The 118,750-nt window shown below is 46.1% G+C and overlaps 2 protein-coding genes across 4 annotated transcripts; both read left to right on the forward strand.

Moving 5' to 3' along the window:
- The first annotated feature begins 3,018 nt into the window (after positions 1-3,018).
- Positions 3,019-63,251, forward strand: SH3BP1 (SH3 domain binding protein 1). Of its 3 annotated transcripts, none has more exons than XM_073591729.1 (18): positions 3,019-3,177; positions 10,323-10,365; positions 16,630-16,734; positions 16,827-16,903; positions 26,967-27,078; positions 29,922-29,998; positions 30,303-30,426; positions 31,396-31,464; positions 39,136-39,226; positions 40,514-40,647; positions 42,660-42,771; positions 42,877-42,958; positions 43,039-43,119; positions 47,364-47,477; positions 50,527-50,624; positions 51,939-52,083; positions 54,846-54,967; positions 62,676-63,251. In XM_073591729.1, the coding sequence occupies exons 1-18, from the start codon at positions 3,122-3,124 to the stop codon at positions 62,948-62,950; spliced, it is 1,917 nt and encodes a 638-aa protein (XP_073447830.1). In that variant the 5' UTR covers positions 3,019-3,121; the 3' UTR covers positions 62,951-63,251. The 3 variants fall into 3 exon arrangements, with proteins under 3 accessions (XP_073447830.1, XP_073447831.1, XP_073447832.1); XM_073591730.1 differs by having other exon boundaries at positions 62,679-63,251; XM_073591731.1 differs by lacking the exon at positions 54,846-54,967 and having other exon boundaries at positions 62,676-63,008.
- Positions 63,252-77,211: 13,960 nt separating this feature from the next.
- LOC141102755 (galectin-1-like) lies at positions 77,212-92,337 on the forward strand. The gene is made up of 4 exons (XM_073591732.1): positions 77,212-77,349; positions 83,770-83,849; positions 88,838-89,009; positions 91,737-92,337. Exons 1-4 carry the CDS (start codon positions 77,338-77,340, stop codon positions 91,878-91,880), a joined length of 408 nt encoding a protein of 135 aa, XP_073447833.1. The 5' UTR covers positions 77,212-77,337; the 3' UTR covers positions 91,881-92,337.
- The last annotated feature ends 26,413 nt before the right edge of the window (positions 92,338-118,750 follow it).

Raw genomic sequence — 118,750 nt, forward strand, 5'->3', positions numbered from 1 at the left:
GGACATTGTATATTGTTCCAGGGCCAGTATATATTATTCTAGGTCAAGTATATAGTGTTTGGGAACAGTATATATTATTCCATGGACATTATATATGATTCCAGGGACAGTATTTATTGTTCAGGGAAATAGTATTTTATTTCAGGGAAATTATATATTTTTCTATGCACAGTATATATTATTCTAAGGGCATCATCTATCATTCTGGGTACAGTATATACTGTACTGTTCCAGGGCCAAATGATATATTGTTCCAGGGCCAGTATATATTGTTGAAGGACATTATATATTAATCTATGGATATTAAATATTTGTTCAAGGCCAGTATATATTATTCCAGGCACTGTATATATTGTTAAAGTGCTAGTGTATGCTATTCCAGGGGCATTATATATTGATCCCGGGACTGTATATATTGTTCAAAGCCAGTATATATTACTCCAGGGACATAATATATTATTCTAGGCACTGTTTATATTGCTCAAGGACATTATATATTAATCTATGGACATTATGTATTTGTTCAAGGCCAGTATATATTATTCCAGGGACTGTATATATTTTATATGTTGTTCAGGGACATTATATATTGTTCAACTACGTTATAAATTAAGCTACGGATATTATGTATTTGTTCAAGGCCAGTATATATTGTTCTAGGGCCAGTGTACAGTGCCTTGCAAAAGTATTCACCCCCCTTGGCATTTTTCATGTTTTGTTGCCTCACAACCTGGAATTCTAATGGATTGTTTGAGGATTTGCATCATTTAATTTACAGAACACGCCCACAACTTTAAGGATGTTTTTTTTTTATAGTGAAGCAAACAACAAATAGAACAAAATAACAGAAAAAGTCAATGTGCATAACTATTCACCCCCCTAAAGTCAATACTTTGTAGAACCACCTTTTGTGGCTCTCACAGCTCCAAGTCGCTTTGGATAAGTCTCTATGAGCTTGCCACATGTTACCACTGGGATTTTTGCCCATTCCTCCTTGCAAAACTGCTCCAGCTCCTTCAAGTTGGATGGTTTGCGTTTGTGAACAGCAATCTTTAGGTCTGACCACAGATTTTCTATTGGATTGAGGTCTGGGCTTTGACTAGGCCATTCCAACACATTTACATGTTTCCCCTTAAACCACTCAAGTGTTGCTTTAGCAGTGTGTTTGGGGTCATTGTCCTGCTGGAAGGTGAACCTCCGTCCTAGCCTCAAATCACACACAGAGTGGTACAGGTTTTGCTCAAGAATATCCCTGTATTTAGCACCATCCATCTTTCCCTCAACTCCGACCAGTTTTCCAGTCCCGACTGCTGAAAAACTTCTCCACAGCATGATGCTGCCACCACCATGTTTCACAGTGGAGATGGTGTTCTTTGGGTGATGTGATGTGCTGGGTTTGCACCAGACATAGCGTTTTCTTTGATGGCCAAAAAGTTAAATTTTGGTCTCATCAGACCAGAGCACCTTCCTCCATACATTTTGGGAGTCTCCCACATGCTTTTTCACAAACTCAATACGCGCCATTTTGTTTTTTGCTGAAAGTAATGGCTTTCTTCTGGCCACTCTGCCATAAAGCCCAACTCTATGGAGCGTACGGCTTATTGTCGTCCTATGTACAGATACTCCAGTCTCTGCTGTGGAACTCTGCAGCTCCTCCAGGGTTACCTTAGATCTCTGTGCTCCTCTCTGATTAATGCCCTCCTTGCCCGGTCCGTGAGTTTTGGTGTGCGGCCATCTCTTGGCAAGTTTGCTGTTGTGCCATGTTCTTTCCATTTGGTTATGATAGATTTGATGGAGTTCCTAGGGATCATCAAAGATTTGGATATTTTTTTTTATAACCTAACCCTGACTGGTACTTCTCAACAACATTGTCCCTTACTTGTTTGGAGAGTTCCTTGGTCTTCATAGCAGTGTTTGGTTAGTGGTGCCTCTTGCTTAGGTGTTGCAGCCTCTGGGGCCTTTCAGAAAGGTGTGTATATGTAATGACAGATCATGTGACACTTAGATTGCACACAGGTGGACATCATTTCACTAATTATGTGACTTCTGAAGGTAATTGGTGGCACCAGAGCTTTTTATGGGCTTCATAACAAAGGTGGTGAATACATACGCACATGGCAATTATCTGTTTTCTATTTCTGAAAAATAGTTTTATGTATATATTTTTCTAATTTTACTTCACCAACTTATACTATTGTGTTCTGATCCATCACATATAATTCAGATGAAAAAAAACATTGAACTAAAGGCTGTAATGTAACAAAATAGGTAAAAAGCCAAGGGGGGGGTGAATACTTTTGCAAGGCACTGTATTTGTTCCAGGGCCAGTGTATGTTATTCCACAAACATTATATATTGATCCTAGGACTGTATAGACCTGGGACATATAAAACTGAAGCTCGGTCTTTTCTCCAATCTGCTTCTGTCTTTCAGTTCTGTCTACAAAGCTTAGAAAATTAGAAATTAAAGCTGATTGGCTGCACTGCAGTTGATTCAACGTTTGTCTCAGACACTTTTTATTACCCCCCCCCCCCCCAATATGTTTACATCTCTTACCCTGCTAACCATTTTATTATGCTTCATTATATTATGTTAGAACTTTTTCCAGGGACATTATATATTGATTCGGGGACTGTATGTATTGTTGTAGGACATAATATATTAATCCGGGGACATTATATATTGATTCAGGGACTGTATATATTGTTGTAGGACATAATATATTAATCCGGGGACATTATATATTGATTCGGGGACTGTATATATTGTTGTAGGACATAATATATTAATCCGGGGACATTATATATTGATTCAGGGACTGTATATATTGTTGTAGGACATAATATATTAATCCGGGGACATTATATATTGATTCAGGGACTGTATATATTGTTGTAGGACATAATATATTAATCCGGGGACATTATATATTGATTGAGGTCCAGTATAAGGACTGGGAAGATATTCGAGTGAAGCTCGGCGTGGTGTCGGAGGAGGAAGAAGAAGAGCCAGCCTTATATACTGTATATAATAGAAGGAGGAGGAGGAGGGGACAGCCTCACCCAGAAGTACAGAGAGCGAGCAGAGGAAATCAGACGGCAAGGTCAGAGACACCTGCACCATGTTACAGAGACAGATCAACAGAATGAGACAGCTGGCCAATCACGGCCCTGGCAGGTGGGTACCGGAGACACTCCGCACAGCACAACAAACTTTTCTCTGTTTACCAAACTGCTGCACATAGCAGTTATCAGAGGCTGTTCTGTCCCCGGGGCACCTCTGTGACTGTTCTGTATATATGATATTCTGTGGGGGGGGGGGGGGGGGGGGGAGGGAGATCGAATCCCTCCAAATGATTGTCACTTCTCCGGATGTATACAGAGACCCCAATACAGGGCGATCCCCCCTCTCATGTCTGATCAGAACCACACAGGGCAAAGTACAAACCTCTACTTCCTTCTCTGTCTACATCTGACAGATCAATAAACCCCGAGATGTGTGTAATAGATGTACACTGTGTGTACAGATTTAGTATGTGCTGTGTACACTGTGCTGGGTATGATATGTGCTGTGTACACTGTGCTGGGTATGATATGTGCTGTGTACACTGTGCTGGGTATAATATATACTGTGTACACTGTGCTGGGTATGATATGTGCTGTGTACACTGTGCTGGGTATGATGTGTGCTGTGTACACTGTGCTGGGTATGATATGTGCTGTGTACACTGTGCTGGGTATGATGTGTGCTGTGTACACTGTGCTGGGTATGATATGTGCTGTGTACACTGTGCTGGGTATGATATGTGCTGTGTACACTGTGCTGGGTATGATATGTGCTGTGTACACTGTGCTGGGTATGGTATGTGCTGTGTACACTGTGCTGGGTATGATATGTGCTGTGTACATTGTGCTGGGTATGGTATGTGCTGTGTACACTGTGCTGGGTATGATGTGCTGTGTACACTGTGCTGGGTATAGTATATACTGTGTACACTGTGCTGGGTATGGTATGTGTTGTGTACACTGTGCTGGGTATGGTATGTGTTGTGTACACTGTGCTGGGTATGATATGTGCTCTGTACACTATGCTGGGTATGATATGTGCTGTGTACACTGTGCTGGGTATAGTATATACTGTGTACACTGTGCTGGGTATGATATGTGCTGTGTACACTGTGCTGGGTATGATATGTGCTGTGTACACTGTGCTGGGTATGATATGTGCTGTGTACACTGTGCTGGGTATGATATGTGCTCTGTACACTGTGCTGGGTATGGTATGTGCTGTGTACACTGTGCTGGGTATGATATATACTGTGTACACTGAGCTGGATATGATATGTGCTGTGTACACTGTGCTGGGTATGATATGGGCTGTGTACACTGTGCTGGGTATGATATGTGCTGTGTACACTGTGCTGGGTATGATATGTGCTGTGTACACTGTGCTGGGTATGATATGGGCTGTGTACACTGTGCTGGGTATGATATGTGCTGTGTACACTGTGCTGGGTATGATATGTGCTGTGTACACTGTGCTGGGTATAGTATATACTGTGTACACTGTGCTGGGTATGGTATGTGCTGTATACACTGTGCTGGGTATGATATGTGCTGTGTACACTGTGCTGGGTATAGTATATACTGTGTACACTGTGCTGGGTATAGTATATACTGTGTACACTGTGCTGGGTATGGTATGTGTTGTGTACACTGTGCTGGGTATAGTATATACTGTGTACACTGTGCTGGGTATAATATATACTGTGTACACTGTGCTGGGTATGATATGTGCTGTGTACACTGTGCTGGGTATGATATGTGCTGTGTACACTGTGCTGGGTATGGTATGTGCTGTGTACACTGTGCTGGGTATAATATATACTGTGTACACTGTGCTGGGTATGGTATGTGCTGTGTACACTGTGCTGGGTATGGTATGTGTTGTGTACACTGTGCTGGGTATAATATATACTGTGTACACTGTGCTGGGTATAATATATACTGTGTACACTGTGCTGGGTATGATATGTGCTGTGTACACTGTGCTGGGTATGATATGTGCTGTGTACACTGTGCTGGGTATAGTATATACTGTGTACACTGTGCTGGGTATGATATGTGCTGTGTACACTGTGCTGGGTATAGTATATACTGTGTACACTGTGCTGGGTATAGTATATACTGTGTACACTGTGCTGGGTATGGTATATACTGTGTACACTGTGCTGGGTATAGTATATACTGTGTACACTGTGCTGGGTATGGTATATACTGTGTACACTGTGCTGGATATAGTATATACTGTGTACACTGTGCTGGGTATGGTGTGTGCTGTGTACACTGTGCTGGGTATAGTATATACTGTGTACACTGTGCTGGGTATAGTATGTCCTCTCCCCCATTCTATCACACGTGTACCTTGACCAGCCGGCCGGCTTTATTCCTTTATGATGTTGGCAGCAGAAATCAGATCTCCAATCTGAGCAACTTTTATTGCGCTTTTGCATTCCATGAATGTGTACAGAGAGGGGGCGGAGCCGGGAACACGCGGCGACATTCTCTCTGTTATCTGATACAAATTCTCATTCTCAATAACACATCACTATCCAGTATACATTAATATTAATAAAGTGATTTCGCACAAATAATAATAAATAGTGTCAGATTCATAAATGAAGGTATTTCAGGAGAGTATTTAAATTATTTCCATATTAGATAAGAACGAGTGGTGCATACAATGTCTATCTTTGATATTAAAAAAAAAAAAAAAAAAATAACACAATAATAATATCCATATGTAGACTCACTACTCACTAATATATGAAGAACACTGTGAGTCTACATACAGATATTATTATTGTATTATTTTTATTTTTTTTCAATATCAAAGATAGACATTGTATGCACCACTCGTTCTTATCTAATATGGAAATAATTTAAATACTCTCCTGAAATACCTTCATTTATGAATTTGACACTATTTATTATTATTTGCGCGAAATCACTTTATTAATATTTATTTCAACTGATTAGTGATTTGTGTTACACTATAGATTTTGCTGCATTTATATTTACAGGCGGATTGTTTATCGATCAATTGGGACAACTATATACACTTCTCTGTACAAGTTGCCACTTCAGTCTCCTCCAGCACTTTACTTGCAGACTATTCCTCTTCCTTCCTCCTGCACAACTCTTAACCCTCAGGACCAGCTTAGCACATGTAAGGTTAGGCCTGACACTGGCTCAGCCAGGCCTCAACAATCGCCGTTTGCAGGCAGGGACCCTATAGTGTAGCAGAAATGGAAAGTCTTTAGTGCTATCTGTCCTACTGATGGACTACTGCTCCCAGTCAGTCCTCTGCAGGCCCTGTATGCCCTCCTGGCTTCAGCTGCCTGACTCCCACCGCCCATGACATGGTAGTCCTCACTACTGGCTCTGCACCCATCTCAGACTGTTTCCTCTCAGTCCTCTAAGGCGTGCCTCCCCAGTCCTCCCGACTGCACATGTCACTCACCAGCAGGGGCGGACTGACAACTCATGGGGCCCTCGGGCACTGCCCGAGTGGCCAAATGGTCAGTCCGCCCCTGCTCACCAGCCCTCCTGGCTGCAACCCGGTGGTTCCCTCCTAAAGACTTGCCGGGCAGTTCTAGCTCCTGCTGTCCTCTCTTGCTCCTCCTGTGCCTCCTGTTCAGAACCTTCACGCTTTCCTGAAGGGCTCCATCCGGCATAGGGTTGCCACCCCTCCTAGCGCAGGAGGAAGTCGTCGGTTGGAGAGTTCCTGGTCGCGGTGTGATGAGGCTGTGACGTACACGCGTTCGGAGCCTGCGCGCTCCTTCATCAGGCATATCGTTTAGCCAATATCGTTCAGCCATCTTGGATGTGGTATACAGGGTTGGCAGGGTCGGATCACAGGAGCCTGACCGACTCTGCAGCTGCTGCGGGATCAGAGGTGACTCTGCCCGACAACCCACCCAGAGGCATTGTTTACATGTGATCAGCTGTAATTGGACACAGCTGATCACATAGTAAAGGGCCGCTGTGATTAGCCCCTTACCCCGATCTGTGGTCAGCTGTGTCCGAAGAACACAACAATCCCAGAGCGCGCTGGGTGCGTGCCACATTAGGCGCACGGGGAGCGGGCTTCTGGGAGGACATCAATAGACGCCCTACCAGAACTGAACGACCACACTGTAGCCATCATTCGACTATAGTGCAGTCGGCAACTGAGAAAATGGACCATATTAAGGTTAAAAAAAAAAAATAAGGTGATTGTAAAATGGATGAGAGCAACACGTCTCAAAAAAGTTTGGGCGGGGCCATGTTTAGCACGGTGTAGCACCCCCTCTTCTTTTCTCAACACTCCGTGGAGGTCTGGGAACTGAGGAGACCAGTTGCTGGATATCTGGGAGAGGAATGTTGTCCCATTCTGGCCTGATATAGGATTCTAACCGCTCAACAGTCCTGGGACTTCTTGTTGTAGTTTTCATTTCAAGATGCGCCAAATATTTCCAATCTCCTACTAGGAAGCCATGCTGATGTCATAGATGCAGTATGAGGTTTAGCATTGTCCTGCTGAGATATTCAAGACCTTCCCTGAAAAAGACTTCATCTGGATGGGGGGACATGCGGCTCTAAAACTTGGATGTATCTTTCAGGATTGATGGTGCTTCTCCAGATGCGCAAGCTGCCCATTCCATACACACTAAGATATTAGATAGATATTTGGAAATATTCCTGAGCCCATGCAGTGATGTCCATCACACAATCATGCCTGGTTTTAATGCAGAGCCGCCTGAGGACCTTGAAGATCACCGGCACCCAATATTGGGTTTCGGACCTTGTCCCCTTACTCTCAAATTTCTCCAGATTCTCTGAATCTTTTGAATAATATTATGTATTGTAGGTGATGACACATTCAAAGTCTTTGCAATTTTTTACGTTGAGGAACATTCTTCTGAAATTGTTGGACAATTTTTAGATGCGGCTTTTCACAGATTGGTGAACCTCTGCCCATCTTTACTTCTAATGCCGCGTACACACGATCGGACTTTACGGCATACTTGGTCCGGCGTACCGGATTTCGACGGACAATGCGATCGTGTGTGGGCTCCAGCGGACTTTGTTTTCTCAAAAGTTTGACGGACTTATGCTGCATACACATGAGCGGACTTTCCGGCATACTTGGTCCGGCGTACCGGAGTCCGTCGAACAATTTGATCGTGTGTGGGTTCCAGCTGACTTTTTTTTCTCAAAAGTTTGACGGACTTAGATTTGAAACATGTTTCAAATCTGTCCGACGGACTCGAGTCCGGTCGAAAAGTCCGCTCGTCTCTATGCTAGTCCGACGGACAAAAACCGATGCTAGGGCAGCTATTGGCTACTGGCTATCAACTTCCTTGTTTTAGTCATCACGTACGAATCCGTCGGACTTTGGTTGATTGTGTGTAGGCAAGTCCGTTTATTCGGAAAGTCCTTCGTAAAGTCCGTCGAAAAGTCCTCCGGGCAAAGTCTGCCGTAAAGTCCGACCGTGTGTACGCGGCATTAGATACTCTGACTTTCTATAGCCGCGTACACACGATCGGATTTTCCGATGCGAAATGTGTGACGACAGGCTGTTGGCGGAAAATCCGACTATCGGACAATTGTTGTCGGATTTTACGCGGACAAATGTTGGATGGCAGGCTTTAAAATTTTCCGCGGACAAATGTGTGTTGTCGGATTTTCCCGAGCGTGTGTACACAAGTCCGTCGGACAAAAGTCCAAAGTAAAAAACATGCATGCTCGGAAGCAAGGATGAGCCGGAAGCGGTCGGTCTTGTAAACTAGCATTCCTAATGGAGAATTAACATTCGTGACGCGGCAAATTATGAAATCTCGAATTGCAGCGCACAATTCTCTTCTTCTTTAATGGGATAATAATGAAGCTGCTTTGCTGGTGATACTGATGGAGTTATTGCAAACAAATTTTCAAAGGCTTTTTTTTTTTCTAGTGATATCAGAATAATATTATTATGCTTGTTATTTTTTATTTTTTTTTTGGTCAAGTTACCACAACACCATTACCATGTAGTTTTTAAGATCAAAGATACAACTATGTTGGTGTCCCTTGTTAATTTTACATTGTATTTTTTTAAATGAAACTGCCGACTCCCAAACTGTCATTTGAAGTAAAACACATAGCCAAGTATTATTCTACACAATTTTTTTATTGTGCATTAAAAAAATAAAAGAAATAAAATTAGACATGCTATCTGCCAATAGAACTTAACCAAAAAGTGCATTCTATGCATCCAAAAATATAGAAAATATACCAAATCAAATCATTATTATTCAACCAAAAAATAAAATAAAAGCCTCATGCATGTGTCCTACTTTTTAATATAGGGGGTCAGCAATGCCAAGAGTTGGTGAAAGCAGGGGTCCATCATCCGGAGATAATTCTGAAAATCATTCGGATTATTCTCCTGGAGCTCCCGCAGCAAAGGATTATGACAGAATTGGTCACGATTAATAAAGCAACCGATTTTTGGTCCAAGAAATCCTCCTCCTCCTGTTCCTGGACTGGACTTGAGTCAGAGCAAAAACTCCAAGGCCAATAATAAATAACACGTTATCTCCTCCGATTCCGCAACATGTCTGGTTGACGAACGGCCGTTCAGAAACGAACTGAAAAGCGCAAAATGAAAAGCACGAATCAACACTCACCAAACTTCTACTAACACAAAAGGAGCCCAAAGGGTGGCGCCTGACAATTGAACTTCCTCTTTTTTCGGCCCGTAGTACGTCACTACGTTCGTGTTTGTTGGCCAACAATTGTGTACCGTTTGTATGCAAGACAAAATCCAGGCACACGCCCTTCGGACAAAAGTCAGAGGTTTTGTCTGCGGAAAATCTGATGGCGTGTAGGAGGCTCAAGATGCTCTTTTTATACATAAAACGTGTTATCGACCTGTTGCCACTTAACCTAATTAGTTGCAAAATGTTCCCCCAGCTCTTCCTTGTTAGTAGAACTTACTTTGCCAGCTTTTCGTTGCCCCGTCCCAACTTTTTTGAGATGTGTTGCTGCCATCAATTTCAAAATCACCTTTTTTTTTTTTTTCTTAAACTGGTCAATTTTCTCAGGGTAAACATCTGAAATGTTTTCTATTCTCTATTGTGAATAAAATAATAAAATATGGGTTCATGATTCCAGGATGCTGCTCTTCGTTATGGTATCTGTAGATTGTCTCCAATCATAGCAGGGTCATCGGTTTATAATAGATAAAGAACTGCATGGCCAGTACCGCACCCTGATTAAATGTCGTTCTCCTTCCAGATCCAATGATGTCACAGACCTATTGCCCGAAGAGTTACTTCTGGTAAGTAATAATTTGAGATGTTGTGAATGATGATATTATTGTCTTATAATGGTGTTCATGTTTTCACTAACCTGGAGCTGAGGATAGGAGCTCCTCCTGCTATACCTGCCCATCTCTGAGCACCACAATAGGGGGGGGGGGTAAATGGCTTAAAGGCTGTGTTCCGGTAAAGGGAAGGGGTACAATGCAGATTTATTTTTATAGGACATAGAAGTCAGGATCATCTTTTACATATAGACACTATTCCACTGAGTATAAAGTGTTATTAGACCCTCCATGGAAAGATATAACAACTCAATGTAGAAGCACACTTTACATCATCATTGGTTCCTGGACCTTTTTCCTGCAAGCTTTCCGTCATCGTGAGCCTTTAAAGTCTGGTTCATGGAGTTTCCACCTATAGTGTGGCTCCTTTACCTTGGATGGTCTCCTTGGGGCCACCCTGACGTGCACAATCCCGGCTGGGATTGAATCTTCTCATGCTGCATTGCTTGAAGGATGTAGGGGAAGCGTGCTGGTGCTGTGCAAAGGGAATGCATGCGCAGTATGGGCAGCACTCTGGTGCTGTGCCCACAGCATGCATACTCAGTAGGGGCTGAGCTCTCGTGCTGTGCTCAGGGTATGCATGTTTAGTACGGACCGCATGCTTGTTCTGTGCTCAGGAAATGCATGCTCAAGTATAGGGTGCATGCTGGTGCTGTGCTCAAGAGACCCATGCTCAGTATAGGCGGCAAGCTGGTGCTGTGTTCAAGAGATCCATGCACAGTATGGGTGGCGAGCTGGTGCTGTGCTCAAGAGATCCATGCTCAGTATGGGCGGCGAACTGGTGCTGTGCTCAAGAGATCCATGCTCAGTATGGGTGGCGAACTGGTGCTGTGCTCAAGAGATCCATGCTCAGTATGGACGGCGAACTGGTGCTGTGCTCAAGAGATCCATGCTCAGTATGGGCGGCGAACTGGTGCTGTGCTCAAGAGATCCATGCTCAGTATGGGCGGCGAACTGGTGCTGTGCTCAAGAGATCCATGCTCAGTATGGACGGCGAGCTGGTGCTGTGCTCAAGAGATCCATGCTCAGTATGGGCGGTGAGCTGGTGCTGTGCTCAAGAGATCCATGCTCAGTATGGGCGGTGAGCTGGTGCTGTGCTCAAGAGATCCATGCTCAGTATGGGCGGCAAACTGGTGCTGTGCTCAAAGAGATCCATGCTCAGTATGGGCTGCGAGCTGGTGCTGTGCTCAAGAGATCCATGCACAGTATGGGTGGTAAGCTGGTGCTGTGCTCAAGAGATCCATGCTCAGTATGGGCGGCGAGCTGGTGCTGTGTTCAAGAGATCCATGCTCAGTATGGGCGGCGAGCTGGTGCTATGCTCAAGAGATCCATGCTCAGTATGGGCAGTGAGCTGGTGCTGTGCTCAAGAAATCCACACACAGTATGGGCGGCAAACTGGTGCTGGGCTCAAGAGATCCATGCTCAGTATGGGCGGCAAGCTGGTGCTGTGCTCAAGAGATCCATGCTCAGTATGGGTGGCGAGCTGGTGCTGTGCTCAAGAGATCCATGCTCAGTATGGACGGCGAGCTGGTGCTGTGCTCAAGAGATCCATGCTCAGTATGGGTGGTAAGCTGGTGCTGTGCTCAAGAGATCCATGCTCAGTATGGGCGGCGAGCTGGTGCTGTGTTCAAGAGATCCATGCACAGTATGGGTGGCGAGCTGGTGCTGTGCTCAAGAGATCCATGCTCAGTATGGGCGGCGAGCTGGTGCTATGCTCAAGAGATCCATGCTCAGTATGGGCAGTGAGCTGGTGCTGTGCTCAAGAAATCCACACACAGTATGGGCGGCAAACTGGTGCTGTGCTCAAGAGATCCATGCTCAGTATGGGTGGCGAGCTGGTGCTGTGCTCAAGAGATTCATGCTCAGTATGGACGGCGAGCTGGTGCTGTGCTCAAGAGATCCATGCTCAGTATGGGCGGCGAGCTGGTGCTGTGCTGAAGAGATCCATGCTCAGTATGGGTGGCGAGCTGGTGCTGTGCTCAAGAGATCCATGCTCAGTATGGGCAGTGAGCTGGTGCTGTGCTCAAGAGATCCATGCTCAGTATGGGCAGTGAGCTGGTGCTGTGCTCAAGAGATCCATGCTCAGTATGGGCAGTGAGCTGGTGCTGTGCTCAAGAAATCCACACACAGTATGGGCGGCAAACTGGTGCTGTGCTCAAGAGATCCACGCTCAGTATGGGCGGCAAGCTGGTGCTGTGCTCAAGAGATCCATGCTCAGTATGGGTGGCGAGCTGGTGCTGTGCTCAAGAGATCCATGCTCAGTATGGGTGGCGAGCTGGTGCTGTGCTCAAGAGATCCATGCTCAGTATGGGTGGCGAGCTGGTGCTGTGCTCAAGAGATCCATGCTCAGTATGGGTGGCGAGCTGGTCCTGTGCTCAAGAGATCCATGCTCAGTATGGGCGGTGAGCTGGTGCTGTGCTCAAGAGATCCATGCTCAGTATGGGCAACAAACTGGTTCTGTCCTCAAGAGATCCATGCTCAGTATGGGCAACAAACTGGTTCTGTCCTCAAGAGATCCATGCACAGTATGGGTGGTGAGCTGGTGCTGTGCCAGGGGGATACTTGCTCAGTACAGGCAGCATGCTGGTACGGTGCTCAGGAGATGCATGCGCAGTACAGGTGACACCCTGGTACTGTGCTCAGTACAGGCAGTGCACTAGAGCTGTGCTTGGAAGATGCATGCTCACTATAGGCAGCAGTTTATGCTGTGCTAGGGGGATGGCATGCTCAGTACAGGCAACACTCTAGTGTTGTTCTCAGGAGATATATGCTGAGTACATTTTATATAGCTCAGACATATTCTGCAGTGCAGTACAGAGAACACTGAGCCAGTCACATCAGTCTCTGCACCAGAGGAGCTTACACTCTAATGCCCCCCCACAAGTCACACATTATTATTATTATACATTTATATAGCTATGACATGTACCATAATTCCTCTTTAAATGTAAGGACTCATTCTTGCTGGTAGTTAGAATCTTTAATATTTACAAACAAAAGGAAGGTTTCCTATTTAGAATAATAAAGCTGTCGGGTTAGTTAAATAGCAAAATCAGAACCGATTCAATCATACAGTTTGTAGTGTACATACAGTATCTCACAAAAGTCAGTACACCCCTCACATTTTTGTAAATATTTTATTCTATCTTTTCATGTGACAACACTGAAGAAATGACACTTTGCTACAATGTAAAGTAGTGAGTGTACAGCTTGTATAACAGTGTAAATTTGCTGTCCCCTCAAAATAACTCAACACACAGCCATTAATGTCTAAACCGCTGGCAACAAAAGTGAGTACACCCCTAAGTGAAAATGTCCAAATTGGGCCCAAAGTGTCAATATTTTGTGTGGCCACCATTATTTTCCAGCACTGCCTTAACCCTCTTGGGCATGGAGTTCACCAGAGCTTCACAGGTTGTCACTGGAGTCCTCTTCCACTCCTCCATGACGACATCACAGAGCTGGTGGATGTTAGAGACCTTGCACTCCTCCACCTTCCGTTTGAGGATGCCCCACAGATGCTCAATAGGGTTTAGGTCTGGAGACATGCTTGGCCAGTCCATCACCTTTACCCTCAGCTTCTTTAGCAAGGCAGTGGTCATCTTGGAGGTGTGTTTGGGGTCATTATCATGTTGGAATACTGCCCTGCGGTCCAGTCTCCGAAGGGAGGGGATCATGCTCTTCTTCAGTATGTCACAGTACATGTTGGCATTCATGGTTCCCTCAATGATCTGTAGCTCCCCAGTGCCGGCAGCACTCATGCAGCCCCAGACCATGACACTCCCACCACCATGCTTGACTGTAGACAGGACACACTTGTCTTTGTACTCCTCACCTGGTTGCCTCCACACACGCTTGTCACCATCTGAACCAAATAAGTTTATCTTGGTTTCATCAGACCACAGGACATGGTTCCAGTAATCCATGTCCTAAGGCCCCTTTCACACTGGGGCGGTGGGGGCGTCGGCAGTACAACAGCGCTATTTTTAGCGCTGCTGTACCGTCGTTCTTGCAGCGGTATTCGGCCGCTAGCGGTGCGGTTTTAACCCCCGCTGGCGGCCGAAAAAGGGTTAAAATCCCTCGTACAGCGTGGCTATAGCCGCGGCATTGCCACGGTATAGCCGCGCTGTCCCATTGATTTCAATGGGCAGGAGCGGTTTAGGAGCGGTGAATACACCGCTCCTTCACCGCTCCAAAAAAGCGGTTTGCAGGACTTTTTTCACCGTCCTGCCTGCGCACCGCTTCAGTGTGAAAGCCCTCGGGCTTTCACACTGAACAAACAGCGGAGGCTGTTTAGGGGCGGTTTGCAGGCGGTATTTTTAGCGCAATACCGCCTGCAAACCGCCCCAGTGTGAAAGGGGTCTAAGTCTGCTTGTCTTCAGCAAACTGTTTGCAGGCCTTCTTGTGCATCATCTTTAGAAGAGGCTTCCTTCTGGGACGACAGCCATGCAGACCAATTTGATGCAGCGTGCGGCGTATGGTCTGAGCACTGACAGGCTGACCCCCCACCCCTACAACCTCTGCAGCAATGCTGGCAGCACTCATACGTCTATTTCCCAAAGACAACCTCTGGATATGACGCTGACCACGTGCACTCAACTTCTTTGGCTGACCATGGCGAGGCCTGTTCTGAGTGCAACCTGTCCTGTTAAACCACTGAATGGTCTTGACCACCGTGCTGCAGCTCAGTTTCAGGGTCTTGGCAATCTTCTTATAGCCTAGGCCATCTTTATGTAGAGCAACACATTTTTTATTCAGATCCTCAGAGAGTTCTTTGCCATGAGGTGCCATGTTGTACTTCCAGTCACCAGTATGAGAAAGTGAGAGCGATAACACCAAATTTAACACACCTGCTCCCCATTCACACCTGAGACCTTGTAACACTAACGAGTCACATGACACCGGGGAGGGAAAATGGCTAATTGGGCCCAATTTGGACATTTTTATTTAGGGGTGTACTCACTTTTGTTGCCATCAGTTTAGATATTAATGGCTGTGTGTTGAGTTATTTTGAGGGGACAGCAAATTTACACTGTTATACAAGCTGTACACTCACTACTTTACATTGTAGCAAAGTGTCATTTCTTCAGTGTTGTCACATGAAAAGATAGAAGAAAAGATTTACAAAAATGTGAGGGGTGTACTCACTTTTGTGAAATACTGTAGATTCGCAAAACAATGGGATAAAGGAATATTCCTGAACTTTGTTTTATCTCATGGTTCCTGTGAAATTGTGTGAATGCATCAATGGCAGTGCATGTTATCTCAGCTTGCGGAGCTTGGATTCATTGAATTAGTTTACCAAAAATGTAAATATTGCAGAATAGACAGCCACATGCTACATAACTGAGCTCCATTTCATGCTGAATAAAATAAATTATTAATGTATCTTCAATAGAAAACTATATCTTTAGATAGATTTTTACTCCAAAAGAATTTTAATCAAATACATTTGATAAAAACAGATTTAAAAATCAGATTTAAATTAAAAAAAATCAGATTTAAATTGAAAAAATCCGATTTTTTTAAATTTAAAAAAAAAAAATCTCTGATTTTTATCCACCCTGGTGTACACTGAGCCAGTCACATCAATTTCTGCACCAGAGGAGCTTACACTCTGTTTCCTGCAGTCACACACTATTATTATTATTATTATAATACATTTATTCAGCTCTGACATGTACAGAGAACACTGAGCCAATCACATCAGTCTCTGTACCAGAGGAGCTTACACTCTGTTTCCTACAGTCACACACTATTATTATTATACATTTATATAGCTCTGACATATACCACAGTGCTGTACAGAGGACCCTTATCAGTCATATCAGTCTCTGTACCAAAGGAGCTTACACTCTAATTCCCCCCCCCCCCCCCCCCCAGTCACACACTCTTATTATTATACATTTATATAGATCTGACATATACCGCAGTGCTGTACAGAGAATATTATACAAGTCACATACTCAGTAGGCTGCTGTGGTTAGATGGCAGTCCATGTAAGTTATGATTTATGAATGGGAATCCAGACTAACACAATCCAGACAAACTCCATGCAAATAGAGCCCCAAGCACTGCAGGACTGGCTATGTTCCTTTGATTCCCCATTGTTCTGTGTCAGTACATCTATTTGAGCATAGCAGTAGTGGGATGGGATGTGCTGGACTGAATGTCAGTCCCGGGTGGAGTTGATACTTGTATTGCTCTTCTTCCTCTCAGGCAGACCAGCAGGTGGAGGTGGTGAAGAGAGCGGCTCATCTTGTAGGCAAGCGACTGGCGAGCTGTATGCAGGGTCCACTCAGCTCCGACATGGAGAAGAGACTGGTGAGTTTTGGTGACAACGTCGTTCTTTGTAGAACAGATGAAGGGAACACAAGGATGATGATGATGATGATGATGATGATTTATCTTTACAGAGGAAGCTTGCCTTGATGTCACTCTCTATGGCCATGGCAGATAGTTTGAAGGATATGGAGAGCGAGTCCAGTCTCCGGTGAGTTCGGTCAGGGTTGTGTGATTATTAACTGCAGTTTTCTGTTTGTAAATGTTTGATTCATGGATTATCTACATGCCAAAGGGTTCTTTAAAGTGAAACTTTAATATGGGTAGACTTATCGATTGGTGCCGTCATGCAGACATTAAGCTTTTGCCCCAACGAGAACAGGGCCAAAGCTTGGTACCGCTACGCAGATTATCCCCAGCTGCCTCTCCGCTTTCACCCATTTTGGGCAACCCAGGTTTTTCCCCAGGTCTTCAGGATGGGGCGTTTCTCACTCTAATCATCTCTGGACATTATCAGGCCTCATATTTTCATCAAAACAACCACGTTATCCTCCCACTGCTTCTCCACTTTTACCCATTTGGGCAACCCGTGTTTTTCCCCAGGTCTTCGGGATGGGGCGTTTCGTACTTTAATCAACTCTGGACCTTATCAGGTCTCTTATTTTCTGCCGATGGGCTCCTGGCCTACTGTGCAGGACCTGATGAACTCTGAAGGCCCTTTCCATTTGGACTTTTGGAGGGCCTTGCAGTTACATCATTTTTAGGTCTTTCTCCCACCTTTACATGACTTTCGCTGACTGTGTTTGAGACATACAGTGCCTTGCAAAAGTATTCACCCCCCTTGGCATTTTTTGTGTTTTGTTGCCTCACAGCCTGGAATTAACATGGATCGTTTGAGGATTTGCATCATTTAATTTACAGAACATGCCCACAACTTTTTTTTTATTGTGAAGCAAACAGCAAATAAGACATAAAAACAGAAAAAGTCAATGTGCATAACTATTCATCCCCCTAAAGTCAATACTAGAGCCACCTTTTGCAGCTATCACAGCTCCAAGTCACTTTGGATAAGTCTCTATGAGCTTGCCACATCTTACCAGTGGGATTTTTGCCCATTCCTCCAGCTCCTTCAAGTTGGATGGTTTGCACTTCTGAACCGCAATCTTTAAGTCTGACCACAAATTTTCTATTGGATTGAGGTCTGGGCTTTGACTAGGCCATTCCAACACATTTACATGTTTCCCCTTAAACCACTCAAATGTTGCTTTAGCAGTGTGTTTGGGGTCATTGTCCTGCCGGAAGGTGAACCTCCATCCTAGCCTCAAATCACACACAAAGTGCTACAGGTTTTGCTCAAGAATATCCCTGTATTTAGCACCATCCATCTTTCCCTCAACTCTGACCAGTTTCCCAGTCCCGACTGCTGAAAAACATCCCCACAGCATGATGCTGCCACCACCATGTTTCACGGTGGGGATGGTGTTCTTTGGGTGATGTGATGTGTTGGGTTTGCACCAGACATAGCGTTTTCTTTGATGGCCAAAAAAAAGTTCAATTTTAGGCTCATCAGACCAGAGCACCTTCCTCCATACATTTTGGGAGTCTCCCACATGCCTTTTCGCAAACTCAAAACGTGTCATTTTGTTTTTTGCTGAAAGTAATGGCTTTCTTCTGGCCACTCTGCCATAAAGCCCAACTCTATGGAGCGTACGGCTTATTGTCGTCCTATGTACAGATACTCCAGTCTCTGCTGTGGAACTCTGCAGCTCCTCCAGGGTTACCTTAGGTCTCTGTGCTCCTCTCTGATTAATGCCCTCCTTGCCCGGTCTGTGAGTTTTGGTGTGCGGCCGTCTCTTGGCAGGTTTGCTGTTGTGCCATGTTCTTTCCATTTGGTTGTGATGGTGCTCCTAGGGATCATCAAAGATTTAGATATTTTTTTATAACCTAACCCTGACTTGTACTTCTCAACAACATTGTCCCTTACTTGTATGGAGAGTTCCTTGGTCTTCATGGCAGTGTTTGGTTAGTGGTGCCTCTTGCTTAGGTGTTGCAGCCTCTGGGGCCTTTCAAAAAGGTGTGTATATGTAATGACAGGTCATGTGACACTTAGACTGCGCACAGGTGGACATCATTTCGCAAATTATGTGACTTCTGAAGATAACTGGTTGCAGCAGAGCTTTTTATGGGCTTCATAACAAAGGGGGTGAATACATACGCACATGCCAATTATCATTTTTTTATTTCTGAAAAATAGTTTTACGTATATATTTTTCTAATTTTACTTCACCAACTTAGACTATTGTGTTCTGATCCATCACATATAATTCAGATGTAAAAAAAAAATTGAACTAAAGGCTGTAATGTAACAAAATAAGTAAAAAGCCAAGGGGGTGAATACTTTTGCAAGGCACTGTATTGCACTGATCTAGGAGTGTTACCTCATGCACTCTCGACAATGTATTCCCTGTTGGTAACACCCACCGGCAACTATCAATTGCCCTTCTTCAAAAAATGGAAACTAGACTTGGCGAAGACATTTACAGTGGACCAACGGAGTAACATCATTGGGTTTGCTTTGAAGTCCTCGATCTGTACAAGAGTCCAGGAAACTACAGTAATCAGAATTTTGACTCGGTGGTACCAAACCTCTTCTCTCCTTCATAAATATTTCCTGAATGTTACGGATTGCTGCTAGAGGTGCCAGGAGGAGCAGAGGACGCTGCTACACATACTTTTGGTCCTGCCTCAAGCTTAGCCATTACTGCAAAGAGGTCTGGAGGATTTCCCCAAAATTTACTGACTACATTATACTGGATGTTCCCGCATTTTTTTTTTTCCTCCTCCATGTTTCCACTATACCAGTCAAAACACACAAAAAATTTATATTACATGATCTCCTGAAAGCTGCCAAATCATGAATTCCTCTTACTTGGGGAAAAAAACTCTCAGCCGCCATCCATTGGGCTCTGGCGTAATAAAGTTGAAGAGCTAAATCAGATGGAAGATCTGGAGCTTTCTGCACAACATAGAAAAGAAGCATACTCGAAAACATGGACTTTGTGGAACAAGTTTGTCTACTCATGAGATAAAGCCCTCTTTGACATTAGTACCACAGGCAGATGGGTGTGGCAGGTCCCTTCCCCTCCCGTCAGGTCAACTTTCTCCCCTTTTTTTTTCTCCCTCTCCTTCTTCTTTCCTTCTACATTCAATTTCTTTTCTCATTCTTCTTCTCTACCTCTTTTTTTTATACACTATATTACGAAAAGTATTAGAACGCCTACCTTTACACGCACATGAACTTTAATGGCATCCCAGTCTTAGTCCGTAGGGTTCAGCATTGAGTTGGCCCACCCTTTGCAGCTATAACATCTTCAACTCTTCTGGGAAGGCCGTCCACAAGGTTTAGGAGTGTGTCTATGGGAATGTTTGACCATTCTTCCAGAAGAGCATTTGTGAGGTCAGGCACTGATGGTGGACAAGAAGGCCTGGCTCGCAGTCTCCACTAACTCTAATTCATCCCAAAGGTGTTCTATTGGGTTGAGGTCAGGACAGTCAAGTTCCTCCACCCCAAAGTCACTCATCCATGTCTTTATGGACCTTGCTTTGTGCACTGGTGCGCAGTCATATTGGAACAGGAAAGGGGCCATCCCCAAACTGTTCCCACAAAGTTGGGAGCATGAAATTGTCCAAAACGTCTTGGTATGGACATGGATGAGCGAGTTTGGGGTGGAGAAACTTGACTGGCCTGCACAGAGTCCTGCGTTCAGATCGAAGATTGGGGTGTGCGAATGACGGCAGAAAATTGTTGGACGAGAAGGCCTGGCTCGCAGTCTCTGCTCTGATTCATCCCAAAGGTGTTCTATCGGGTTGAGGTCAGGATTCTGTGCAGGCCAGTCAAGTTCCTCCACCCCAAACTCGCTCATCCATGTCTTTATGGACCTTGCTTTGTGCACTTCCCGTTCTTCTATCACTTTTTTTTATTTTTTTAAGATCAACCAGCAAGACTGCAACCCAAGGCAAGGCACCCCTCACCATCCTTGATGAAGCTTTTAAACAATACATAAAGCAACATTAGAGTAGGTTCGCATCTGTGCGGGGTGTTGCGTGCGCATTGCAGGTACAGCACCCTATTCATTTGAATGGGCTGCTGTACCTGCAAGGAATGTGAGGAACGAAGTATCTGACCCTTTCTTTAAAATACGCTTCATGGAAATTCATGCAGTAGTACTGCGGCACCATGCAGTTTCGTGCAATGCATGGGGGCGCCACTAAGAATTAATGGCACCCCTGCATGCGCGTCTGCTAAAGAGCAGCGAGTTTTGCCGGTGGGTCGGGAACACACATGATTATTCCTGACTTGAACAGATGTGAACCTGGGTGGAGCGGCTGTAGAGTGACACAAATGATCCTGTCTAGTGCCTTGCAATAAAATGCGGTATGTCTGCCTTTTATCGCAGATCACTGCTGTGTAGCTCCGGGCTGTGCCTCAATGTACATAGAACAATGTAGTGAATAATAAAACATTGCGAATTGTAGAGATGTGGAAGATGGAGAATTTGTTTCATTTTGGATTCATTCATTAAAGTAAATCATTTTGTTCTATCATATTTGTTATGTTCGAGCGATTTTTTTTTTTCGGAATTCGTGATTCGTTGTCCTGAATCAATTTGTATTTTCGGACTTTTTTTTTTCCCGGAAGATTAACTACATTAATTTTAACGTGTTAATTCGTCATTTCGGGAGATTACCCAATGCGCTCTGAGTTATGACTAAGGCCTTATAGGCTGAAACGCGTCAACTGACTTAATCTGCGTTTGTTCACTGTGGCTATTCAATAAAATGAAAAAATTTTAGGAGCAACAACCGGAGTGCGGATCATTTTTTCTACAGCGCTCTGAGTCATCCCTGCTAGTCCAACCCACAAAGAGAAATGGAATAAGCTGATTGGACGATATTGACTGGAGTCACGTGTATCTGAAAGTAACGACTGGAATGAAATAATGTCACGGAGCAGACGCCAGTCCTGTGATTGCCGGGTGGCTGGCAGGTGCCACGTGTGTGCATGGGGCCGGGGGTGGGCAGGGGCGGCGCTGTGAGGGCAGGTTAAAGGAGGAGAGGGGCAGGTTTGGGGGGATGCGGGGCTGTAGGGAAGTAAGAGGCAGGCCCGTCGCGACAGGACAGGCAAAACAAGCAATTGCTTGGGGCCCCGAGCTGGCCTGGGGCCCCAGCTGCGCCGCCGGTCGTCGCTTCCTATAAGCTGCAGCCTGTAGCGTGGCCGAGCTCCTCTTCCTTCCTCCTGCAGTCCACGCGGTACAGGACTCAGGAGATTCAGTTTCCTGTTCCCGGCCGGACTGACAGGAAGTGCTCACTGTGCCATTTGTAAAACGCCAGCCGCCTCACTAATGTGAATTGTCACTTTAAACATGAACTCAGAATAGAATGCAACCCAATATATAGAATGTTTACAATATGTATACATTTGAAGGAGAAGTACTGCCGAAGCTCATTTGGTTGTACTTCTCCTGTGGATCACAGCAGTGCAGTTTGTTCTGCACTCCAGTGACCCGTTTTCAGCAGACAGCAGGCTGAAGCCCGCTGTCGGCTGACATTGCAGAGGCGGTCCAGGCTCGGGTAAGATCACGACAATGGAGTCGGGATCCGCCCACATGCCTGGACCTGCACTTGGCTCAGCCTCTCAGCGAGGCCGCTGAGAGGCTGAGCCGACCACTCTCACCCCCTCCGCAACCCGTCGCTCCAGTGAGTGCGGGGAGGCAGAGCAGAGAGCCGGTGACTGACAGTCAGCAGTTCTCTGCTCAGGGAGCTGTGGGAACCGAGCGATCGGCGGAGTTCAGCCGCTCGGTTCTCAGTGTTAGAGGCTTTCTCTCAGTTTTTTCTTTTTCTGTTGAAAATTTTGCAAAAAAGCAATTTTCCTTCTTCACTGATGTGCACTAATGGATACTGATGAGGCTGCACTGATGAGGCTGTGCTGATGGGCACTAACGAGGCTGCGCTGATGGGCACTGGTGAGGCTGCACTAATGGCACTAATGAGGCTGCGCTGATGGGCACTAATGAGGCTGCACTGATAAGACAGCACTGATGGGCACTGATGAGGCTGTGCTGATGGGCACTAATGAGGCTGCACTGATGGGCACTGGTGAGGCTGCACTAATGGCACTAATGAGGCTACGCTGATGGGCACTAATGAGGCTGCACTGATAAGACGGCACTGATGGGCAGCATCCACCTAGGTAAGCACGATTCTTAACCACTTGCCGACATTTACTGCTACAGGGCGGCCGCGCTGCGCAGAATCACGTAAATATACGTAATCCTGCACCTCCGGGCTTTGGGTGCAAGTGCGTGCCGCCGGCGGCTTACTCCCAGTGTGATTATACACAGTGGGAGCTGATCAGCGGGTCCCTCGGATCCGATGTCTACTGGCACCCTCTGATAATTCGGTACACTGACAGAAAGGCAGTCTGCCTATGTACACAAGGCAGATTGCCGTTCTGTCAGTACAGAAGGCATGGATCCTTTGTTCCTGTGAAACAGGAACACCAATCCATGCCTTCCACTAATAGAAGCACCTTCCCCATTACACTGAATTACATGTTAGGCACACATTTGACCCTTTGATCGTCCGTGTTGTTAACCCCTTCCCAGCCAGTGTCAGTACAGTGACAGTGCATATTTTTAGCACTGATCACTGCATTAGTGAGGGGTAGAGAAGGAAGCGCCACCTGAGTGTAGTATTAACAAATGATGTTTAATGACACCAGGTAAAAACACACTTACAGGATAAAAACATATAAAAGGCTCATCTGTATAGGTATGTGGTCCTCGGTGTTCCCTCTGATCCTGTGGTGGTGACGCTGCAGGGATGCCGGGCTGCAGAAGGTGGATTACCAGCTGGGAGCTCCTTCTGTGGCCATCAGGAAGAGACTAGGGGCCGGCGTGGAGCGCACGTGAAGCCTGCATGACGTCACAGGTCGTCCGTCTGCTTCCGGGTTCGGTATCCAGGGGAGGGATCGTCCAGGGAGGAGGGCTAGCAGAGAGGTTGAGAGAAGGCCTAGCCCTCCTCCCTGGATGATCCCTCCCCTGGATACCGAACCCGGAAGCAGACGGACGACCTGTGACATCATGCACGCTTCACGTATACAGATGAGCCTTTTATATGTTTTTATCCTGTAAGTGTGTTTTTACCTGGTGTTATTAAACATCATTTGTTAATACTACACTCAGGTGGCGCTTCCTTCTCTACCCCTCTCTCATCCATCACAGAGCCAGCTCTCTGAGGACAGCAGCCGCCTAGCCTACCAGCCTACTTTAACCATTACATTACCGGTTACCACTTAACCCTTGAACTTCCAGCCTGTCCCCTATGGACTAAGTTGCTCAGCCCTTTATATCTCCTGTTATATATGGACTTGTGTGTTTGCGCTTACAGTTACCAATACTCTGATCACTGCATTAGTGTCACTGGTTTCCAAAAAAGTGTCAGTTAGAGTCCAATTTGCCTGACACAATATCACAGTCCCGTTAGAAGCCCGCTGTCAGCTGACATCAGCCCAGGCTCTGGCAAGATCGCGACAATCGCATGCCTGGACCGGCACCTGGCTCAGCCTCTCAGCGAGCTGCTGACAGCCTGAGCCCCCTGCTCCCACCACCCTCCACAGCCCAGCACTCCAGTGAGCGTGAGGGGGGGGGGGGGGGGCAGAGCAGAGAGTGGTGACTGACAGTCACCATCTTTGTGCTCAGGGAGCTACGAGGACCGAGTGATCGGCGGTGTTTGGTCGCTCAGTTCTCAGAGTTAGAGACGCTGGGGGACCACCTATGTAAGTATGATTTAAAAAGAAAAAGAAGCCTTACATCTCTCTTAATAATACATTTTAAACAATAATCCAGTCTGGCGCTGGCTTCCCGATCACTTGACCACTGTGATTGGCTGTCACAGTGGTCCCATCTTGTCAGCTCCTAATAATAATGGAGAGATGTCCAGGAGCTCACAGTGACCGCGTTCTCAGCACAGAAACCTCGGCTGCCTATGGATGCATTCGTGCAGCGTGTAGGCGTTAAAGCCACACATTCACATTACGTGGTCTGCAAGAGGCTAGAGGAAGTCTATGGTCACGGCATACACTTTCATTATATATCATCAGCATTGTAATAACAATACAAACAATAGTTATATCTGACAATCCATTAGAAGATTACTTAAAAGTCTACATTCGTGTTGTGCTGCTTGTCTGCTGGCCGTTTCTTTTCACAACTTCCTGGGTTCCCTGCATGTTTTGCAGCTTCTCTTCCATTTCTAAGGACTACATATCCCATGGTACCTTGCTGCCTGCCAGCAGTGATTCCTGTACTGACTCCACCTCCCTCCTCTCAGCACCTTATGTTGTGAGTGTTGTCTCTCTGCTGGCCGCCTCTTTCCACAACTCTCCAGATTCCCTGCATGCTTTGAAGCTTCTTTTCCATTTTAGGGACTACATATCCCATGGTACCTTGCTGCCTGCAAGCAGTGATTCTTGTACCGACTCTGCCTCCTAAAACTCCTCCTCTCAGAACCTTATGAAACAAAAAGAAGAACCCGCTCCAGGTGTCTACTTCCTAATGATCTCTCCCCTCTCCAGGCGTGGGTGCAGCTCAATATGCAACCATATGCAAAAATTGAACAAAAAGTTCTGGGTGGCCGCACTCCAATGAAAACGATTTCTTTACTGTTATAATAAATCCATGCAGCAAGGATAAAACCACTGACGCATTTCACACCGTTACAGCAGGTGCCTATTCATAGCTGATGAATAAGCACCTGCTGTAACGGTGTGAAACGCGTCAGTGGTTTTATCCTTGCTGCATGGATTTATTATAACAATAAAGAAATCGTTTTCATTGGAGTGCAGCCATCCGGAACTTTTTGTTCAATCTCAGCACCTTATGTTGTGAGTGCTGTCTGGTGGCTGCCCCTTTCCACAACTTTCTGAATTCCCTGCATGCTTTGCAGCTTCTTCTCCATTTCTAGGGACTACGTATCCCATGGTACCTTGCTGTCTGCAAGCAGTGATTCCTGTACTGACTCCGCCTCCTGAAACTCCTCCTCTCAGCTCCTCTGTACTCACAGGTCATAGTGACTACGTTTTACAGAATTCAAGGAGGTAAATGCGTGGGGTCTTTACAAAGTAAGTTTACAAACTTCAAGATCATTAAGAATAATAGTAGGCAAGACAATTTTGAATTTTCCTTGGAGCAGATTTAACTGCTTGGGAATAACTTCTTTTCACTGAACTATTTTTTTTTTTTATCACAGAGAGGACCGCGGGTCCCCTCTGTGATACTATTTTGTTGTGACGGGTTCTCTTTAATGAGACATCCGGGATCTTTTCAACCCCTGATGTCTCACCCGCCTTCCATTAAAGGTAATGCAGAGGTGATGTCAGGAAGCTGTTGGGACAGGGAAATAAAGTTTGGGTGATAGAAGACTCGGCTCAGACAGAAGGATTTCCAGCAGAGGCCTCTCCTCCCTGCCTTCCCGATCCTCTCTGAACACAAGAGCCGTGGATCCATCACCACATCCATTAGACAAATCATCGGCTTATTCCTGTCACTGGACTCGGGTGCCTTCTGTCAATCCTGACTCTAAATATGGGTCGCTGACACCATACCATGTCTTCTGTGTACCATTCCAGGTATAGTGCCAGTATCGGGGAGTTGGCAGAGGAACCCAACCTCCTAAACACTAAAAACTCCCTCCACAAAACATCTTGGGCATAATCTGGAGGACATTTCAAATTGTGGAACCATGATGGTGCACTCCTGCAAATTCTTCTCTTGTGGTTACCAAGATCCAAACCAGCAGGACATATAAAGATGACTTAACCCTGCAAACTAGAAATGTTATATGTGTGTCCCCTGCATGGAATCCCAGAACTGTGACACCTCCACCTTATCTTCACTCAACTGGATGAAGGACTCTGCTCCTTCCTCGATCTAACACTCCTCTCCTGAAATACTCTGCACTGCTGGGTGACTCTGCTCCTTCCTTCTAACTCTCCTCTCCTGAAATACTCTGCACTGCTGTAGGACTCTGCCCCTTCCTTCCAACTGTCCTTTCCTGAAATACTCTGCACTGCCGTAGGACTCTGCTCCTTTCTCTATATAACCTTCAGAGCAGACCAGAGGGGATCCTTAGATGCACAGGGGTATATAAAGGGGGGGTTTTCTTATACCATCTATTATTGCCATCATGCTCACAGTGTTGTCTGTCCCTGTTAGGAAGACCCTGGAGATGGGGTGCTGTGCTGAAGGATCGCTGGCTCAGTCTCTGGCAGAATTCGAAATGAACATGGAAAGAGATGTCCTACTGCCTCTGAACAAGCTAAGCGAGGTAATCTGACTGTCCTTATGTCTATGTCCAGCTTCTCATCATGTTATATGACTGTTCTGAACCCCCGTCACCAATGACAGTCCTAAACCATCATCACCAATCACAGTCCTAAACCCCCATCACCAATCATAGTCCTAAACCCCCATCACCAATCACAGTCCTAAACCCCCATCGCCAATCATAGTCCTAAACCTCCATCACCAATCACAGTCCTAAACCCCCATCACCAATCATAGTCCTAAACCTCCATCACCAATCACAGTCCTAAACCCCCATCACCAATCATAGTCCTAAACCCCAGTCACCAATCACAGTCCTAAACCCCCATCACCAATCATAGTCCTAAACCCCCATCACCAATCACAGTCCTAAACCCCCATCACCATAGTCCTAAACCTCCATCACCAATCACAGTCCTAAACCCCCATCACCAATCATAGTCCTAAACCCCAGTCACCAATCACAGTCCTAAACCTCCATCACCAATCACAGTCCTAAACCCCCATCACCAATCATAGTCCTAAACCCCACTCACCAATCACAGTCCTATACCCCCATCACCAATCACAGTCCTATACCCCCATCACCAATCACAGTCCTAAACCCCCGTCACCAATCACAGTCCTATACCCCCGTCACCAATCACAGTCCTAAACCCCCGTCACCAATCACAGTCCTAAACCCCCGTCACCAATCACAGTCCTAAACCCCCATCACCAATCACAGTCCTAAACCCCCGTCACCAATCACAGTCCTAAACCCCCGTCACCAGTCACAGTCCTATACCCCCGTCACCAATCACAGTCCTATTCCCCAAGTCACCAATCACAGTCCTATACCCCCATCACCAATCACAGTCCTATACCCCCATCACCAATCACAGTCCTATACCCCCATCACAAATCACAGTCCTATACCCCCGTCACCAATCTCAGTCCTATACCCCTGTCACCAATCGCAGTCCTATACCCCTGTCACCAATCACAGTCCTATACCCCCGTCACCAATCACAGTCCTATACCCCCGTCACCATATAACACTGCAGTCGAGTTTCTCCCTAGGCGGTCACCAACAAAGTCATGCTAGTGACCATTTTCCATTGTGTTTCTCTCTAGATGCTCTGGGTAGGCTCCTGGAAATAAATACTTGTCCTAAAAAAAGACAGTTCCAGATTTTTAATGTTAATATATTGTTTTGAAAGTGTTTAAATAAAATAGCCAAGAAGGTTAAAATGGGCTTTCCAAACCCTCAGGAATTATTTAAGGCCAATTACTTTACAAAACTCCCATAGGTTCTTTCCCCCCATTCTTCCCAATGCATTTTACCAACGTGTCAAGATTTTCACCTAATATTTTGGTGGACTCTTCACTTTGTCCCTTATGCACTTGGCTTCTTATGTTCTCTCCATGTACAGGACTCTTCATGTTCTCTCCATGTACAGGACTCTTCATGTTCTCTCCATGTACGGGACTCTTCATGTTCTCTCTATGTACAGGACTCTTCACGTTCTCTCCATGTACTGGGCTCTTCATGTTCTCTCCGTGTACTGGGCTCTTCATGTTCTCTCCATGTACTGGGCTTTTCACATTCTCTCCATGTACTGGGCTCGTCACGTTCTCTCCATGTACTGGGCTTTTCACGTTCTCTCCATGTACTGGGCTCTTCATGTTCTCTCCATGTACTGGGCTCTTCATGTTCTCTCCATGTACTAGGCTCTTCATGTTCTCTCCATTCACTTGCCTCCTCATGTTCTCTCCATGTATTTGATTCTTGACATTCTCTCTGTGTACTGGTCTCTTTGTGTTCTCTCCATGTACTGGTCTCTTTGTGTTCTCTCCATTTACAGGGCTCTTCATGTTCTCTCCATGTGCTGGGCTCTTCACGTTCTCTCCATGTACTGGGCTCTTCATGTTCTCTCCATGTACAGGGCTCTTCATGTTCTCTCCATGTACTGGGCTCTTCATGTTCTCTCCATTTACAGGGCTCTTCATGTTCTCTTCATGTGCTGGGCTCTTCACGTTCTCTCCATGTACTGGGCTCTTCACGTTCTCTCCATGTACTGGGCTCTTCATGTTCTCTCCATGTACTGGGCTCTTCATGTTCTCTCCATGTACAGGACTCTTCATGTTCTCTCCATGTACAGGACTCTTCATGTTCTCTCCATGTACTGGGCTCTTCATGTTTTCTCCATTTACAGGGCTCTTCATGTTCTCTCCATGTACTGGGCTCTTCATGTTTTCTCCATTTACAGGACTCTTCATGTTCTCTCCATGTACTGGGCTCTTCACGTTCTCTCCATGTACTGGGCTCTTCTTGTTCTCTCCATGTACTGGGCTCTTCATGCTCTCTGCATGTACTGGGCTCTTCTTGTTCTCTCCATGTACTGGGCTCTTCACGTTCTCTCCATGTACTGGGCTCTTCTTGTTCTCTCCATGTACTGGGCTCTTCTTGTTCTCTCCATGTACTGGGCTCTTCTTGTTCTCTCCATGTACTGGGCTCTTCATGTTCTCTGCATGTACTGGGCTCTTCTTGTTCTCTCCATGTACTGGGCTCTTCATGTTCTCTCCATGTACTGGGCTCTTCTTGTTCTCTCCATGTACTGGGCTCTTCTTGTTCTCTCCATGTACTGGGCTCTTCTTGTTCTCTGCATGTACTGGGCTCTTCATGTTCTCTCCATGTATTTGGTTCTTCATGTCCTGCCCCAAGCACTTGTCTTCTGTAATTGACCTATGACCTTTTTATCACTGACGTCCATATATACACCTACATTTCTATGCTAAGCTTCTTTAATCCTTCTTTGTCCTCCATTACCGCCACCTACAGCTGCATCTCTCCCTCCTCAGGAAGAACTACCTGCAATTCTAAAGCACCGGAAACAGCTCCAGAAACTGCTGACAGACCTGAACAATGTAAAAACTCGGTGAGTATAGACAACCCATGTGTGTACACAGGAGGGACTGCTGCCCTACCTATCAACTGTCCCTCAATAGGAACCAAATCCCTCTGTCCCTCTTCCCTCCTTATTTCCCTCTTTTTGGTCTGATGTCCAGATATCTATTAAAATGTCCAATTTTACTGCTAGAAGAGTTATTCATCCTATCACTTAATGATCTAGTTTGCTATTTTAGAAGGCCGATTATTTTTGAATTTCTTATTGGTTAGCCACCCTGCAAACCGAATGTTAAAATGTTACAAACATATTGTCCTCCCATTCTGCCTGGCAGGTTATCTCAGGCCCAGAAGAACATGCCAGCGGCCCAAGGGGGAGGTATTATCGGAACCCCGGCTAAACTGGAGAGCTTGAAGGAGGAAGAAGAGGAGCTGCGCAGAAGGGTGGAGCAGAGCAAGGTGTGGTATTATTATCAAAGAATCTGTAAAATAGTTTGGCTCAGGCTAACGAGGAATCCTCTCAGAATCCAGGTCCAGGTGACCTCCAGATTGCGCTCTGTCCACTTTTTGCTGTGTAGTGGATTTGGTGTAGAACAGTGGTCTTGGGGGCCAGACCCTTGTCTGCCAATATCCGGTCTTTGGGGCTCCCAAGGTGACACCAAGAAGGGGGCACAATTCCCCTCATTGACACCAATGATGTGAAACATTTAGAACATAGTTTGATATAGTTTGTCATTTGGTACTTTTTATATTTCTTTGTATTGGAAAGTGTTTTGTGAACCTTTTGTTTATATTTGATGATGATGATTATATTGATTATTATTATTAGTATTATTAATAATTAATTCATATTTTTATTAGCTTTATTATTCTCATTACCATCATTATTATTTTGATTATTGTTATATTTTTATTATTATTATTATTATTATTATTATCTGTATATGTATCATTATTATCATTATCATCATCATCATCATTTTGATCATTCATTTTCTTAATTATATTTATAATATTGATTATTTTGATGATGATGATGATGATAATATTTATCATCATCTTCATCATCATTAGGTTGCCATTTAGGAGCAGTTTGTATTAAATGCTCCTAATGATAATGATTATATTGATTATTATTAGTAGTATTATTAATAATTAATTCATATTTTTATTAGATTTATTATTCTTATTATCATCATTTTTTTTTATTATTGTTATATTTTTTTTATTATTATTATTATCTGTATATGTATCATTATTATCATTATCATCATCATCATCATTTTGATCATTCATTTTTTTAATTATATTTATAATATTGATTATTTTGATGATGATGATGATGATTATATTTATCATCATCATCATCATTAGGTTGCCATTTAGGAGCAGTTTGTATTAAAAATAATAGTTCTGTTTCTGATGCAGGATGACTATTTATGTGACCTGTATCACTTTGGGACAAAAGAAAATGAATACAAGAACTATTTCATACGGGTGAGTAGTAAAATATATTATTACTATTGCTGTAATGGCAGGTGACAAGGTGATCATGTAGTTGGGGACAACTTAAAGGAGCTTGTTTGGCTGTACTTCACCTATGGATCACAGCAGTGCAGTTTGTTCCGCACTTCTGTGACCCATTTTCAGCAGACGGCAGGCAGAAGCTGAAGTCACAGAGCTGGCCCAGGCTCGAGAAAGATTGCGACCATATAGTCGGGATCCGCCCACATGCCTGGAACGGGCACCTGGCTCAACCTCTCAGCAAGCTGCTGAGAGCCTGACCCGGCTGCTCTCGCCCCCTCCACAGCCCAGCAATCCAGTGAGCCGGTCCAGGTTCAGGAAGGATCGCGACCATAAAGTCGGGATCCGCCCACATGCCTGGAACGTTACCTGGCTCAACCTCTCAGCAAACTGCTGAGAGCCTGACCCCGCTGCTCCCGCCCCCTCCACAGCCCAGCAATCCAGTGAGCCAGTCTAGGTTCGGGAAGGATCACGCCCATATAGTCGGGATCTGCCCACATGCCTGGACCGGCACCTGGCTCAACCTCTCTGCAAGCTGCTGAGAGCCTGAGCCGGCTGCTCCCGCCCCCTCCACAGCCCAGCAATCCAGTGAGCACGGGGGAAGGGGGCAGAGCAGACAGCCCTGACTGACAGCAACCAGCTCTCTGCTCAGGGAGCCATGAGAACTGAGCGATCGGCGGTGTTTGATCGCTCGGGTCTCAGTGTTAGAGCCAGCGGGGGACAGATGCAACATTGGACTGATGCTGCATCCACCTAGGTAAGTACGAGTCCAAAAAAAAAAACAAATTCCCATACTTCTCTTTTTTTAGTGTAGATGGAGGAACTTGTTGAGTATGTAGATGTGGAGTTTATAGCTAACGGTATATGGTCAACCCTAATAACCACCAACTGCTGAGAGAACAAAAACACCTTAATAAACAGTACTGCTATCTGAGTGTAGCAGTGAAAACTATGCAATGTACAATATAGTGTATAGAGTGCAGTGGTTAGGAGTATGTAACATAAAGCCCAGCCCACAAAATGGAGCAGTTAGCAGTATATAACGTACAGCACAGCTTACATACTGCAGCAGTCAGGACTATGTAATGTACAACACAGCTCACAGAGGAAGTGCTCAGGGCTATGCAATGCAGTACGATGCCGTGGTCAAGAGAGGGTACAGCAAAGCTTATAGAGCGCAGGGTTCAGGAATATGTCCGGTTGATGCAGTATGCAGAGGTGACACGCTATTGGCACTCCAGTTATTTGAGCCCTAAGAGAAATGGCTGGCCTGTCTTTATTCAACATCATACAAGCATCCTGACCTTACCAGACCCTAAAAGTACAACAGCCCCTGGACTAGAGTCACTTGAAGTGGGGGGGGCAACTAAAGATCACAGGGAACCGTTTGGCTTTTTCCAGTAAAATTGCTTTGTCACCTGGATCTTCCATTCGTTATATGCCCATTTATGACTGCAGGATAGTGGCCTATTGTGCTAGCTATCTACAATCTGGTCTGAGAAGGGTATCCAAAGTGCTTGGGTTGCAGGTCACACAGATTCAACTGTGTGTTTTTACTGCCCCCCCCCCCCCAACCACAATGTAAATGAGGCCTAAACCTGTTTGATCTGGCACAAAAAGTCCCCTATGTGATTTTTTTGGTGACAGGTTCTCTTTAATGAGAAATGCAGGATCTAAAAGACCCCCAATATCTCCCCTGTACTCCACTGAATGTAAGGCGATGCACATTGCACTGTCGACGGTGACCCAGAAGTGACGTCATAGATGTCAGCAACAAGAAGGGGAGGAGAGGAGCGGATGTGTGTCCTTTCTCCTCTGTCCCCTCTTCCCACTATGCAGGCCCTGGGCCCGCAGATGGGCAAGCGGAGCCCGGGATACATAGTGGTGGGGGCACGCGCGGGGGGTAGGGTTGCCACCTTTTCTTCACGCTAAACCTGAACATTTTAGCGGCCTGAGACACCTTTGGGTGCCCCAAGGAGAGTAGTAATGCGGTGCGCATAGCATACCGCAGTGAACAGTGGGCGTGGCTGACCTGGCCATTTTATAGATAGGCACCTCCTATCCTCATATTGATTAGTGGTTCCAAATTAATAATAACTACTGAAGTAGGGAGCAGACACAAAAGATACGCTCAGCATCTTTCCAAATAACTGTTCTGCCTTATTATGACGCAATTGAAGGTTTTTATACACATGATTACGTAGGTATCACATTAATATTACAATTGTACTTTTATGGTAACAAAGGGCGTAACATTGGCAGACTAATTCTAATCAGGACTCGAAAGAATGCAAACATGTAATGAAAACCTTATTGGTGCTGTGTGCACCGTGAGGGCAGTGTGCAATATATACAAAATAGAATACAATTATATACAGAACTTTCAAATGTCCTTTACATGGCCAGAATTTGTTTGACACAAATTTGACATAAATAATGTGTCTGGGTTTCAGTCTGCCTGACACATGAATCAAAACCCCGGACTGTCCGGGTGAATCCCAAACGTGGCAACCCTACACGGGGGAAAGCGTTTGGGCGGCAGCCCAGGTGACAGGATTTATTTTGCTGAAAAAATCACTTTGCAAACCCCCCCCCCCCCAGCAATTCTATCTGCGGCCATCTTGAGTAAGGGCAGATGATTCACATAGCATTTACTTCCTGGAATCCATCTGCCCTTAGCTCAGGCATTCGGGCAGTAGGGTGTGCCTAGCTGAGAAAGCTCCTCCTCCCTTCCTCCAGATGATAGAAAAAAAAATTCCCATGAAGACTCCTGGGATATACTGTGTGACGGTAGTCACTTTGGGTGGGGGGTTTGTGCAACTCAGCTCACCTTGGTGAGCTCTGGAAACTCTGTGTCCAGCTCCCCTAGCCCCTCTTATGTGTAAATCACCCTGTGTCCATTAGGGGCACAGGGTGACTGAGAACCCCACTATGATCTGTGCTATTTAGACACACTGTACAGCCACACTGGGGTGACGGGAGTCACTTTGGGTGGGGGGTTTTTTGGAACTCAGCTTACCTTGGAGAGCTCTGGAAACTCCGTGTCCAGCTCCCCTGGGTAAGCTGAGTTCCACAAACCCCCCCACCCAAAGTGACTCCTGTCACATACTGTATGACATCATTTTGGCCTAGGCCAGAGACCAGGAAGTAACTGAGGAAATGTAAATAAAAAAAAAGTTTAAAACAAGTAGATACAATATACGGTACTTTCCTATCTATTTACTAATGCTGGCAGAATGAGGATTAAAAATAGTTAAAAATGTTGATTCCACTTTAACTGCTCCTCCTCACATTGAGGGCTTGGAATGTCAAGAAGGAGAATTCCAAAACTTTCTTTAAATAAACTGATATAAAAATAACATCCATAAGATGCCGGCATGCTCACAGCCTGAGAGCTCAGTTATTTTGAACCCAACGTTTTAGAGACTTTTGAAAGGATAACTTCACTTTCAGGCTCAGTTCACATCCCAAATGACATCCGTTTTTGAGTGCGATTGTGGTACGAATTCACGATGCGACTTTTGTGTGTCAAGTGCGATTCTAATGCAAAAGTGTGAGGGGATTGGTCATAGCTGCAATTCTAATATCTGGTCAATAGAACCCAAAAAAAGCTGGATTCACAGTAATGTGATCACAGGACTGTGATTTTAATCTAAATTCGCACCGGATCAAACTCGCACATGACCCTTCTTTTTAGCCGCATCAGAATCGCCCCGCATTGATGTGAACAGCCTACATTGAAAACAATGTTATTGCAGATGACATGTAAATCTATGCATTCTGAACAGATCAAAATCGCATCAGAATTCGAATCGCTGTGAACCGGGCCTTAGTCCTCTACTGGTAGTCTTCATACCATTGAATGACTTTACAATCATGACACCCATATTAACCCCTTCCCACCCGCGATATAGACGTAAGATGGCTACAGCCCGGGCTTACTGTGCCGGGAGGGCGTCCTCCAGTAATCGGCGCTGCTTGCATGCCCCTGTGGGGCGCTTGCAGCTCGCTCTGTGATCGCTGAATCCTTTGCCATCAGCTCAGCTGATCACAGATCAGGGGAAAAGGGCCAATCACAGTGATCTTTTACCACGTGATCAGCTGTGGTCATGATGTAATCACACGCCAGTTATTGGCTTTCCTTTCCTCACACTGACAGCAAGAGGAGAGCCAATAAGCGGCTTGTGTTAAATGGACATCTACACTGATAATCACTGTCTTGATTATCAGTGCTTTCCCACCAGTGCCCATCAGTGCTGCCAATCAGTGCCCATCAGTGATGCCTATCAGTGCCCATCAGTGAAGCCTATTAGTGCTCATCAGTGAAGCCTATTAGTGCCACCTGTCAGTGCCGACTATAAGTGCAGCCTCATCAGTGCACATCATTGTCACTTATCAGTGCTGCCTATCAGTGCTACCTATTAGTGCCCAACAGTTCCGCCTATTAGTGCCACCTATCAGTACCCATCAGTGCCGCCTATTAGTGCAGCCTCATCAGTGCCCATCATTGTCACTTATCAGTGCTGCCTATCAGTGCCACCTATCAGTGTACATCAGTTCCGCCTATTAGTGCCACCTATCAGTACCCATCAGTGCCGCCTATTAGTGCAGCCTCATCGGTGCCTATCAGTGCCACCTATCAGTGCCCATCAGTTCCTCCTATAAGTGCCCTCTATCAGTGCCCATTAGTGCCGCCAATAAGTGCAACCTCACCAGTGCCCATCATTGTCACTTATCAGAGCCACCTATCAGTGCCCATCAGTTCCGCCTATTAGTGCCACCTATCAGTGCCCATCAGTGCCTTCTATTAGTGCAGCCTCATCTGTGCTCATCATTGTCGCTTATTAGTGCCACCTATCAGTGCCTATCAGTTCCTCCTATAAGTGCAGCCTCACCAGTGCCCATCATTGTCACTTATCAGTGCCTATCAGTTCCTCCTATAAGTGCAGCCTCACCAGTGCCCATCATTGTCACTTATCAGTGCCCATCAGTTCCTCCTATAAGTGCAGCCTCACCAGTGCCCATCATTGTCACTTATCAGAGCCACCTATCAGTGCCCATCAGTTTTGCCTATTAGTGTCACCTATCAGTGCCGCCTCATCAGTGCTCATCATTGTCACTTATCAGTGCAGCCTATCAGTGCCCATCAGTGCCGCCTCATTACCACACAAAATTACTTATTTGCAAATATTTTAACAGAAACTAAGAAAAAGTTGTTTTTCTTTTTCCGAAATTTTCTGTCTTATTTTGTTTGTTTAGCAAAAAATAAAAAACCCCAGAGGTGATTAAATACCACCAAAAGAAATCTCTATTTGTGTACAAAGAATAATACAAATGTCATATGTGTACAGAGTCGCATGACCGCTGCTACATTTGTCATTCAAAGTGTGACAGCGATGAAAGCTGAAAATTGCCCTGGGCAGGAAGGGGGTATAAGTGCCCCGATAGGCAAGTGGTTAAAAAAAGAGATCAGGGTCTTTATTCGGAATCTCTGTGGGGTACCCCAAGGTTCAGGTTGTGGTTTCACTGACCACTTTATGAATCTTCCATGCCATGGAAGTGCCAGACTCCCTCCAAAGCCCAACCCCCGTTCATCAGGTGTTCCCCGGAGCTTCTAGGACAGTGATGGTGAACCTTGGCACCCCAGATGTTTTGGAACTACATTTCCCATGATGCTCAGCTACACTGCAGAGTGCATGAGCATCATGGGAAATGTAATTCCAAAACACCTGGAGTGCCAAGGTTCGCCATCACTGGCCTAGGAGGTGCAGATGTTGTTCTGCCAATACCCGGAGTGCAACCTGCCAAGGATCTGGTGGAGACCGCCGACCAGCAGACAACCAGGCCTGGTACTAATTCAAGAGGCAGAAGCAAAAATCAGACAGATAAGAAATCGAGGCAGGCGGCAGACTAAAGTATAATCCAAAGTACAGGCTGGGGTCAGATTCCAGAGATCATTAGTACATGCAATAGTCAGGCAGATACAGACAAACGAAAGGCTCATTTATATCAGAGAGCGATCTACGAGGGATCTCTTCGTAGAGGGCATCTGACAGGCAGTGAGGAGGCACTTTGTCACCTTCTCACCACCTTTTTTGTTAACCCTTAAAAACCCACACTACCGTACTGCAACCACAAATGCGTTTCACGCATTTTACGGGGCGGTTGCAGAGCGGCTCCATTCAGTTGAATGGCCCCCGTTCACATTTGAGCGTTTTTGTAGCAAAACGCATGTCGCTCAATAAAAGTACAGGAGCCACTTTTCAGGCAGATTTCAGCATTTTTGTCCCCAAAAGACTTGAAAACGCCTTGGAAAAACTCGACATAAGCATTTTGTCATGCGATTTTTTTTCTCAAACAGCAGCTCTCCGCCTCTTTTTCAGCAGAACTTCACACCTTTTAGTTAAAAAATGCCTGAAAAAAAAAATGCCTGAAAACGCTCAGCTAAGTGTGAATGTAGCTTCAACCTTTTGATCTGGCACAGGATGGATGATCTGAGGTCCTTAACGGAGGTCAGGTGTGCAGTACAAGTTAGATTGTTGCAGTGACAAAAAATTCTCCATAGATGGCGATGAAGAGTGATTCAAAATGTCCTACACATGCAATCCATGTGTGACCTGCAACCCAAGTTTGGGATTAAAGTGCCACCTCTGTGTTTTAAGATGACGCAAAGCTATGTAGTGAAGCTATGTAGTGAAAAAAAGTTTCAATAAGCATCTGACATGTGCCATACATTCTAGGGATGGCTTTATCACTGGTGGCCCCCCGGTGCCCCTTTCTACAGCCTGCAAGGCCCCAGCTGGACAATGCCCAATGCAGAGTGGCAGCGGTGTGCCGATTGGTGGGTTCACTCCTTTCGATGGAGAGGGTGGAAGTAGCGCAGGAGCAGACTTAGATCAGCCTTTCTCAATCCTTTTACCCCAGAGGAACTGTTGAAATAATTTTCAGATCTCGGGGGAACCTTCCCCCAGCTTAGAGTATATCTCAAATTGGGGAAGTCAGTTGAAAATTTGCTCTGACACCTGAAAAGATCTGCTAAGTGGCATTGGACCAAGAATTATGCAGGCACCATCAGATGGGAGGTCAGTTAGCCACAGTTCAAGGAACCCCTAGCAACCTATAGAGGAATTCTAGGGTTTCACGGAACCCTGGTTGAGAATGGTTGGAGTAGATTGTTTCAGGTAAGGGCTGGATGTGTTCCTTATACGAAGCACAAAATAACCTTCCTGTTATAGGAAGTAACACAGTAGAATGTAGTAATGCGGTCAAGGTGGAAGACGTTCCTTCGTTTTTAGAAGAACCAGCTTGGGGTTCTTCGAAGCAGGCTATTTTTTGTCATTGAACGTGATGGATGTTGTCTCTATTCAAACTATGGGGGAGATTTACTAAAACTGGTGCACACAGAATCTGGTGCAGCTCTGCATAGAAACCAATCAGCTTCCAGGTATTCTGGTCAAAGCTTAATTGAAGAAGCTGAAGTTAGAAGCTGGTGGGCTACAATGCACAGCTGCATCAGATTCTGAGTGCTCCAGTTTTAGTAAATCTCCCCCTATGTGACTATTCTTATCTTACCTCTGTATTAGTAGTTAGGGTTGTCCTATTAAATCCTTTATTAAACCCCTATAACTTGATGTTTCCCCACAGCTTCTGGAGCTTCAGGCAGAGTATCATCGGAAATCATTGGCGCAGCTGACAGATGTATTGGGGGAGCTGAGAGACACCATGAAGGAGAGCGGTCAGTATTCATCTACCGTCCTGTCCGTTTTTTGGTAAACCATCATGGGAGAGTGTCCACCACTAGGGTCAACCACACAGGTCCCTCACCCCTTACATATATCAGACTCATTACTAGTTCATGTGTATGATGTAGAATGGACTGGAAATTGTTAAAGACCTTAAAACTGTTTCGAGTTATTATGCAGAAGTCCTCAGCTGCACCAAATTTGCACTCTCCAGTTTTAGTAAATCAACCCCTAAATGTCCCTCTTCAACCAACAAGTGCAGTCACTAAATGTCCCTCTTCAACCAAGTGCAGTCACTAAATGTCCCTCTTCAACCAACAAGTGCAGTCACTAAATGTCCCTCTTCAACCAAGTGCAGTCACTAAATGTCCCTCTTCAACCAACAAGTGCAGTCACTAAATGTCCCTCTTTAACTGAGTGCAGTCACTAAATGTCCCTCTTCAACCAACAAGTGCAGTCACTAAATGTCCCTTTTCAACCAATGAGTGAAGTCACTAAATGTCCTTCTTTAACCAATGAGTGCAGTCACTAAATGTCCCTCTTCAACCAACAACAATTTCAGTCACTAAATGTCCCTCTTCAACCAACAAGTGCAGTCACTAAATGTCCCTTTTCAACCAATGAGTGAAGTCACTAAATGTCCTTCTTTAACCAACGAGTGTAGTCACTAAATGTCCCTCTTCAACCAACGATTGCAGTCACTAAATGTCCCTTTTCAACCAATGAGTGAAGTCACTAAATGTCCTTCTTTAACCAACGAGTGCAGTCACTAAATGTCCCTCTTCAACCAACGAGTGTAGTCACTAAATGTCCCTCTTCAAACAACGAGTGCAGTCACTAAATGTCCCTCTTCAAACAACGAGTGCAGTCACTAAATGTCCCTCTGCAACCAACAATGATTTCAGTCACTAAATGTCCTTCTTCAACCAACGAGTGTAGTCACTAAATGTCCCTCTTCAACCAACAAGTCCAGACACTAAATGTCCATATTCGACTAACAAGTGAAGTCAACAAATGTCCCTCAACTGAATGCAGTCACTAAATATCCCTCTTCAGCCAAAATTGAGTGCAGATTTTTTGAGAAAATGCATTTAATAAGCTTCTAACTGGTCATCACCCCTCAGAGGGCCCCGTATAAAGTTTCTTTATTGAGCCATTGTACCAATGAACCTACTGGGAACCTACTCAGAATTCCTCACCAGTCATTCCTTATTTTAACTACTGAGCCTTCTTCACATACATCTCCACATCATCGTTCTCTTTCTTGTTTTCTTCACCAGCTCCAGCACATCAGTCTCCTGCCGAGGTATACGGGGTACCGCTGGCAACACATCTAGAAAGATTTGGATGTGAGATTGCTGCGCCCATATCGGCCTGTGTGCGAATGCTGCTGATCCACGGGATGCAAGAAGAGGTAGGTGCCATGGTCTCTGATGGCCACCTCTGATTATACATTGCTGAATGAGACAATTATATATTTCATCTTTCCGGTAGAGATACTAAAAACCCTACAATTCATAAGAAATGTTTTCAGGTTTTTTTTTCCTGTCCATTTTTCCTATATTCCCATTTGTGATCATTTCCCCTCCTGTAAACCGCCATTAGTGGACCTGGTCACAACATGCCCTGAGTCTGGTTTACACCTTGAAGACTGGACATCACTGAGGATCCCTGGTGGTAATAATAAGGTGTAATTTTTCCACCTGGGACCATAACTACCCTGGACTTCACTATGAGAGGCCTTGGAGTCTAGTGCTAGATTACTATCATGGTCCCAATCACGTCTCTGGTACCTACCCTGCTATAGTCAGAAGACACTGAATAGCACCGCTGGCTATAGCCAGCGGCGCTGATCATGCGGAAAATTTCCAAAAGGCTGGTTGTACAGAAGCTGATCGGTAGACCGACTTCTGTACAACCAGCCAGCTCATACATGGATTGAAATTTGGCTGGTCCCTACTGAACCGGATGAATTTTGATCCATGTATGGTCAGCTTTACTCCAGTGGGGTTGATTTACTAAAACTAGATCATGCAAAATCTGGTGCAGCTGTGCATGGGAGCCAATCAGCTTCTAACTTCAGTTTGTTCAATTAAGCTTTGACAATAAAACCTGGAAGCTGATTGGTTTCTATGCAGAGCTGCACTTTTGCACTCTCCAGTTTTGGTAAATCAACCCCAACGTTCTTTCTGATCTTTGTGTGAATCTTTCTCATTCCCAAATCCAACGAATCTGCTGCACTGTTTTCCCTGTTCATGTTCAATTTTTCTTCCGCCATTCGCACACCCCAATCTTCGATCTGAACTCAGGACTCTGTGCAGGCCAGTCAAGTTTCTCCACCCTAAACTCGCTCATCCATGTCCATACCAAGACACTTTGGACAATTTCATGCTCCCAACTTTGTGGGAACAGTTTGGCGATGGCCCCTTCCTGTTCCAATATGACTGCACACCAGTGCACCAAGCAAGGTCCTTAAAGACATAGATGAGTGACTTTGGGGTGCAGAAACTTGACTGGCCTGCACAGAGTCCCAACCCGATAGAACACCTTTAGGATGAATTAGAGTTAGTGGACACAGCGAGCCAGGCCTTCTCGTCCAACATCAGTGCCTGACCTCACAAATGCGCTTTTGGAAGAATGGTCAAACATTCCCATAGACACACTCCTAAACCTTGTGGACGGCCTTCCCAGAAGCGTTGAAGCTGTTATAGCTGCAAAGGGTGGGCCAACTCAATATTGAACCCTACGGACTGAGACTGGGATGCCATTAACGTTCATGTGCGTGTAAAGACCGGTGTCCCAATACTTATGACAATATAGTGTATATTGCACATTCACATCAGTCCCTGCCCTCAAGGAGCTTATAATCTAAGGTTTTACTGAGTTTAGAACAGTGTTTCTCAACTCCAGTCCTCCAGGCGCACCAACAGGTCATGTTTTCAGGATTTCCTTCAGATGAAAAGGCTGTGGTAATTACTAAGGCAATGAAACTGATCAAATCACCTGTGCAAAATAGTGGAAATCCTGAAAACATGACCTGTTGGTGTGCCTTGAGGACTGGAGTTGAGAAACACTGGTTTAGAAAATAATCATCCGCAGATTGAAATGTGAAGGTCATTTGCATATTGGATTGTATAGCAATTCTTTATAATTTTTAGTGAAAGTGTAGCTTTCATTCATGTGAGGTATAACTGGAAGGGTATCCAATACCTGGAAGTCAGCCGGCTTACGCTGGGGCCTATGTAGCCTTTCAAGAAATCTAGGAATAATTGTTCAAACTGAAAGACATTTCCTTGTTACTAGGTGTAAACAGCCCCATCCACTTCCTGTCCGCCATATTTTCTGGTACTGAAATCAATGCTAATGATTGGTATTGGTGATGTGGTATTTTTGTGGTCAGGTTGGTAACTTGTAATTCTATTTCAGGGTCTGTTCCGGTTGGCTGCAGGCGCATCAATTCTGAAAAAGCTGAAGGCCAGTCTGGGTGCCGGTGCCAGGGACCTGGCGGAGTTTATTAATGAGCCGCATGCTGTGGCCGGTACGTGACTTTTTCTGCTCCCTCACCTCTATCTTTTCATATATGGCACCTTATTACTACCTCCTCCATACTCCATGCAGGATTATCATATTAAGTATCTTCTAGGTGCCCTCAAGTCCTATCTCCGGGAACTTCCAGAACCGCTCATGACCTCTGAACTCTTTGATGACTGGATGAGAGCTGCCAGGTAAAAGTGACCGCAGAGCTTGGTGGGGACGCATCTCTGCCAAGTTCACCTTGTCATACCAATTCTGTTTTATCTTTCAGCATTAAAGAGCCAGAAAAACGGCAGGAGAGTTTTAGAGAGGTGTGTGCCAAGCTGCCACCTGAAAACTACAACAACCTCAGGTATACAATGCCCACCATGACCAAATCTGTTAAAATAAAATTAATTCTGCTCTCAGCAAACCTTCACTGGGCCCATCGCCCTTGTGACCGTCTAATGTCTCAGATCTTCATACTATGTCTTCCTACATAGCCCATCAGATACCCAATTCATTCACCTTAGAAATGTGCTCTACCTGAGTTTATCAGATTTATGATAGGAGCTGCTACATACCTACCTGTGTTCCCAGTATGTGACACACACGTCTGTGTATCCCTATGTGTCACACACCTGTTCATGTTCCCTGTATGTGTCACACACCTGTCTATGTTACTCTGTGTCACACACATATCCGCTTTACCCATTTGTGGTGCATACCTACAGTATCTCACAAAAGTGAGTACACCCCTCGCATTTTTGTAAATCTTTTCTTCTATCTTTTCATGTGACAACACTGAAGAAATTACACTTTGCTACAATGTAAAGTAGTGAGTGTACAGCTTGTATAACAGTGTAAATTTGCTGTCCCCTCAAAATAACTCAACACACAGCCATTAATGTCTAAACCGCTGGCAACAAAAGTGAGTACACCGCTAAGTGAAAATGTCCAAATTGGACCCAAAGTGTCAATATTTTGTGTGGCCACCATTATTTTCCAGCACTGCCTTAACCCTCTTGGGCATGGTGTTCACCAGACCTTCACAGGTTGCCACTGGAATCCTCTTCCACTCCTCCATGATGACATCACAGAGCTGTTGGATGTTAGAGACCTTGCGCTCCTCCACCTTCTGTTTGAGGATGCCCCACAGATTCTCAGTAGGGTTTAGGTCTGGAGACATGCTTGACCAGTCCATCACCTTTAAATCACCTTTACCCTCAGCTTCTTTAGCCAGGCAGTGGTCGTCTTGGAGGTGTGTCTGGGGTCGCTATCATGTTGGAATACTACCCTGTGGCCCAGACTCTGAAGGGAGGGGATCATGCTCTGCTTCAGTATGTCACAGTACATGTTGGCATTCATGGTCCCCTCAATGATCTGTAGCTCCCCAGTGCCGGCAGCACTCATGCAGCCCCAGACCATGACACTCCCCCCACCATGCTTGACTGTAGACAAGACGCACTTGTTTTTGTACTCCTCACCTGGTTGCCGCCACACACGCTTGTCACCATCTGAACCAAATAAGTTTATCTTGATCTCATCAGACCACAGGACATGGTTCCAGTAACCCATGTCCTTAGTCTGCTTGTCTTCAGAAAACTGTTTATGGGCTTTCTTGTGCATCATCCTTAGAAGAGGCTTCCTTCTGGGACGACAGCCATGCAGACCAATTTGATGCAGTGTGTGGCGTATGGTCTGAGCACTGACAGGCTGACCCCCCCACCCCCTTAACCTCTGCAGCAATGCTGGCAGCACTCATACGTCTATTTCCCAAAGATAACCTCTGGATATGACGCTGAGTGGAACCTGTTCTGTTAAACCGCTGTATGGTCTCTACCACTGTGCTGCAGCTCAGTTTCAGGGTCTTGGCAATCTTCTTATAGCCTAGGCCATCTTTATGTAGAGCAACAATTCTTTTTTTCAGATCCTCAGAGAGTTCTTTGCCATGAGGTGCCATGTTGAACTTCCAGTGACCAGTATGAAAGAGTGAAAGCGATAACACCAAATTTAACACACCTGCTCCCCATTCACACCTGAGACCTTGTAACACTAACGAGTCACATGACACCGGGGAGGGAAAATGGCTAATGGGCCCAATTTGGACATTTTCACTTAGGGGTGTACTCACTTTTGTTGCCAGCGGTTTAGACATTAATGGCTGTGTGTTGAGTTATTTTGAGGGGACAGCAAATTTACACTGTTATACAAGCTGTACACTCACTACTTTACATTGTAGCAAAGTGTCATTTCTTCAGTGTTGTCACATGAAGGCTGCATTCACACTTGAGTGTTTTAAAGTCGCATGTTTTCACCGTGATATTTCTGTGTTTTTGCTGCAATTTTGTTCAGGTCACCAATGTAAGAGGCAGAAAAACGCCTGTAATCTGCCCCAAAGAAGCTCCTGTTCTTTTTTGAGCTTAGGGCGTTTTTCAGGCGTTTTGCTTCAGGTGACAAAACGCTCAGATGTGAACAGGTGCCATTGAAATGAATGGGATTTTGCTTGTTTTTTCAGGCGTTTTACAAGCGTTTTATGAGCTGAAAACGCTCAGGTGTGAATGCAGCCAAAAAGATATAATAAAATATTTACAAAAATGTGAGAGGTGTACTCACTTTTGTGAGATACTGTATATATTTTACTCTATTTGTCATGCACCTGTCTACATTTCTTGAATATGTTGCACACCAGTCCATGTTACCTGTGTATGTGTTGTATACCGGTCCACTTTACCTGTATGTGTCACATGCCTGTCCACTTTACCCATTTTTGTTACACACCTTCTAAGTTACTTTGTGTGACACACACACCTGTCCATGTTACCTGTGTGTGTTGTAAACCTGTCTATGTTACACGCATGTGTCACACACCTCTCCACTTTACTTATTTGTGTTCACTGCCTAAGGCTGCATTTACACCTGAGCGTTTAAAAGTCACGTGTTTTTACCGCGATTCTGCCGTGTTTTAACCAAATTTTTTTTACCGCGATTTTGCGGCGTTTTGCCGCGATTTTGTTCAGGTCACCAATGTAAAAGGCAGAAAAACACCTGTAATCTGCCCCAAAGAAGCTCATGTTCTTTTTTGAGCTTAGGGCGTGTAACCACACCCCGAGTATGAAAGCCGTTTAAGACATTCCATTTCCGAACACAACGGCAGCTATCAAACACTTTAATCAGCCGAACAAGAAACCCATACGAGTAATTCTCCCCAAAGTACGAGACAAGGCTCTGTATTGAGGTTCAAACACGAATGACTCTTTATTTTGAGATCTCACACAAATATTTACAGCAGGATGAAACTACAACCTCTCACCAGAAACCTAATTAACATGAGCTTGTTGGGAGTTTTTTCGGGCGTTTTATGAGCATTTTATGAGCTGAAAACGCTCAGGTGTGAATGCAGCCTAAGTTACTTCATTTGCCACACACCAATCTGTTATTTGTATGTGTTGGACACTTTTCTATGTTACTCCTTGTGTCACACACCTGTCCACATGACCTGTATGTGTCACACACCTGTTTACCTTACCCATATGTGTCACACACCTGTCCACATTTACCAATATGTGCCACACACCTGTCTATGTTACTTCATGGGTCACACACCTGTCTATGTTACTTCATGGGTCACACACCTGTCTATGTTACTTCATGGGTCACACACCTGTCCACATTTACCAATATGTGCCACACACCTGTCTATGTTACTTCATGGGTCACACACCTGTCTATGTTACTTCATGGGTCACACACCTGTCTATGTTACTTCATGGGTCACACACCTGTCCACATTTACCAATATGTGCCACACACCTGTCTATGTTACTTTATGGGTCACACACCTGTCTATGTTACTTCATGGGTCACACACCTGTCTATGTTACTTCATGGGTCACACACCTGTCTATGTTACTTCATGGGTCACACACCTGTCTATGTTACTTCATGGGTCACACACCTGTCTATGTTACTTCATGGGTCACACACCTCTCTATGTTACTTCATGGGTCACACACCTGTCTATGTTACTTCATGGGTCACACACCTATCCACATTACCTGAAGGTGCCACACACCTGTCTATGTTACTTAATGGGTCACACACCTGTCCACATTTACCAATATGTGCCACACACCTGTCTATGTTACTTCATGGGTCACACACCTGTTCACATTACCCATATATGTCACACCCCTCTCTGTTACACTATGCGTCACAAACCTGTCTATGTTACCCATATGTGTCACACACCAGTCTATGTTTTGTGTGTCACACACCTGTCCACGTTACCTGTATGTGTCCCACACCTGTCTATGTTGCACATATGTGTTGCCCACCTGTCTGTTACCAATATGTATTGTGCACCCGTATACTTTACCCCTTTGTGTTATACACCAGTATGCATGACGACATCATCTGTCCAGATTACACATAGGTGTCACCGATCTATCTTCTGCTACCTGTGGACGTCACACATCTGATGGTGACACCTGTATAGGTTACATGGCTGTGACTATCCCTGATTGGACAATATTATTGGTGTTTTCCAGAGGAGAAAGCTGAGTTCTGTTCCAGCAATAAATGACTGTTGTGCTCGTGATTCTGTCTTCGTTGCAGATTCCTAATCAAGTTTTTGGCAAAGTTAGGAGAACACCAAGAAGTCAACAAAATGACGCCCAGCAATATTGCAATCGTTCTCGGTCCCAACCTCCTGTGGGCCAAATCTGACGGGTGAGTAGAGTCAACATCAATTATTTCACTTATATATGAAGTGAAGGAGAGCAGATTATGAAGGTCCACCTTATGGCGTCCTGTTCAGCGCGGTCCGGTGACCGGTCAGGATGGTTTGGTTGGTATTTTATAAACAAGTCCAAAAATATAAAGACTATGAGATTACTCTGCTTGCCTACGTTGTGGATAAAGGAGAGAATGCAGCACCAAAAGGAATGCTAGAATCGCTGAGCTGCGCACTAGCTATGCTCTTTCAAAACAGGCTGTAACACTTCCTGCCCGCTGAAAAGCGATCCACAATAAATCACTTTTCGGAGGGCAGTATAGCAGCAGCTGGCAGGCATTCAGGAGACGCTACTGCCACCTCCTAAAGCCTGTTTTTTTTGTTTGTTTTTTTTGCCGAGCGGCAATTTTACATTGCGGGACTGTGCCCCAACTGTGAGCCATGCATCTGATACGTGGCTGTGAAGTGCTTAAGGCATCCAGACACTGCAGATTTTCTCATTAGAACACTGAGAGGGCACCAGATGATTATAATGAACTGCATCCTCCTATTCATATTCAGTATGGAAAGGACATGGTGACACAAAGAAATATTCCTTCAGAGCAGGAAAAGGTCGGAATCTGCTACAACGTTTGTTCAAATCCCTGCAATGTACAGAGATCACCCCGAGGGGGATGCTTTTTTTTTCTTTTCTCAACAAAAGTGGAGTTACATTGGAAGTCTCATTTACCAAAGGAGATGTAATATATCCCCCTTTAGCCAGCTATACAACAAGAGGTGATAAGAAACGAATCAACGTGGATATCTAATGCAAGAGGAGGCAACCTGTCAGAGACTGAGATCTACCTAGACAAAGGGGGGGGGGGGGGCACCCCTTTAAAAAAAACTAAAAGCAAAACGATCAAGCCCTAAATAAAACAACGGTACACACAAGGGGAATGATTTACTTGGAAGTGCAATTGCTGTAAATCTGAGGGGAAGATCCGAAATGAGGGGAAGCTCTGCTGATTTTATCATGCAATCATGTGCAAGCAAAAATGCTTACTTTTTATTTTTCTCCCTCGGATCTACAGGGACTGCACTTCCAAGTGCCCATAGTGTGTCGCAGTAGTGTCCTCTCCCCCCCTTTCACATCGCACCCCCCAGGGTAGTATCTTCTGCCCCCCTTCACATCAATCACCCCCCCCCCCGTAGTGACCTCTGACCCTCTGCCTCCTCCCACACAGTGGTGTTGTCCCCTCCCCTTCTCACACACACACAGTTGTGTCCTTTGTCCCCCCCTCTACACACACATACACAGTAGTGCCCCCCCCCCATACAGCAGAGTCCTCTTCCCACTTGACATCACCCCCACTAGTGTGCCCCCCACCCCCACCCCACAGTGATGTCCTCTGCCCCCTTTCACATCATCATCCCAGACGTAGTGTCCTCTGCCCCCCCCCCCCACACACACACACACAACAAAAAAAACAGGAAATCGCCCCAGGACTTTAAATGAGGTGAAAGCGGTTAGCGAACAATGAGTAGATACAGTTTCAAAATGTATTAAAATTGTCATGCAAACATAAACACGAATCATAGCCAAGCCACTGAAGTGATACATACATTAAAAAATGTCATTAAATGTATCATGGTATAGAATGTAAGCTGCAAAGTACACAGGCATGAAAGGTATACCAACGCGTTTCGTAAGACCATGCTCGCTTCATCAGGGGTAGATGTGTGTGCAGTACATCTGTAGGGGGTATAATGAACTAAATAAGTATCAGCACAGACATGGTATTGTAACACTTAGTCAAGAGGGTCCAAAACGTATGGCCCTATACTCACCGAAGGCTGGATCCGATTACCAACACACACAGTAGTGTCCCCCCCCCACACACACACACACATAGTAGTGTCCGCCCCCCCCCAACACACACACACACACACACAGTGACTCTTGCCCACACACACACACATAGTAGTGTCTTCTGCTCCCCCATACAGTAGTGTTCTTCACCCCCCCAAAAAGCAGCATCCCCGTCCCCTTCACATCACCCCCTCCCCCACTGTAGTGTCCTCTGGCCCCCATAGCAGTTTCCTTTGCCCCAGTCCCCCCCCCCAGCAGTGCCCTTTGCCCCTTCACATCGTCCCCCCCAACACAAGCACACACCAGTATGTAGGTAGCACTCTCCTACCTTACAGCTGGTGTACTGCAGAGCAGAGAGTGGGAAGCAGCACAGTACTGGATGGAGGGCGGGAACGGAGCTGCCGAAGTTAACTCTTTGTCTAAACAAGCTGGTTAACTTGAAAGTTAACTCCGGCAGCTTCCACCCTCCATCCAGTACTGGGCTGCTTCCCACTCTCCGCTGGGGGATGGACCAGCAAAGTAGGAATTAGTTTGCGATCTACCCGTCGGCAGGGCTGGTGCAAGGATTTTTGACACCCTAGGCAAAACCTAATTTTGCCGCCGCAACCTTGGCTCCACCCCTGACTCCACCCCCCTTTGCCATGCCCAAGTATACCCCACCTTTTAATGAAGCGCCTATCAATTGCAGCCTTACCAGCGCCCCCAACAAATGCAGCCTCACCAGCGCCCATCAAATGCAGCCTCACCAGTGCCCATCAAATGCAGCCTCACCAGCGCCCATCAATGAAGCCTACCAGCGCCCATCAATTAATGTTTGCTTGCTTCCATTCATTCGGGAGTCAGGACCCAGACACAGTCCTCCGCCGCCTCTGACACTATGTGCGAACAGAGTGGCGGCTGCCTGCTGATGCTGAGACTTGGACTTAGAGAGAAGAGAGTAGAAACACCAGTGGCCGGGCACCCCTAGGCAGCAGTGCACCCTAGGCGGCTGCCTAGTTTGCCTATTGGTAGCACAGGCTCTGCCCGTCGGCTGCCTGAAGTCGATGGGTAAATCGCAATTGACGGCTTGCCAACCCCTGGTCTACAGAATGAAGTGTGTGTCGGGGATGTGAAGTCATTTTGTGGGGATGTAGTTGACATTCTGACTCTTTAACACATTAACATGGTCCTTCTCTATCCTTGCCTTTTTCTAGAGACCCATCTATGCTGGACATGGCTTCCGCCTCTCCTATCTTGGTGGTGTCAGTAGTTGAAGGTTTGATAAGCTGCTGTGCAGAAGTCTTCCCAGGAGGTATTGTGGATGGATTCCTTCCTTGTCTTGTGTCATTATGGTGTCATTTCAGCTGACAAACCTACTTCCCTTATAATAGAATGGGTCAAGCAGGCCACGTGTCTAGCTCTGGTATCTCTTCTACTCGGGAATGTACCTTCTAAACATCTACAAGCACATTGAACCACCACAACCATTCCCAGAATTAGTGCAATCTTTTCTCAAGACATCTTAGTGAGAGCCCAGCCCTATTATCTCACTGCTGTACCAACAAGACCCAAAACTTTAATGCCAATTTCAGCATCGCTTGTAGCAACCAGGTAACACTTGAATCATGTAGGGATTCCTTGGACACCAACCCTGAGAAATGTTGCCATCTAGAGCAGGGGTCTCCGAACTTACTTGGAGAGCCAGTTTACTTTCCTTCAGAATTTAGGGGGTTGTGGCAAGTTGGAGTAGAAAATGTCCTGGCTTCAGTGGGAGGAATAGCGCCCCATCATTGGTGTCAGTAGGAGGAATAGTGCCCCATCATTAGTGTCAGTAGGAGGAATAGTGCCTTTTCGTTGGTATCAGTGGAGGAATAGTACCCCATGATTGGTGTTTGTTGGAGAAATAGTGCCCCCTCATTGGTGTCAGTGAGAAGAATAGTGCCCGATCATTGTTGTCAGTGGGAGGAATAGTGCCCCTTCATTGGAGTCAGTAGGAGGAAAAGTGCCCCATCAATGGGGTCAGTGGAAGGAATAGTACCCCATGATTGGTGTTTGTTGGAGAAATAGTGCCCCCTCATTGGTGTCAGTGAGAAGAATAGTGCCCGATCATTGTTGTCAGTGGGAGGAATAGTGCCCCTTCATTGGAGTCAGTAGGAGGAAAAGTGCCCCATCAATGGGGTCAGTGGAAGGAATAGTACCCCATGGTTGGTATCAGTGGATGGAATAGTGTCCCTTTAATGGTGTTGGTGAGAGAAATAGTGCCCCATCATTGGTGTCAGTGGGAGGGATAGTGCCCCATCATTGGTGTCATTGGAAGAAACACTGCCCCATGGTTGGTGTCAGTGGAGAAATCACAGTTGGAAGACCACTGAGTTAGAGGGTGCAGGGTCAGATTTCCCAGATGTATATGGCCAATTTTTGTGCTCGGATTGGTTACATTTCGATCAAATTTTGGCCAGAAAATGTCCATACTGCCTGCCTCCCTAATGACAATTGACATTCACTGCCTGGGTGGTAGATGGGATATACAAAGGAATTGCTCTGCTGCCCAAACTGTGTGTCTACTGTATTTCTGAAGGGCAGTGTGTACACAATAACAATTGCCTCTTCTCTCTCCCTATCGAAGATGTGGATTTTGGGGTTACAGAAGAAAGTCCCGCCTGCCCACCAGAAGCATCCACACCACAAATCTCAAGCACTCTACCGAAAATGGAAAGCGCTAATCTCCCCAGTTCTCCAACATCGCTGTCATCAACCATCAATACGGAAACGTGAGTGATAGAACACTACATGATACCTGCCACCAACCTCCAAATCATGCACATGCCACCAACCTCCAAATCATGATCACCTTCCTACACCCCTCATCCTATGTACTACCCTCTTTTTCCATCCCTTATATCACTCTTCCCCTACCCCTCACCCTGTATTTTTAGCCTTACATCCCCCATCATCTTTCTATACCCTACACCCAGGGCCGGGAAAAGGGGTGGGCAGGAGGGGAAGCTGCCCTGGAGCGCAGACGAGCAAGGGGACAAAGAACAGACACCTGGTGGGATGCCCATTCTATGGCATGTATTACGAGGAGGGAGGGGGGTGGAATTCTGGATCATTGCCCTGGGCACTGGACGACCCTGTCCTGGTACTGCCCACCACCAGCAATTTCGGAGACACTTGAGTCCTAAATTACGTAGCCTTTTCTAACTCCCATAAATGTAGTTATAGTTTTTTTTTTGTGTCCGAACTGAAAAGCAGGATTTAAAGATCCAGTAAAGCAATTTAGCCAGAGACTAGATCTCAAAAAAGTATAGTTTATTGGTGTTTTCAGCTCAAAACTTCGACAATACAAGTTCTAGGTGATGCCTGGTTGGAGGGGAGCAAGTTTAATGTACAAGGAAGGGTTCCATACCTTGAGTCCATTTTCAGCTTCCTGCCTGATATTCACGGCAAACAGTGTTCATAGATTGTGGAATTGGGTGGACATGAATTGGAGGAATGTAGGGTTGCGGAAATTAACGATTAATCCCTCGATTAATCGTTAATTTTTTCGATCGATCAAAATTCTTTTGATCGGTACTCACCTCTCCGCCGGCTTCCGGGTCTTCAGGGAGTTCCGTCGGAGATCCGGTGATGTCACAGACATCAACGTCACCGGACTCCTCCCCCCTTCCCCAGTCATTGACGGTGCCCACACTGGACAATGGTAAAGTAGTGGAATACAGCAGGCACCTGACCGATCCAATCGTGGCCTGAAAGGCTTCGACCGAGTGGGCGTGTCCGCAAATTGCAGAGGTGTGGCTGCGAGCCTGTTTTGTGATTGGCCGGACACCCCACATGCTGATGATACGTGACCCCTTGCTGGGAATAAACAAGCATTGGAAGGCATTATGAAGGTGAGTGTGTTGTCTGTACTGGACAGGTCAATTGTGGAGGAATCGTGGTGATTTAAAATATATATACAGCTTGAATCTGCATTTTGGTTTTAGATTAGGTCATGCAGAGAGAAAACACCTCTCGGTTTAGGCTTTGCCTTGCGCATCCCAGTGTGGAGCTATCATTTCACTTCCTGTCCCAGAGACACAACGGGAAGTGAAATGGCATTCCCATTTTAGATGGTTGTCAACAGGACTGGTATACCCATTGGAGGCATTACCCAGATAGCAAGCAATTGAGCTGCAAGTTTGAAAATGTCTTGTTAAAGTGGAGCTCCACCCTAAAAACAAATTTAACATTAAAAGACTCCTTAAAATTTTTTTTAAAAGTTTTTTTTTTTAAAAGTGTTAAGTCATGGATTGTGGAAACGAACTAGTGTCGGGTGATTGTATATAGTGTATACCACATTTCCCACTGACTAATGCAGAGTTCCAATGCAAGGAGATCAGCTAAAAGTAGTTGGATCTGTATGTGCGCTGTAATTGATCGAAATTAGTCGATTAATCGATTAAAAAAAAAAATCAATTAATCGAACACGAAAATTTTTATCAGTAACAGCCCTAGAGGAATGTAAACCTCAGTTTTGGAAACTCCATTATGTAGCTTCTGTACATTGCGAGTCTGGGCAGCGTGTAAGTTTTCCAAAAAGTGTTGGCCAAACTCTGGAACCCAACGCCAACAAGTTTTGAGGATAAAGGAGGATACATTGGAGGCCAATGGGTATAAAGACGAAGTGAAGCACTTAAGTTGGCTCTCTCGAAGAAGTAAAGTGTCTTGTAGCTCAAAAATTTGACAGTAAAGGTTCTAAATTGTTCTTGGATGGAGAAGAGCAAGTTCAAAGTATCGAGAGAAGTCCCACCACTTTGAGTTTGCTTAAAAATACAGTCCGTATTCCACATCTTTTGCATATTCACAGCTAGCAGAGTTTAGATTGTGGAATCAGTTGGACGTGAATCTGAGAAATGTGTTCCTCAGTTTTGAGGACTCCAACTTGCAGCTTCTGAATGTTGCGCTGTATAAGTGAAATGTCCATTGGGACCTCTTCAATAAGGGTGATTAATATGGATTGGCTATAGTTTCTAAAACTTTGGGGGTGTCCGGCCTTGCACCAAATGCTTGGGCCCAGGGTTGGGACAAGGGGTGGGCAGGAGAGACAGCTGCCCTGGACACAGACGAACAAGGGTACAAAGAACAGACCATGTGTTACGCCCATTTTATGGTACGTATCAACAGTGAAGGAGGGAGGTGCAATTCTGGATGCTTGCCCTGGGCACTGGATAACCCTGTCCCTGTACTGCCTACACTACACCCCATATATTACCCCTTATACTGTCCTCCTTTATCATCCTCCTATACCCCACCTACGGTCTATTCCATCTCCTGTATCACCTTGGTATACGGAACTCCTACATTGCACTTCTCTGACTCTACACCCCATATTTGTGCCTCTATTTCATTCCCACCTATCATCTTACTATAAACCCCACCACCACCACCACCACCACACAGAATGTTTTTTATTTGGAGCAATGGGCAACATTAGAGTGCCCTGTTAATCACTGTAGAGATATAACTACATTCTCCTTGGTTTACTCTATAGAGATGATGAAGCCCCCAATGATACCCAAGAACCACTTGCCAGCAAGGCGGCTCTTCTGAAGATGCTGCCACCTAGTGATGAGAGCACACAGGGGGAGGCCAGCCCCAGTATGGCCAGGAAAGGTGAGAAGATGATTGGCTGGAATTTTTCATTGCTTCCTGGAGATTGGCCCAGTGATCCATAGAAAAGTCATAAAACCATGAAACCTGAAGCACCACCACCCTAGAAATTGATCCAAAACAAGGGATGGCTTCAATGTGACTTCAATGTGACACTCTCAGATCCCGCACTGTGCAGAGGCTTTCCAGACTCCCAGCAGACTGGGAGCGATTGTCACTGGGGTGGGTTAACTCTGCAGATAACCCATTACATACACATGGACACAGCCACCCCATGTTTTAATGGAAACACGCACCGTTCCCAGAATTTGCTGCTACAATTTAATTTAAAAGAAACGTCTGTAACGCTGCCACAACCAAACAGGAATGTAACACTATTTATAACATAGTAGCTTTCTTCAAAAGAGGCAAAAAGTTTATTTTAATTTATAAATAGAGCATTCAGAGATTCAGCTTAATGATTTTTAAATACATTTAAAGCGGAGATCGTGTCATTTTTTTTTTTTTCCTCAAAAGCACCCCCTTGATATTGGCAGCTTATGTACCGTATATACTCGAGTATAAGCCGACTCGTATATAAGCCGAGGCACCTAATTTTACCACAAAAAACTGGGAGAACTTATTGACTCGAGTATAAGCCTAGGGTGAGAAATGTGCAGCAAGTGGAAAAGAGGGTCAACAATGCCAATTTACAGCCTCACTGTGCCCATTTGCAGCGATAGGTCCCCCGAACTTCAATCTTGGTAGTTAAGGGTTCCTAGATGCCCCCCTAGCTGCAGCCAAAATTTGGGGTCTCTGGACCCAAAGGGTCCCGAAATGAGATTGCTGCAGATGGACACAGTTGACCGACTTTGGGGCCCCGTATCATTTGGGGGCCACCTGGTGCTAGGAACCCCAAATTTGGTGTGCAAACCCAGTGGAACTAGCACTACAACATATCCTGGGGTTCCTAGCACCAAGTGGCCCCGAGATACGGGGCGCCAAAGTCAGTTCGGAAAATGTCAAGCACTTTTCTGCTGCAGAGAAAGACATTTTCCGAACTGACTTTGGGGCCCCGTATCTTGGGGCCACTTGGTGCTAGGAACCCCAGCTTTGGATATTTTCTAATTCAACTGGGTTTACACACCAAATTTGGGGTTCCTAGCACCAAGTGGCCGAGAGATATGGGGCCCCAAAATCAGTTCGGAAAATATTCTCTGCTGCAGAAAAGTGCTTGACTCGAGCCGAGGGGGGCATTTTCAGCACAAAAAAATGTGCTGAAAACTCGGCTTATACTCGAGTATATACGGTACAATTCAAACTGGCATATGCTGTATATGTCGTTGTTTGTAAATCTAATGAGCTTACTGCAACCTCTGTATCATCTAAGCTCCCATCTTGAGTGTAGGCATCTGAAGCCCGCCTGGAGTTTCTTCTGGGATACAGCGCAGCTGGCCACCTCCTAATCTCGCGCATGCGCAGTGTGAACAAAGCGTGGCGCACTCATTGTATTGCAGGTTGCCAAAGCAATGGTGTTGTTGGAGGAAGTTCTTGCCCTTTTGTTATGGCAACCTGCCAATCAGTTTGTCCATTGACTCCTGGGATTGATGACACATATCCCAGGAGCCAACGGGCAGGAGGATGTGACTAGTGATGGGCTCAAGCATGTTCGGGATCGTAGTCCCAACCCACCTGAGCAACTTCGCCAGGAACCCGACACTGCACACCGCCAATCATAGGCAGTGGGGCATTTCCCAGTCCGCAGCTGCATAGACCGGGAAACGCCTCACTGCCTATGATTGGTGGTGTGCAGTGTCGGCTTCCTGGCGAAGTTGCTCAGGTGGGTTGGGACTACGATCTTGAACACGCATGAGCCCATCACTAGATATGACGTACCTCGCCGCAGCAAGGTAGGACAGAAGTGGAGGTCTTTATTAACCCTACAGGTACTAAACATTAAGTAAAAAAAAAAGCAACAAATTCCTAACATTAATAGCATAGCGATCAGCAAAAATGGGGGCTGAACTAAAAAAATAGGGGGTGGGACTCCACTTTAATGAAATAAAAAAAAATTCTGCAAGAAAATATTTACATTAAAAGAATATTACAAAACAGACAATTAGCAACAGTAAATTAAATGTGATTATTAGTGAAAAATACTTGGCATAATCAGTTGGCAGCCATCTTTTCTGACCCCTGAAGAGGAAATTTTCAGAATTAACACAACTAATCAATAAATCTAAGGGGGTGTGCTGAAGGGGATGAAGAGTATTTTTTTATTATGCTCTGCAGGCACACCCCTAATGTCAACTTTTCTAAATACATCTTCATTTCTATCTGACCAGAGATTTTACAAACCAACAACCAACATATTATTCAGTAGAATAAAATCATGATTTATCAGATACCAAACATGATGCACTATGTTACCAAAAGTATTGGGACACCTGCCTTTACAAACATGAACTTTAACGGCATCCCGTTCTTAGGCTGTAGCATTCAGTATTGAGTTGGTCCACCCTTTGCAGCTATAAAAGCTTCAACTCTTCTGGGAAGGCCGTCCACAAGGTTTAGGAGTGTCTCTATGGGAATGTTTGACCATTCTTCCAGAAGCGCATTTGTGAGGTCAGGCACTGATGAGTAGGAGAAGGCCTGGCTCACAGTCTCTGCTCTAATTCATCCCAAAGGTGTTCTATCATAATTAGGTCAGGACTCTGTGCAGGCCAGTCAAGTTCCTCCACCCCAAACTCGCTCATCCATGTCTTTATGGACTTTGCTTTGTGCACTGGTCCAATTCATTTGGTGGAGGGGGGATTATGGTGGGGGGTTGTTTTTCAGAGGTTGGGCTTGGCTCCTTAGTTCCAGTGAAGGGAACACTTAAGGCATCAGTATACCAAGACATTGTGGACAATTTCATGCTCCCAACTTTGTGGGAACAGTTTGGGGATGGCCCCTTCCTGTTCCAACATGACTGCGCACCAGTGCACAAAGCAAGGTCCATAAAGACATGGATGAGCGAGTTTGGGGTGGAGGAATTTGACTGGCCTGCACAGAGTCCTGACCTCAACCTGATAGAACACCTTTGGGATGAATTAGAGCAGAGACTGTGAGCCAGACCTTCTCATCCACATTAGTGCCTGACCTCACAAATGCGCTTCTGGAATAATGATCAAACATTCTCATAGACAGGGAGGTGACTTACATACCTCTGTAAATCAGACATTTAGATAATTATCTTTTATTAAAGTTCTGCTAGCCTGAGACGTTATGCATGTATTTCCAGTACACCTAATGCACCTTGTCCTTGTTATGGAAAAGATTAATTGCATTGCTATAACACAATATTTGTAAGAGCGAGCAGTAACAACTGGATGAACTCTTTTTTTTTTTTGCGCAGGTTTCAACCTGCGGGGTTCATTATAGTAGCTGTGTTTTTCTCTTTCTCTTTTTGATTGTTTTGTGATGATTGAGGCAGGAAATGCCCAAAGGCTCTGTATTGTACAACTTTTTTTTGGAAAACCATTAAAAAGTATTAAAAAAACAACAACATTCCCATAGACACACTCCTAAACCTTGTGGACGGCCTTCCCAGAAGAGTTGAAGCTGTTATAGCTGCAAAGGGTGGGCCAACTCAATATTGAACCCTACGGACTAAGACTGGGATGACATTAAAGTTCATGTGTGTGTGTGTGTAAAGGTAGGCGTCCCAATAGTTTTGATAATATAGTGTATATTCCAGGAGGTACTTTTCTCCTAGCTCAGTGATGTCGAACCTCGGCACCCCAGATGTTTTGGAACTACATTTCCCATGATGCTCAACTACGCTGCAGAGTGCATGAGCATCGTGGGAAATGTAGTTCCAAAACATCTGGGGTGCCAAGGTTCGCCATCACTGTCCTAGGATGTCCAATGTGTCCCATCAGCCTTCTGGACCTGGTAATGTACGCATGTTTGGTGTCCAACTGATTGCCATGGTCTTATACGTTAGTGTAACCCAGCCTTTCTCCACCCTTTTCAACACAGAGGAACCCTTTAAATAATTTTCAGGCCTCAGGGAACCACTGTTAAAAATGACTATATCTATAAGTCTTGATTTATTAGGGCGATGGCCAGTGGGAAGAAAGCTCCTTACACTTGTGGTCATTGAAAATAATTTCCCCAATACAGGTAGCTAAAAAGATCATTGGTGTTGGTGGGAACCTATCTGAGAGGCAGAAATTGGTCAAAGAACCTCTAGCAACCTCTGGTGGAACCCTAGGGATCCATGGAACCCTGGTTTAAAAACCATCTTTAAATCACTTTTTATGAAGGTAACTTCAGGACAGTAAGACTTTTATAAAAGGATTTATGAAACTGTAGAAAAGTGCAGGAAAAAAAAAAAAACCAAAGAAGAAAAACAACATAGCATCACAGATGTGTATAGCAGAGTTGCATACCAGGCTATCGTACAATCTGGCTATTTACAACTAGGAGTCTTTTGAGGACTCAGTTGATAGGGATTTGACGCTGCTGCAATCCTTTGGAGCCGACTTGTATTTTGTTAATTGGGCTTTCATCAGATGAGTTCTTCTCTGGCTGCCCACAGCAGAGATAAGATTTATATCTGACCATTTCGGGGTAAAAGTTTGGGTCAAATGAGGATGTCACGGTGTACCATACGATCTCCTCACTCTGCCACACAGTTTGGAGCTCATCTGTCTTCAATTATAAATAAAATAAAAATGATTTTCCTATTACCACACTAAAAATACATCTATTTAAAAAAAAAAAATCACCCCCCATGGCATGTCGAATTAGCTAAGTATTACAGAAACTCTAATGCCCCGTACACACGGTCGGATTTTCCGATGGAAAATGTCCGATCGGAGCGTGTTGTCGGAAATTCCGACCATGTGTGGGCTCCATCGGACATTTTCCATCGGATTTTCCGACACACAAAGTTGGAGAGCAGGAGATAAAATTTTCCGACAACATAATCCGTTGTCGAAAATTCCGATCGTGTGTACACAAATCCGACGGACAAAGTGCCACGCATGCTCAGAATAAATAAAGAGATGAAAGCTATTGGCTACTGCCCCGTTTATAGTCCCGACGTACGTGTTTTACGTCACCGCGTTTAGAACGATCGGATTTTCCGACAACTTTGTGTGACCGTGGGTATGCAAGACAAGTTTGAGCCAACATCCGTCGGAAAAAATCCTAGGATTTTGTTGTCGGAATGTCCGAACAAAGTCCGACCGTGTGTACGCCCTATTACAATTGGCGAGCCAGCTAGAAGCTCCCCTAGCAATATAATGGATCTGAATATTCACTGGAGATGGGCATCCAGATTACTGGGGAGTTGACTTTGCGCCATAAGTTGCATAAACCCTGGATCAACTAGACATGTGCGGTTGGTTTCGTTAAGAAATTTTCTGAGATTTGCATGTTTTTGAATTTCTAAAATAGCAACAGTAACGAATTTTAACGAATCTGAAATAAATGATAACGAAACAATGAAATTCATTTGTTTCATTCGGATGTTTGAAGCATCCGAAGTAATGAATGATCCAAATTGATTTGTAAATAGCTGGTCATTAGGTCCCATTCACACCTGAGCATTTTGTAGCTTGAAGCCTGAAGCTACAAAAACGCTGGAGGGGAAAATAAAATCAATTATTCTCTATGGCGATGGTTCACATCTCCACTCCAAAACGCCTGAAGCTCAAACAAGTTCTGGAACTTTTTTTTTTTTTTGGCAGATTTGGGCGTTTTTCTGCTTTTTACATTGGTGACCTTTTGACCTGTACAAAATCGCGACTTTCTGCCTGAAAACGCTACGTTCAGGTGTGAATGGGGCCTTAAGGAATGGGCAGCCGCTGCATCCATAACAACCATGTCTCATCTGGGGATTGCCAGAACGTAAACAAACGAGCCGGCATTAGAAAAAAAAAATGCATGGGGTCCCCCCAATCCATACCAGGCCGTTTGGGTATGGTATAGATTTAAATGGGTAACCTACGCCGCTATGCCCAAAAAAAAAAAAAAATGCATGGGGTCCCCCCCCCCAATCCATACCAGGCCATTTGAAAATGGTATTGATTAAAATGGGTACCCTACGCCGATATGCCCCCCCAAAAAAAAAATGCATGGGGTACCCCCCCAATCCATACCAGGCCGTTTGGGTATGGTATGGATTTAAATGGGTAACCTACGCCGCTATGCCCAAAAAAAAAAAATGCATGGGGTCCCCCCCCCCAATCCATACCAGGCCATTTGAGTATGGTATTGATTAAAATGGGTACCCTATGCCGATATGCCCCAAAAAAAAAAAAAATGCATGGGGTACCCCCCCAATCCATACCAGGCCATGGTATGGATTAAAATGGGTACCCTACGCCGAGATGCCCCCAAAAAAATGCATGGGGTACCCCCCAATCCATACCAGGCCATTTGGGTATGGTATGGATTTAAATGGGTACCCTAAGCCGATATGCCCCCCCAAAAAAATGCATGGGGTACCCCCCAATCCATACCAGGCCGTTTGGGTATGGTATGGATTTAAATGGGTACCCTACACCGCTATGCCCAAAAAAAAAAATGCATGGGGTCCCCCCCAATCCATACCTGGCCATTTGAGTATGGTATGAATTTAAATGGGTACCCTACGCCGTTATGCCCAAAAAAAAAAAAAAAAGCATGGGCTCCCCTTTAAAATCCATACCAGGCCCTTTATCCAAGCATGCAGTCCGGCAGGCCTGAAAAGGGGGGGGACTGCGCCCCCCACCCCGAACCATACCAGCCCACATGCCCTGGGGAGTGCTTTGGGGGGGGGGAGAAAGGGCTTCCCCAAACCCCCAACGCACTGTGTTGCCATGTTGATGGGAACAAGGTCCTCTTCCTCACAACCCTGGCCCAGTGGTTGTGGGGGTCTGCGGGCAGGGGGCACCCAGATCCCCAACCCTCCTGTGTGACTGAATATTGGGTAAGTGTCAAAAGTAAATAAAAAACACTAACATTTGTTTTTGACATGTACTTTATTGAAAAAAACCCCTAAAAACATGGCCCCTGCTGTAAATCCAGCGTTAACCACAATGATCGCCGACCCACAAAAAAACCACCGCCCACCAAACATGACTGGTCCTGTACAGAGACACGGCCGCCTGCTCCTTAACAACCAGCTATTGAAACAAATGGAATGCCGAATCGAAACTATTGAAACAAATCGAACCAAACGAAACATGTCAAAGATACAAAACAAATTCTGAAAACAAATCAGTTCACTTAACGAATGCATCCAAAATGAATTTCTTCAATTAACAAAAGCATCCGAAACAAAGTTTTCGGGCATGCACATGTCTAGGAGCGTTCGTTATGTTTTGCCATAAGAGGTTATCAAATTCCAGTATTGGTGTCACATTGTAGAGACCCTACCAGCTGGACAAGTAATTGGGAACTTCTGTTGTCCAGTGCTGGAGATATTGAGGACAAATGGTAGCAAATTGCCTTAGATTACAATTTATGATATCTCCATATACATTTGTATATTCAGGATATTTTATTTGCCTTTTTTAGCGCCAGCAATTTAAAGATTGGTACAATTTGTATGCTGGTCTAAATGGCTAATAAAGGTAAAGAGAAGGTGAAGAACAACAATCCTTCCTGAATGGTGCATGTCATTGACCTTGTAGAATGTTCCTTACGAGACCTTTGGTTGAAAAAAAGCTCCCACTCAAACATTTTCTTTTTCTAGTAGTGAAAAGACCGGCTCCTCTGCGGCCCAGCATGCCTCCGCCTATACAGCCTCGTGGGTCCATGACCGGCGAGCCATCTGATGAACTCCAGAACCCCCGTCCTGTGCCAAGGAGGAATATCGGTGGAAGCTTAAAAGTTCCCAACCAGCCTCCTCCTCACCCGCCAGCACCCAAAGTTGGCAATGTAAAGCCTGAGGCTGGTGATGGCGACCTGTCCAGAAAAACACCCCCCAGACCACTGCCGAGAAATCGCATCCAATCTACAGACAACTAACCAGGAAAAGATTGTGCCGGCCGCTGGCTGAGGAGCTGAACTGAGCAAACCACGTTATTTGAGAGGATCGGAAGCGCGCTGCTTGGGGCATACTAGGGGGCACTCCCTCCATGAATACATACAGTATAGGAATATTACAGACAAGGGACACAATAATACGGTGAATATTCAATCAGAACTGATGCACTGACATACCATTCCTTTTACTCGAATTAATATACTTACTCGAAGAATTTATAACGTTGTTCTTTGTATAACGTGGGACTGGCGCCCATGTATTAAACACTTTATTCTTTCTAAACCCTTCAGTGTCTGTTGTCTTCTTCTCAGCTACCACCATTCAGAAACATGGAAGAAAAAAAAAAGCAGAGCTCAAAGTAGGAAGGAATAGGAACTGTACAGGCAAGGCCGGTACTACCACTAGGCAAACAAGGCAGTCGCCTAGAGCGTTCTGCTGCTTAGGGTGTAGGCACGGCCAGCTGTTGCTGGGTCCAAACTCCCCCCCCCCCCCAGAGCATCCTGCCTAAATACCCAGTCAGCGTATCTGTTGCCACATCTGCCGCTGCCTGCTGTTCTTAGTGCTAGGGTTTGGTTGCTAGGACCGCCCATTTCGTAGCAACCAATCGTGCTTGCCCATCCCCCATGCCCCAGCATTCAGATGAGGAGGAGGAAGTTCCTCCACCAAACCTATCCGATCCCAGTGCTCAACCTCCCAGCTTCCACCTGTCCTGTAGCCGAATGCTGCAATGAGAAGGAACTGATACTGGTGAAATCTGGGGTCTTCACAATACCCCCTCCTCCCCTTCCATTACCCCCAACTATTCTTTTAAACCTCTCCACTCTCCTTACCCCACTCTACTCTAACTTTGGGGACCCTATTGAAAGAGAATGGGCTCTAGGGACCATGATTTAAGGGGGTTTTGAAGACCCTGATGTAAGGGGGCTTTAGGGACCCTGATGTGATAAGGGGGCTTTAGGGACCCTGATGTAAGGGGGCTCTGGGAACCCTGATGTAAGGGGGCTCTGGGAACCCTGATGTAGAGGGGTGAATTTGGGGATCCTAATGAAAGGGGGATTCTGATGTAAGGGGGAACTCTGGGGTCCCTGATTTAAGGAGGACAGACTCTGGAGACCCTAATGTAAGGGGGCTTTAGGGACTCCGATGTAAGGTGAGTGACTTTGTGGATCCTAATAAAAGGGGTGCTCTGAAGTAAGGGGGAACTCTGGGGTCCCTAATTTAAGAAAGGGGGACTTTGGGGACCCTGATGTAAAAGGAGACTCTGGGGATCCTGATGTCAGGGGAGCCTATGTGGGCCTTGATGTATGGGGGATTTGCTATCCTAAAGTAAGGGGAGACTTTGGAGAGCCTAATGAAAGTGGGATCTCTGATATTGGGGCAAACTCTGGGGACCCTGATGTAAATGGGGCAACTTTGGGGAATCGGGGATCCTGATTTAAGGAGAGGGGACTCCTGGGACCCTGATGTAAGGGGGGGTGACACTGGGGACACTGATTAAAGGAGGGGGACTCTGGGGACCCTGATGTAAGGGGGGGGGACTTTGGAGACCCTAATAAAAGGGGTAAACTCTGATGTAAGGGGGTCAGGCCAGAGGGGCCCAGGCCTAAAGCTGTGTAAGGGGCCCCAAAATTTCTGATGACTGCCCTGTTCCCCACTCACTGTGCCAATGTTCTACATAGCGCTGCTTTATTGGATGATGTTAGCTAGAGACAAAGCTGTCTCTTGCAAACTTCAGCCAATCTATGAAAAAGAGGTATCCAGCCAATGAGGTGCTGCGCAAGCCATGCTGCGCGCAACATCACTTCCTCCCAGCTCCCCAGTCAGTCTCCACATGGAGCTAACATTGGCAAGGAGGTGAGAAAACAATCCTGCACTTGACAAAGATCTAAACCTCTTCAGTTAAGGTTGTCATCCTAATAACAATAGTACTAATAGTGATGAGAAAACCGAGTAAAGTTCCATTCGCTGGAAATTTTTATCTTTATTTTTGTAGCACACGCAGGAGAAACAGTCTCAACAGGTAAGTATATGTAGCGAGGTCCCGGGGCCTAATGGTAACCTCCAGGGTTAGGGACGGCTGACATCCTTCTATGTAGATTGGGTTACAAGGCATGGTGGGTGTGATGCAAGGTGGATTCAAGGGCGCCAGACACTTCTTAAATGCAAAGAAATTTGTTGTCTCTTGAACAGAACTGTGGGAGAGAGGGTTGGGGCCAGGACACCCTTAAGTAGTTGCAATGTTAATTAGCAGACTCTGAGACTTCTATAGGCAGACAGCCATGCAGGGAAAGGCCTCCAGCCGGACACCACATCTGCATGAGCAGGAATGCTGTCTCCTATGGCCACAATCTTGAACAGTTTCTAACAAAGGTTGTAATGAACTTCTTTGCTTCTTCTACAATTTCCTATTGGATCTTCACTCAACTGAGCTCCCAGTCTATCACTTAGATCTACTGATCCACTGCCACTGGATCTCCTGAGCTCCTCCAATCTTCTCACTGAATCTCTTCCTTAAGCGTCACCCCCGCGTCCCTGCTGGGTCCCTAGCTTGGCACTCACAGTTACTCTTCAAGCTTCACCCCACTGGCCTAATCGTTCCCTGGCTTGGCACACAATAATGCTCTGCAAGCGTCACCTCCACTGGCAGGGTCCCTGGCTTGACACCCACTGAAGTTTCCCAATTCTTCACCGTCCCCCGTTGGCGAGAATACTGCTCTGGTTCTTGCTTCAGCTACTCACGGTGGTCCCTGGTAATAAGGTGGATGGTCCCTTAGTGGTGACAGCTTCCCCTCTACCTCCGACCACGACAGGTTCTCCGGCTGGCAGAACTGTTACTTCTGGTTGGACTGCAAGCCGCAGTCCCAACCCTACACTGCTCTCTTGCTACTGGATAGGCCCTTAGACAGCCTAGCAGCCAGATGTCCCCGGAATAGGCCTCAGTTCTCTGGCCTAGCAGCCTGGGGCAATACAACACACATCCACCCAGACAGCCGTCCAGGTGGCAAAAAACATCACCTGACTCCACCCAAATAAATAGGCTCTCCCAGCAGGCCAAGGGACCCAAGAAAATCCCTGCCCATTGGCTGAGACACCCCATTCGTTCCTAATCTGTCCTTGCAATGCCCTTGTCTTATCTAATGTCACCAGATACCCGGCCATCTAGCGACAGAAGAGAGAAGTGCAGCAATTCCAGAATTAGGGGGAAATCAATTGACCTCCTATTAATTGGCCAGGACAATTATCACTTGGCAAATAAATTTAAGAGCAACCCTGCCTAAACATCAGGGTGCTACATCCTCCCCCTGCCTACAAAAACTACATCTCAGAGTTTGTAGAAAAATAATTTGAGCTCTCAAGCCTGAGAGCGAATGTCCTGGCAAAAACTGGGATGGGTGGGGAAACAGAAAAGGAATAATAATAACAAACAGTACATGTTGCGTACCACATGGAGTAAACATGTGTGACATATACATGAGCGAATGGTAGTTCACACAGGGTAGATAAATATCAGACATTATATATACACAATTTAACCTGTGGCATACCACCCAAATAGTTAAAGGGAAATATAAACAGTAGCCTTATATCCTAACTATTTACCTAATATATATACACAGTAATAAAGAGCATGAACCGTTAGCATTATTATCCATGTCGGGTCACTGGCTCTCCTTGTCCAAGGAAGACGCAATGGGTGCAGGAACACCTAAAAGAGAAAAAAACAGCAATGCAAATGCATCCTATCCTTATGATAACACGGTGCAATATATATACATAAGTGAATTTAAAGAAATTGTTGATTGTCCTCAGCCGAGAACAGCAGTGTAAGTACACCTTATAGTATGTCTAAATCATACACATATGAATAAAAGTGGGCCCCATTCCCATCCGAGAATGCCACCCCCTTCCACCACTGTCCTACAAACTCTCTTAACATTTTATTATAGATCAGCCATTCTCAACCAGGTTTCCGTGGAACCCTAGGGTTCCTCCAGAGATGGCTAGGGGTTCCCTGAGCTGTGGCTGATTTACCTCCTGTTTGATGGTGCCTACATAGTTCTGAGCCAATGTCACTTGGAGGAGCCGATGGTATGACACCAATGATCTTTATAGCTCTCTGTAAGGGGGCCATTCTTACCACCACTGTAAAAAAGGGCATTCTTCTCACTGACCACCAAAGTAAGGGGCATTGTTCCCACTAACCCCCAATGAATGGGTTTTATCAGGGGTTCCCCCGATACCTGAAAATTATTTTAAGAGTTCCTCTGGGGTAAAATTTGAGAAAGGCTGTTATAGATGAACACATAAAATATATGAATGCTCCCTCAGGCTGGCACGTCTCACACCACCTAGTGGCCAATATGCAGTACTGAACAGTCCATTATTCGGAATACACAGTTTCTTACCATAACCTATTCTATCTAGCTAACTGACACCCCAGTGTCTTTGAATCTTCAGAGTCCATCAATAATATCACTTGGGTGAAACACATTTCCCAGCAGTGTTCCTTCTTCTTAGGGAGAACCCCGGGGACAGGTAGCACAGCTGTAACAAGCAGCCAGGCCATGGTGCAAGGGACTGCACTTTTGGACACAGGTCCCCTTGCAATGGTAGCCTCAGTCTGTCCGCATGACAGCCGGGGACTGAGAAAGATCTCCTCATCATTTGCAGAAATAACCTACTGAACATCAAAGGTCACTTTTCAGAAGGAACCACACTGGCAACTCCACAGTACTGGCCAGCGTGATTCAAGTATGCACTCCCTGTATCTGCCGGCAGCTTTCATTCCAGCACAATCTCAGCAGTACAGTTAACAGGAATGTTCTTCCACTAGCAATAAATTTCTCTTTTTTAATCCACAGGTGTTAGGGAAACACAGTTCATTATTCTCAACAGTAATACCCGGGATCATATAATTTCAAGGCGTCTCCTTTTGCATTTACCATGGTAATAAAGCGTTTAATGGCCTTCTTGTCTGGCCTTCGGATGATCACAAAATCTAGGTGGATTCTGCGACCATAACCTCAGGTGTGCAACACTGAAACATATCTCTCAGCAAACTTTGCTGACAGCTTTGGAAAGTCCACCCGAAGGGGGATCCGGAGGAAACTGCGCACAGCCTCATCCACCCATTGGGTCTCTTTATCCACAATTTCCTCTTCTCGGTGAGCTGGTATGTAGGGATACAGGTATCTGTATTCCTCAGCCACTTTCTTTATGATATTTCGCTGCACCTTTGACAGCCTGGGCAGGGTCTTGGGATCTCCATATCCAGATAGAACCCGCGCGTCTGGAGCACGCCGAACCGGGTATCCCGCAACAGTATCAGGCTTGCTATCAAACTTTGTTGCTTGGTGCTATCTGTTTGGTGGAAATCACTTTAAAGGACCCACTGCTCCCAGTGACCCTCCTCAAAGGATTGCAAAGCACACACAGTTGGGACAGTGTTAGCAGACAGTTCAGTCTTAACACTCGTTAGGCCCCGGAGGAACTTCATCCTCTCCCAAATCGCACAACTGCGCCTCTTCACTTGTACTCCCCTTTCCAGTCCATGACAAAGTGTCCGAGAACAGTTCAGAGATCCCACCAGGGGGTATATCAGAATCTGAAACGGTGGTGCATTCTTCTGCCGGGAGATAGTTGCGCTTGGCACTGGCTTTAACCGGCACAACCGTGTTGTCTCCCTTAATGGCCACAGGTATCACCTCCCCTACAGTGACTCAGCAGCTCAGCTCTCCCTGCTCCCCTCCCAACAGTGATTCAGCAGCTCAGCTCTCCCTGCTCCCCCCTACCAGCAGTGACTCAGCAGCTCGCACTACCTATATGATTCATTATTGTTCATTTGTAATTATTATTGTCTGTAAAATAAATGATTCTTTACATCAACCATTTTTATACAAATTCTCTGCTGCTAAAAAACCCCTGGGGAAACTTCCTGTTTTTTTTTAAGCGGCCCGAAGGAATTCCGCTATGGGGAGAGTTCAGAGAAAACGACATGGCTGAGCGGCCTGGAGGAACTCCGCTATGAGGGGAGCGCAGAGAAAACCACGAGGCTGAGCGGCCTGGAGGAACTCCGCTATGAGGGGAGCGCAGAGAAAAACCACAAGTCTGAGCGGCCTGGAGGAACTCCGCTATGAGGGGAGCGCAGAGAAAAACCACAAGTCTGAGTGGCCTGGAGGAACTCCGCTATGAGGGGATCGCAGAGAAAAAACCACGAGGCTGAGTGGCCTGGAGGAACTCCGCTATGAGGGGATCGCAGAGAAAAAACCACGAGGCTGAGTGGCCTGGAGGAACTCCGCTATGAGGGGATCGCAGAGAAAAAACCACAAGTCTGAGCGGCCTGGAGGAACTCCGCTATGAGGGGAGCGCAGAGAAAAAAACCACGAGGCTGAGTGGCCTGGAGGAACTCCGCTATGAGGGGATCGCAGAGAAAAAACCACGAGGCTGAGCGGCCTGGAGGAACTCCGCTATGAGGGGATCGCAGAGAAAAAACCACAAGTCTGAGTGGCCTGGAGGAACTCCGCTATGAGGAGCAGATTAATTCATGGCGTATTAATGGCCCATAGAGTACATTCACCGAAGAGTCACCAGGACCTCCCTTCCATCTGCAGGTTTAATCTCCACCTGTGAAAAGGATTCTTTACAGTAAGAGCTGGGACAGTGTGGAAGAGCCTTAAAAAGAAAAGACTTGGGAAGGGATTGATCGCCAAAAAAGGATCAAACATGGTTCGGTACAACAACTATTGTACAGCAGAATCATTATCAGGGATGCAGCCGGGGATTTCTGGCTAATGGAAGGTTGGCACAGGCGACGAGCTCTGCGGACAATTCTATTTTTAGCCCCTACAAGGCAGAAGGGCACAGCGCCATCTTCTTTTGGCCGGACAGACCTGTGGAGGTCATGTGATCCTTGGGAATGCTCGACAATATGTACTGCCATGGCATGTTTCTGCTCAGGGATTCGAGGAGGAGACTGAAACCAATTAGGGGAAGAAGTTTGTTAACAATTGAGGAATGTTCAGATCAACAGAACGCCGCAAATTCCCCCCGATGGGAGTGGAGAATTGGCAGATCAGACGCTGGGAATAGGCGATGGGGGGAATGGGAGCCAAAGGAGGGGACAAAGTAATAATGATAGGGAGAGGGGCTGTGATATGGGGCACTTGGGGATAATAAACAGCAGCTTGATAAACAAATTAATAATAATAATAATAATAATAAACAAATAATAAAATGAATAATAAATAAATAAAAATAATAATAAATGAGTAAAAATGAACAAATAATTTAAAAAGATATATAATAAATTAGTAAAAAAATTAACAAGTAATAAATAAAAGAAAAAAAAAAGAATAAAAATAAATAATAATAATAAATAAAAAGAAATAAATGTCCACAACTCTGAAAACTGCTGACAACAGTTGATCCCTTTCTATATTAAAGAGGAGAAAACAAGATTCTCCAAGACCCGGCGAGTCGTCCCAACCTGGCTGTCTAAGGATTATTGATAGGTGAGATCCCCTCCCCCCTTCTCAGTAAACATCTGCCCATTCTATTGTCAGATTTTCTCTTTTCTCTCACCCATTATTCACCCCAAGATCTACCAACCACCCATAGCCAGGTGCACAGCCGTCACACACTGACCATAGCCAGGTGCATAGATGTCCCATGCTCTCATAGCCAGGTGCACAGACATTTCATGCCACCCATAGCCTGGTACACCGAAGTCACACACTACTCATAACCAGGAGCACATACATTCAATGCCACCCATAGACAGAAGTATAGATGTCCCACGCCACCCCAGGTGCACTGTCATTCCATCTCGCCCATAGCCAGGGGCACAGATGTCACACACCTAAAGGTGTGCGCAGTCTATTTCATTAGGGTGTGCACCCCAAAGCTCAAATGTAAGTATATATACATATACATACACACATACACACACATATACATACATATACATACAGACAGTGCCTTGCAAAAGTATTCACTCCCTTGGTATTTTACCTATTTTGTTACATTACAGACTTTAGTTCAATGTTTTTTTTAATCTGAATTATATGTGATGGATCAGAACACAATAGTCTAAGTTGGTGAAGTAAAATTAGAAAAATACATAAAATAAAATACATACATATATACATAAAACTATTTTTCAGAAATAAAAAACTGATAATTGCCACGTGCGTATGTATTCACCCCCTTTGTTATGAAGCCCATAAAAAGCTCTGGTGCAACCAATTACCTTCAGAAGTCACATAATTAGTGAAATGATGTCCACCTGTGTGCAATCTAAGTGTCACATGATCTGTCATTACATAGACACACCTTTTTGAAAGGCCCCAGAGGCTGCAACACCTAAGCAAGAGGCACCACAAACCAAACACTGCCATGAAGACCAAGGAACTCTCCATACAAGTAAGGGACAATGATGTTGAGAAGTACAAGTCAGGGTTAGGTTATAAAAAAAATATCCAAATCTTTGATGATCCCTAGGAGCACCATCAAATCTATCATAACCAAATGGAAAGAACATGGCACAACAGCAAACCTGGCAAGAGACGGCCGCACACCAAAACTCACGGACCGGGCAAGGAGGACATTAATCAGAGAGGAGCACAGAGACCTAAGGTAACCCTGGAGGAGCTGCAGAGTTCCACAGCAGAGACTGGAGTATCTGTACATAGGACGACAATAAGCCGTACGCTCCATAGAGTTAGGCTTTATTGCAGAGTGGCCAGAAGAAAGCCATTACTTTCAGCAAAAAACAAAATGGCACGTTTTGAGTTTGCGAAAAGGCATGTGGGAGACTCCCAAAATGTATGGAGGGAAGGTGCTCTGGTCTGATCAGACTAAAATGGAACTTTTTGGCCATCAAAGAAAACGCTATGTCTGACACAAACCCAACACATCACCTCACCTAAAGAACACCATCCCAACCGTGAAACATGGTGGTGGCAGCATCATGCTGTGGGGATGTTTTCCAGCAGTCGGGACTGGGAAACTGGTCAGAGTTGAGGGAAAGATGGATGGTGCTAAATACAGGGATATTCTTGAGCAAAACCTGTACCACTCTGTGTGTGATTTGGGGCTAGGACGGAGGTTCACCTTCCAGCAGGACAAGGACCCCAAACACACTGCTAAAGCAACCCTTGAGCGGTTTAAGGGGAAACATGTAAATGTGTTGGAATGGCCTAGTCAAAGCCCAGACCTCAATCCAATAGAAAATCTGTGGTCAGACTTAAAGATTTCTGTTCACAAGCGCAAACCATCCAACTTGAAGGAGCTGGATCAGTTTTGCAAGGAGGAATGGGCAAAAATCCCAGTGGTAAGATGTGGCAAGCTCATAGAGACTTATCCAAAGTGACTTGGAGCTGTGATAGCCGCAAAAGGTGGCTCTACAAAGTATTGACTTTAGGGGGGTGAATAGTTATGCACATTGACTTTTTCTGTTATTTTGTCCTATTTGCTGTTTGCTTCACAATAAAAAAATAAAAACAAAAATCTTCAAAGTTGTGGACAAGTTCTGTAAATTAAATGATGCAAATCCTCAAACAATCCATGATAATTCCAGGTTGTGAGGCAACATATATATATATATAGTATATTATAAAAAAGCAGAGCTGTGGACTGTGTCAGTAGTTTTTTTTTTTTTTACAATATTTTTTTATTTATTTTTTATTGAAATATCAGGGGCCTAAAACCACCCATGATGTTTCGCTTTTGAGTCAGAGGAAGGGACTGAGGACAGAGATTTCCCAGTCCCTTTCTCTGCAGTGTCGGCTGCTCTGGACAGTGAATGAATGGGAAGTGCTGAACAGCTTCCTATTCATTCACAAACTGAAGCATAGTAAAAAGTTTGCTATGCATCGGTTATGCATGAATCCGGTGAGCGATTGGTATTAAATAAAAGAAAAAGAACACGCACAGTAAGAGCGACAGCATTTACTGGTACCGATCCACTGTATATTCCTCCTCCAGCCGCTGAATGCCAGCAGGAGGGAGAGAAGGAGAAGCAGACTTTCAGTGGCTGCAGGAGGAATATACAGATCAGATACAGTAAGTGTCGCCCTCCCATTGCCCCTCGTGTCAAGGTTCCGGGAGTCGCCATGGAAGGATTATGATCTACCAATCACCTGCCGATCGGTACAGGCACCTTTACCAGTTGCCAACCCCCCTGGATTAGGGTGTGCCCAGGCACACCTGGCACACCCCCTGCACATGTCTATGCTCACAGCACTCAAAGCCATGTGTACAGATATTTCATGCTACCCATAGCCAGGTGTACAGACATCATTCAACATCCACAGCCAGGTGCATAGATGTCCCAAGCCACCCAGGTGCACAATAAGTACAGTGTGCATAGAACACACAGCACAGACCACTCCTCATCTACTATGAGCCTTATGTACAGGAAAACCTGTGTGTTGTACAATGTATGGGCCCGGGTGTGATCCTCCTCCCGGGTGTCACCTCTCTGTGTCCCCATGACTGTCACATTTCAGTGAATGTCCCGGATTTGTGCCCCCTGGATATCTCCACATGACACACAGAGAGAGCAGCCAAACCACAAGAAAAACTGCCTTCACTTCCGCCAACTCACACATCTGCAGAATCTGCAATGTGAAATCTTCCTGTACACCCTTTAATGTCCCCACCACAGTCACACACCATTATTATTTCACCTTTAAAAAGCTCTGACATATACCGCAGTGCTGTACAGAGAACAATGAGCCAGTCATATCAGTCTCTGTACCAGAGGAGCTTACACTCTAATGTCCCCCCCACAGTCACACACTATTATTATACATTTATATAATTCTGACATATACCGCAGTGCTGTACAGAGAACACTAAGTCCATACATTAGTATCTGCAGCAGAGGAGCTTACACTCTAATGCAGGGGGTGCCCAACTTTTTGAGGAGCGAAGGCCACTTTTGCGACTTGGAAACCGGTCGCGGGCCACAATGAGTGGAGCGGGCAGATGACAGGTCTGTGTCCACTCTGCATTCGCAGAGCAGACACGGACACAGCCTGCTCTACTCTACAGGCTCTCCGATCCGCCCAGACAGAAGGGGACGGATCTGCTTCTGTTTTTTTCTAAGCAGATCGCATTGGAGATAGGTGGGTCTTTTTACATCTACCGCTCTATAGAGGTGAAGGTTGGATCTGCATGAAAAAACAGACAGGCGGACCCGATCGGACCGATCGTGTGAAACGGGGCCTAAGGCTGCTTTCACACTGATAAACTGCGGTACCTGCACCTCAACTGACCTCAATCTTCACTTCTTCCTCAGGATTCCTGCAGGTATCACTGGCTGCTGCTATCCCCCAGGTGGGTATGGCTGGCGGCTGCTAATGGCTGTCCTCCGGGGCAGGTACTGCTGGTGGGTACTGCCGGTGGGCACTGCTGGTGGGCACAGCTGGCTGGTCCTGCTGGTAAGTACTACTGGTGGGTATTCCTAGTGGGCACTGCTGGTGGGTACTGCCGGTTGGTACTGCCAGTGGGTTTTGCTGGTGGGTACTGCCGGTGGGCACTGCTGGCTTGTACTGCCGTTGGGTACTGCTGGCTGGTACTGCCGGTAGGTACTGCTGGTGGGTATTCCTAGTGGGCACTGCTGGTGGGTACTGCCGGTGGCTACTGCCAGCTGGCACTGCCAGTGGGTTTTGCTTGTGGTTATTGCCGGTGGGCACTGCTGGCCGGTACTGCCGGTAGTACCTCTGGTGGGAATTCCTAGTGGGCACTGCTGGTGGGTACTGCCAGTGGCTACTGCCGGCTGGTACTACCAGTGGGTTTTGCTGGTGGGTACTGCCGGTGGGCACTGCTGGTGAGTATTGCTGGTGGACACTGCTGGCTGGTACTGCCGGTAAGTACTGCTGGTGGGTATTCCTAGTGGGCACTGCTGGTGGGTACTGCTGGTGGCTACTGCCGGCTGGCACTGCCAGTGGCTTTTGCTGGTGGGTACTGCCAGTGGGCACTGCTGGTGAGTATTGCTGGTGGACACTGCTGGCTGGTACTGCCGGTAAGTACTGCTGGTGGGTATTCCTAGTGGGCACTGCTGGTGGGTACTGCTGGTGGCTACTGCCAGCTGGCACTGCCAGTGGCTTTTGCTGGTGGGTACTGCCGGGGGTACCCCTGGTGGCTGCTGTCCCACATCGCGGGTTCCCGACCCGCCATCCCCGAGCATCAGTGTGACAGGAGCATGCGTCTGCAGTAGAAAGCAGAGCTGATGCTTCCTGTATCGCGCTGGGAACTGTCACAGGCGGAGTACATTTGGTATCACTCCTCCCATGACAAGAGCCGGCGCCATACAGGAAGCATCGGCTCCGCTTCCTCTACTGTCGGCTATGTTCTTCACACTGATGCTCGGGGATGGCGGGTCTGGAACCCGCGCTCCAGGTTTGCTGACCCGCCATCCAAGAGCAGGAGGTGGCGAGCCACATCAGATTGGGCCCCACCACAGTCACACACTATTATTATTATCACACATTTTTATAGCTCTTACATATACCGCAGTATTACCTCCCCTGCTGTGTGAACTGTATTTTTTTTCAATGCGCAATAATATGAAACTTTTTGTTAAATGAAAGAAGACTTTGTATCAGCAGAAAACAGGAACATTTCATGGTGTATCGGCGTTCTGTTTCAAATGCTGTTTTATGCATTGACATACTTCAATAGACCCAGTCTTCTTTAATCAACTGCTGACTTGGCACCATCCATAGGCAGCTTAACTCATCAATACAGAAGTCAGCATAAGCTGATCCCACAATTTTAATTTCAGATAAGGGCAGTACAGAAGATGTTTGTTCAGTCTTTTAAAAAGTGTAAGAAAATAATTACTTTCCTACATTCTGTCTTTGCAAAGAACTGACTGAGGGAACGTGGAAGAAACGCTGGAGGGTCTGTCTAGAGCTGCACCAACTAGCACTAAAAAGGAGGGCGGAACTCGGGGAGATACCAAATCATAAGTCAACAGGTTTTAGTGGCCCTAAACCACCACTAGATGTCAGCATAGAAAAGAACAAATAGTAATCTTAATACTGTTCAATACAACAGGAAAAATACATATTGGTGAGACAAAAAAATCTTTTTGTCTCAAATACGTGAGTTGTCCTTCCTCCAGGACAAGTGGAGAACATCCAATATGGGAGGACACCTTGGTGTGCCAGGACCCCTCCCCCCCCCCCACAGTATAAACAGTAATGACAAGTCTAATGTGATGCCATGCATCTGATTTAACCGCTTGCCGACCAGCCGCCGCAGTTTTACTGCTGCAACTTGGCTCGGCTGCGCGAATAACCGTTATGTTACGTCGCTTCTAGATTTGGCCACTAGGGGTGTGCGCATGCCCCCTTGCTCACCCACGGAGCCGATACGAGTGGCTGGCGGTCGCGATCACCCCCGGGCACCCGCGATCGCTTGGGACACACAAAGAACCGGGATCTGTGGGTGTAAACACCCACAGACCCCGGTTCTCTGAGGGGAGAACAGACAGATCGTGTGTTCATACAGAGTACGAACATACGATCTGTCATCTCCCCTACACAGTCCCCTCCCCCCTTCAGTTAGAACACACACTAGGGAACACAGTTAACCCCTTGATCGGCCCCCTAGTGTTAACCCCTTCCCTGCCAGTGACATTTTTACAGTAATCAATGCATTTTCTATAGCTATGCGTCCCATTTTATGTCATGTGTCTCATGCGATGGCATGCGTCTCATTTGATGCCACGCATTGCATGTGATGTCATGTGTCTCATGCGATGGCATGCGTCTCATTTGATGCCACGCATTGCATGTGATGTCATGTGTCTCATGCGATGGCGTGCGTCTCATTTGATGCCACGCATTGCATGTGATGTCATGTGTCTCATGCGATGGCGTGCGTCTCATTTGATGCCACGTATTGCATGTGATGTCATGTGTCTCATGCGATGGCATGCGTCTCATTTGATGCCACGCATTGCATGTGATGTCATGTGTCTCATGCGATGGCGTGCGTCTCATTTGATGCCACGCATTGCATGTGATGTCATGTGTCTCAGGTGATGTGATATTATCTCATGTAATGTAATTTGTTACTTTGTATTGTAGGAAGGAGTTTGCCTGGCTTGTATCCTTTGATGAGGATGGTCATCCTTTGTCCCCTTGCTGTATGTGGTCAGTGATGACATCATAGAGGAATGCCCAGTCACACTGTACTCTCATTTCCATTCATTCTCTGTAATGAAGGGTTCTGGAACAATTCTCAGTCCAGGGAGCGCTGGGAGGGGTGATCCCTCCTCCTGGCTGAGCAGACGTCCTATATATGAAGAAGTAGAAGTGCAGCTGTTCACAAGTTTCTCTGCTAGAAGAGCACGATGGCAGCTGACGTGAGTATGAGCACCGGCGGGAGCTGCAAAAGCTGGGCAAATGGAGATTGTGGGTTTTAGGAAGCGGTGGGTAGAGGGCTGCTGGGTGTGGGCATTGGTTTTTATAATGCAGGTGGGTGTGGGCATTGGTGGGTAGAGGGTTACTGGGTGTGTACAGTGGTAGGTATAGTGTTGCTGGGTGTGGGCAGTGGTGGGTGTAGGGTTGCTGGGTGTGGGTAGTGGTAGGTAGAGAGTTATTGGGTGTGGGCAGTGGTGGGTGTATGGTTGCTGGGTATAGGGTTGCTGTGTGTGGACAGTGGTGGGTGAAGGTTTGCTGAGTTTGGGCAGTGGTGGGTGTGGGTAGTGGTGGGTATAGGGTTGCTGCATGTGGGAAGTGGTGGGTGTGGGTAGTGGTGGGTATAAGTTTGGTGCATGTGGGCAGTCATGGGTGTAGAGTTGCTGGGTGTGGGCAGTGGTGGGTGAAGGGTTGCTGGGTTTGGGCAGTGGTGGGTGTAGGCTTGCTGGGTGTGGGCAGTGGTGGGTGAAGGGTTGCTGGAGGTGGGCAGTGGTGGGTGTAGTGTTGTTGGGTGTGGGCAGTGGTGGGTGTTGGGTGGCTGGGTATGTGCATAGGCTGGTATAGGGTTGCTGGGTGTGGGCAGTGGTAGGTGTAGGTTTGCTGGGTGTGGGTATAGATTGGTGTAGGTTTGATGGGTGTGGGCATAGATTGGTATAGGGTAGCTAGGTGTGGGCAGTGGCGGGTGTAGGGTTGCTTGGTGTGTGCAGAAGTGAGTGAAGGGTTGCTGGGTGTGGACAGTGATGAGTGTAGGGTTGCTGAGTGTTGGCAGTGGTGGGTGTAGGGTTGCTGGGTGTCGGCATAGATTGGTGTAGGGTTGCTGGGTGTGGGCAGCAGTGGGTGTGGGGTTGCTGGGTGTGGGTATAGATTGGTATAGGGTAGCTGGGTGTGGGCAGTGGTGGGTGTAGGGTTGCTGGGTGTGGGTATAGATTGGTATAGGGTAGCTGGGTGTGGGCAGTGGTGGGTGTAGGGTTGCTCTGTGTGTGCAGAAGTGGGTGAAGGGTTGCTGGGTGTGGTCAGTGGTGGGTGAAAGGTTGCTGGGTGTGGGCAGTGATGAGTGTAGGGTTGCTAAGTGTTGGCAGTGGTGGGTGTAGGTTTCCTGGGTGTGGGCATAGATTGGTGTAGGTTTGCTCTGTGTGGGCATAGATTGGTATAGGGTAGCTGGGTGTGGGCAGTGGCGGGTGTAGGGTTGCTCGGTGTGTGCAGAAGTGAGTGAAGGGTTGCTGGGTGTGGACAGTGATGAGTGTAGGGTTTCTGAGTGTTGGCAGTGGTGGGTGTAGGGTTGCTGGGTGTCGGCATAGATTTGTGTAGGGTTGCTGGGTGTGGGCAGCAGTGGGTGTAGGGTTGCTGGGTGTGGGTATAGATTGGTATAGGGTAGCTGGGTGTGGGCAGTGGTGGGTGTAGGGTTGCTCGGTGTGTGCAGAAGTGGGTGAAGGGTTGCTGGGTGTGGTCAGTGGTGGGTGAAAGGTTGCTGGGTGTGGGCAGTGATGAGTGTAGAGTTGCTAAGTGTTGGCAGTGGTGGGTGTAGGGTTGCTCGGTGTGTGCAGAAGTGGGTGAAGGGTTGCTGGGTGTGGTCAGTGGTGGGTGAAAGGTTGCTGGGTGTGGGCAGTGATGAGTGTAGGGTTGCTGAGTGTTGGCAGTGGTGGGTGTAGGGTTGCTGGGTATGAGCAGCGGTGGGTGTAGGGTTGCTAAGTGTTGGGTTGCTGGGTGTGGGGATAGATTGGTGTAGGGTTGCTGGGTGTGGGGATAGATTGGTGTAGGGTTGCTGGGTGTGTGCAGTGGTGGGTGTAGGGTTGCTGGGTGTGTGCAGTAGTGGATGAAGGGTTGCTGTGTGTGGACAGTGGTGGGTGAAGGGTTGCTGGGTGTGGGCAGTAGTGGGTGAAGGGTTGCTGGGTGTGGACAGTGGTGAGTGTAGAGTTGCTGAGTGTTGGCAGCGGTGGGTGTAGGGTTGCTGGGTGTCGGCATAGATTGGTGTAGGGTTGCTGGGTGTGGGCAGCGGTGGGTGTAGGGTTGCTGAGTGTGGGCATAGATTGGTGTTGGGTTGCTGGGTGTGGGCAGCGGTGGGTGTAGGGTTGCTGAGTGTGGGCATAGATTGGTGTAGGGTTGCTGGGTGTACTGTAGGTAATCATTTTAGTTCTTGACCTTCCAGTTATTCAGGTTATTTTGGGTGTGATGCATGAATTGTGATGTCCTGGCACAGAGTGGGGCAGTATTAGGTATATAGATGTATATACGGGTATGGCACAGACTCTCGTCTCCTCTGCACTTGGCCTCGGTGACTCATTATTTCCGTGCCTCCCCCTCCCTATCTGTGATTATATTAACCATGTGTTGCTCGGTGCGGTTTTATAAATATAACGGTTCTATTCTGAGACGTGGCACGTCCAGCCCCTCCGGGGTAATCCATTGTGCCGCATCAATAACTCTTTCCCTGGATGGAAGCCGGGGGTGGGGAAGGGGGTGGGGGGTTGGGATATTCCAGACAGTTCACTTTAATAGATATCTGATGTACTCGTGACCACAAACTAACATCATGACTAGAGTTACATTCGTACTGTACAAACCAAATCCACAATCATTAGCAATCATACACGCGGTGCGGGTTGTGCCGGCCAGTAATGGGCCTCGTCTGACTGTGTGGGATAAATAGGAGAACTAGAACTTCTATAAAAGGTCTGGGCAGCCGACATACATGACATGAACATTATAGGTGAGAAGATTTGTATATTATCCGGTCATTGATCTGTCATTGGATGTGATGGAGATATCTGAATATCTGAGCTCCCCACACAAAGGACCCAACAATGCCAAAATGTGATGTCAGCGCCGCCGCCAAAATTCCCAAATATAGACGAAGTGCCGAGACTTCAACCGAGAGAGACGGCTCTTCTGTGTCTGTATAATGTGTAATATTCACAACAACCCCCCCCTCCCCATTTTACAATGTGTAATAATTTCTCTCTCTATTATAATCTAATAATTACCCTCCCTATTATACAGGGTGTAATAATCACCCCCCTCTATTATACATGGTGTAATAATCCCCCCCCCTCTATTATACAGGGTGTAATAATATCCCCCCTCTATTATACATGGTGTAATAATCCCCCCCCCCCTCTATTATACAGGGTGTAATAATCCCCCCCTCTATTATACAGGGTGTACAGGGTGTAATAATTACCCCCCCTCTATTATACAGGGTGTAATAATCCCCCCCCCTCTATTATACAGGGTGTAATAACCCCCCCCCCCCTCTATTATACAGGGTGTAATAATCAACCCCCCTCTATTATACAGGGTGTAATAATCACCCCCCTCTATTATACAGGGTGTAATAATCACCCCCCCCCCCTCTATTATACAGGGTGTAATAATCACCCCCCCCCCTCTATTATACAGGGTGTAATAATCACCCCCCCCCCCCTCTATTATACAGGGTGCAATAATTACCCCCCTCTATTATACAGGGTGTAATAATTACCCCCTCCCTATTATACAGGGTGTTATAATCACCCCCCTCTATTATACAGGGTGCAATAATTACCCCCCCTCTATTATACAGGGTGTAATAATCACCCCACCTCTATTATACAGGGTGTAATAATCACCCCCCTCTATTATACAGGGTGTAATAATTACCCCCCCATCTATTATACAGGGTGTAATAATCACCCCCCCCCCTCTATTATACATGGTGTAATAAACACCCCCTTTCTATTATACAAAGTGTAATATTCACCCCCCCTCTGTTATACAGGATGTAATATTCACCCCCCCCTCTATTATACGGGGTGCGATAAATATTTCTCTCTTTATTATGATCTAATAATCACCCCCCCCATTATACAGGGTGTAATAATCACCCCCCCCCATTATACAGGGTGTAATAATTACCCCTCCCCCCATAATACAAGGTGTAATAATTACCCCCCCTCTATTATACAGGGTGTAATAATCACCCTCCTCCCTCTAATATACAGGGTGTAATAATCCCCCCCCCCTATTATACAGGGTGTAATAATTACCCCCCCTCTATTATACAGGGTGTAATAATCACCCCCCTCTATTATACAGGGTGTAATAATCACCCCCTCTATTATACAGGGTGTAATAATTACCCCCCTCTATTATACAGGGTACAACAATTACCCCCCCTCTATTATACAGGGTGTAATAATCACCCCCCTCTCTTATACGGGGTGTAATAATCACCCCCCCTATTATACAGGGTGTAATAATCACCCCCCTCTATTATATAGGGTGTAATAATCACCCCCCTCTATTATACAGGGTGTAATAATCACCCCCCCTCATTATACAGGGTGTAATAATCACCCCCCCTCTATTATACATGGTGTAATAATTACCCCCCCCCTCTATTATATAGGGTGTAATAATCACCCCCCCCTCATTATACAGGGTGTAATAATCACCCCCCCTATTATACATGGTGTAATAATTACCCCCCCTCTATTATACAGGGTGTAATAATCGCCCCCCTCTAATATACACTGTGTAATAATCACCCCCCCCCTCTATTATACATGGTGTAATAATTACCCCCCCCTATTATACATGGTGTAATAATTACCCCCCCTCTATTATACAGGGTGTAATAATCACCCCCCCCTATTATACATGGTGTAATAATTACCCCCCCTCTATTATACAGGGTGTAATAATCGCCCCCTCTAATATACACTGTGTAATAATCACCCCCCCCTCTATTATACAGGGTGTAATAATCACCCCCCTCTATTATACAGGGTGTAATAATCACCCCCCTCTATTATACAGGGTGTAATAATCACCCCCCTCTATTATACAGGGTGTAATAATCACCCCCCCTCTATTATACAGGGTGTAATAATGACCCCCCCTATTATACAGGGTGTAATAATTGCCCCCTCTATTATACAGGGTGTAATAATTACCCCCCCCCCCATTATACAGGTTGTAATAATCACCGCCCCCCCTGTTATACAGGGTGTAATAATTACCCCCCTCCCTCTATTATACAGGGTGTAATAATCACCCCCCTATTATACAGGGTGTAATAATCCCCCCCCCTCTATTATACAGGGTGTAATAATCACCCCCTCCCTCTATTATACAGGGTGTAATAATCACCCCCCCCCCATTATACAGGGTGTAATAATCACCCCCCTCTATTATACAGGGTGTAATAAATACCCCCTATTATACAGGGTGTAATAATCACCCCCCTATTATACAGGGTGTAATAATCACCCCCCTCCCTATTATACAGGGTGTAATAATCACCCCCCCCCCCTTCTATTATACAGGGTGTAATAATCACCCCCCTTATTATACAGGGTGCAATAAATATTTCTCTCTCTATTATGATCTAATAATCACCCCCCCCCCTATTATACAGGGTGTAATAATCACCCCCCTATTATACAGGGTGTAATAATTCCCCCCCCCTCTATTATACAGGGTGTAATAATCACCCCCCTATTATACAGGGTGTAATAATCACCCCCCTATTATACAGGGTGTAATAATTCCCCCCCCCTCTATTATACAGGGTGTAATAATCACCCCCTCCCTCTATTATACAGGGTGTAATAATCACCCCCCCCCCATTATACAGGGTGTAATAATTACCCCCCCTCTATTATACAGGGTGTAATAATCACCCCCCTCTATTATACAGGGTGTAATAATTACCCCCTATTATACAGGGTGTAATAATCACCCCCCTATTATACAGGGTGTAATAATCACCCCCCCTTCTATTATACAGGGTGTAATAATCACCCCCCTTATTATACAGGGTGCAATAAATATTTCTCTCTCTATTATGATCTAATAATCACCCCCCCCCCCCTATTATACAGGGTGTAATAATCTCCCCCTCCCATTCCATTATACAGGGTGTAATAATCACTAACAACCCCCCCCCCCCCCAGAGTATACAGAGTGTGATAATCCTCCCCCTCTATCATACAGGGCATAATAATCACCCCCTCCCACTCTATTATTAATCACCCACCCCCTATTATTAAAAAGTATGTGTTAATCACCCCCTCTCTATTATATAGGGTGCAATAAATATCTCTCTCTATTATAATCTAATATTCACCCCCCCTCATTATACAGAGTGTAATAATCACCCCCCCCCCCCCTATTTTACAGGGTGCAATACTCACCTCCTCCCCCTCTATTATACAGGGTGTAATAATCCCCCCCCCCCCATTATACAGGGTGTAATAATCACCCCCCCCCCCCCATTTTACAGGGTGCAGCACTCAACTCCACCCCCTCTATTATACAGGGTGTAATACTCACCCCTCCCCCTCTATTATACAGGGTGTAATAATTCTCTCCTTTCTCTTATACAGGGCGTTGTCTTAAATCACCTCAACCTCCAGAGTGGACACTGTGTGGAGGTGAAGGCCATCATTCCGGAGGGCTGTAAAGGGTAGGTCATGGTTGTAGCCTACTTATTATACAATATACGCCTGTTCTCTGTATATTACAACAACTTGCCAAAAGTACAACTTACAACAGTAGAAAGGTGAGCTCTGTGTACAGTATAGTCCAGACTACTGATCGGACTTCAAATAAAACCTGACATCGAAGTGTTTCGCTCCAAAAAATTTTAGTGCAAACATTTGTCCTTCTACGTTGTGACAAAATGTCATCGCAATCCAAGTTGTCTGATGACTTAATCACCTGACAAATTACATAAGACACCTGCCAACTGATGAATGACACCTGGCATCTGACCAATGACACCTGATGAATGACACCTGATGAATGACATCTGACCAATGACACCTGATGAATGACACCTGATGAATGACATCTGACCAATGACACCTGATGAATGACACCTGATGAATGACATCTGACCAATGACACCTGATGAATGACACCTGATGAATGACACCTGATGAATGACACCTGGCATCTGACCAATGACACCTGACAATCCAATGACTCCATTCTACACTCTCCCTCTACCCGTCCTACATCCCTCCATCAGTCTGATCAGCAGAGACCTCCGGGAATTTCCTCCCTGCCATGGTGCCTACACCCGATGGAGGTGGATTTCCAGGACTTCTTGATGGTGTATGACACCGTATAGAAGTGTCACATATGTAAGGGAGGATGGGAACGGAATGTCCACCTCCAAATTTTTAATAATCAATTTTATCCAAAATTATGACTCAGCTATTAATATTTTGTAAGCACATGTCTCTCTGGGGACCTCAAAGCACTTTATCTACTGTTGGGCAGACATCTTGGGTTATCTTAGCAGAAAATCCTATTTGTCAGGGAATACATTTACAATGTGGAAAATAATGATTTGATCCCCTGCAGTTTTGTAAGTTTGCCCACTTACAAAGAAATGAAGGTTCTATAATTTTTATCATAGGTGTATTTTATATGATAGAGACAGAAAATCAACCAAAAATCCAGAAAAAAATAAATAAAACACGGTACAAATGTTATAAACTGAGTGACAGTATTTGATCCCCAAGGAAAACATGACTTAGTAGTTGGTGGAGAAACCCTTGTTGGCAAGCAAAGAGGTCAGACGTTTCTTGCAGGTTTGCACACATCTCAGGAGGGATTTTGGTCCACTCTTCTTTACAGATCTTCTCTAAAACCTTAAGGTTTCTCGGCTGTCGCTTGGCAACTCGAAGTTTCAGCTCCCTCCATAACTTTTCTATAGGATTAAGGTCTGGAGACTGGTTAGGCCACTCCATGACCTTAATGTGCTTCTTTTTAAGCCACTCCTTTGTTGCCTTGGCGGTATGTTTTGGGTCATTGTCATGCTGGAAGACCCATCCATGACCCATCTTCTCTGTTCTGGCTAAGGGAAGAAGGTTCTCATCCAAGATTTTACAATACATGGCCCCGTCCATTGGCCCCTCAATGCGGCAAAGTCAGCCTGTACCTTTAGCAGAAAGACAGTCCCAAAGCATCATGTTTCCACCTCCGTGCTTGACTGTAGGGATGGTGTTCTTAGGGTCATAGTCAGCATTTTTCTTTCTCCAAACACGACGAGTCACGTTAATTCCAAAGATGTCACGATCAGGCGTCAGGCTTGATGACCAGATGCTATAGCAGTTGCAGGACTACCAACGACCAACAAGATAGGCACACAGGCAGTCCCCCGGCACATGACACAGGCTCACCTAAGGTGCGGAGTCTAAGTACTAACCGGTGTTCACCAGAGCTCCTGATGGTGGAGATGGATTTAGCTGCATGTTAGTACCAGGTCGCGGTCCTCAGGTTTGCCCCACAAGGGTTTGACCAAGCCGGGGTCCAGTAGCAGATAAGGATCAAATAGCAGCGTGGTCAGTAAACAAGCCAAAAGGTCAGTAACGAGTAGTTGCAGGTTGGGATCAGGCAGTAGAGTAGTCAAGGAACAAGCCAAGGGTCGATCACCAGTGGTAGCACAATACGGACAGCAGCAGGGACGACAAGAGCACTGGCTTAGAAAGCACAATAACTTGGCAAAGAGGAAGTGCTGAGACAAGGCTTATTTAGGAAGTTCATGGGAGGAACAAGGAGTTCAAGGTTCAACAGCAATCAAGAGACAAGGCAGGGTGGTCCAATGGATCGGGTAGGATTGTCTAATAGATCAGGCAGGGAATTTTCCAGCATCCCAGATAACTCAGTGGAAAGAGTCAACGCCAGACACAGAAGAGAGGTCCCAGGTTCAAGCCCAGGTCCTGACAAAAGAGCTCAATCATGGTCTCATCTGACCACAGCACTTTCTCCCACTCCTTCTATAAATCTTTTAGATGTTCATTGGCAAACTTCAGACAGGCCTCTACATGTGCCTTTTTGAAGAGGGGGACCTTGCAGGATTTCAATCCATGGCGGTGTATTGTGTTACCAATGGTCTGTTTGGTGACTGTGGTCCCAACTGCCTTGAGATCATTCGCAAGCTCCTCCCATGTAGTTCTGGGCTGATCCCTCACTTTTCTCATGATCATCCTCACCCCATGAGGCCAAATCTTGCATGGAGCTCCAGACCGAGGGCGATTGCTGGTTATTCCTTCCATTTGCGAATAATCGCTCCAACAGTTGCCTCCTTCTCACCAAGCTGATGGTCTTTTAGCCCAGTCTTGTGCAGGTCTACATTCTTGTCTCTGATGTCCTTTGACAGCTCTTTGGTCTTGCCCATGATTCTGTGGACAGGAGTCTTTTATACACATAACGAGTTAGGAGCTCCTTCTTACAGTGACAGGACCAATCTGTGTACCACATGAGCACATACTGTAGCCAGTGTGTGGGAGCCAAAATTATTGTTGGTTGGTAGGAGATCAAATACTTATTTTACTCACTGAACTGCAACTCAATTTATAACATTTTTATCATGTTTTTTTTCTGGATTTTGATATTTTTTGGATTTTGGTTGATATTCTGTCTCTGTCATATAAAATACACGTATGATAAAAATTATAGACCCTTCATTTATTTGTAAGTGGGCAAACTTACAAAATCTGCAGGGGATCAAATCATTACTTTCCCCACTGTATATCACTAGCTTTATGGTTTACTTCTACCAGATGCACCATCCAGAATATGTGCTGTAGGTGTGGGAACAAGACATAAATTCCGTCTTCTTTTTCTCCTCCTGGACCCCACTAATCTTTGTAGCTGCAGGCACCGTGGAGTAATTAATCTCCAAAATTTACAGTAAAAGCCTTTTTAAACACTATCAGGTACCTAGTTAGAGGTTCAGACACCCTTGGAATGGCTAAAGGGAGTGAAATTTCGCAAAGTAGTAGTGAGTTCTCAGCTCAGCTTCCCCATCTCCCTCTCCCAGCAGTGACTAAGCAGCTCAGCTCGCCTTCCCACATTGAAAGTTATATAAAAGGTAGCGGGAGCCAATGGCTCATGGCTGCTGTCTCAGCCAATGAGCAGGAAGAGCCCCGGCAGAGCCTGCACTCTCGTGCACATTGCTTCACCGAGATGGGGCTCAGGCAAGTTTTGGGGGGGCTGATGCACACAGAAGGTTTTTTACCTTCATGCATAGAATGCATGAAGGTAAAAAAAAAAAAACTTGAGCCTTTACAACCACTTTAACTTGTTTGTTCAGCTCCTTCTCCTAGTACAACTCCTCAGCCTAGTTTCCCTTTCTAACTCCCAAAGCAATGACTCAGCAGCTGAGGTCACCCTGCTCCCTCTCCCAGCACTGACTCAGCTCACCCTGCTCCCTCTCCCAGCACTAACTCAGCTCACCCTGCTCCCTCTCCCAGCACTGACTCAGCTCACCCTGCTCCCTCTCCCAGCACTGACTCAGCTCACCCTACTTCATCAACCAGCAGTGACTCAGCTCACCCTGCTCCCTCTCCCAGCACCTACTCACCCTGCTTCATCAACCAGCAGTTACTTGCAGCTCAGCTCACCCTGCTCTCTCTCCTGGTAGTGACTCAGCTCACCCTGCTTCATCAACCAGCAGTGACTTGCAGCTCAGCTCACCTTGCTTCCTCTCCCAGCAGAAGCTCAGCTCACCCTGTTCCCTCTCCTAGCAGTGACTCAACAGCTTTACCCTGCTCCCTCTCCCAGCAGTAGCTCATCTCACCTTTCTCAATCTCTGAGAAGGGACACAGCAGCTCAGCTCACCCTGCTCCCTCTCCTGGTAGTGACTCAGCTCACCTTGCTTCATCAACCAGCAGTGACTTGCAGCTCAGCTCACCTTGCTTCCTCTCCCAGCAGAAGCTCAGCTCACCCTGTTCCCTCTCCTAGCAGTGACTCAAAAGTTTCACCCTGTTCCCTCTCCCAGGTTTGAGTCAGCAGCTCAGCTCACCCTGCTCCCTCTCCCAGCAGCAGCTCAGCTCACCCTGCTCCCTCTCCCAGCAGCAGCTCAGCTCACCCTGCTCCCTCTCCCAGCAGCAGCTCAGCTCACCCTGCTCCTTTTTCCAGCATTTGTTCAGGTTACCATGCTCCCTCAAGAAGCAGTGACCCAGCTGGTCAGCTCACCTCCTTCCTCTCCCAGCAGCAGGCACACAGCAAGATGGGAGAGCAGAGAGCTGAGACCTGACTTTAATGAGTTCACTGCTTCTCTTGGGAACTTTCAGGATGAGTTGTTCCACAGTGGCTGCAACTACAGAGGTCAGTGAGGGATTGTCCTAAAGCTTACTTACTGTGTGTTAAAAATATGTAAATAACCGCATGTCCATATCCTGGCTGCAGGTTCACCTTAAGTATTTCTTGGTATGGGGACATTTATTACCAGGACTACATTTTTTTAATACTGTAAATGTTTTTCAAGCAAACCCTTATCGTATTAAATCTTCAAAAATATAATTGTTATATAATGTGCTATTATGATTTATCATTAAATGCATAAGTACATCTGAAACCAAATGGGAGTACCGCCGGCGAACGACTCGAGTAATATATCTCTGCTGAGCAGAATAATTCTCATTTCTTTCTGTCTAGATTTGCCATAAACTTGGGAAAAGATCACAAGAATTATCTGCTACACTTTAACGCTCGATTTGACCTTCATGGAGACACCCACAAGATAGTCTGCAACTCGAAGGAGGACAACGCCTGGGGAGTGGAGCAGAGGGAGAGCTTCTTTCCCTTCCAGGAGGGGTCAGAAACCTCGGTACGTCTACGCTGGGGGGGGCAGGACAAATGTTGTATGGGGCAAAATGGCATTTCCGTCCATATTGGAAACAGAGTATCAATCTCTGAAAGATGCAGTAGGCAGCCAGTGGAGCCTTAGGTCAAGGGTATGCCGGCTTTGCCACAATATTTGCCCCTCCAATGGATTCCATCATGCTGTCTTTGTGGGCTCTGAGATGCTGCCCAGCGAATAGTTGCTGTTGGTCAGTTCGTTGATTGTTGGAATTATGGGCTTGCAAAATGTTCATATAGCATTTTATTTCTATTTTGTGTATTTATTATTATATATGTGTCATACTATAACTTTGTTATGGAGGGACCAATGTGGGTCCCGGGGATGGGATACAGGGGAGGGACCATTGTGTGTGCTGAGGCAAGATACAGGGGAGGTACCAATGTGTGTGTTGGGGGGAGGATATAGGGAAGGGACCAATGTGTGGGCAGGGGGAGGATACAGGGGAGGGACCAATGTGGGTGCTGGGAGAGGGATACAGGGAGTGACCAATGGGTGTGCTGGGAGAGGGGTACAGGGAGTGACCAATGGGTGTTCTGGGAGAGGATACAGGGGAGGGACCAATTTGTGTGCTGAGAGAGGATACAGGGGAGTGACCAATGGGTGTGCTGGGAGAGGGATACAGGGAGTGACCAATGGGTGTTCTGGGAGAGGATACAGGGGAGGGACCAATTTGTGTGCTGGGAGAGGATACAGGGGAGGGACTAATGTTTGTGCTGGGAGACGATACAGGGGAGTGACCAATGGGTGTGCTGGGAGAGGATACAGGGCAGGGACCAATGTAGGTGCTGGGAGAGGATACAGGGGAGGGACCAATGTGTGTGCTGAGAGAGGATACAGGGAAGGGACCAATGTGGGTGCTGGGACAGGATACAGGGGAGGGACCAATGTGTGTGCTGCGAGAGGATACAGGGGAGGGACCAATTTGTGTGCTGGGAAAGGATACAGGGGAGGGACCAATGTGTGTGCTAGGAGAGGATACGGGGGAGGGACCAATGTGTGTGCAGAGGGCACGAATCAGGGGAGGGACCAATGGGTGAGCTGGGTGAGTTTCAGGGGATGGACCAATGTGTGTTATGGTGGGAGGAATATAGAGGAGATACCAATGTGTGGATACAGAGGAAGACCAATGTGTGTGCTGGGAGAGGATACAGAGGAGGGACCAATGTGTGTGCTAGGAGAGGACACGGGGGAGGGGCCAATGTGTGTGCGGAGGGCAGGAATCAGTTGAGGGACCAATTGGTGAGCTGGGTGAGTTTCAGGGGATGGACCAATGTGTGTTATGTTGGGAGGAATATAGAGGAGATACCAATGTGTGGATACAGAGGAAGACCAATGTGTGTGCTGAGGGGCGGAATCAGGGGAGGGACCAATGGGGGAGCTGGTTGAGTTTTAGGGGATGGACCAGTGTGTGTTATGTGGGGAGGGATACAGAGGAGATACCAATGTGTGTACTGGAGGGGATACAGTGGATGGATTTCAGAACTGGTGAGTGCTCTGTTCATCTAAATTCATCTCTGGGGGCAGAAATCCTCAGAAACTAAAAGTGACAAGGCTTATATCTTTATGGGGTAGAATAGGATACAATTGACCCAAAATAATCCTATTCTCACCAATACTTCTCATTAAACCCAGGTCAGCCATAGTAGATGGGACCCCTGTCAAGAATTCATATGAATTAGAGCCCTGGCTAGGACAGTGGTAGACGGGGCCCTAATCAGGACAGACATGTATTGGGATCCCTGGAAGGGGGACATTTTTTTTTTATTCAGTATAGAAAAAGGAGCAAAATTAGATGCTTTGCAGACATGGTTTGGTCATGGTGATCAGCAGATAACAGAAGCGTAGCATTCCTATTGTTATATACACATCAAATGTTAAGTCCAGCCCCTTTGACATTAAGCCCTGCCCCCTAGGATTCACTGCCAAATGCCAGAGTCTCCTGCACAGATCTTACTTTCATGTATTGTCTTCTGTAGACACTGTGTAGCTGGCATGGCATTTAGCAGCCTTTCTCAGCCTTTTTGCCCCAGGGGAACCCTTGATACAACTTCCAGGTCTTGGGGAACCCCTGATAAAACCAATTCATTGGCAGTCGGTGAAAAACAATGCCCCATTACATTGGTGGCCAGTGTTAAGAATGCCCCACTTACAGTGGTGGTCCAAATGCCACCCATACAGACAGTGAAAAACACCATTGGTGTCGGGAAGCTGGATTTGCCAAGTGGCGTTGGACCCAAAAATAGGCAGGCATCATCAAATGGGAGGTCAATTAGCCAAAGCTCAAGGAACCCCCTAGCAAACCTCTGAAGGAACTTTCAGGTTCCATGGAACCCTGGGTCAAACTGGCTGGCATACAGGGACTCCAAACTGGCCAACACCAATTGATCTCTTTAGGGCTCCAGTTATTGTTCTAGGTGACAGATACACTGTCCTCAAAGAGACCCTGTCATTAAAACATTGCAGCACAGAAGCACATCCTTCCAGTTTTTCTTTCCATTAACAATTTCCTGCAGCATATAAATAAAGAACACATAAAATACGTTACAAGTACATATCGCTCCATGGAAAGACTTTTGTTGAAATGAATGGCTTGGTGGCAGGGTCTATTTGTCTCTACGGCCAACGCTCGTTGACTTTTTATAGTCCATCACGCTAAGCCCAAGCTGACACTGTGCCTTCTTCTTCTTACAGATTTGCTTCAAGTATGACAAAGACAAGATCAACGTACAATTATCTTCCGGAGAGAATTTCTCATTTCCAGCCCGCTTTCCCTCAGATGTGATCTCATTCTTGTCCTTGGAAGGCATCCAGCTAAAGTGCCTCACTCTAGAATGAGGAATCCCTCAGTAGAGGAGCCGCCTGTCCCACGTGTCCATATTCAGGCTCTGTGAAGTATGGCCATAGTGGATGAAGGAAAAAAAAAATTGTTTTATCCTGTTTTGTAACCCCCTCTCCCATCAATCTGTATTCTTGCTGACCATAAAGCCCTATGGTGTGCTTTGCTCAGTTCATTTATTAGAAATGAATTTCATCCACAGTTCATATAATATCTAACAAACTCGTGCCTGATCCAACCGATCATTTTATCATTCAGCACTGAAACTTTGGATTCCTCTTTGTAGTCGATAGCCAATCACTGCCTGCTCTATAGCGCCGTCCTGCTGGAGCACTATGGCATTACTTTTAAAAGGGCCACAGTAACCAACAGAGGGTGCTAATGCTACATTTTCTGCCTGCATTGTCTGATTTCTTGGATTTTCAGTAAAACAATAAAAATCTTTCTGATCTTTTATATCTTTAAAACTTTTCTGGCTCCAGAGAGGGATATGTATACAGATAGTTATTCCATCCTTTAGCCACAAACTTCCAACAACAACAATTACACGCTGTAAAATGCAATTTCAGGAAAAGCCCAAACTATAGGTAAACTAAATACAGAAAAAAAGAGTAGCCGCAGTGGATATGGCCAGTAAAGGCAAGTGGTAGGGTATGGGCAGTAATGGTGGCAGTAAATGTTGTAGTACCCCAGTATGGGCAGGGGAAGCGCCAGGGGTAGGAGTTACTGTGGCAGCTTCAGTCCTGCAGTAAGGGGAATGCTAGATGCAGTCAGAGCTGAGGCTGTTAGAAAAGTTATTGCATAGTGAGGGCAATAAATTAGGAGTAGTAGTAAAAACAGGGCAACGGGGGGGGGGGGGGGGGGGGGGGGTAGTGGTAATAGCATTGTAAAGGTAGTAAACCAGTCAGAGTAGTATTAGTTGTAATAATTGGTTTTACAATAGAAAAGTAAGGGTAGGAGCAGGGGCGTAACTAGAACCTTCAGGGCCTTGGTGCTAGAAACCATGTAGGGCCTCCCTGGCCCCCGACTGGGGCCCTTTCCACTGATCCCAGGGTGCTTTTATTTCCATCGTGGAATCCTTTATTACGGTCCCGCATCAGGCAACCTTCCTGTCGTCTTGGGGGTCCCCCGTGCAGTGGCGTCTCCAGCTTTCATATTTAGGGGGGCACATGGGGGGACAGGGACAAAAATGCAATTATATATATATATATATATATATATATATATATATATATATATATATATATATATATCCTGGGGCCCTTTACTACGATCCCACAATGGCCCCTTCACATGTTCTGCAGTGAGCTCCCTTCCTACTGTATTGGGGCCCCCCAGGGTGGCAGAAAACAAGAGATACAGTGTACAGGGGGTCCCCGGGTTACAAACAAGATAGGGACTTTAGGTTTGTTCTTAAGTTGAATCTGTTTGTAAGTCGGAACAGGTACATTTTTTAAGTGTAGCTCCAGCCAAAAAATCTATTTTTAAGTTTTGTAGATAGCATAGGGAAGGGTTATCACCCCTGTAACATTTGTTTTGCTGTCTGTGCCCCTGTTCAGAAGATTTCACCTCACTTTCTGTCCCAATGACAATTGGATTTTGAAAATTTGGGGTTATTAGGGAAATAAGGATTGGTGATAAAGCATCAGTGGAGACACCTTTTTCCCATATTAACTCTTATAGGAGAGAATTTCCCTTCCTAGGGGTATATTTCCTCTCACTTCCTGTTGTCTCCCTCCGTTTGTAAGTAGGAGTCGTTTGTAAGTCGGATGTTTGTAAGTAGGGGACCCCCTGTATATGTCACCAGCATATCAAGAAAATATAAGGGTCCAAAGCAGTGGGAGAACTATCAGGGTTGCAAAGGTTGTCTTGCCTCCGGGCCCTGGTGTTCTGCCACTGTGGGGTTCCCCAGCCTCCTCTTGCTGTCCTGCCCCTGCTATTGACAGCGCTGGTCTGGCATCTCTTGGAATTTACAGACTGGTTCTCCTGCCCTAAGGATGGGAGAAATCAGTCTGTTTTTTCAGTAAGGCTGCTTTCACACTGGGGCGGTAGGGGGCGTCGGCGGTAAAACAGTGCTATTTTTAGCGCTGTTTTACCGCGGTATTCGGCTGCTAGCAGTGCGGGTTTAACACCCCGCTGGCGGACGAAAAAGGGTTAAAATCACTCGTACAGCGCGGCTATAGCCGCGGTATTGCCGCGGTATAGCCGCGCTGTCCCTTTGATTTCAATGGGCAGGAGCGGTTTAGGAGCAGTGAATACACCGCTCCTTCACCGCTCCAAAGATGCGGCTTGCAGGAGATTTTTTCTTCTCCTGCCAGCGCACCGCGGAGGCTATTTAGGGGCGGTTTGCAGGCGGTATTTTTAGCGCAATAACGCCTGCAAACCGCCCCAGTGTGAAAGGGGCCTAACTGAGTCCTGGTGGAGTCCTTCCTGCAACTCGCTCTTCTCCCTGCCAATGAGGATGCAGGGGAAGGAGCAGATCGGGCGGCCGTGGTTGTGTGAGCGCTCGCATTATGCAGTGTCAGTGAGCAGAGGGAGGGGGGAGGAATCACCTGCAGGAGCTGACTGGGGACTCTCTCCCTCTTAGACATTGCCTTTTTGTTAAGAAAAAAAAACATTTTTTTTTTTAGGGGGGGGGGGGGCACATGGTGAAACACAGAACTATGTTGGGGGGAGAACTCTGTTGGTGGGAGAACTATGTTGATGCTGGCCCCCCCCAGGGACGCCATTGCCTCCGCCCTCCGCGAAAGCCAACAGAAGTGAACGGGGACTTCTTATGGCTTTCTTTCAACAATGGCTTTCTTCTTGCCTCTCTTCAATAAAGACCAGATTTGTGAAGTGCACAACTAATGCCCCGTACACACGAGCGAAATTTCCGTTGGAAAAATCTTGGATGGTTTTTCTGACGGAATTCCACTCACGCTTGGCCTGCATACACACGGTCACACAAAAGTACTCTGAACTTTCGACCTCCAAGAACGCGGTGACGCACAACACTACGACGAGACGAGAAAATGAAGTTCAATGCTTCCAAGCATGCGTAGGAATTTTGCGCGTCGGAATTGGCACAGACGATCGGAATTTCCGATCGGAACTTTTTTCGACTGAAAAATAGAGAACCTGCTCTCAATCTTTTTGCTGGCGGGAATTCCGCCAGCAAAAGTCCAATGGAGCATACACATGGTTAGAATTTCCGACCAAAAGCTCACATCGGCCTTTTGCTGGCAGAATTTCCGATCGCTTGTACGCGACATAATAGTTGTCCTGTGGACAGATTCTCCCACCTGAGCTGTGGATCTCTGCAGCTCCTCCAGAGTTACCATGGACCTCTTGGCTCTTCTCTGATGAATGTTCTCCTTGCCCGGCCGGTCAGTTTAGGTGGACGGCCATGTCTGGGTAGGTTTGCAGTTGTGCCATACTATTTCCATTTTTCCGATGATGGATTGAACAGAGCTCCGTGAGAGGTTCAAAGCTTGAGAGATTTTTTTTATAACCTAACCCTGCTTTATACTTCCCCACAACTTTATCCCCGCCCTGTCTGGTGTGTTTCTTTGCCTTCATGATGCTGTTTGTTCACTAGTTCTCTAACAAACCTCTGAGGGCTTCACAGAACAGTTGTATGTATACTGAGATTAAATGACACACAGGTGGACTCTATTTACTAATTAGGTGACTTCGGAAGGCAATTGGTTCCACTAGATTTTAGTTAGGGGTATCAGAGTAAAGGGGGCTGAATACAAATGTACACCACACTTTTCACATATTTATTTGTAAAAAAAATTGAAAAACCATTTTCCTTCCACTTCACAATTAGGTGCCACTTTGTGTTGGCCTATCACATAAAATGCCAATGAAATACATTTACATTTTTGGCTGTAACGTGGAAAATTTCAAGGGGTATGAATACTTTTTCCAGTAAGTAATTATTTGGGTAGCAAGAGGTTACAGTCCCAAACTACATATATATATATATAACCAGATCCTGATAGTAACACCAATACAAAAGGCCGTGTATCCACCTCTAAAGAGCTCCACCAAACCCAGGACAGCCTCCCCTGGTAGCTAAAGCTTATCTCATCATATAGGCTTTAGGTCGGTGTCCTCAGGATATGGGCTTGTGATGATGGTGTCAGTTAGAGATGATCCTCCTGAGGTCCATTGACTTGTATCTTTTACCTGCAGTTGACCTTCTTCAAGGAGGTTTTGCATTCCTATAGACTTGTATGGGGATGCAAAACTCTCTTGAAGCGAAAAAAAAAAAGAAAGAAACCGCCAACACATTTCCCCTACAATATTCATTACATTTCAAAAGCTCGTTTTCATTTTTTTTTTTTTTTTTACTGCAGATGTCATGAAATATACCTGGTGATCCCGCCATGGAGATCCTTGTTCAGGCACTTCCTGTTATGGAGGGACGACTGTCCCTTATTTGTTCTTCTGAATTTTCCCCAGGTCACCTGCACTTCCTAATTGAAACTATAGGCAGTCTTGCCATCACACATTACATAGAAAGCCGGTTTAGAGTGATGAGGATGTGCAGCCAATGCTGGAGAGGGCGCATGTAAACAGGAAGTGTCTGAAAATGGGTGATAATGCTATTTTATTAAAATAAAAAAAAAAAAAAAAGAAAAAAGACATGCCATTTGGGTATATTGCACGTCGTTTTAACAAAGTAAGGTTTCCTACACACTGTGCACTGAGGCGTACAATATAGGGTTGCCACCTGTCCGGGATTCACCCGGACAGTTCAGGTTTGGAATCATGTGTTCCCCCCCAAACACACAGACGGGCAGGGGCGGACTGACCATTCGGGCACTCGGGCACTGCCCGAGGGCCCCATGCCACTAAGGGGCCCCATCAGGGTTGCCAGCCTCAATAAAACCAGGGACAGTATGTAAAAATCTGTGTTTTTGTAAAAATCCCAAGATTATAGCTGCCCCGCCTCTCCAGTACCTTATACTTTTATATATTTTATACCTTTTATATATGTATACTGTGTGTGTATACTGTATGTGTGTGTGTGTATACTGTGTGCGTATATTGTGTGTCTGTGTGTGTATACTGTATGTGTGTATACTGTGTGGCCCCATAATCTATTGCCTGGGGGCCCCATAATCTTCTCCTATTGCCCGGGGGCCCCATAATCTCCTATTGCCCGGGGGCCCCATAATCTCCTATTGCCCATGAGTTGTCAGTCCGCCCCTGCAGACGGGAGAGGAGAGAGGGCTCGATCTGCACCTCTCTCCCCACCAACCCCCTCTGTGCCTGCCCACACTCCAATCCCCAGTGCTGTGCCTCAGAAAAGGAAAGTGGGGGTGGGAAATTTGAAGCCCAGCAGCCTCAGATACAGTATTTCACAAAAGTGAGTACACCCCTCACATATTTGTAAATATTTTATTCTATCTTTTCATGTGACAACACTGAAGAAATGACACTTTGCTACAATGTAAAGTAGTGAGTGTACAGCTTGTATAACAGTGTAAATTTGCTGTCCCCTCAAAATAACTCAACACACAGCCATTAATGTCTAAACCGCTGGCAACAAAAGTGAGTACACCTCTAAGTGAAAATGTCCAAATTGGGCCCAATTAGCCATTTTCCCTCTGCGGTGTCATGTCACTCATTAGTGTAACAAGGTCTCAGGTGTGAATGGGAAGCAGGTGTGTTAAATTTGGTGTTATCGCTCTCACTCTCTCATACTGGTCACTGGAAGTTCAACATGGCACCTCATGGCAAAGAACTCTCTGAGGATCTGAAAAAAAGAATTGTTGCTCTACATAAAGATGGCCTAGGCTATAAGAAGATTGCCAAGACCCTGAAACTGAGCTGCAGCACGGTGGTCAAGACCATACAGCGGTTTAGCAGGACAGATTCCACTCAGAATAGGCCTCGCCATGGTCCGCCAAAGAAGTTGAGGTCACGTGCTCAGCGTCATATCCAGAGGTTGTCTTTGGGAAATAGATGTATGAGTGCTGCCAGCATTGCTGCAGAGGTTGTAGGGGTGGGGGGGTCAGCCTGTCAGTGCTCAGACCATACGCCGCACACTGCATCAAATTGGTCTGCATGGCTGTCATCCCAGAAGGAAGACTCTTCTAAAGATGATGCACAAGAAAGTCCGCAAACAGTTTGCTGAAGACAAGCAGACTAAGGACCAAGATTCAGATGGTGACAAGCGTGTGTGGTGGACCAGGTGAGGAGTACAAAGACAAGTGTGTCTTGTCTACAGTCAAGCATGGTGGTGGGAGTGTCATGGTCTGGGGCTGCATGAGTGCTGCCGGCACTGGGGAGCTACAGTTCATTGAGTGAACCATGAATGCCGACATGTACTGTGACATACTGAAGCAGAGCATGATCCCCTCCCTTCAGAGACTGGACCGCAGGGCAGTATTCCAGCATAACGACCCCAAACACACCTCCAAGACGACCACGGCCTTGGTAAAGAAGCTGAGGGTAAAGGTGATGGACTGGCCAAGCATGTCTCCAGACCTAAACCCTATTGAGCATCTGTGGGGCATCCTTAAACGGAAGGTGGAGGAGCCCAAGGTCTCTAAAATCCACCAGCTCTGTGATGTCATCATGGAGGAGTGGAAGAGGACTCCAGTGGCAACCTGTGAAGCTCTGGTGACCTCCATGCCTAAGAGGGTTAAGGCAGTGCTGGAAAATAATGGTGACCACACAAAATATTGACACTTTGGGCCCAAGTTGGACATTTTCACTTAGGGGTGTACTCACTTTTGTTGCCAGTGGTTTAGACATTAATGGCTGTGTGTTGAGTTATTTTGAGGGGACAGCAAATTTACACTGTTATACAAGCTGTACACTCACTACTTTACATTGTAGCAAAGTGTCATTTCTTCAGTGTTGTCACATGAAAAGATAGAATAAAATATTTACAAAAATGTGAGGGGTGTACTTACTTTTGTGAGATACTGTACATCTGGATGAGAGGTGCTGACTCCAAGGGGTGAGTGAGCTCGCCATCCATTCCTGTCTTTGACTGAAGTCTCCCCCCTCCCCCCTTCTCTCTCCTGCCTCTGATTGCACTAGGGTAAATCAGGGTTTCTAAGAGCACCCCTTACATCAGAGTTCCCCTTTACACCAGAGGCCACAGTGTTCCCCCTTACATCAGAGTCCTCTCCGTACATCAAAGTCCTCTCTATACATCAGAGTTCTCAGTGTTCCCCCTTGAATCAGGGTTCCCAGAGCACCCCTTATGTCAGAGTCCCCAGAGTTCTCCCTCACATCAGAGTCTGCAGAGTCCCCCCTTACAGTATATGTGAACTCTGCGAGTTCAAATGTAAAAGGGGAACTCTTGTTATTAACTCCCTATGATTAGAAATGTTATTTAATAGCAAAATATATGTATAGTTTATACTACTTTTTTTTTTAGCTGTGTGCCGCTAAAGTGTTCGGGTTTGACTAAAAGAAAAGGTGGCAACCCTAGTACAATACCTGGCACTTTCTTGCACCCATGGAGCCGCACATGCCATATACAGCTGCCGATACAAGTGAATGGCTGAAGGTGGTCATGCTCAGCCCAGCCAAAGGTGGCAAAAGATGGCCAATGGCTTCTGCATGGGTATTTACACATGCATGCGTGCACACCTCCCAACATTTTGAAATGGGAATGAGGGACACCGACTAGCAAACGTAGGTAGGCATAGGACACGCCCCCCTGCCACACCCCCTTAAAGGAGAGTTACCAAAAAAAAAGGTTAATTAAATCCACAAGGGCTTTTTTTTTTACCACTACTATTCCTTTATATTGGCTTTTAAAATTTACAAATGCAGCAATTTAGAATTTGGATGAAAGGTTTAGCACCGGAAAAACACTTTTTGAAAATGAAAAAGTGCATTTTATATACAACTATATGGATGAGATCAAAATGAGGGACAAATGAGGAGGAAAGAGGGACAGAGGGGACTTTGTTCCAAATCAGGGACGGTCCATCGAAATCAGGGACAGTTGGGAGCTATGTGCGTGTACGGCGCTACTCCCCGAATGCAAAAGTGGCATAATCGAAGAGATGGGTAAACGCCTCGTGCAGAAACCATCAGATCTACCTAAGCACCACTTACAGCCATTGACTTGTGTAGCACCCTCTAGTTAGGTAGGTGCTAGAGTGAGGATTTTCTAGCAGAGTAGGTAAATTTAGGCAGGCCTAGCTGGTGACTAGGCCTGTTTGTTTTCATTCTGGGCTGGGAGTGGCTCAGGGTAGCAGCTGGTGACTGACAGGCAGCATCACTGAGACCTCCCTCTTCTTTCTACAGCTTGTGAGAAAGACAACAGTTCTTTTGGCAGGGACAGTACATAGTGGAAGGGAAAGGAAAAGTGCGGGGACTACGCCATCTACTCCTAGGAAGCCCCAGTTTGGGTGTGGACCAGTCAGGCTGCATTCCCACTCCAGAAGCTGTCGCATCATTACAAGAACACAATCCTCTGCTACTGTTTGTAAGTGGCTCCGGTCAGCTGTGCATGCCCACCTGGTCTGATTGTATGTTGTTGGAATTCTTTGAATATACCGTTCTCTTCCACCGTGGCCTCTGAGTGTATTCTTTGCTGCCAGCGCACCACGATGCACCCTACCTACCCACACACACACACACAGCCCCAATCACTTGAATGGGTCGTGTTTTGAGGAAGTACAGCCCTGAGCGGCTGTACCTCCGCAAGGGCTGCTGGCAACTGGTTCCCCCTATTCCTGCACAGCCAGGCAACAAGCATTTCTCACTTGCATCTGGACACAAGAAGACAGTCTCTGAGTTAGTTTTTGTTGTTTTATTAGGGTAATACAGTGCCTTGCAAAAGTATTCACCCCCTTGGCTTTTTACTTATTTTGTTACATTACAGACTTTAGTTCAATTTTTTTTAATCTGAATTATATGTGATGGATCAGAACACAATAGTCTAAGTTGATGAAGTAAAATTAGAAAAATATATACATAAAACTATTTTTCAGAAATAAAAAAATGATAATTGGCATGTGCGTATGTATTCACCCCCCTTTGTTATGAAGCCCATAAAAAGCTCTGGTGCCACCAATTACCTTCAGAAGTCACATAATTAGTGAAATGATGTCCACCTGTGTGCAATCTAAGTGTCACATGATCTGTCATTACATACACACACCTTTTTTAAAGGCCCCAGAGGCTGCAACACCTGAGCAAGAGGCACCACTAACTAAACACTGCCATGAAGACCAAGGAACTCTCCAAACAAGTAAGGGACAATAGGAGCACCATCAAATCTATCATAACCAAATGGAAAGAACATGGCACAACAGCGAACCTGCCAAGAGAGGGCCGCACACCAAAACTCACGGACCGGGCAAGGATGACATTAATCAGAGAGGCAGCACAGAGACCTAAGGGAACCCTGGAGGAGCTGCAGAGTTGCACAGCAGAGACTGGAGTATCTGTACATAGGACGACAATAAGCCGTACGCTCCATAGAGTTGGGCTTTATGGCAGAGTGGCCAGAAGAAAGCCACTACTTTCAGCAAAAAACAAAATGGCACGTTTTGAGTTTGTGACAAGGCATGTGGAAGACTCCCAAAATGTATGGAGGAAGGTGCTCTGGTCTGATGAGACCAAAATTGAACTTTTTGGCCATCAAAGAAAACGCTATGTCTGGCGCAAACCCAACACATCACATCACCCAAAGAACACCATCCCCACAGTGAAACATGGTGGTGACAACATCATGCTGTAGGGATGTTTTTCAGCAGTCGGGACTGGGAAACTGGTCGGAGTTAAGGGAAAGATGGATGGTGCTAAATACAGGGATATTCTTGAGCAAAACCTGTACCACTCTGTGTGTGATTTGGGGCTAGGACAGAGGTTCACCTTCCAGCAGGACAATGACCCCAAACACACTGCTAAAGCAACCCTTGAGTGGTTTAAGGGGAAACATGTAAATGTGTTGGAATGGCCTAGCCAAAGCCCAGACCTCAATCCAATAGAAAATTTGTGGTCAGACTTAAAGATTGTTGTTCACAAGCGCAAACCATCCAACTTGAAGGAGCTGGAGCAGTTTTTCAAGGAGGAATGGGCAAAAATCCCAGTGGTAAGGTGTGGCAAGCTCATAGAGACTTATCCAAAGCGACTTGGAGCTGTGATAGCCACAAAAGGTGGTTCTACAAAGTATTGACTTTAGGGGGGTGAATAGTTATGCACATTGACTTTTTCTGTTATTTTGTCCTATTTGTTGTTTGCTTCACAATGAAAAAAAACATCTTCAAAGTTGTGGGCATGTTCTGTAAATTAAATGATGCAAATCCTCAAACAATCCATGTTAATTCCGGGTTGTGAGGCAACAAAACATGAAAAATGCCAAGGGGGGTGAATACTTTTGCAAGGCACTGTAACTTGGATAGGGTAAAGGGGGTTATGGGATGCCCAACTTGACTTTGACAATGAATGGGGACAACCTCCTTCCTATGTGTTCCCTCTGATCCTGTGGTGGTGATGCTGCAGGGATGCTGGGCTGCAGAAGGTGGATTACCAGCCGGGAGCGCCTTCTGTGGCCATCAGGAAGAGACTAGGGGCCGGCGTGAAGCGTGCGTGACGTCATAGGTCGTCCGTCCGCTTCCGGGTTCGGAAGGCCTCTCAACCTCCCTACAAGCCCTCCTCCCTGGACGATCCCTCCCCTGGATACTGAACCCAGAAGCAGACGGACGACCTGTGACGTCATGCAGGCTCCACGTGCGCTCCACGCCGGCCCCTAGTCTCTTCCTGATGGCCACAGAAGGAGCTCCCGACTGGTAATCCACCTTCTGCAGCTCAGCATCCCTGCAGCGTCACCACCACAGGATCAGAGGGAACACCGAGGACCACATATACAGATGAGCCTTCTAAATGTTTTTATCCTGTAAGTGTGTTTTTACCTGGTGTCATTAAACATCATTTGTTAATACTACACTCAGGTAGCGCTTCCTTCTCTACCCCTCAAACGAACGGACTTGCCTACACATGATCACACCAAAGTCCGACGAATGTGTACGTGATGACATACGACCGGACTAGAATAAGGAAGTTGATAGCCAGTAGCCAATAGCTGCCCTAGTGTTGGTTTTCGTCCGTCGGACTAGCATACAGACGAGCGGATTTTTCAACGACACTCGAGTCCGTCGGAAAGATTTGAAACATGTTCCAAATCTAAAGTCCGTCAGATTTTCAACCGAAAAAGTCCGCTGCAGGTCCGATGGAGCCCACACACAGTCGGATTGTCCGCCGGATTCGGTCCGTCGGACCAGTCCGATCGAAAAGTCCGCTCGTGTGTACGCGGCATTGATCATAATGTAAATTTGCCTGCACTAACACTAGTAGCACACTAGAGGGTGCTACATGTTTATACTTCCTATTCTGTATTTATATTAGTACCATAAGACCTTCGTATAGATTTATACTTCCTATTTCATAATTTGTCTTCTAAAACAAAAACTAACCTAATAAACGGACAGATATTTCCCCAGCGGGAGGTTTATGGCATTTTTTTTTTTGTTGGTTTCTTGCTCAGTTTTAATCCAAACCGTACGACATTCGACCTGATGATGCGGACTCATAAATTCTTTGTGAAGAAATACACTATAGATGTTAATATTCATTCAGTAGCGTTGCTTCTGTTTTATTTAACATTTGTGTTCCTCATTACAGACATAAGAGAAATGTTAGCGTTTTGGCGGTACGGTACATCTTCTGTTCTGCATGCTCCATTTCCATAAGTGCTCCCAGCTGAGCGTTCCATCCCAGAATATTTCATAGCATATATGGCCGGAGATCCTGTATTGTATATGAATATGATTACGCCGTGTGACAGCCTGCAACATATGTCTTGCGTTTTTAATTCGCCCGTTAAAGTCTGAACTTTTGATGTCAAAGTGCACCTGCCACATAAAATTGAATCTGGGAGTCGGTCATAATTCCGCCCACGTTCTGTACCAACGACAATTGGTTACAAATGTATTGATCACAATCTGTTTACTTTTAATTTGTCTTCTTGTGGCTGTTTATAGACAGTTTAATTGGAATGCTGTATGGAATCGGGTTATTGGTCCAAGATGCTGGCGCAAGACAGATGAATGGAATGTAAACATGTCATTAAATCTTCGATCCTGAAGTAGAACATTTTAAATAAATACTTTTGACCCAAAAAGAATGTCTTTTATAGGATTCCTATTTGTATGTAATTGCAACAGGGGATACACTACATTGTGAAATGACCCTATGACCTTGTTGGACATCCTATTCCAAAACCATGGCCAATAATATGGATTCCTCCCATGGTCAATGATATAGAGTTGCCGTCCTTTGTGGCTATAACAGCTTCTGCTCTTCTGGGAAGGCTTTCCATAAGATTTTGTGCCCATTTAACCAAAAGAGTATTTGTGAGGTCAGATAATGATGTTGGTTGAGAAGACCTGTCCACAAGCAACATTCCAATTCCTCCCAATGGTGTTCAGTAGGGTTGGGTCTAGGGTATATGAAGAACACTTGCGTTCCTCCGCACCAAATTGGTTAAACTATGCCACTATGGAGCTGGCTTTGTGCACAGGGAATAATCATGGTGGTTATCCAATTTCATCCAAAAGGTGTTCAGTAGGCTTGAGGCTATCGTTCTGTGCTGGCCACTTGGGTTATTCCAAACCAAACTGCTCAAATTACCCTATGTCTTTATGGAGCTTGCTTCATGCACAGGGTACAGGTTTGGTGGTTATCCCATTTCATCCCAAATGTGTTCAGTAGGGTTGAGGTTGGGACCAAAATGGTCAGAATATATGTTTATGGAGCTGGCTGTGTGCATAGGGTACAATCATGGTGGAATCATCATGGTGGTTATCCTATTTCATCCCAAAGGTGTTCAGTAAGGTTGATGTCAGTCTCTGACCATCTCCTCTATCATGTCTGCAGTCTCCGACCATCTTTTGTATCTTGTCTTCAGTCTCTGACCATCTCTTGTACCATGTCTTCGGTCTCTAACCATCTCTTGTATCGTGTCTGCAGTCTCTGACCCTCTCTTGTATCATGTCTGCAGTCTCTGATCATCTCTTGTATCATGTCTGCAGTCTCTGACCCTCTCTTGTATCACGTCTGCAGTCTCTGACCATCTCCTGTATCATGTCTTCAGTCTCGGACCATTTCTTGTATCATGTCTGTAGTCTCTGACTATCTCCTCTATTATGTCTGCAGTCTCTGACCATTTCTTGTACCATGTCTTCGGTCTCTGACCCTCTCTTGTATCTTGTCCTCAGTCTCTGATCATCTCTTGTATCAAGTCTGCAGTCTCTGACCCTGTCTTGTATCACGTCTGCAGTCTCTGACCATCTCTTGTATCATGTCTATAGTCTCTGACCATCTCCTCTATCATGTCTTCAGTCTCTGACCATCTCTTGTATCATGTCTGTGGTCTCTGACCATCTCTTGTATCATGTCTGCAGTCTCTGACTATATCCTGTTCTGTGTCTGCTCTCTCTGACACGTAATATTCCCATCACCCCCATCAAATAATTCTCTGCAGCTATTACCTTTTGTACCACGACCCCCTCCCTTTAGAATGTAAGCTCTACGATCAGGGCCCTCCTGTACCTTTTGTATTGAATTGTACTGTAATTGTGTTGTCTCCCCTATACATCGTAAAGCGCTGTGTAAACTGTTGGCGCTATATAAATCGCATATAATAATAATAATCATGTCTGCAGTCTCTGACCATCTCTTGTATCATGTCTATAGTCTCTGACCATCTCCTCTATCTTGTCTTCAGTCTCTGACCATCTCTTGTATCATGTCTGTGGTCTCTGACCATCTCTTGTATCATGTCTGCAGTCTCTGACCATCTCCTCTATCTTGTCTTCAGTCTCTGACCATCTCTTGTATCATGTCTGCAGTCTCTGACCATCTCTTGTATCATGTCTGCAGTCTCTGACCATCTCCTCTATCATGTCTGCAGTCTCTGACTATATCCTGTTCTCTGTCTGCTCTCTCTGACACGTAATATTCACTGAATTTTATTTGCGGGGCCGCATTTGAGGCCCCCTATATCAGTAAAAGTGACCACCACTGGGCTATAGCATTCCTATTGACTCCTCCCCCTGGAAGCTACTACATAAAAGGTTATGTAGGGAGGTGAAGGGAGGGGTGGAGGAGCTGGGCCAGCACGCTGCATTCCAAATACTTGATTTCTTTCCCTACAACTTTCTAAGTTGATGACAGTGAACTTCTGTTTCTATAAATATCAGTAATAATACATATTAAAACACATAAATAAATAAATACTCCACCAGAAATGTGCTGAGCTTGGTCCATCGCTAAGACCCCATTTAGATCTCCTGATTTGAAATCGCAGGCAGAAATTGATGCGATTTCAAATCACGGCAGATTGCGCGACGCACATTGGGCACCACTATTCTTTAATGGCACCCAAATGGTGTGTAATTCTGCTGTGATTGTCACGTGAGAGAATTGCGCGGTAAGCAAAAAGCGACTTTAAAAAAAATCGCACTAAGCTTTTCACCCAAAAAGGAGCAGGAGCTTCTTTTGGGCAACCATTTACTTCAATGTGCGATACGCAAAATACACGTGAAAATCAGCCGTTATGTTATGACATCTCATTACAGCCCGTCTCCGTATTCATCAATTATTATCAGTTATTTTTTCCCGGTCTTCTTGCCGCGGTGTCTTTATTTGCAGTCTTATAGATCTAGCTTATTAAATTACGTGTCGCCCCACGGGCGCACTGTGAGTTTAATAAAGAATCGCAGTAAAGCGAGGCGAGCAGGTCTTCATCGTAAGAACGATTCCATTTATCAGACATCTGGAAAAGTGAGGAAAATTAGCTTAGAATGCTAAACAACTTTATGTGAAAATAAACCACAGGGGGGGTAAAGAGCTCGGGAAAGTATAGACTTCTGTATTCATTAACGCCCCGCCATCCTTCTTCCTATTGTCACCATATAATTGGATCCCATCAATTGCTGAAATTGAATTTGCAGTAGCTGATGCCGGCCTCTAGGTGGCAGTGAGAGTTCGTCAGTTCAATCGCTTTGCAGGGACAGCATCTGGAAAGAAAGGAATGTCTGAGTATATATTTTCTTTAATATTATTCATATATAATGTAGCAAAGGTCCCAGGCCTCCTTTGGTCTAATGAGAACCTCCAGAGCCAAGAGCCGCTGACGACCTTCTGTATAGAGTGGGTTGCAAGGCATAGTGGGTGTAATGCAAGGTAAATTCATGGGCGCCAGACACTTCTTGAATGCAAAAGAGATTTTATTTGGGAGAGAGGCAGGGGCATTGCTAGGTGGGAGAAAGACCAGGGGCTTCAGCCAGAAGTCTAAGGCCGGCGTTAGTGGCGCAGGGTTTTTTGGCTGGGCGGAGGAGTTGTGTGGCGGGGGGGGTAGGCTCACTTGCTGGTTGCTGTCTGGCTTACCGGTGCCCATCGATGCTGACCACTAAACTCACCTACCTGACACACTGACCTACCTGACATACATACACTGACCTACCTGACATACACAGACCTTCTTGACACACACTGACCTACCTGACATACACTGACCTACCTACCTGACACACACTGACCTACCTGACATACACTGACCTACCTACCTGACATACACTGACCTACCTGACACACACTGACCTACCTGACATATACTGACCTACCTACCTGACATACACTGACCTACCTGACACACACTGACCTACCTGACATACACTGACCTACCTACCTGACACACACTGACCTACCTGACACACACTGACCTACCTGACATATACTGACCTACCTACCTGACACACACTGACCTACCTGACATACACTGACCTACCTACCTGACATACACTGACCTACCTGACACACACTGACTTACCTGACACACACTGACCTACACTGAGCTTCTTGACACACACTGACCTACCTGACACACACTGACCTACCTGACATACACTGACCTACCTACCTGACACACACTGACCTACCTGACACACACTGACCTACCTGACATACACTGACCTACCTACCTGACACACACTGACCTACCTGACACACACTGACCTACCTGACATACACTGACCTACCTACCTGACACACACTGACCTACCTGACATACACTGACCTACCTACCTGACATACACTGACCTACCTGACACACACTGACTTACCTGACACACACTGACCTACACTGACCTTCTTGACACACACTGACCTACCTGACACACGCTGACATACACTGACCTACCTGACACACACTGACATACACTGACCTACCTGACACACACTGACCTACCTGATACACACTGACCTACCTACCTGACACACACTGACCTACCTGACATACACTGACCTACCTGACACACACTGACCTACCTGACATACACTGACCTACCTACCTGACACACACTGACCTACCTGACATACACTGACCTACCTACCTGACACACACTGACCTGCCTGACATACACTGACCTACCTGACATACACTGACCTACCTACCTGACACACACTGACCTACCTGAGACACACTGACCTACCTGACATACACTGACCTACCTACCTGACACACAGTGACCTACCTGACATACACTGACCTACCTACCTGACATACACTGACCTACCTGAGACACACTGACTTACCTGACACACACTGACCTACACTGACCTTCTTGACACACACTGACCTACCTGACACACACTGACATACACTGACCTACCTACCTGACACACACTGACCTACCTGACACACACTGACCTGCCTGACATACACTGAACTACCTGACATACACTGACCTACCTACCTGACACACACTGACCTACCTGACATACACTGAATTACCTGACATACACAGAGCTTCTTGACACACACTGACCTACCTACCTGACACACACTGACCTACCTGACATACACTGACCTACCTACCTGACACACACTGACCTACCTGACATACACTGACCTACCTACCTGACACACACTGACCTACCTGACATACACTGACCTACCTACCTGACACACACTGACCTACACTGACCTTGACACACACTGACCTACCTGACATACACTGAATTACCTGACATACACAGACCTTCTTGACACACACTGACCTACCTACCTGACACACACTGACCTACCTGACATACACTGACCTACCTACCTGACACACACTGACCTACCTGACATACACTGACCTACCTACCTGACACACACTGACCTACCTGATACACACTGACCTACCTACCTGACACACACTGACCTACACTGACCTTCTTGACACACACTGACCTACCTGACATACACTGACCTACCTACCTGACACACACTGACCTACCTACCTGACACATACTGACCTACCTGACATACACTGACCTACCTACCTGACACACACACTGACCTACCTGACATACACTGACCTACCTACCTGACACACACTGACCTACCTGTCATACACTGACCTACCTACCTGACACACACTGACCTACACTGACCTTGACACACACTGACCTACCTGACATACACTGACCTACCTGACATACACTGACCTACCTACCTGACACACACTGACCTACCTACCTGACACACACTGACCTACCTGACACACGCTGACCTACCTGACATACACTGACTTACCTGACACACACTGACCTACCTGACATACACTGACCTACCTACCTGACACACACTGACCTACCTGACATACACTGACCTACCTGACACACACTGACCTACCTGACACACACTGACCTACCTACCTGACACACACTGACCTACCTGACATACACTGACCTACCTGACCAGGAGACAGATTTCATGTGTCCTGCAGCAGCAGCTCAGCTCAGCCGTGGTGTGCGGTGCGCCCATCATTATCACAGCAGGCAGCCACAGGAGGAGAGGAGAAGAGCCACCCGCCAGAGCGGGGATCTCATAGTGATGTGGCGCGGCAGCCGCATTGTATTCTGGAGCCTGCAGCGCCTATGATGGATGTCACACGTCCCGAAGGCGGGACCTGCTATGTGACTCAGCCGCACTCGGCGGCACCCCCACCTCTCTGCTGGGTTCCTAGCTTGGCACTCCAGATACTTCTCAAGTTTCACCCCACTGGCCTGCTCTGTCCCTGGCTTGGCACACAAGGCTGCTCTGCAAGCGTCACCTCCGCTGGTTGGGTCCCTGGCTTGACACCCGCTGAAGTTTCCCAATTCTTCACCGTCCCCGGTTGGTGAGAATTCTGCTCCGCTACTTGCTTCAGTTACTCACTGTGGTCCCTGGTAATAAGGTGGATAGTCCCTAAGGCTACTTTCACACTGGGGCGTCGGCGGTAAAGCGCCGCTATTTTTAACGGCGCTTTACTGTCATTTTTGTGGCGCTTTTTGGGCGCTAACGTGGAGCTTTTAACCCCCACTAACGGCAGAAAAAGGGTTAAAAGTGCCGGCACTTCGGCAGCGCTGCCCATTGATTTCAAATCCAAACCCTGCGCTGCTCTCTTGCTTCTGGATAGGCCCTCAGAGAGCCTGGCAGCCAGATGTGCCCGGGATATATGTGTGAAGGTGACCAGTTTCAAGTAATTTTAGCATTACTTTTTAATACACTTGTTATGTTCCATCGATTTTGTATTATAAAGGCCAAGGAGATCACTAGGGATGAGTTGAAGGTTTGACCCCAAACGTTTAAAACAAATTGCGACTCTTCGTTCCTTTGGAGAAATGCCCAAACATTTTCCAGTTTGGCGGGTCATGTATAATAGTGGTATAATTTTGGCTATTATATATGACAGCTGGCACTGCCAAGTCCTTAACACCTAGTGATTTCACCTGGCCTCCCCTACATCCCCCCCTCCAGTTCTGAACCATACCTGGCCACATGTCCTCAACATTGGGAATAAATAGCCAAAGGCAAAGCACCTTGTGTCCATGTTGATGAGGACAAGGGCCTCTTCCCCACAACCCTGGCTCAGTGGTTGTGGGTAGGGCCAGGACAAGGGGCAACGGCCCAGGGTACAGCAGTAGAATTGGGCACCCCCTCATCACACACAAGCTTAGGTTTGGTGGGCCCACCCACTTGTGTGACAATTGCGAGTGAATATTCGCTACTGTCTTCCTGCTTCTACTCCCGGCTAGTCAGGAAGCGGGTCTTAAGACCCGATTGGCCGAGGTCAGAAGCGACCGTATTGGCCGGGAGCAGGGGGATGAGGCGCAGAGAAGGAGATGCAGGGGGGGAAGCTGCCGAAGTTGCTCGCAACCTATTTGGAGTAAGTGTGGGGCTGAGGGACAAATGAACGATCGCCTGAGCGATGGGGGTGGGGGGGTTTGACCAAACGAGCGACGGAGGGGGGTTTTGACTGAACGAATGGGGGGGGGGCAGTCGGGTGGTTTGTTTGCCCCCCCCCACAAAAAAAAAATTAGAGCACCATCCGCCACTGCACTCAACCCAGTGTGTCAGAGGAGCTGAGGATGTTGAGGAGGGTGAGGGAAAGGGCAAGGGACCCATTCTGTTTAGCGGCTCTCACGGGGTTAGCGCTACATGTATTTGTCTGGAGTTCAGCTTTGAACAATTCTGCGATGAGTGCACATACTTAGTCGGACTGGATGTGGCGCCCGGCCTCTATTGGCTGTTCCTTTTCCATCTTTCTAGGAATTGATGAAAGGGGTACAGTGTGGTCAGCTCAGCACATCTTTCTGGGGGACATGAAGAGTGATTGATGGCGGGTCCTTTCCCCACTCCTCCTATACACATGCTTCTATTTCTGAGTGGCTTTGGAGCCAGACTCCGGTATCTCTTGGATAAACTTTTGCTCTCAGACAGATCTGTCTGGAATTATCTGTACTGTACATATTGCTGGATGTTCTGTGCTCTGCAGATCCTGTAAAAAGCTGCAATAATTTACCATGCCGTCCTTTCCTCCCCAGACACAAAGTGATATTCAGGGGGGCTCAGGGATAAGAGACATTTCCCATGTTCATCATATACTGTACCTTCACCAGGGAACAGACTCCTCCTCCTGTCTCCCATTACTAATCTCTACTTCTGAAAATGCTACATTGTCTGGCTGTCATGTTGATCCGACTTCTTCAGTACATTCTGAGCCACTGACTTTGGTTGCATGCTGGTTCAAGCTCAGTGATCCAGAGGGGGGGATAGATTTACTAAAACTGGAGCACACAGAATCTGGTGCAGCTGTGCGTAATAACCAATCAGCTATTAGGTTTTAGTCCCCGTGCACATGCCAAATCACAGCCTATTGCCGGCAACGGCACCATCCCGATCGGTGCGACGCCGACTTTTCTGCGGCTTTTCTGCTGTACTTTTGGCGACTTCGGGGGGCGAGTTCAATAGACATCCGTGCATGAACCCGTACAGACGTCTTTCAAATCGCTAAAAAAAACTCACACAATTTCAAACCCGCGTTCAGCGTGAACGTACCCTTATTGTCAAAGTTTAATTGAAGGAGCTGAAGTTACAATCTGATTGGTTAATATGCACAACTGCACCTGATTCTGAGTGCTCCAGTTTTAGTAAATCTCCCCAATAGTGTGTTCTGTATCTTCCCTATTTTACCCACTCTATCTTCCTCTCTTTCCTCCGTTACTTACTGCTTTGTCCCCTTCTCTCTCTCTCCTTCACTGCATCTCATTCTCTCTCTCTCTCACACAGGAGACAGGGCACCGATAGGTTAACATATCTTCTCATTTCCTCTCTTACTTGTTTAGCTCTTCTCCCTCTCTACTCATCTTTCTGTCTCACCCTCCACTTGCGCTCTCTCTCTCTCTCTCTCCCCCTTGTCCACCTCTCTCTCTCTCTCTCTCTCTCTCTCCCCTCCTCCTCCATTGTGCTCTCTCTTTCTGTCTCACTCCCTCTCCCCTTCCCACTTTGCCCATCTCTCTTCTCTCCAACTTCCCCATCATTCTTTTACTCTGTCTCTTTTTCCCCCTTTCCCATCTCTCTCTGTCTGTCTCTCTCCCTTGTCCACCTCTCTCTCTCTCTCTCTCTCTCTCTCTCTCTTGTCCATCTCTCTCTCTCTCTCTCTCTCTCTCTCTCTCTCTCTCTCCCTTGTCCACCTCTCTCTCTCTCTCTCTCTCTTGTCCATCTCTCTCTCTCTCTCTCTCTCTCTCTCTCTCTCTCTCTCTCTCTCTCTCTCTCTCTCTCTCTCTCTCTCTCCCTTGTCCACCTCTCTCTCTCTCTCTCTTGTCCATCTCTCTCTCTTTCTGTCTCACCCTCCACTTACTCCCCCTCTCTCTCTTTCTCTCCCTTGTCCATCTCTCTCTCTCTCCTCCTCCTCCAACTTTTTCTGTCTCACTCCCTCTCCCCTTCCCACTTTGCCCATCTCTCTTCTCTCCAACTTCCCCATCATTATTTTACTATGTCTCTTTCTCCCCCTTTCCCATCTCTCTCTGTCTGTCTCTCCCCCTTGTTTAGCTCTCTCCCTTGTCCACCTCTCTCTCTCTCTCTCCCCCCCTTGTCCACCCCTCTCTCTCTCTCTCTCTCTCTCTCTCTCTCTCTCTCTCTCTCTCTCTCTCCCTTGTCCACCTCTCTCTCTCTCTCTCTCTCTCTCTCTCTCTCTCTCTCTCTCTCTCTCTTGTCCACCTCTCTCTCTCTCCCTTGTCCATCTCTCTCTCTCTCCCTTGTCCATCTCTCTCTCTAATAGGGTCTAATAGGGTTTCCATCCATCTGAATTCAGCAGATCGGAGTGGATCGGATGTCAGCAGACATGTCACTGCTGACATCCGTCGCTCTATAGACCTGCATGGAGCGTCCGTTCTGATCCGCCTAAAAAACTGACAGGTGAACCTAAAAGTCCACCCATCTGAAAGGGGCCTAAGAATTCCCTTCACTGGAACTAAGGGGACAAGCCCAACCTCTGAAAAACAACTCCCCACCATAACCCCCCCTCCACCAAATGATTTGGACCAGTGCACAAAGCAAGGTCCATAAAGACATGGATGAGTAGGTTTGAGCTGGAGGAACTTGACTGGCCTCAACCCGATAGAACATCTTTGGGATGAATTTGAGTGGAGACTGCGAGCCAGGCCTTCTCGTCCAACATCAGTGCCTGACCTCACAAATGTGCTTCTGGAAGAATGGTCAAACATTTCAAAAGTTCACGTGCGTGTAAAGGCAGGTGTCCCAATACTTTTGTCAATATAGTGTATCTTCTTAGTAATGACCAAAGTGGCAAACGCCCCTCTGCCCCCTTACCCGCACCTCCCCTGGTCTGCCCTCTACCTATTTCCTCCCTCTCTCTTGGTCTCATACTTACTTTATCTCTCCCTCATCTGTTTGGTTTAGCTTTCAATGCCATTAAAATATTTTGGAGCTCCTGTATATCAATCTGCCGGCAGACAGACACATTAGCTTTCAATATGAAGCTGGAATGAAATGACTCCATTTATTATACTATTCAATTTATCCTCAGAGTGCTAATTCATAAAACCAGCAGTAAATGGAATTCAGAGTGTTCATTGCGGAGCCGCTTGCAATATACCAAATTCTACATTCATATTAATACAAATAATTAGTAAAAAGTCATCTATTAAGTGATTCCACGGAGCGGAGATGGCAGCGGGCCCTGTTTCCCGTCTCTGGAGCGGCTCCAGTAGTTCAACTCCATCTTTGGTTTGTACCTTTGTCGTTCCAGGAACTATAGAAAGTAACGTCAGGGGGGACCATATCATGCCTGGCAATAGGAGTGGTATGGATTATGTCATGTACAACATAGTGTATAAAGTACAAGGGGTCAGGACTATCTAATGTACAACATAGTGTATAAAGTACAAGGGGTCAGGACTATCTAATGTACAACATAGTGTATAAAGTACAAGGGGTCAGGACTATCTAATGTACAACATAGTGTATAAAGTACAGGGGTCAGTACAGGGGCGGACTGATCATTGAGCCACTTGGGCACTGCCTGAGGGCCCTGGGCCACTAGGGGGCCCCCATCAGGGTTGCCAGCCTCAGTAAAACCAGGGACAGTATGTATAAATCTGTGTTTTTTTTTACATCTGTCTGTGTATACTGTGTGTACATGTATGTGTATACTGTGTGATTGTATACTGTGTGGCCCCATAATCTCTGATTGCCTGGGAGCCCCATAATCTCCTACTGCCCGGGGGCCCCATGAGTTATCAGTCCTCCCCTGGGTCAGGACTATCTAATGTACAACACAGTGAACAGCGTGTAGCAGTATAATCTATGTAATGTACAATATAGCGTACAGATTGCAGCAGTCAGGGGTATGTAGTATGCAACATAGTGTATAGGGTGCAGGACTCAAGACTATATAATGTACAACATAGCATGTACAGTAACATACAAAATGACAAGGAAATGTACAACATACTGTGGCATATACAGAGCAGCACACAGTATTATGTAATGTACAACTTACTCATACAGTATAATGGTCAGGACTATGTAATGTACAACACAGCATATACAGTGCAGGGATCAGAAGTATGTAATGTACAGTTGCGTGAATATTTACTTTAATTATCTAAAAGCCAATCCCTCTTCACTTTGAATGCCCATTTATGTGCAGATTCTTTTCAAATGATTGATGATGAGTGAAGATTCTCAACCCTTTTATTAAATCATCATCCCCATCATTGGTATCAGTGAGAGGAATAGTGCCCCAACATTGGTGTCAGTGGGAGGAATAGTGCCCCATCATTGGTGTCAGTGGGAGGAATAGTGCCCCATCATTGGTGTCAGTGGAAAGAATAGAGCCCCATCATTGGTATCAGTGGCAGGAATTATGCCCAGCTGTTGGTGTCAGTAGGAGAAATACTACCTCATATCAGTAGGGGGAATATTTCCCTAAGGGCCAGATAAAAGCTGGCAAAGGGCCTCGCTCAGCTCACAGGCGGCAGTTCGGAGACCTCTGCTTTTTATATGTCAGTGTTAGTCAATGGAGATTTCTTGGTTCCGTATTTGACACGAGTCGACTTTTTAGTCCGCAGCCAGAACACTTACAGGACTGAACTGTAGGGGTCAGCAATGAGCTATTTATTGGTTGAGCATTGAAGAATTTTTCTGTCTTGCAGCCGGCAGTGATTACATTTCTATGTTTTTATTTTTTATTATGACTGCGGTTTTATCTCCTTTCTGTGTCAACTACAAAGAGTACAGCTATAAGCTGCAGTTTTTTAGTGGCTGTAAATATTCACTGAAGTTGGCAGATAATCTTTTTTTTTCTTTGGATTGTGAAGAACCGCAATAAATATTTGAAATGTATCCACAGACAAGCTCCTATACTGGCCATATATATATATATATATATATATATATACGGGGGACCATCGCCAGCCAGTTCCCACCACTTCCAGGAGGCTTTAAAGGCAAAAATGGAGCGTTGTCACCCTATAACAGGAAGTGCCTGAACAAAGACCTTCATGGCAGGATCACTGGTAGGGATTCTATTAAGGAAAGCTGCAGATTTAGAGAGGTTTAAAATGACTTTAACATGTTATTACCTACACTATATTACCAAAAGTATTGGGACACCTGCCTTTACACGCATATGAACTTTAATGACATCCCAGTCTTAGTCCGTAGGGTTCAATGTTGAGTTGGCTCCGCCCTTTGCAGCTATAACAGCTTCAACTCTTCTGGGAAGGCCGTCCACAAGGTTTAGGAGTGTGTCTATGGGAATGTTTGACCAAGGTCCATAAAGACAAGGATGAGCGAATTTGGGGTGGACGAACTTGTCTGGCCTGCACAGAGCCCTGACCTCAACCTGATAGAACACCTTTGGGATGAATTAGAGTGGAGACTGCGAGCCAGGCCTTCTCGTCCAACATCAGTGCCGGACCTCACAAATGCTCTTCTGGAAGAATGGTCAAACATTCCCATAGACACACTCCTAAACCTTGTGGACGGCCTTCCCAGAAGAGTTGAAGCTGTTATAGCTGTAAAGTGTGGGCCAACTCAATACTGAACCCTACAGACTAATGCCCCGTACACACGGTCGGATTTTCCGATGGAAAATGTCCGATCGGAGCGTGTTGTCGGAAATTCCGACCGTGTGTGGGCTCCATCGGACATTTTCCATCGGATTTTTCGACACACAAAGTTGGAGAGCAGGAGATAAAATTTTCCGACAACAAAATCCGTTGTCGGAATTTCCGATCGTGTGTACACAAATCCGACGGACAAAGTGCCACGCATGCTCAGAATAAATAAAGAGATGAAAGCTATTGGCCACTGCCCCGTTTATAGTCCCGACGTACGTGTTTTACGTCACCGCGTTTAGAACGATCGGATTTTCCAACAACTTTGTGCGACCGTGTGTAGACAAAACAAGTTTGAGCCAACATCCGTCGGAAAAAATCCTAGGATTTAGTTGTCGGAATGTCCGATCAATGTCTGACCGTGTGTACAGGGCATAAGACTGGGATGCTATTAAAGGTCATGTAAAGGGAGGTGTTCCAATACTTTTGGTAATATAGTGTATATGAGATTTTAGTGATCAGGATTTTTTCTTCTTTAATGAAAGGTAGTGCAAATTAAATATACTGTGTGCTTAGTTATGCATCCATATATTTCTATAGAGCACCAGTTCATCTTGGTTATCTGGGAACCCCTGTTTGTGATGCAGGAGAGGGATTCCCAAACACGCCTACTGCAGGCTCCCCGCTCTCACCTCCATAGAGAATGCCCGATAAAAGTAATATTTCACACAACCAGCAATCTGATACAATCCTGCCCTGTAGGCCAGTAATAAACCAGAGAGGAACAAGGTTACACACCATAGATTCAGGGAGCAGACCCACCCAGCTGGGATGACCTTTGCTCAGAGGGCTGCTACTCTGTTCATTGTCCAGTCACAGGATACTGGCATGTTCGGGATAAATTTTGCTCAAAGGGCTGCTACTTTGTTCATTGTCCAGTCAGGATAGTGGCATGTTCGGGATGAATTTTGTTCAGAGAGCTAGTACTCTGTTCATTGTCCAGTCACAGGATAGTGGCATTTTCAGGATGAATTTTGCTCAGAGGGCTACTACTCTGTTCCTTGTCCAGTCACAGGATAGTGGCATGTTCGGGATGAATTTTGCTCAGAGAGCTGCTACTCTGTTCATTGTCCAGTCACAGGATAGTGGCATGCCCGGGATGAATTTTGCTCAGAGAGCTGCTACTCTGTTCATTGTCCAGTCACAGGATAGTGACATGCCCGGGATGAATTTTGCTCAGAGAGCTGCTACTCTGTTCATTGTCCAGTCACAGGATAGTGACATGCCCGGGATGAATTTTGCTCAGAGAGCTGCTACTCTGTTCATTGTCCAGTCACAGGATAGTGACATGCCCGGGATGAATTTTGCTCAGAGAGCTGCTACTCTGTTCATTGTCCAGTCAGAGGATAGTGGCATTTTCAGGATGAATTTTGCTCAGAGGGCTACTACTCTGTTCCTTGTCCAGTCACAGGATAGTGGCATGTTCGGGATGAATTTTGCTCAGAGAGCTGCTGCTTTGTTCATTGTCCAGTCACAGGATAGTGGCCTGTCTGGGATGAATTTTGCTCAGAGAGCTGCTACTCTGCTCCTTGTCCAGTCACAGGATAGTGGCTTGTTGGTATGAATTTTGCTCAGAGGGCTGCTACTCTGTTCCTTGGTCCAGTCACAGGATAGTGGCATGTCCGGGATGAATTTTGCTCAGAGGGCTGCTGCTTTGTTCATTGTCCACTCACAGGAGAGTGGCATGTTCGGGATGAATTTTGCTCAGAGGGCTGCTACTCTGTTCATTGTCCAGTCACAGGATAGTGGCATTTTTGGGATGAATTTTGCTCAGAGGGCTGCTACTCTGTTCATTGTCCAGTCACAGGTTGGGGGCTTGTCCGGGATTACTTAACTTCAGGGAAGTGGGCTGAATGTTGCTGGCCATCAGACTGAGGAC

This window comes from Aquarana catesbeiana, linkage group LG07, assembly GCF_042186555.1.
Source record: "Aquarana catesbeiana isolate 2022-GZ linkage group LG07, ASM4218655v1, whole genome shotgun sequence".
Lineage (NCBI taxonomy): Eukaryota > Metazoa > Chordata > Amphibia > Anura > Ranidae > Aquarana > Aquarana catesbeiana.

What these genes read in the sequence shown, in the direction of transcription:
- SH3BP1 (XM_073591729.1), top strand. Translation starts at nt 3,122, where the DNA reads ATGTTACAGAGACAGATCAACAGAATGAGACAGCTGGCCAATCACGGC. An exon ending in GCCAATCACGGCCCTGGCAG is followed by an intron (nt 3,178 to 10,322) that starts GTGGGTACCGGA and finishes TTCTCCTTCCAG; the next exon opens with ATCCAATGATGTCACAGACC. An exon ending in GAAGGGTGGAGCAGAGCAAG is followed by an intron (nt 30,427 to 31,395) that starts GTGTGGTATTAT and finishes TTTCTGATGCAG; the next exon opens with GATGACTATTTATGTGACCT.
- LOC141102755 (XM_073591732.1), top strand. An exon ending in ATTCCGGAGGGCTGTAAAGG is followed by an intron (nt 83,850 to 88,837) that starts GTAGGTCATGGT and finishes CTTTCTGTCTAG; the next exon opens with ATTTGCCATAAACTTGGGAA. An exon ending in AGGAGGGGTCAGAAACCTCG is followed by an intron (nt 89,010 to 91,736) that starts GTACGTCTACGC and finishes TTCTTCTTACAG; the next exon opens with ATTTGCTTCAAGTATGACAA.